General features: G+C 57.8%; 5 protein-coding genes and 1 long non-coding RNA gene across 8 annotated transcripts in view; 4 read left to right on the top strand and 2 right to left on the bottom strand.

Moving 5' to 3' along the window:
- LOC120395099 (RING finger protein 112-like) overlaps nt 1-9,268 on the top strand; it is an 11,889-nt gene extending 2,621 nt beyond the window's left edge. The window contains exons 2-13 of the mRNA XM_039519258.1: nt 87-334; nt 609-824; nt 2,632-2,769; nt 3,098-3,202; nt 3,504-3,554; nt 4,466-4,522; nt 4,736-4,822; nt 4,994-5,123; nt 5,278-5,408; nt 5,626-5,679; nt 8,181-8,255; nt 8,654-9,268. Of these exons, the coding sequence (XP_039375192.1) occupies nt 257-334; nt 609-824; nt 2,632-2,769; nt 3,098-3,202; nt 3,504-3,554; nt 4,466-4,522; nt 4,736-4,822; nt 4,994-5,123; nt 5,278-5,408; nt 5,626-5,679; nt 8,181-8,255; nt 8,654-9,169 (1,638 nt within the window). The 5' untranslated portion in view covers nt 87-256 and the 3' untranslated portion in view covers nt 9,170-9,268. The remainder of the gene's footprint in view (nt 1-86; nt 335-608; nt 825-2,631; nt 2,770-3,097; nt 3,203-3,503; nt 3,555-4,465; nt 4,523-4,735; nt 4,823-4,993; nt 5,124-5,277; nt 5,409-5,625; nt 5,680-8,180; nt 8,256-8,653) is intronic.
- Nucleotides 9,269-44,751: 35,483 nt separating this feature from the next.
- Nucleotides 44,752-48,418, top strand: LOC120395098 (RING finger protein 112-like). Its single transcript, XM_039519257.1, has 7 exons — nt 44,752-44,963; nt 45,807-45,911; nt 46,211-46,261; nt 47,073-47,129; nt 47,283-47,369; nt 48,067-48,196; nt 48,390-48,418. The coding sequence occupies exons 1-7, from the start codon at nt 44,766-44,768 to the stop codon at nt 48,416-48,418; spliced, it is 657 nt and encodes a 218-aa protein (XP_039375191.1). The 5' UTR covers nt 44,752-44,765.
- Nucleotides 48,419-48,428: 10 nt separating this feature from the next.
- LOC120395095 lies at nt 48,429-52,469 on the top strand. Its single transcript, XR_005592471.1, has 3 exons — nt 48,429-48,518; nt 48,742-48,795; nt 52,427-52,469. It is a non-coding gene; the product is annotated as an uncharacterized LOC120395095 (long non-coding RNA).
- Nucleotides 52,470-70,615: 18,146 nt separating this feature from the next.
- On the top strand, nt 70,616-85,553 carry LOC120395096 (RING finger protein 112-like). Of its 3 annotated transcripts, none has more exons than XM_039519254.1 (15): nt 70,616-70,713; nt 71,645-71,950; nt 76,082-76,297; nt 76,709-76,846; nt 77,164-77,268; nt 77,580-77,630; nt 78,721-78,777; nt 79,471-79,557; nt 80,340-80,469; nt 80,624-80,754; nt 80,961-81,014; nt 82,742-82,816; nt 83,111-83,386; nt 83,667-83,939; nt 84,443-85,553. In XM_039519254.1, exons 2-15 carry the CDS (start codon nt 71,702-71,704, stop codon nt 85,010-85,012), a joined length of 2,412 nt encoding a protein of 803 aa, XP_039375188.1. In that variant the 5' UTR covers nt 70,616-70,713; nt 71,645-71,701; the 3' UTR covers nt 85,013-85,553. The 3 variants fall into 3 exon arrangements, with proteins under 3 accessions (XP_039375188.1, XP_039375187.1, XP_039375189.1); XM_039519253.1 differs by having other exon boundaries at nt 80,337-80,469; XM_039519255.1 differs by lacking the exon at nt 70,616-70,713 and adding an exon at nt 74,638-74,689 and having other exon boundaries at nt 71,873-71,950; nt 80,337-80,469.
- Nucleotides 85,554-106,234: 20,681 nt separating this feature from the next.
- Nucleotides 106,235-121,650, bottom strand: LOC120395097 (RING finger protein 112-like). The gene is made up of 10 exons (XM_039519256.1): nt 121,573-121,650; nt 117,064-117,115; nt 115,456-115,671; nt 114,909-115,046; nt 114,487-114,591; nt 114,227-114,277; nt 113,211-113,267; nt 112,417-112,503; nt 106,398-106,527; nt 106,235-106,308 (listed from the first exon to the last, which is right to left on the bottom strand). Exons 3-10 carry the CDS (start codon nt 115,645-115,647, stop codon nt 106,235-106,237), a joined length of 834 nt encoding a protein of 277 aa, XP_039375190.1. The 5' UTR covers nt 115,648-115,671; nt 117,064-117,115; nt 121,573-121,650.
- Nucleotides 121,651-126,182: 4,532 nt separating this feature from the next.
- On the bottom strand, nt 126,183-134,608 carry LOC120395094 (RING finger protein 112-like; the record flags this gene model as incomplete). The annotated part of the gene is made up of 13 exons (XM_039519252.1): nt 134,321-134,608; nt 133,857-134,172; nt 133,174-133,389; nt 132,344-132,481; nt 132,010-132,114; nt 131,693-131,743; nt 130,149-130,205; nt 129,957-130,043; nt 129,312-129,441; nt 129,059-129,189; nt 128,059-128,112; nt 127,269-127,343; nt 126,183-126,602 (listed from the first exon to the last, which is right to left on the bottom strand). Coding segments are annotated over exons 1-13 (1,803 nt in total), but the record flags the coding sequence as incomplete, so codon positions are not given.
- Between the last annotated feature and the right edge of the window lie 4,098 nt (nt 134,609-138,706).

Here is a 138,706-nt window from a genome sequence, read left to right as displayed (position 1 = left end):
CCCACTCTCCTCCCAGAGCTGGGGAAAGAACCCAGGAGTCCTGGCTCCCAACTCTCCCTGGATTAACCACTACTTCCCTCTGTCAGGCTGACCCCACCGTGTCACCTGCTCCATCTGCCTGGCCGTCTTGGAGGACCCCGTCTCCATCGAGTGCAGCCACAACTTCTGCCGGGGCTGCCTCTCGGCTCACTGGAGCCAGGTCTCGTCCCAGACATACCGGTGCCCGGAGTGCCACCACCCCTGCTCCAAGCACAGGATGATCCCAGACACACGCGTCAAAAGCCTAGTACAGAAATTCAGAAACATGCCACAGAGCGGGAGAGAGACAGAGCGGGTGAGAGCAGGGGATACTGGACATGGGACACGGGACTTTCTTCACTAGAAGGCACCAGCTCTGATCCAGGAGGCCAGGGACGGGCTGGCTCAGAGGGTGGGAATGGGACATGGGGCCTTTCCCCTCCAGGTGGCACCAGCTCTGATCTGACACCAGGGCGGGGGATAGGCTGGCTCAGGGGTATGGGAATGGGGCACGGCGCTCTGCTCTGGGGAGCTGGACACTGGCAGGCTTAAGGGTGGGGTGCCAGCTCTGGCCTGCTCTCTCCCTGCAGCACGGGCCAGGGGCTCCACCGGAGATGGGGTGCCCGGTGCAGCTGGTGCGTCTGGATGACAAAGGGGACCTGACCCTGGACGAGGAGGCCCTGAGCCGCTGCCTGGAGCAGGGTGGGGTGGGGGACGCCCCCGTCTGCCTGGTGTCCATCATTGGGGAGCAGCGCCTGGGCAAATCCTTCTTGCTGAACTACCTGCTGCGCCGGCTCCGCAGCCTGGTGAGTGTGAACGGGAACAGGAGTGAGCTGGGGTGTGAGCGGCCCCATCCTGCCCCCTGCTGGGGGGTCAGAGCTGCACACGGGTCCGTGAGCAGCCCGCCCCCCACAGCTGCAGTTAGCAGGAGCCATGGCTGGATCCTAGTGTCTCTGTCTGCCTGTCTGTCTGAAAGTAGTTTGTCTGCACCCCTAGTGTGTCCGTCTATCAGATTCTGAGCAGGCCTGTCCCATGTATTCCTCACCACCACCATCCCACTCGAGAACAATTAACTCCCTGTGACAGTTTTGGGTTCAACCCAGACCAAGGAGACGTGTCACCGCTAGCCTCTGCCTTCAATGCCACAACAGGCAGTCCACAAGCCTGCAGGCCACACCCAGGCTCTCACTGCCCTGTTGTTTTGTGCAGAGGGACCCCAACACTCTTCCTATCCCAAGTCGCCCCCAAACCAGCTGCCAAGGTGATGAATTGCTGGGCTTCCAGGAACTGTGAGTTCCAGGTCACCCGTTCCAGCCTCCCTGTCCGCCCTGCCAGCAAACCCTTCAGCACTCAGCCAGTCCTGTCCTCTTCTTGGGGGAAACAAACACGGAACCCCGACTCCCGGGCTCCCCAGAGACGTCTCCCTGCAGTGGCCAGCCTGCTCCTGCAACACGCCCAGAAACCATTCAGTGTGTTGCTCCTTTATGGAGACAACGTGCGGCCGCTTGACTGGGATGGACAAATGTTCAGATGCCAATCGCAGCCCCGGGCTGGTTACTACTCAGAGTGAAACAAGGCCCATTGGGTTAAGTGGCACCATGTGTAAGGAGTGAAGCCGGAAAGGACAACAAGCAAAGAGAAGGGAAAATACACGTCACTCTCTAACACTGAACTTCCACAAGCTACAGGCTTTGCCTAGGCAGGTTTCTCCCCTAGAGTCGTTTCCCGGAGACTTCAGCCCCCTCGGTCGAAGGACCCACCGTTGTGTGATTTCAAGAGCTCTGGCCTATTTTGTCCTGCCAGGGCAGGGTAACACCAGTGTCTCTTTGCCCCCCTCCTATCACCCCAAAGTTCAGCGTCTCCATTTAATGTGTAATACCAGTGAGTGTCCAAACATTTCCTGTAGCGTTAATACAGACCTTGCACAGTGATAGTTATTGCCGGTGGGTCACTGGCCTTTAGCGAAGGCCTCACACAAGCCACTTTGATAATACACAGATATTGCCGTTGATTTGATTATTTATTTGAAGTTCAGGCCCCGCCCACTCATCTTTTTAGCCCAGGAAACCACTGAAATGAGTCCTCTGAAAAGCCAAACCCAGCCTAAGCGTCTCTCGCCCGCTTGGGTGTCGCGGGGTGATCTCTGCCGAGCTTGACGTCTTTGTGTAGCTTCTATGTAACTACATTTCCGATGTCCTGCGGTTTCCTTTGGAGACCCAGTCGAGCAGGTTACCACATTCCCTGGCCCAGGGCAGCCCGGGGGATGCTGGACTTGCCAAACACATTTTAAGAGCCTAATTCTCAGCCATGACCACACCCCTTTGTGCGCACCCCGTGCAGACATCACCCACAGATATTAAGGACCCATGAGGGCTGAGTTGGTCAGTGAGGCTCACCTGCCACCCATTAGGTTAGAACATGATGCCAGGGCGTGAGGTGCAGTGAGTCCGTCAGGCCTCACAAGAGTTGGTGGCACAGAGCAGTGACCCACCAATTGCCCTGTGTCACACCCCCATACCCTCCCCTCCCGAGCCCTGGGGATTTGCAGGATGGTGTGGGTCGGGCCCAGTCAATCTTATCCCCCCACCCTGATCTGACTCCTCCTCACGGCAGGACGCGAGGGACGGGTCATGGATGGGCCGGGAGGACGAGCCCCTGGAGGGGTTCAAGTGGCGAGCGGATGAGCAGCAGGTCACCAAGGGGGTGTGGGCCTGGAGCCAGCCCTTCTGGGTCCCAGCCAAGGGGGGGAAGGTGAGTGGGGGCTTTGGGGGTGCACAAGGAAAGAGGAGGGACCATGAGTTGTCTGGGAGAAGGGAAAGGGGAATCGAGAAAGAGGGTGGAGGGCTAGGAAGAGAGGGAAAGGGGATAGACCTGGGAAAGAATTCCCCATGGGGCGCCAGGTGGAGAGATAACGGGGGGAATGGAGAAGAGCGAGAGGAGGGAGCTAACACTGGGGCAGGCGAGAACGAGCTGCCAGGTGCCAGGGGGGCCGAGCAGGGGGCAGCTCTGGGGGCAGAGGGGCCGTGGGTGGCTGGACGAAGCCGGGAGCTGACCTGGGGCTCTCACTCTTGGCCCCCAGGTGGCCGTGCTGCTGGTCGACACCGAGGGCTCCATGGACCTTGAAAGGAACAAGGAGACGAGCGTCAAACTCTCTGCCATGTCCATGCTGCTCAGCTCCTACCAGGTTTCGGGTGCTCGGCGTAGGGTGCTGTGCTGTAGGGAACAGGGCGGGGGATTAGGCGGGGGACCTCTCCTCTCCTCTGATGGTAAGGGCTGGTGCTAAGGCCCCATAATGGCACTAGGGGGCGCTGTGCTGCAGGGAGTGGGGCAGGGCTCAGCAGGGGGCGCTCTCCCCTGGGGGTCAGGGCTGGCCCCGATGCCCCGTGCGGCACTAGGGGGCGCTGTGCTCGGGGCGGGTGCCGTGGCTGGGAAGTGGCCTGGGGCGGCTATTGCTGCAGCTCTGTTCATCTCTTCATTATCTGCAGATACTGAACATTGGCCGTCAGGTGAAGGACCCGGATCTCGAATACCTGGAGGTGAGGCCGGGCAGCGCGACGCAGAACGTGGCCAGGCCAGGTTCTCCCGTTAGCCCCACAGGGTTATTATCCCTCCCCAGGGGTCCTGTGGGGAAACTGAGGCCCAGAGAGAGAAACCGACTCTCCACGGTCACGTGGGCCTCTGGACTCAGCACTGTCACCGCACGGCCCAGCCTGGCTCTCTGCTCCCAGGTGTCCGGCATTGGCCACTGGGACACAGTTGGGACCCCTCCCTCCCCTCCCCTCCAGCCCAGCTCTGCCGTCGGTGGGAAGCTGCTGGGGCCAGGGCTTGGGGCGGTCGCTCTGCCCCCTGCCCTGCCGGGTCGAGCCCCTGGCAGTCACACCCTTAGCAATGTCACTGCACGTCCTGCCTCTCGGCCATGTCCCAGGCCGCGGTTTGGCCTGCGGGGCTGTGCAAACAATGCTGGTAGCATCCGGCAACCTGAGGCAATGGTGTTTTTCTGGGGCGGAAGTGGGAGCAGCTCAGGAACCGCTCGGGAAAGGACCCTACATCAGAATCACCGACCCATCCCCACCCACCACCTCCGCAGAGCACCCTGGAGACAAGCAGCGAGCCCTGGAACTGGATTTGCTCCTCTGTGGGGTGTAGGGGGCGGAGGAGGGGTATGTGCTAACAACGACCCTCCCCCCAGCACCACACCCTCATGCCCCACGGCCTTCCCCCATCCCCTGGGCTGGGTGCACCTTGCTTCTCTCTGCCCCACAGAAAATGCCTCTGTCCATGTCCAGCTCCGTTTCGCGCTTGCTGGGCCTCACTGCGAAGGGAGCAGGTCAGATGGGGGGGTGGGGATCAGGCCCCTTTCCTCTTCACAGGAAGGATCCCCCCGGCCAATGTAAACACCTCCCAGCCCCCAGACTCACTCACTCCCCCTAAACTCTTCACTCTGCAGATGTTTGTGCAGGTGGCCGAAGTGGTGGGAAAGAAATACAGACTGGAGCCCATTCAGGTGAGACGACATTCCCCCCACATCACTCGCCCTGCCCCATGTGTCCCCACAGTGCACCTCTCCCCCACTCCACAGCATGCTCCTGCCCCATGCACCACCCCCCTACCCCATGCCCTTCAGGGTTGAGGCTTCCCCTGCAGACACCGTCCTTTGCCCCCTTCCAACCTCCGCCACCCCCAGTGACCCCCCACTCCCCTCCTGTCTCCCCTGCAGCACCTAGACCTGCTGGTGCGAGACTGGAGCAGCTCCCTGGTCCTCGGAGCCCAGGGTGGGGAGCAGTATCTGAGAGACGTCCGACAGGTGACTGTGGGGCTTGGTGGGGGGGTGGGGTGAGGAATGGGACATGCAGCCTGTCCCGTGTGGCGGGGGTTGGCTCTGAAAGTTCCTCCACTCTTTATTTAGTGTTGCTAGCTGCATTTCATTGTTATAAGTTCTGTATATCTATATAACGATTCCCCCCGGCTCTGGCAGAGGCTGGCGGTGACGTCCCCCTGCAAACACCCCAAGGCCTTGGAAACGCTGAAGAGAATCAGCAGCCGCTGTTACCTGATGCCCTTCCCTGGCAAGCGGATCATGATTGGGAGCAAGGGAACCCTGAGAGGTAACCGACCCGGAACAGCGGCTCTGAGCCCCCTGCCATGTGCAGAGCAACGCGACTGGGTCACAGCACATGCCTGCACATGGAAGGTAGAGAGAAGAGGGATCAGATGGTCCCCAGTTTCCCCCACTATTGTCCATCTCTCTCCCCTTCACAGACATGGATAAGGATTTCCAGGAGAGCCTGAGGGACTATGTCACCACCTTGGTGAGCTCTGCCGGTCGACACGTCCGGACGGACCGGCATGGGGAGCTGCTCACCGGGACACAGCTGGCTGCCAAGATAAAGGTGGGGACCGTCCAGCTGTGCTGGAGGGAGCAGGAAGGGGATGCTCTCCCTTTGCAGTCAGTGATAATCCCAATACCCATAAGCGTCGCTGTGTGACCTTTCCACAGCTGGCCCTCCCCAGAGGTGGCTGCATCTCACAGCTGAGAAAACCCATGTTCACAGCCTTTCTAAGCCCTGTGAGTCTGTGACGTGATGGTTTCTTTTGGTTCCTTTGCAGAATTTATCTGATGTGATGAAGAAACATCGCTCTGGGTTCTCCTCCCCCTGTCAGGTACCGTCTCTGTCTCGGACCTGATCGTGGGGTGTCTCCCCTCCCCCGTCCATACCAGGGCTGGGGCAATGTTGGGAACTGGGTCCATGCTGCTGGAGGTGATGGGGAAAGGGTCCAAGTGAAATCTCACGTTCGGGGTAGAAGATTTTGATTAGCCTGGAGGGTGGATGATGCTGGAGGCTTCGCCCCGTCTATGGACCCATCTCCTGTCCATGAAACCCATAGCACCAAATCCTGTTTTTCCCCCAAGAGATGCCCGTTGGCATTTAAATGAGAGGAGCTTGTTAGAGCTGGCCCAAAATGGGGATGTTTTTCCTGCAGAAAACTTGGGAGTTTCCAGGAAAATCTCAGAATATTTCTGTGTGGAAAGGTCATTGGGGCAGGTCCTGGGAGTTGTAGTTCTTGTGCCTCGTGTTCCCCATTCTTCTCCACGGATTGGGCACCTGGTTGAACTACACATCCCATGATGCACTGCAGGCAGCATGCAGTAGCAGGCCTCCCCAAGAGGAGAGACTCCGCTCCTGCGTCATGGGGATGTATCTCGGGCAACCCATCAGTCCTCCCCATTCTCCTCTATGGGTTGGTGTAACAGTGTGGCACCCACCTCTCACGAGCCCCCCCCTCTGATCGGGTGTGTCTGAGCTTCTTGAACCACTCCCGGCCCTAGGATCTGGCCACACCCCAGGGCTTCCTCCCTGGAGGCGATTGTTTCCCCCGCTCTGGGTCTGTTCTGACCCCAGCTCTCCAGCCAGGCCTCTTAACAGTTCAGATCCCCTTCCGGGGGTTTAATCATTGTCCAAGTGTAGGTCACGTCCCCAGTGGCTTATCGGGGGGATCCGGGCCCACCCACTACTCCAGGTCCCAGCCCAGGGACCATAACAGTAGCAACCGTACACCACAGTATCCCTTTAGCAAAACTGTCTTTTGTTCCCTGGAGCACCTCCCAAGGTCCCAGCCTTCACCGACACCCTACCCTTAGCTCAGGACATTTCTAAGTTCAAGCTCAGCAGCTAGCCAGGAGCTCTTCCTCGCTCCCCTGGTCCCTCCTAGCACTGAGCTCTCCATTATGGTGCAGTTCCCTTTGCCCAGACAGGAGCTCCCACCTGCACTCCACTGGCTCCTGCGAGGAATTGTCTGTCTCTGGCTCTGCAGCTCCTTTTTATAGGGATCTCCTGGGCCCCGATTGGCCGCTCCCTGCAACCTCATTGATTGGCCACTTCCCCTGCAGCCACTCAAGCCTGCTTGGAGGACCTCTCCACTGCTCCCTTCCTGCAACAAGTCCGGCAGGGGGCTTCTGGGCCTAGTACACCCCATCGCAGTTGGGCTTCCTGCTTCAACTGCAGCTCCCAGGAGCCCAGCCTTCAGAGGAGAATGGGAGGTTGGGGCAACCAAACTACATCTCCCATCATGCATCATGGTATCCTCTCTTGCTGATGGGAGGCGGTGCCTCATGGCTTCAGGCAGCAGCACCAGCTTTCCAATGAGTGGGGTGGTACTCGACCCCCAGCTCTGCCCCAGGTCCTGCTCCCACTCCATCTTCTCCCACCCCCACCCCAGCTCTTCCCTCCCCCAAGTGTACTGCACCCTCGCACGTTCCCCCTTCCACCCAGCACCTCCTGCATGCCACAAATTAGCTGATTGTGGTGGCTGGGAGGCCCTGGAAGGGAGGGTGAGGCACTGATCAGCTGAGGCACTGGGGGAGATGGGGGAGATGATAGGGGGCTGCTGATTTTTCTCCATATGTGCTCCAGCCCCAAAGCACCCACAGAGTTGGCACCAATGGCAGCAGGACAGCATGGGAGGTTTAGTCCAAACTCAGTGCTGGGTGTACAGAGGAGAATCAGGCATCTGAACCACATTTCCCATGATGCACCAACATCTCCTCTCTTGGTGCGTGTCTCATGGTCATGGTGCATCATGGGAGGCACCTGCAGCAGCAGGGGAAGGGGGCAGGAGAAGGTGGGTTCAGAGGCTCTGTCTGCTGGCCCCTCTGGGGAGTGGGGCATAACCACATCACAGCACTGTCTGCTCCAGCCATAACCCCCCTGCCCACCCTCTGTGAGAATAGACCGGCCTAGCAATAGCCACTCCAGAATAGCTGCACTGCAGAGACTCTTCCAGAGTCATTGCTCCTCCACAACAAGATTTAACCCAGCCCGAACAATACCCCTCCCCCACCCCAAAAGGAGAGTGGAGATTCACACCCAAACCACCTGCTGCCTGGGGAATCGAGAAAAGCCCCCAAATACCCCCAGACCCGTGAGAGCCGGCGTCACTGACGCACTCTCGGGAGCCAGCCTCAGGCCGAACTGGGGCAGGGAATGGAGCCAAGGCTGGGCTGCTGTGTGGGTCAGACCGCAAACCGGGGGTACCATAGCCTCAAACAGCTGCCACGCCCTCTAGCAGTGTCGCTTTGTTGCCTGAGGCTGCTGCAGTGGAAGCTGGGTGGAGACAGGGGTCCATGAACTGCAGCTCACCCCGGCCTTGTCCTCCCCGTGCAGATGGCCATCACCTTCCACAACCAGAGAGTCCTGGGCAGCGCCCGCCATGACCACGCTGCATTTCTGAACGATGAGGTGAGTGTGGGGGGACGGGTCTGTGCCCCTGGGCAGGGGAACTCGAGGCAACCATCCAAGCCGGTTCCACAGGCTCTGGGATTTGGGACAGGAGATGGGAGTTCATATCTCCAGCTCCCAGGGTGGCTGCAGAGATGGGAGACAGCGGCACATGAGTTGGGGGTTCTGCCCAGCACCAGCAGAACGGGGCCCCCAATATCAGGCAGGGAGGGCTATGCAGCACTGCACATGGCAGGCGCTTGATTTCAGTCAGGCGATCTGTGCCGTGCCCGGCACGATGGGAGCCAGCCCTGATCTCAGTTGCGGGGGTGTCTGAGCTCAGTTAGTGAGTGGGTCTGCGTGTTTCCTGGTGTGACATGAGCCTCACTCTCGGCCGTCTCTTCTCCTGGTGGCTGCAGGACAGCAAATCCCGGAACATGTTTTACTGCCTGAAGGTGCGGCCGAGCAAAATGGCGGAGCAGTTCGCGGAGCGGCGCGGGCAGTTGCTGAGGCGGTGCCGGACAGACATGCGGGAGCCGGCGCCAGAGAAAGAGGCCCAGCTGACGGAGCTGGAGGCGGAGCTGAAGCAGGAGGCCGAGACCTTCCTGGAGACCTACAGGAAGCGCTTCAAGAAATTTGTCATTGCAGCAGGCATTGGCACGGGGGCGCTGGTCCTGGCACCGGTGGGGGGAGCAGCCGGTGTTGGGGTCGCTGCTGCTGCTGCGCTCGGTATGGCTGAGGCAGCAGCCATTGGAGCCGGGGTGGGCGCCGTGGCTGGGATGTGTGTGGGCGGGGGCGTGGGACAGGGAGTTGGTGGGAATGTCACCTGGAAGGATAAGCAGAGGGCTGAGGCCAGCGCCAGCCAAAGGGAGCAGGGGGACGGCACTGAGGAGCAATCCGATGAAGCTCCCCTGATCCGAACAGCGCACTGCTAAGTCTGGGGTGACAAATAAGGTGATGGGGCTGCAGAGTGGCCGAGACACTTCGGCCACAAACCACCCTAGACCAGGGGAGCCACCCACCCACAGATTCTAAGAAGGACATTGGGTAGAATCTGCTCTGAAAAACCTCCAATGACTGTGTGACCCCCAGGCCCATCAGTGCCAGCGGACAGAGGGTTCAGTGCCCTGTGTCAGCACCTTGTAATATATCAAATGCAAGTCGAGAGCACCCTGAGCATGAATATGCGTGTGTAACATAGGCCTTGTCACGCCGTTTGGGGTCACACTCACATGTAGATATGGAAAACTTGTTTTGAAGTCTGAATAAAGGCAGGGTTGGCAGACAAGTTTCTGCCAGACAAAGGATGTATATTTGCCTGTGTCATAAATATAGAGGGAAGGGTAACAACTGCCTTACCTGTAAGGGGTTAAGTAGTTCAAATAACCTAGTTGGCACCTGACCAGAAGGACCAATGAGGAAAGAAGATACTTTCAAATCTGGGGGGGGGAGGATTTGTTTGTTTGTTGTTGTGTGGGTTGTTCCCTTTCGGGATGGTAAAACATCTCCTGAAAATATACTTGGAATAATCCATCTAAATCCACAGAAATTGTAAGTAGGGCAAGGAAATGCATTAGGTTATCTTTTGTTTTGGCTTGTGAATTTTCCTATGCTACAGAGGTAGTTTTAATTCCTGTTTTTGTAACTGTGAAGCTGAGCCAGAGGGGAATCCTCTGTGTTTAAAAGCTTTTTATTATCCTGTAAAAGTTACTTTCCATCCTGATTTTGCAGGTGTGATTCTTTCACTTTTTTTCTTTATAAATAAGTTTTTCTTTTAAGAATCTGATTGATTGTAGTGTCCTGAAGACAAAGTGTCTGGTCTGTGCTCACATTGCTGGCCAATTCGTTGGTATGTTAGTCTCAAGCCTCCTCAGGAAAGGGGTGATGGGGCTTGGGGGGATACTTTAGGGGGGAATAGGGATTCCAAGTGACCCTTCCCTGAATTTTTGTGTTAATCACTTGGTGGTGGCAGCGATACTGTCCAAGGTCAACTAAAGGAATTTGTGCCCTGGGAAAGTTTTAACCTAAGCTGGTAGGATATAAGTTTAAGGGGTCTTTCATGCTGGTCCCAACATTTTACCACAGAGTTCAGAGTTAGGGGGGAACCCTGACAAGGTGACAGTGTGGTGGGATCATTTTGAACTACAGACCTCAGGATTTTAAAAAGACACATTTTTCCTTTTCGCTGCTTAAAAGCCAGGGAGTTATTTTTTCTTTTCTTTGCTGCCTGAGCAGGGGCGGCTCTAGGCACCAGCAAAACAAGCTGGTGCCTAGGGCGGCAAAATCTAGGGGGCGGCAAAAGGCTGGGGACCCAGCTCATCCTGCCGCTGCGAGCCGAGGAGCGGCCCGTCCCCTGCAGCCGGGGTGGGCGGCAGGCTGGGCCGGCGGACCTGCCGCAGTCATGCCTGCGGGAGGTCCACCGGAGCCCCGGGACGACTGGACCCGCCGCAGGCATGACTGCGGAGGGGGCGCTCGTCCCGCGGCTCGGCTGGACCTCCCGCAGGCATGACTGAGGCAGCTCAAGCGGAGCCGCCGGACCCGCGAACCGTCCGCAGCCGCGGGAGGTCCAGCCGAGCCACGCGGGACCAGTGGTCCCTCTGCAGTCATGCCCGCGGGAGGTCCGCTGCTCCCGCGGCTCCGGGGCGCCTCCCGCGCATGACTGCTTGGGGCGGCCAAAAAGGTAGAGCCGCCTCTGTGCCCGAGGAGGAACAAGCAGGCAAAAGGGTTCGGCCTGAAAATCAGGGAGTTTCTTTTAAGGGACACTTTTTTTTAATTTTATTTTAGCTGAGAGCAGCTGAAGTTTTTTTTCTTTGCCTGGGGACAGAGTAGTTAAGCAAGGAAATTCACAAGCTGTTTAGGGTTTTTTTTGCATTTTTCACAAGCTGGTTGCATTCTGTCTGGTGGGCTTTCCCTTGGTGCAAATACTTTTCTAGTAGAGATGTAAAGTCAATATTCCTAACTTTAGATACAAAAATGATACATGAATGATAATCCTATTCAGCAAATCAATACCTTTCCAATGATACTTCACAAACCCCATCTTGCATAAAATACATTATGATTATGACACAATCATATCATAATATTACTATGAAAAGCATAGGAATCAATGTCACAATCTGCTTGTGCCGGGCTGGACAACTGGCCACCCCGGTGAGCTCTGCCTCCCCAATGCAACTCCAGCTCTTAGCTCAGTTCTTCAAGATACAAGGGGCTTGGGGGCTTTAAGTACCAGCCATGTCTCTACCACCCAAAGAGTTATTCCCTCCACAAATGTCCAATCTCTCTCTGTGCTCTCCAGCTCCATCCAGGGACTCCCACTGCTGACACCAGGAGCAGAGTGTAGCCAGGCATGAGGGATGTAATTATTGCAGTGGCTGTAAACTGACATAAATTAGGTCAGCTTAATTTTGGAGTGTAGACAGGGCCATAGTCTTGCTTTCACTACAGCTGTAGCTCCATGTTGTGCTATGAACTGAAGTGTGCGCCTTGAGCTGGAATCATTCCAGTTGCTGCGTAGCATCCCTGTGGGACAGCACAGCTGGTAGTTCTGTGCATTTCCAGGGGATCAGGGCTGGACACGCTGTCATGGAGTCCCAGGCCCGATGCTTGGGAACTGCTCTGTATGAAGCCAGCCAGGACTCTGGGTAGCGTGACTCCCCACAGGGCACGCTGTCCGGCAAAGACGCCTCCTCAGCTATGGCGTTCCTGGGTCTGACCTCAGAGCATTCAGCTCCCTGTTCTCACTGTGCACTTCCTGCAGCAAGTCCACCTGAACGGACACCCGGGGAAGCTGGAGGGACCCTGCATCCCAACTCCGCAGTTAGCAGTGACTCAGCCAATGTTGTAAAACAGAAGGGTTTATTAGTCGACAGGAACACAGCATAGAACAGAGCTCGTTAACCAGAAAGCAGGGCCTAGTTTTTCTATAGGACAGGAATCCTTTGTCTCCCACTGTGTTCCCATCCCCGGTTAGTGAAAAAATACTAGTATGATCATAGAGTCCAGTACCAGGTGACTTGGTCACGCGACCCTGCAGCCATAACGCAGAGGTTGTTTGTAGCAGCAGAAGTGATTTTCAAGAAATGTTTGAAAATTTGAGAGATGTCAACATTTGAGACCAACAAATGTATTTGGGGATAAGCTTTAGTGGGCTACAAGCCACTTTGTTAGTGAAAAGATGTGTTAGTGTATTTACACCTTCCTGCTGTCATTTTCACTCCATGCATCTGATGAAGTGGGTTCCAGCCCACGAAAGCTTCTGCCCAAATACATTTGTTGGTCTTTAAGGTGCCACAGGACTCCTCGTTGTTTGTGCTGATACAGACTAACCCAGCTCCCCCTCTGAAACCTGCCAACATTTGCAGTGATTATAGAGCAATATTTGATCCTTACAGAGAATAGTTGAATCTGAGGGATTTTAGATCAAGGGTCAATAACTGGGGGAGAGGGTTAAATCTGAAAGCGCTTTATATCCCTAACGGATCATTACAAACTAACAATGCAAACATTTTGGGAGGTTTTTGGTTTGATAATTTGATGTCCCTGTGACAGGGGCCGTTCACCACTGGTGGCGTCTCCTCCTGGGGATTAGCTGGGCCAGGCATTGCGCCCTCCTCTGGCCGTGTCTCTCCCATCATCCTCTAGCTGTCTGCCACGCTGGGGGCCGCCTCTCCGTGTCGTGCGCTTGGGCCAGGTCACCGTGTTTCCCTTTCTGGGGGGTATCAAAGTCTTCCCAGGATGAATCATCCTACGGAGTCCACTAGCCTCTGCCTGGTCTGTGCCACATCCCCAGTGGCCGGCAGCCTCCCAACTCCCTCCTCTCCGGGAGGGACCACAGGCCTCCCTCAATAGCCCTGAGCACCTCCCTGCCTCCGGGACGGACTGCAGCCTGCCCTCCTGCAGCCCCCAGCTGCTCCTGGGCCTCCTGCAGCCCCCTCCTGCTCCTGTCCCGCTGGCCCTGCTTCCAACTGGTGGCCCCTTTGCAGCCTAAATCTCTCCCATTCTAGCTGCTTCGTTTGTTCATTGGGCACTTGGCCTGTTTCAGCTCGAGGGTTGCCAACCCTCCAGGCCTGTCTTGGAGTCTCCAGGAATTAAAGAGTCGTTTTAATACAAAACTGAGAGTTCAGTAGAGAGGAGGAAACGTTGCCGGGGGATTAGATCCATATTCAGTCATAAGAGAGATGAGGGGAAAACGGGAGGGAATCTGTGTCAGTGGGTGCACGTGGTCCAGGCTGGCTGGCTGGTGATGCTGCGGGGGGGGAGTGAGGCCCGTGTCTCTCAGTCTCCTCCACACGGAGCCAGCGTCACTCACGGACAAGGCCAATGAAGGACTCAGTGCGGTGCCCAGCCCCATCCACTGGGCCTTGGCCTGCCTGCTCTTTGCCCCCTGCGGCCCATGGGCAGAGAGCAGAGTGACCCCGGGTTCCCCGTCCCAGCCCCATGGGACGGACAGGAGTGGAGGGAATCTTTAGCCAGGACTCACCATCTCTCCCTGGCAATGTGCCCTCCCTCCTGCTTCCCTCAGTGGGGGAGGAGTTTAACCAGCCAACGCCAAAGACTCTTCCCCTCCCAGGAGAAGGAAAAGCCACTGAAGGTCCATCCCCTTCACCCCACAGCGCAGGTTCACCATCGCGGGTCGGGAGCTTTCAAGCAGCCCCCTCCCAACAGGGAAACCCACAAGCAGTTCTTCCTCTTCGTCTTTGTGCAGCGCCTGGCGCGATGGGGCCCTGATCTCAGCTGGGGCTTTGAGGTGCTTCTTATAATGTGCTATTAATATGCTTCACGCTGCTATAAAAATTACATAATGATCCCCGAGCCCAAAGACTAGTTTAAAGTCAGAGAATTCACCTCTTTGCTGGTCATACAGGTGCTGTCCCTGCCTCCACCACAAGAGGTCTCTGGGTCTGTGATGTATTTGGTCCCGGTACTAACGATATATGATAATCTCCTTCTGGAAACCACAGCAGGGAGAATTTCAGTGACACCTCTCAGTAATGTCCATAGCACAAGTCTTTGCTTTAGGAGCAGGGGAAAGGAAAATCCATCTCCTGGATGATTTGCCATCCCAAATGGCAGCCAATCCCTGTGACCTGGGAAAGAGAGTTTCCTGAGAGTGGGGTGGGGTGTTGGGGAGGGGACGTATTTTGGGGAGCAGGGAAGGTTTCAGGCAGCGGTTTGTTGGCTAACATGGACCCAGGGGTCTTTTTGGAGGAAGTCCTGGCCCAACTCACCTTCCCAATAACGGAAACCCTCCGTGATTCCCCTCAGCCTGAATTTATGTCTCCCTCATTCCCTGCTACTAGAAATCGAATCACATCACAGACACCCCCAGGCCCCCCACCACTCTGCTGCTGCACCCTCCCCAACATCCCGGACCCGCGTCCCCATGAGTCCCACCTCCCTCAGTCTCTCACCGACGTGGCTTGGCCGGAGCCAGCGCAGCTGGGTGTTCCTATGCAAATTTTGCATAAATTGTCACACATTTTGCTGCACAAAACTAGGCAGCCGGGCTGTGGTGGTTCTTGTTCCCTGTTCTGCGAGGAATGTTGCAATGTTGTGGAAGGCGATGGCCATCTGCACGGGGAGGACACGGCTGGGGTGAGCTGCTGTTTATTTGGCTCCATCTCCACCTAGTGGCTGCAGCTTCCACCACAGCAGCCTCACGTAACAGAGCGACACCGTTAGCCAGTGGGGCAGATGTCTGGGGCTCCCAGTGCTGCCGGGCTCCAGTCTGACCCTCACGGCAGCCCAGCGTCGGCTGCATTCCCTGACCCAGGGCACTTGGGCACTTTCCTCTAGCCAAGGATTCTGGAGACCCGGCCCCAGGTGAGCTCGGCCTGCGGCTGATGCCAGACAACACATTAGTGACACCTGCTCTTGCACGTCTGGCGTTATTTGGGGGCTTTCATTGACTTTCTGGAGACATGTTTTGCGGGGACAAAATCCGGGTTAAATCTTATTGTGGAGGTTCAATGACTCCAAAACAGTCCCTGCTGTGGGCCTATTCTGGAGAGGTTATTGGGATGTAGTTATTCCGGAAGAGCTTGGCTACTCTATTCCTCCCATGTAGACAAGCTTCGCTCCCAAACTCCTTGAGAGGATCGCATGGGTTGCACCCACCCACCGCCGATTTGTGACTGATGTTCAAGAATGTCTGTAGCGCTCTGTACCTCAAAGTAGCAGCCTGTAACCCCCATATTCCTCATTCATATATGGCTGTGACATTTTATACAAACTATTCCATGGCAGACATCTTATGAAGAGTGTATATACAAAGCACCGTGTTGGGGACCCCTGACCTAGAGAGCCTCCTGAAGCACGACGATCGTTTTGATTTAAATGGACTTGAACTGTAAGAAGAATTGAGTTGTTGCCACATGCAAAATCGATGATGGACATTGTACAGTTTACTCATACCAGCAAACTTGTTGACATATATCCTAATGTGTACACTGCCACTCATATTCTGCTGACAATTCCTGTAACAGTAGCATCAGGAGAATGGAGTTTCTCAAAACTAAAGCTCATTAAAAACTATCTCCGCTCTACAAGGAGTCAGGAACACTTGACTGGTCTTGCTATTCTTGCAATCGAACAAGCCATCACTTTGTCTTTGTCATACGATGACATTATTACTAATTTTGCAGCCCAAAAAGCCAGAAAGATTGCTTTTAATTAAAAACTGATCCTTGTTTCAATACCTCTTCATGTAAATTTCCAATAAAATGTTGGCAAATTTTAAAAATGACATTATTTGCATTATTCTGTCAAATCAGAATTTTTTCTGTAGTGCTACTTCTTTACTGCTAGTCCATCAGCATTACAGTGTGCTTCATTAACTTAAACTGGTTTTAATAACATGCATGTGGCAAGTTTTCCAATACTGTAAGCTTATGTTTGTGTTGCTAAGGGTACGTCTACACTATGGGATTATACCGATTTTACATAAACCGGTTTTGTAAAACAGATTGTATAAAGTCGAGTGCGCGCGGCCACACTAAGCACATTAATTCGGTGGTGTGCGTCCATGTACCGAGGCTGGTGTCGATTTACGGAGTGTTGCACTGTGGGTAGCTATCCCACAGCTATCCCATAGTTCCCGCAGTCTCCCCCACCCCTTGGAATTCTGGATTGAGATCCCAGTGCCTGATGGGGCAAAAAACATTGTCGCGGGTGGTTCTGGGTACAGCGGGTGGTTCTGGGTACCTCCCTCCATGAAAGCAGCAAACAACCGTTTCGCGCCTTTTTTCCTGGGTGAACTGTGCAGACGCCATTCCACGGCAAGCATGGACCCTGCTGAGCTCAAGACAGCAGTCATGGATGTTGTAAACACCTTGCGCATTCTCGTGCAGTCTATGCTGAACCAGGACCTGCAAAGCCAGGCGAGGAGGAGGCAGCTACGGCAGCGCGGCAATGAGAGTGATGAGGACATGGACACAGAATTCTCTCAAACCGCGGGCCCCTGCGCTTTGGAGATCCTGCTGGTAATGGGGCAGGCTCTAGCCATTGAACGCCGATTTTGGGCCCGGGAAACAAGCACAGACTGGTGGGACCGCATAGTTTTGCAGGTGTGGGACGATTCCCAGTGGCTGCGAAACTTTCGCATGCGTAAGGGCACTTTCATGGAACTTTGTGACTTGCTTTCCCCTGCCCTGAACCGCCAGAATACCAAGATGTGATCAGCCCTCACAGTGGAGAAGCGAGTGGCAATAGCCCTCTGGAAGCTTGCAATGCCAGACAGCTACCGGTCAGTCGGGAATCAATTTGGAGTGGGAAAATCTACTGTGGGGGCTGCTGTGATGCAAGTAGCCAAAGCAATCATTAAGCTGCTGCTACCAAAGGTTGTGACTCTGGGAAATGTGCAGGCCATAGTGGATGGCTTTGCTGCAATGGGATTCCCTAACTGCGGTGGGGCGATAGATGGAACCCATATCCCTATCTTGGCACCGGAGCACCAGGGCACCCAGTACGTAAACTGCAAGGGGTACTCTTCAGTGGTGCTGCAAGCACTGGTGGATCACAAGGGACGTTTCACCAACATCCACGTGGAGGGCCAGGAAGGGTTCATGACGCTCGCGTCTTCAGGAACTCTGGTCTGTCTGAATGCCTGCAGCAAGGGACTTACTTTCCAGACCAGAAAATAACAGTTGGGGATGTTGAAATGCCTGTCGTTATCCTGGGGGACCCAGCCTACCCCTTGATGCCATGGCTCATGAAGCCATACACAGGCAGCCTGGACAGTGGTCAGGAGCTGTTCAACTACAGACTGAGCAAGTGCAGAATGGTGGTGGAATGTGCCTTTGGCCGTTTAAAGGCGCGCTGGCGCACATTACTGACTCGCTCAGACCTCAGCCAAACCAGTGTCCCCTTTGTTATTGCTGCTTGCTGTGTGCTCCACAATCTCTGTGAGAGTAAGGGGGAGACCTTTATGGCGGGGTGGGAGGCTGAGGCAAATCACCTGGCCGCTGATTACGCGCAGGCAGACACCAGGGAGATTAGAAGAGCACACCAGGAAGCGGTGTGCATCAGAGAAGCTTTGAAAACGAGCTTCATCACGGGCCAGGGTACGGTGTGACTGCTGTGTTTGTTTCCCCTTGATGAACCCCCCCCCTTGATTGACTCATTCCCTGTAAGCAACCCACCCTCCCCCTTCGATTACAGCTTGCTTAAGAAAATAAAGTCACTATCGTTTAAAAATCATGTATTCTTTATTAATTCATTATAAAAAGAGGGAGAGAACCGACAAGGTAGCCCGGGTGTGGTTTGGGAGGAGGATAGGAGGGAAGGAAAAGGCCACTAAAAATTTTTCAAAATAATGACAGCCTTCTGGTTGGGCTGTCCATGGGGGTGGAGTGGGCGGGTGCACGGAGCCTCCCCCCACGCGTTCTTACACGTCTGGGTGAGGAGGATGTGGAACATGGTGAGGGGTGAGGATGGTTATACAGGGGCTGCAGCAGCACTCTGTGATCCTGCTGCCGTTCCTGAAGCTCCACCAGATGCCGGAGCATGTCAGTTTGATCACGCAGCAGCCCCAGAGTTGCATCCCGCCACCTCTGATCTTCCTGCCGCCACCTCTCATCTCGAGCTCCTCCTCTCCTCACGTTCACTGGCATCTTTCCTGTAATTTGATACCACGTCCTTCCACTCATTCAGATGAGCTCTTTCATTGCAGGTCACTTCCATGATTTCCGAGAACATTTCGTCTCACGTCTTTTTTTCCCGCCGCCTTATCTGAGATAGCCTTCGGGATGGAGTAGGGAGGCCTGAAAAATTTGCAGCTGCATGAGGGAGGGAAAAAAGGGAGAGAAGTATTTAAAAAGATACATTTTACAGCAGCAGAAACCACCCCCCCCATCCAATTCTCTGGGATGATCACTTTAGCCCTCCCCCCACCACGTCGCTGGTATCATGGAAGATCACTGCTAAACACCTCCCTCCCCCCTCGACCGCGTGGCTGGTAGCAGGGAAGATCCCTGCTACCCAAACGAGAAAAAGCTCAGAGCCAATCACACCCCCGCATCCCCCTGCTTGGCTGTCTGCAAGGAAGAATTTCTTTTAAGCCACAGGCAAACAGCCCAGTAGGAATGGCCATCTCTGTCCCCTTACTTAAATTCCTGAATTTCAACCAGGTTACCATGAACGATATCACTCTCCTGAGGATAACACAGCGAGATAAAGAACGGATGTTGCTTGAATGCCAGCAATCACCGGGACCATACGCAGCTAGGCTTTGTCATGCAATGATACCAGATTACATGCTATATGCATGGCGTGGTCAAGTGTCCTACCATGGAGGACGGAATAAGGCTGCCCTGCCCAGAAACCTTCTGCAAAGGCTTTTGAAGTACCTCCAGGAGCGCTTCATGGAGATGTCCCTGGAGGATTTCCGCTCCATCCCCAGACATGTTAACAGACTTTTCCAGTAACTGTACTGGCCGCAAATGCATCCCAAGTCCTCAGGGCAAATTAATCATTAAAAAAACGCTTGCTTTTAAACCATGTCTTATATTTACAAGGTACACTCACCAGAGGTCCCTTCCATGGCTTCATTGTCTGGGATAGTGGCTTGGGAGGGCTGGGAGGGTAATTCCGTCAGGGTGAGAAAAAGCTCCTGGCTGTTGGGGCTAACGGAGTGCTGTGTGCTCTCTGCAAGCTCGTCCTCCTCTTCCTTCTCATCTTCCCCGTCCGCAGAATCCTCAGCCATGGTTGAGATTACCACCCCCACCTCGGAATCCACGGACAGAGGTGGGGTAGTGGTGGCAGACCCCCCTAGAATTGCATGCAGCTCAGCGTAGAAGCGGCATGTTTTCGGCCCTGCTCCGGACCTTCCGTTTGCTTCTTTGGTTTTCTGGTAGGCTTGTCTGAGCTCCTTAACTTTCACACGGCACTGTACTGAGTCCCTGGTGTGGCCTTTCTGCATCATGGCCTTGGAGATTTTTTCAAATGTTTTTTCATTTAGTCTTTTGGAACGGAGTTCTGTTAGCACGGAATCCTCTCCCCATACAGCGATCAGATCCAGTACCTCCCATGCGGTCCATGCCGGAGCTCTTTTTCGATTCGCAGGAGACTGCATTGTTACCTGTGCTGATGAGCTCTGCGTGGTCACCTGTGCTGATCAGAGCTCCACGCTGGCCAAACAGGAAATGAAATTCAAAAGTTCGCGGGGCTTTTCCTGTCTGCCTGGCCAGTGCATCCGAGTTCAGATTGCTGTCCAGAGCGGTCACAATGGTGCACTGTGGGATACCGCCCGGAGGCCAATACCGTCGAATTGCGGCCACACTAACCCTAATCCAACATGGTAATACCGATTTCAGCGCTACTCCTCTCATCAGGGAGGAGTACAGAAATCGATTTTAAGAGCCCTTTATATCGATATAAAGGGTTTCGTTGTGTGGACAGGTGCAGGGTTAAATCGGTTTAACGCCGCTAAATTCGGTATAAACGTGTAGTGTAGACCAGGCCTCAGACTCTGCTTGCAAGAGGGGACATGGTGCCTCTCAGAGGCGCCCAGGGTGGGTGCACAAACCCAGCCCACCAAAGCGCCTTCTGGCTACATCGCAGCAATTTCCTCACTCCACTGACCGAGATCAGGGCCCCGCAGCCGGGCGCCGCACAGACACACCCCGACCGAGATCAGAGCCCCGTTGTGCCGGGTGCTGCACAGACACACCCAACCGAGATCAGAGCCCCGTTGCCGGGCGCCGCACAGACACACACCCGACCGAGATCAGAGCCCCGTTGCCGGCACCGCACAGACACACCCCGACCGAGATCAGGGCCCCCCTGGTGCCGGGTGCTGCACAGAGACCCCCAACCAAGATCACAGCCCCAGTTGTGCCGGGTGCTGCACAGACACACACCCCGACCGAGATCACAGCCCCCGTTGTGCCGGGCGCCGCACAGACACACCCCCCGACCGAGATCAGGGCCCCCGTTGTGCCGGGCGCCGCACAGACACACACCCCGACCGAGATCAGGGCCCCCGTTGTGCCGGGCGCCGCACAGACACACACCCCGAACGAGATCAGGGCCCCCGTTGTGCCGGGCGCTGCACAGACACACACACCCCGACCGAGATCAGGGCCCCTGTTGAGCCGGGCGCCGCACAGACACACACCCCGACCGAGATCAGGGCCCCCGTTGTGCCGGGCGCCGCACAGACACACCCCCCGACCGAGATCAGAGCCCCCATTGTGCCGGGCGCCGCACAGACCCCGACCGAGATCAGACCCCGTTGCCGGGCGCCGCACAGACACACCCAACCGAGATCAGAGCCCCCGTTGTGCCGGGCGCCGCACAGACACACACCCGACCGAGATCAGGGCCCCATTGTGCCGGGTGCTGCACAGAGACACCCAACCAAGATCACAGCCCCAGTTGTGCCGGGTGCTGCACAGACACACACCGACCGAGATCACAGCCCCGTTGCCGGGCGCCGCACAGACACACCCCGACCGAGATCAGGGCCCCGTTGCCGGGCGCCGCACAGACACACCCCCCGACCGAGATCAGGGCCCCCGTTGTGCCGGGCGCCGCACAGACACACACCCCGAACGAGATCAGGGCCCCCGTTGTGCCGGGCGCTGCACAGACACACACCCCCCGACCGAGATCAGGGCCCCTGTTGAGCCGGGCGCCGCACAGACACACCCCCCGACCGAGATCAGGGCCCGCAGCCGGGCGCCGCACAGACACACCCCGACCGAGATCAGAGCCCCATTGTGCCGGGCACCGCACAGACCCCGACCGCGACCAGTCCCCCGTTGTGCCGGGCGCCGCACAGACACACACCCCCGACCAAGATCGGGGCCCCCGTTGTGCCGGCACCGCACAGACACACACCCCGACCGAGATCGGGGCCCCCGTTGTGCCGGCACCGCACAGAGACGCCCCCCGACCGAGAGCAGGGCCCCCGGTGGGCCGGGCGCCGCACGGGCACACCCCGACCGAGATCAGGGCCCCGTTGTGCCGGGCGCCGCACAGACGCCCCGACCGAGATCAGGTCCCGTTGCCGGGCGCCGCACAGACACCCCGACCGAGATCAGAGCCCCAGCCGGGCGCTGCACAGACACACCCGACCGAGATCAGAGCCCCGTTGTGCCGGGCGCCGCACAGACACACACCCGACCGAGATCAGAGCCCCATTGTGCCGGGCGCCGCACAGACACACCCCGACCGAGATCAGGGCCCCGTTGCCGGGCGCCGCACAGACACACACCCCGACCGAGAACAGGGCCCCGTTGTGCCGGGCGCCGCACAGACACCCCGACCGAGATCGGCCCCGTTGTGCCGGGCGCCGCACAGACACACCCCGACCGAGATCGGGCCCCAGCCGGCACCGCACAGACACCCCGACCGAGATCAGGGCCCCGTTGTGCTGGGCGCCGCACAGACACACCCCGACCGAGATCAGGGCCCCGTTGTGCCGGGCGCCGCACAGACACCCCGACCGAGATCAGGGCCCCGTTGTGCCGGGCGCCGCACAGACACACCCCCGACCGAGATCAGACCGTCGTTGTGCCGGGCGCTGCACAGACACACCCCCCGACCGAGATCAGACCCCCGTTGTGCCGGGCGCCGCACAGACACCCCCCCCGACCGAGATCGGGGCCCCCGTTGTGCCGGCACCGCACAGAGACGCCCCCCGACCGAGATCAGGGCCCCCGTTGTGCCGGGCGCCGCACAGACACACCCCGACCGAGATCAGGGCCCCCGTTGTGCCGGGGGCCGCACAGACACTCCCCCCCGACCGAGATCAGAGCCCCCGTTGTGCCGGGCGCCGCACAGACACACTCCCCGACCGAGATCGGGGCCCCCGTTGTGCCGGGCGCCGCACAGACACACCCCCCGACCGAGATCGGGCCCCGCAGCCGGGCGCCGCACAGACACACCTCCCGACCGAGATCGGGGCCTCAGCCGGGCGCCGCACAGACACACCCCGACCGAGATCGGGGCCCCGCAGCCGGGCGCCGCACAGACACACACCCGACCGAGATCGGGCCCCGCAGCCGGCTCCGCACAGACACCCCCCGACCGAGATCAGAGCCCCCGTTGTGCCGGGCGCCGCACAGACACCCCCCGACCGAGATCAGAGCCCCCGTTGTGCCGGGCGCCGCACAGACACACACCCTGACCGAGATCAGGTCCCTGTTGTACCGGGCGCTGCACAGACACCCCCCCGACCGAGATCGGGGCCTCCGTTGTGCCGGCGCCGCACAGACACACACCCCGACCGAGATCAGGGTCCCCGTTCTGCCGGGCGCCGCACAGACACACACACCCCCCGACCCAGATCAGAGCCCCCGTTGTGCCGGGCGCTGCACAGACACCCCCCCCCGACCGAGATCAGAGCCCCCGTTGTGCCGGGCACCGCACAGACACACACCCGGACCGAGAGCCGGGCCCCCGTTGTGCCGGGCGCCGCACAGACACACACCCCAACCGAGATCGGGGCCCCCGTTGTGCCGGGCGCCGCACAGACACACCCCGACCGAGATCAGACCCCGTTGTGCCGGGCGCCGCACAGACACCCGACCGAGATCGCCCCAGCCGGCACCGCACAGAGACGCCCCGACCGAGATCAGGGCCCCGTTGTGCCGGGCGCCGCACAGACACACCCCGACCGAGATCAGGGCCCCGTTGCCGGGGCCGCACAGACACTCCCCGACCGAGATCAGAGCCCCGTTGCCGGGCGCCGCACAGACACACTCCCGACCGAGATCGGGCCCCGCAGTGCCGGGCGCCGCACAGACACACCCCGACCGAGATCGGGCCCCGCAGCCGGGCGCCGCACAGACACACACCCGACCGAGATCGGGGCCCCAGCCGGCACCGCACAGACACCCCCGACCGAGATCAGAGCCCCGTTGTGCCGGGCGCCGCACAGACACCCCGACCGAGATCAGAGCCCCGTTGTGCCGGGCGCCGCACAGACACCCCCCGACCGAGATCAGGGCCGCCGTTGTGCCGGGCGCCGCACAGACACACACCCTGACCGAGATCAGGTCCCTGTTGTGCCGGGCGCCGCACAGACACACACCCGAGCGAGATCAGGACCCCCGGTGTGCCGGGCGCCGCACAGACACACACACACCCCCCGACCGAGATCAGGGCCCCCGTTGTGCCGGGCGCTGCACAGACACACACCCCGACCGAGATCAGGGCCCCCGTTGTGCCGGGCGCCGCACAGACACACACACCCCCCCCGACCGAGATCAGGGCTCCCGTTGTGCCGGGCGCCGCACAGACACACACCCCGACCGAGATCAGGGCCCCCGTTGTGCCGGGCACCGCACAGACACACCCCGACCGAGATCAGGGCCCCCGTTGTGCCGGGCGCCGCACAGACACACACCCCGACCGAGATCGGGGCCCCCGTTGTGCTGGGCGCTGCACAGACACACACCCCGACCGAGATCGGGGCCCCCGTTGTGCTGAGGTTGGAGTTTCCCATCTCCGCAGCCCCCTGTGAGGTCCCATCTATTTCCCCAAAGCCCCTAGTCCTTGGCGCAAACCAGGAGTGTTCCTTGGGGTGCCCCTGGCTGGGGGTGCAGCCACCCTCCTCCCAGACTCACCTTCTCCTTCAGCTAGAAAGTGTGGTACTGGCAGGCTCTTCCCAGGACTCTCTGGCTGTGGAAGGCGATGGCCACCTGCACGGGGAGGACCCGGCTGGGGTGAGCTGCAGTTTGTGGGGCCCCATCTCCACCTAGTGGCTGCAGTTTCCACCGCGGCAACCTCAGGTAACAGAGCGACGCTGTTAGCTGCTGTGGAGCCGCTTGGGGCTTCTGGCACCGCTGGTCTCCAGTCTGATCCCCACGGCAGCCCAACCTCCGCTCCCTTCCCCGCCCCCACCTGCACTGTGCACCTGCAGCACATTCCTGTGGTCGAGGACTTTGGAAACCCCTGTCCCAGCCGGGCTCAGACTCAGGCTCACGCCCAAAAGTGCATCAGTGACACGGGCTCTGGGGGCTTTGATTGATCCCCAGGTGGCAGCTGGTTTGGGTGTGAATCTCAGCTCTTGTTTGGGGGTGGGGGAGGGGTATTGTTCTGGGCTGGGTTAAATCTTGTCACGGATCACAGAATCTCAGGGCTGGAAGGGACCTCAGGAGGTCTCTAGTCCAACCCCCTGCTCAAAGCAGGACCAATCCCCAACTAAACCCCCAAATTGCCCCCTCAAGGATTGAACTCACAACCCTGGGGTTAACAGGCCAGTGGTCAAACCACTGAGCTCCCCCCAGCAGAGGTGCTTTGTTTAGCTCTGAGCGAGGAATGTGGTTCACTCGGTTAAAGCGGCTGGGAACGCCCACCCCAGGGTTTTATCCTGGCTCTCAGAGCAGAGTGCGGGGAGTTACCTGCCCTTGTAAAACCTTGAATTTATTCCCCCAGTGTCTGGTGCCTTGTGTGCCTGCCAAATGGATGGCGGGAGGGCCCTTTTTTGCTGCTTTTTTAACTGGTTTTGGGCAACTCCATGTGTAAATGCAACAATTCTAGGTGTTAACCTGCTTCATTTCTGTTTTTTACTTCAAAATTCTTCTTTATTCACTCCCCTGCGATCGAGTCGCAGCTCCTGTCTCCTAATCTGCTCTGTGAACTGTTCCATTTTTTCCTCCATCTGATTTACCAATTCAGGGAACTCCTCTTTCCTTCTGTGCACGTACTTGTCCCGTCCCATTCCCAGGTCTCAGCTGAAGTCTAACCAGAACCTGGTGTTTATTATAAGCTGGTGGTTGCAATGCAGTGGACCCCGTTTCATCTTTTAATTTTGCTAGGCCCCTTTTCCAGTTCTGTCCCCGTTGCTCAGGCACGGGGGAGCGACCTGAAGGCTGCTGTTGACCACAGACATTTAGAACAGGGGCCGGCACATGTCTCTCTTTTGTAGGTTTCTTACAGCTGGTTTCATGGTTTTATTCTGTTCCTGTGCTGGCTGCCTGGGGGCTGCTGGCTGCTCCGCAAGGAGCAAGAGCAGCCAGGGCTTTGCGGCGTCTTCTGAGTCTTTTAACACTTTCGTTGTTTCTGTTACTTGCCCCACCAATGTTGTGGCCTGTTGTCTTAACCATTTAACAGCCCTGGTTACAGTTTGCAATTTTCTACGTTTCAAGGCTAGTTTCTGCTCTAGACTTACAAATTTCATTACGTGTTTCTTCCCCACTATATTTTTTTAATTCATGTGACCTTTCTGCCCCTCTGAGTTGGCAGCAACAAGGGCCGGGTTCAGTATCCAGGGTTCCGTTTCAATAACACAATGCAAAACCGGCTCGAGCCCCCACCCAGTGACCTGGGACAATTATGTACCACCCCCCCGGGCACCTCTAGGAGGCAACACTTCCCCTCTCGCAAGCACAGAGTCTGAGTGTAGCAAAATCCTTTTAATAAAGGAGGGAAACAATGAGGCATTACATTGGGGAAACACCATAAACAGGATTTATAACAGAGAGGAGGGATAGCTCAGTGGTTTGAGCATTGGCCTGCTAAACCCAGGGTTGTGTGTTCAATCCTTGAGGGGGCCACTTAGGGATCTGGAGCAAATATCAGTACTTGGTCCTGCTAGTGAAGGCAGGGGGCTGGACTTGATGACTTTTCAAGGTTCCCTTCCAATTCTAGGAGATTGGTATATCTCCAGTTATTATTAACCATGAGCAAAAGACCCCCCCCTCCCCCAAGTAAGTTTGGCAGTGTCCTTTCCTCCTCAGGGTCTTAAGTCCAACGTCCCAAAAGTCCAACACCCCCAAAAGTCTCTGTCTCTGGTTCTGGTCAGTGCAGCCCCAGAGTTCAAAAGTTTATCTGCAGCATTTTATCTCCCAGCCTGAGTGGAAATCGAGGGGTCAGATGTGTTAAGGGGCACCTTACGTGGTCCAAGGCCGACTGCCCCACCTCTCTGTGGAGTTCTGCTGCAGCCTTCACCACCAGCCACTTCACCAGCTGCTCCACTCCACCAGCCGTCCCATGAGCTGCTCCGCTCGACTCTACTCCACCAGCCATCCCTTGAGCCACTCCACCTGTCCTGCAAACTCCTCTGCTCTGCTGTCCCCCAGCAATATATCTTCAGCCCCCTCCAGAAATTTCAGCTCTTAGTAATTCTAGCTCTTTAGTGATTTTAGCTTGTAGTAGGGGAGCCTCAGTGCTGGTGCACCATTGGCCTAAAGAGAATTCAGCTCAGCCGTTTGTAACTAGGCTCTTAATAGAATCAAAATTGGCTCTGATACTCCACACTGGAGAAAAGTGGTGGTGGTGGTGGTGGAATAGACATTTAAGGTTCTCAAAGAAGAGCATCCTATCAGGTCTAAATATCTGTACCTAACCCCTCTCAATTCACTGGGTTTTGGAACCCATGTCCCTTGTCTAGCGAGTGCTACTTAGTTGTTGGCGAGTCCCTCTGTTATGAAACAGTTCCACTGCCCTTGATTCACATAATCAGGGTAACAACACTTTATTCTTCCTGACCCAATAACAGAGAAACTGAGGATCCCACAGCAGCCAAAGTGACCATTTGAGCTGCTGTGGGCTCATGCTAGGCAGGGTGGGGTGGGTGTGCCTATGCAAACAAGATCAGCCCCTGAAGTTCTTTTGCACAACTCGCCACAATTCACCACCAGATGTCAGGGTAGAGCTCAGCCTGACTCTGCTTACATTTCAAAGCAAAAAAAGTCCAATTGTTTTTTTGGAATATGTCAAAGAAAGGGTTCCACTTTTCTTTTCTTTTTTTCACCTGAAACTATTTGCCAAATTCAATCTGTATTTGTCAATTGTTCTGGTCGACCCCAAACTGCATATTTCAGCGAATAAACTATTCCTCCAAACGCTGTCACTCAGCTGTGCTGACTAACACAGGAAATACACAGCGCTAGACAAAATAACCAGCACACCTACGTGCATTCCCCTGGCTCGGGTTCCTCACTGCTCAGGAGAGATCTTTGGGTTAGAACAGGATCATGCCCCAGAGCCGGGGATAGATTGGATGCAGCATTCAAAAGCGACCATGTTACAGACAAACATCCAAACAGGGCTGTGCTGGTCAGTTGAATGTAAAGCACTTTGCAACCTTGGCCAAAACTTTTCTCCCTCTTCTTAAATTGCAAGTGCTCAGTCGGGGTCTCTGTTGTGCCCACCCAATGGGGACCTGATCTCAGTCGGCAGCTGTGTATTGCCTGGCACAATGTGTCCCTGTAACAGTGCGGCCTTGGGCGGGACACTACTGAGAGTATCAGTTCAGGACAAATTACTCAGAGCAGGGCAGTGACAGCTCAAGGCCGAGGGTTTTTCACTACTAAGGCACCAAACCAGACAGACAAAGAAGACTTTGCTTTTACCTCACTGGCTAACCAGAAGTCACGCAAGCAATTCCCTCAGACCCTCCAGTTTCCCGGTATCACCAGCAGCACAGCTCCTTATGGGGATGAATGGTTATGAAAACCAACACCCCAGGAAAACAAAAAGAGGCTCTCTGGATCCCAAAGGACCAAGCCCCAGACCCAGGTCATATACCAGTCAGATCTTACCCACAAATCCCACTGTTGCCAATCCTTTAGAATCCAAAATCTAAAGATTTATTCATAAAAAGAAAGAAATATAGATGAGAGTTAAAACTGGTTAAATGGGATGAAGTACGTGCAGTGATGGCAAAGTTCTTGGTTCAGGCTTGTAGCAGTGATGGAATAAACTGCTGGCTTAAGTTAAGTCTCTGGAACATCCACAGCTGGGATGGGTCATTCAGCCCATTGCTCAGAGCTTCAGTTTGTAGCAAAGTTCCTCCAGGGGTAAGAAGCAGGGACAAAATGGAGGGGTTTCCAGGGCCTTTTATATCCTCTGCCATGCGGAAGGACCCCGCTTTGTTCTTACTGTGGAAAATCACAGCAGCAAGATGGAGTTTGGAGTCACATGGGCAAGTCACATGGCCATGCATGACTCGGTTCTTTACAGCTAGAGCAGCCATTGCTCACGTGTTACCTTGAACGTTCCCAGGGAGGCTTCGCATGCGGATTGGAGTCTCCCAAGGTCCATTGTCAGTTCAGTGTTTCCTGGTTGGGCACTTAATCTGAAGAAGCAACAAAGAATCCTGTGGCACCTTATAGACTAACAGATGTTTTGTAGCATGAGCTTTCGTGGGTGTTCACCCACGAAAGCTCATGCTACAAAACATCTGTTAGTCTATAAGGTGCCACAGGATTCTTTTGTTGCTTCTACAGAACCAGACTAACACGGCTACCCCTCTGATACTTAATCTGAAGAGTCCCTTCTCAATGAGCTGGACAAACGCTTCACTGCTGCTGCTCACAATCAAACACACTGAGATACAAGTACGTAGCCAATACTCATAACTTCAAATACAAAACTGATACACACCTACAGACAGCATCATCCTAACCAGCAAATTCCAGCCTTTTCATGGACACCTCGCGTGACCTCCTCTGTACAAGATTTGGTGCAGCTAATGGACCTGGGTTGCAATAACGATCTATACGGTCACACGTCATGTCAATAACATCTCAGCCCCGATCTCAGTCGGGGTCTGTGCAGCACCCGGCACAACGGGGGCCCCTCACTGAAACTCATTGGGTTTTTTGGCTGGCCCTGTCCCAACAGCAAAAGAAAGAGGAAGGGCCAAAGAGAAAGCAGGATCCTGAGACTGACATTCCCCAGGGCCAATGTGGAGTGGGCAGTACCCCAAGTTAGCCTGATTGACAGGGCAGGCAGGCCAATGAGGGAGTCAGGAGCCCAGGGCCCATCCTCCATGTGAGCTGGGCAGAGCTAAGGGGATCAACGAGTGGCTAGGGAGAGCAAGGGGGGTCCTGGGCAGAGGACCCAGCACAGGGAGGCCTTGCAGGCCGGACTCTGAGGGGGGGATGCTGGGGAGAAGGATCCTGCCCGCGAGTGCCTGAGGGCGTGTGGCCACCCCCAGAGCAGGTGTCTGACCCGCAGTGTCCCTGCAGCACAGCCAGGGCCTTGGTGGGAGGCCTGGGACGGGTGAGGAACAGACTGTGACCTTTCCTGATGCCCCAGAGACGGACGTGTGGGGTGTCCCCGGGCCCACAGGGTGGGGTCCTTGTTTCCTTTAACCTCTCCCACTTTCCCCTTTCTTACAGTTGCTGTTTAATCAATTGTATTAGGTTTTACCTGATTGCAGAGATCCAGGAGTCGGGGCAGCGTCCAGTGTGAAGAGAGCACCCTGGGGTGGGGACACCCGGCCGGGCCCCTGGCCTGAGCAGCCAAGTCAAGACTGGTGGGTCGAGCCCCCCAGGAGCCCTGGGCCCAGCCCTGTCGGGGAGGGGGAGGGGAGCTCTCGAGCTGCAGGCTTCCAGGTGAAGGGAGTTGGGCCGAGGACTCGGAGCCTTTTGCTAAACGATTCACCGGGGCCCTGCCAAAGCCAGGAAAGTTCCCCACAATAGTGGGACCATCCCCCACCTACACAATCGCCCCCTTGGCAAAGGGCTCTAGGGAAAGGAGCCAAGAGCCCCCCCCCTCAGCCGCACCCACGGCGTCCAGTGACCAAACCCAGTGACTGAAAGTGAAACTGGGGGGGAAGCAGCCAGCCCAGCTCTCTGTGCAGACAGACAGGCAGAGAGCGAGGGAGGCAGAGGTGAAACATCAGAGACAGAGGGAGAATTAACCTCGGGGCTTGTGCTCGAGTCTGTTCACCAGGGTGAGCTACAGGAACAAAGCTGGGGTGGGGAGCCCAGGGCTGGACTAGCAGGGGGCTGAGGGTCGGGAGTGAGGGGCACCGGCAGAGCTGGGGGTGGGGGCTGCGGGTCAGGAGTGAGGGGCACCGCAGAGCTGGGGCAGGGCTGGGCTGGCAGGGGCTGCGGGTTGGGAGTGAGGGGCACCGGCAGAGCTGGCGGGCGGGGCAGGGCCGGGCTGGCAGGGGCTGCGGGTCGGGAGTGAGGGGCACCAGCAGAGCTGGGGTGGGGGCTGCGGGTCAGGAGTGAGGGGCACCGGCAGGGCTGGGGGCAGGGCTGGGCTGGCAGGGGCTGCAGGTCAGGAGTGAGGGGCCCCCGCAGGGCTGGGGGGGGCCGGGAAGGGCTGGCAGGGGCTGCGGGGCGGGAGTGCGGGGCACCAGCAGAGCTGGGGGCTGGGGGGCGGCGGGTCGGGAGGGAGGGGCACCAGCAGAGCTGGGGGGGGGGAGCCCAGGGCTGTGCTGGCAGGGGCGGGGGGTCGGGTGTGAGGGGCACCAGCAGTGCTTCGGGGGTCCCAGGGCTGGGCTAGCAGGGGCTGAGGGTCGGGAGTGAGGGGCACCAGGAGAGCTGGGAGGGGCTGGGGCTGTTTATATATTTGCAGGGCTGAGTTTCCGGCCTTCTCGGCACTGCTCTGTGGTTTGGGGCAGGTGGCAGCGCTGAGCTGGGGTCCGTTGGGTGCAGTGTCGAATCGTCAGCGTCATGGAAAAGTCCAGAGTTGCCCGGGAGGGGTTGTGTGAGTCTCCCGGCTGCCCTGAGCCCGTTGTGTCCTCGGGGGCATGGGGTCAGGCTGTGACTGGGGTTGTGGGGGCAGGGCGGCCGGGATGCTGTCTGCTGGGGCAGTGTTGCCCCTACTGGAGGGGTGTCTGGGGTGGGTGTATTTCCTACCTCATGCACTGGCCAGTGTGACTAGGGGCTGCGGGGGGGGGAAGGTGGCAGGGAGGGGTTGGGGTCATTGAAGGGGGATCCCAGAGCACCATGGGGTGACAAACACCCCACACCGTGACCCCCTCCCCACCTCCTGCTGCCCCATCCCAACCCTCCCCACGAGACTCCTCCATCCCCTCCCCATCCGTCCCCTGAAGGACCCCGCCCCGCCCCGCACTGCCGCCACCTGCAAACCAAGGCAGCTCAGCCACATCCTGGCGCGTCTGCTGGGAGGGAGGAGGCTTCTCCCCTCATGAGCCACTTGTGCCCATATAAGGGCATAAACCCCGTCCCACGGCTCAGGGACAGGGCCCACATCCTGGGGCTCAGGACTCCTGGGTTCTCTCCCCAGCAATGGGAGAGGAGTGGGGTCTGGTGGGTTAGATTAGCAGGGGCTGGGAGCCAGGCGCCTGGGTTCTTCCTACTGCTCCCCCCCACCCCCACCCCATCATAGAATCTCAGGGCTGGAAGGGACCTCAGGAGGTATCTAGTCCAACCCCCTGCTCAAAGCAGGACCAAACCCAACTAAATCATCCCAGCCAGGGCTTTGTCAAGCCGGGCCTTAAAAACCTCTAAGGAAGGAGATTGCACCACCTCCCTAGGTAACCCATTCCAGTGCGTCACCACCCTCCTAGTGAAATAGTGTTTCCTAATATCCAACCTAGACCTCCCCCACTGCAACTTGAAACCATTGCTCCTTGTTCTGTCATCTGCCACCACTGAGAACAGTCTAGATCCATCCTCTTTGGAACCCCCCTTCAGGTAGCTGAAAGCAGCTATCAAATCCCCCCTCATTCTTCTCTTCTGCAGACTAAACAATCCCAGTTCCCTCAGCCTCTCCTCATAAGTCATGTGCTCCAGCCCCCTAATAATTTTTGTTGCCCTCCGCTGGACTCTCTTCTTGTAGTGTGGGGCCCAAAACTGGACACAGTCTCCAAATGAGGCCTCACCAGTGCTGAATAGAGGGGAATGATCACATCCCTCGATCTGCTGGAAATGTTCCTACTTACACAGCCCAAAATGCCATTAGCCTTCTTGGCAACAAGGGCACACTGTCTCATATCCAGCTTCTCGTCCACTGTAACCCCTAGGTCCTTTTCTGCAGAACTGCTGCCCAGCCATTCGGTCCCTAGTCTGTAGCAGTGAATGGGATTCTTCCATCCTAAGTGCAGGACTCTGCACTTGTCCTTGTTGAACCTCATCAGGTTTCTTTTGGCTCAATCCTCTAATTTGTCCAGGTCTCTCTGTATCCTATCCCTCCCCTCCAGCACATCTACCACTCCTCCCAGTTTAGTGTCATCTGCAAACTTGCTGAGGGTGCAGTCCACACCATCCTCCAGATCATTAATGAAGATATTGAACAAAACCGGCCCCAGGACTTGGGGTGCTCCACTTGAAACCGGCTGCCAACTAGACATGGAGCCGTTGACCGATACCCGCTGAGCCCGACAATCTAGCCAGTTTTCTATCCACCTTATAGTCCATTCATCCAGCCCAGACTTCTGTAACTTGCTGGCAAGATACTGTGGGAGACTGTATCAAAAGCTTTGCTAAAGTCAAGGACTAACACATCCCCCAGGAGTCCTGGCTCCCAACCCCCCTGCTCCAGCATGTCAGCCCTGGTGTTCCCATGTGCTGGCTCCTGACCCAGTGAATCTCCCCAGGTCTGCGGGACCAGAGGGATGGAGCAGCTCCGGGAGGACGTCACCTGCTCCATCTGCCTGGACGTCTTGGAGGACCCCGTCTCCATCGAGTGCGGCCACAACTTCTGCCGGGGCTGCCTCTCCACTCACTGGAGCCAGGTCTCAGCCCAGGGACGCCGCTGCCCGGAGTGCCGGGCTCCCTGCTCCAGGGGCAGGATGATCCCAGACACACGTGTCAAAAGCCTGGTGGAGAAATTCACCAAGCTCTTGCGGGAAGAGCCGGAGCCGGTGAGAGCAGACGGGCCAGATAAGGGGAAAAGGAGCTTTCTCCTGTCGGGGATGCTGGGCCCAATCCAGCCCCAGGGCAGGGACTGGCTGGCTCAGGGGGCAGGGAATGGGACACGGGGCCTGTCCCCTTTACAGGGCGCCAGCCCTGACCTGGCCCCAGAGTGGGGACTGGCTGGCTCAGGGGTGGGAATGGGACACACACACTGGTCGGCCAGAAGGGACCATCATGATCATCCAGTCTGACCTCCTGCATATCGCACGGCACAGAACCTCACCCACCCGCTCCTGTAATGGTCCCCGAACCTCTGGCTGAGTCACTGACGCCCTCACATCGTGGTTTAAAGTGGGGGTGGGCAAACTTTATGGCCAAAGGGCCACATCTGGGTGGGGAAATTGCATGCAAGGCCATGAATGTAGGGCTGGGGCAGGGGGTTGGGGTGAGGAGTGCGGTGTGAGAGGGGTTTAAGGGGCAGGGATTGGGGTGCAGGGACGGGTGGAGTGAGGCAGGGGACTCAGGGCAGGGGGTTGTGGTGCAGGGGGGGTGCCGGGTGCGATGGGGGTTGGGGGGCAGGGGCACTGCGGCAAGGGGCTCAGGGCAGGGGGTTGGGGTGGTGGAGGGGTGTGGGGTGTGGCAGCTGGTTGGGGTGCAATAGGGGTGGTGCAGGGGGCTCAGGGCAGGGGGTTGGGGTGCAGGGTGCAGGCTCCAGCCCGGCACCACTTACCTTGAGCAGCTCTGGGGAGGCATCAGCGCACCGTGGGGCTCAGACAGGCTCCCTGCCGGCCCTGGCCCCACACTGCTCCCAGAAGCGGCCGGCACCACGTCCCTGCGGCCCCTGGGGGAGGAGGAGCAGAGGGCTCCCCACGCTGCCCTCACCTGTGGGTATCTCCCCCGAAGCTCCCATTGGCCCCGGTTCCCCGTTCCCGGCCAATGGGAGCTGCGGGGGCGGCGCCTGCAGGCGAGGGCAGCGCGTGGAACCCTCTGCCCAACCCCTCCCCCAGGGGCCGCAGGGACGTGGTGCCGGCCAGTTCCAGGAGCAGCGAGGGGCCAGGGCAGGCAGGGAACCTGCCTTAGCCCCGTGGTGCCATGGCGGGGGCGATCCCATGGGCTGGATGCAAAGCCCTGACGGGCCGGATCTGGCCCGTGGGCTGTAGTTTTCCCATTCCTGGTTCAAAGACTTTAAGTTACAGAGAATCCACCATTTCCACCTGTTCAAACCTGCAAGTGACCCGGGCCCCATGCTGCAGGGGAAGGCAAAACCCCCCAGGTCCCTGCCAATCTGACTGGGGGGGAGATTCCTTCCTGACCCCGAATATGACGATCAGTTAGACCCTCAGCATATGGGTGAGACCCACCAGCCAGACCCCTGGGAAAGAATTCTCCGTAGTAACTCACAGCTCGTCCCATCTCCGGCCGTTGGGGATATTTTCTGCTAGCAGTGACAGATCGGCTACATGCCGTGGTTGGCAGCCCCATCATCCCATCCCCCCATAAACTTATCAAGCTCAGTCTTGAAGCCTTCAGAGCTGGGTGGCTGGAGGGTGGCAGCTGCTGGCTGGGAGCCCAGCTCTGAAGGCAGCGCAGAATTAAGGGTGGCAATACTGTGAGCCCCCCTCAAATAAAATTATGACCCCCACACACAATTCCCTTTTGGGTCAGGACCCCCAATTTGAGAAATGCTGTTTTTCCCATGAAATCTGTGTAGTTTCGGGTAAAAGCACACACAAGATCAGATTACACAGGGGGGAGACCAGATTTCACGATCCGAGACACATTTTTCATGGCCGTGAATTTGGTAGGACCGAGATATGACCCCTGACTTGTACAGATGAATTACAAATCCTTGCTATTGGGCTTCCAATTTCATGTGCCAGATTCTTTAATATTCATGGATGGAGATGATCCAGGCCCCCAGTTTGGTCCCATTAAGCTGTGTGAATCTGGCTTCCATTTCAGCCAATTCAGTGGCAATTTCTACTCCCGTATTCTTGTTCTCAGTAGCCACCTTGCCACAAGCTTCTCATTACGCTTATTGAAAACTGAGGCACTTGGGATACGTTAGGGTTCAGTAAAGCCCTGGGAAGCTGCTGATGTGCTGACATGGCATTAGGGGACACAGGCGTAAGCAGGGAGTATTTCTTTGTGTAATAAATAAGTTGCCATATTTTCCCCTTCCCTGTTGCCTGCGAGAATTGATAAGGATGCAGCTGCATGAGAAATGTAGCTGTCAAATTAATGCCCTTTGTGTGAGAGAAGGTAAAAGAAATGTTCTCCCCGTCCCTCCCAGCTACATAAACAAGCCCTGGCTCATGGCCCCTTCCTCCCTCCCCTGAGAACCCCTGACTAGGGACATTTGTAGCAACAGATTGTTGCTAAGCACTGTATTTTCAGGGTGAAAATGCCTGTATGACACGTATAATGCTGTGAACAATCGACAGGGGTGGGTGTACTAACACTAGGGGTGTTTCTATTACTTAATCAGGGTTTTGGGGTGTTGTAACAGATGTGGGTGTGTACATCCTGACTGAGATAACAGGAGTGTGCTGGGACTAATCCAGGGCTTACTGGACAATTGGGTCGAGGGGAAGAAGTATCGCAATAAAGAAGCCTGTACTCAGATCCGCCTCCGGGTCAGCCTGCTCCTTTTCCTTCTAACAGAGTCCATGTCTCTATCGTTAGGTGCTGGCCCACGCAGCCTGTATCTTTTATCTCCACCTCACCCTCAGCGCTTCGCCGTCCCACTTCTTCTTTCCTTCTTTCCTTTTTCTTTATAAGGCTCAAGAATTTTTTCCTGTTGGTTTTAATTTTTTTGCAAGTTCAAATTCTGCTTGGCCTCTGGCAGTTCTCACTTGATCCCTATACGGATTCCTCCCATTTTCCATTCCTCGTGGGCTTTCTGCTTTCTCTTAATCACCCCTTTGAGATCCTGATTCATCCAGTTTGGTCAGCAACCCTTCCCTACGGGCTTCTTCCTGGGTGCAGACTCCAGAGAGTTCCTGCAACTTTGACAAGCCCCCTCCACATCCAGATCCTTCAGCTTTGCAGGCCAGGTCACTTCTCCACCTAATTCTCTTCATTTTTCCAGTTTGCCCGTTTGAAATCCAGGACCCCCAGCTGCCGACCTGTTTTGATTTATCCTTCCATTTAGTTAATCTGAATTAGCTCATGGTCACTCGAACCAAGGCTGCTCTCTCCAGCCAGTTCTTCAGTGCGGCCCTCGCTACTCACCAACACTTAAACTGGCGTCACCTCTTGTTGGTTCGGTGATTACTTGGTGAAGAAATCTGTCAGCTGTCACATCCAGGGATATCCAGGCCCTACCATTATTAGTAGCACTTCTCCCTGTAAGCTGTTGGTCGGGGCTCAACCCTCCGGCTGGCGGGAGGGGAGCCACACCGACTCGCTCCTTGTCCCCTCTAACTGGTGGGGCGGCAAGAAATCAGGGTTAGCACCATCTCACGTCTCAGGCCCTCTGGATCAGGGGGGCTGAATAACAGCAGTTCAATATAAGCCCAGGCCCTCTGGAGCAGGGGGCTGGGTAACAGCAGTTCAATATAAGTCCAGGCCCTCTGGAGCAGGGGGCTGGGTAACAGCAATCAGTCTCAATATAAGCCCAGGCCCTCTGGAGCAGGGGGCTGGGTAACAGCAATCAGTCTCAATATAAGCCCAGGCCCTCTGGAGCAGAGGGCTGGGTAACAGCAGTTCAATATAAGCCCAGGCCCTCTGGAGCAGAGGGCTGGGTAACAGCAGTTCAATATAAGCCCAGGCCCTCTGGAGCAGGGGGCTGGGTAACAGCAATCAGTCTCAATATAAGTCCAGAGGTTCAGACCCTCAGGCAGGAGATGAACACAAGGCACACAGTCAATCAGGGTAAGCCCAGGCCCTCAATCAGGGCGGGGCAGCACAATAGCAGTTCTACGGCCAGGTCCTTACAGCAGGAGCTGGGCAACACCAGTTCAATATAAACCCAGGCCCTCTGGAGCAGGGGGGCTGAGAAACAGTAGTTTACTACAGCAGTTCAGTTTAGGGCTCAGGTCCTTGCCTCAGGAGCTGAGCAATTACACAGTCAATAAGCCCAGAGCCTCTGGTCAGGGCGGGGCAACAAGCCATAGTCCACAGAACTCAGGTCCTGGCGTCAGGAGCTGAGCAATGACAGCAACTCAGATTAGTGCAGGGGTCTCTGTCTGCGCTAGGGTGAGGGGGAGACTGCCACCCGTGAGGGGGGTGGCAGGGGGGACACAGGCCCACCCACTCCACTGTGTCCCAGCCCAGGGCCCTATTAGCGGCTAGCACTGCCGCTGGTCAGTGGGGTCCTGACCGCAACACACTGACATGGGCACCTCGGTGCCTACAGCCTGACAGGGGTCGGCTATCCCCGGGCTACACTCCATTTCCTCCTCTACCGGTACCTGCTCCTCGGTCGCCGTGAGTTCGGACCAGTCCATCGGCATGGGGTCTGCAGGACCAGGGCTTGGGGGCAGGTCCGGCAACTCCTGCTGGAAGTCCGCCCGGCTGGCTCCGTGGTTCCTCCGGATAACAGCAGGGCGGAAGCGCGGCGCGGCTCCTCCTCGCACCGGGCGGGAGGAAGTCCCAGCGGCTGCCCGAGTTCCGATCCCGGGAAGTTCCGCGGGTTCCTCGTCGCACCGGGCGCGGGCAGTGGGGCCAGTCCTGATCGCCGCCTCGGGTCCTAGAGGGTTCCCAGTCTGGAGCCCCCGCCGGCACGTCTGCTCGCGGCGGTGGCTGGCTCCTGACTGAGCTTTGGCGTTCTCCTTTTCTACTTCCTGTCCCGCCCCTTGACTTCTGGGGGGCAGGGACAGGAAGTGATGACTCAGCCCACTTGGGTGTCTGGGAGGAGCTCCTCTGCTGGGCAGGAGGAGCCACACCGACTCGCTACACACACACCCCCTTAAGTCTGGCGCCCGGCGGTCGGGGCCAGGCTCTTCCATTCCCCCAATACGGGACATGAAGTCCGCGTTAGCATGGTCCTTGCCAGCTCGATGCAGAATAGTAAAAGCATACGGCTGCAAGGCCAAGTACCACCGCATAATGCGGGCATTCTTGTCCTTCATCCGCGTCAGCCAGGTGAGGGGGGCATGGTCTGTGACCAGGATGAAGGGCGCCCCCAAAAGGTAGAAACGGAGGGCTTCGCAGGCCCATTTTATGGCCAGCGCCTCCTTCTCTACCACCGCATAGTTCCTCTCCCGGGAACAGCTTATGCTCAGGTACAGCACGGGTGGTCCTTCCCCTCTACCTCCTGGGACAAGACGGCCCCCAGTCCCACCTCGGAGGCGTCGGTCTGCAGGACGAACCCTCGGTGGAAGTCCGGGCTGTACAGGACCGGTTCTCGACAGAGGCATCCCTGGAGGCGCTGGAAAGCTGTCTCGCAGTCCTGGGTCCATTTCACCTGCCGAGGGCTGTCCTTTAGTAGTAGTCCAGTGAGGGGTGCCGCTATAGAGGCAAACTGCGGGATGAACCTTCTGTAATACCCGACCAGGCCTAAGAACTGCCGGACATGTCGTTTGGTGGTTGGGGTCGGACAGTCCGTTAGGGCCTGGACCTTGCCCACCAGGGGTTTTACCTGCCCCCCGCCGACGGTGTAACCTAGGTAGGTAGTTTCCTGCCAGGGCCAGCATCGCTTGTACCTCTTCTTCGATGGCCTCCCGCATTCTGTAGGGCAGCGGCCGCGTTGTTTCCCAGATCACCTTTCCGGGTTCCGTTTGAATGGAGTGGCAGACCAGTGTGGTGTACCCCGGGACGGCTGTGAAAGTCTTCCGGAAGGCCCTCAGGAGACAATTCGCTTGCTTGCGCTGTTCTTCGGAGAGTGACTCCCCAAGCATGGGAGTCGGGGGGTCCTCCGCCTGGGGCACTCGGGGACCCAGTTCCAGCTCGGGTGGGTATGGGTTGATCAAGAGGCCCTCTCGGTCCCGCCAGGGTTTTAACAGATTTACGTGGTAACGCTGCGTTTCTTTACGTCTATCAGGTTGGCGCACCTCGTAGTTGACCGCCCCGACCTTTCGGACGACCTCGTATGGTCCCTGCCAGCGAGCCAACAATTTGGACTCGCTGGACGGCAGGAGGAGCAAGACTCGGTCCCCCGGCTTAAACTCCTGAACCTGAGTCCCTCGGTTATAGGTCTGTTCCTGTCGCTCCTGGGCCTTCTTCAAATTCTCCCGTGCTAGGGTCCCAGCCTGGGATAGGTACCCCTGCAACCGTAGGACATACTCCAGGAGGCCCTGAGCTGGGGAGGCCGCCTGTTCCCAGAGCCCTAGGACTAGGTCGAGGAGGCCGCGCGGTTGGCGTCCGTATAACAGCTCGAAGGGGGAAAACCTCGTCGAGGACTGGGGGACTTCCCGGACAGCCAGCAGCAAGGCAGGTAGAAACTGGTCCCAGCGGCGGAGCTCCCCTGGTGGGAACTTCCGCATCGTCGCCTTGAGGGTCCGGTTGAAACGCTCCACCAGTCCGTCAGATTGCAGATGGTACACGGAGGTGCGGAGCTGTTTTACCCCCAAGAGAGTACATACTTGTTTCAATAGCCGGGAGGTAAAATTAGTTCCCTGGTCCTTTAGAATCTCCCGCGGGAGTCCGACTCTTGCGAAGATTTTTAGTAGTTCTCCGGCAATAGCCCGGGCGGTCGTGCTACGTAGCGGGACGGCCTCCGGAAACCGGGTGGCATAGTCGACGAGGACCAGAATATACTGGAACCTGGCCGTGCTCTTTGGGAGGGGCCCCACAAGGTCCATGGCAATCCTCTCGAAGGGTACTTCCATTAATGGCATAGGAATCAGTGGCGCTCGAGGGACCCCCGGTGGTGCGGCGAGTTGGCACGCTGGGCACGAGCCACAATACCTCTGGACGTCTTGGTGGATCCCTGGCCAGAAGAACCGTCCCAGGATCCGGGCCAATGTCTTTTCTTGCCCCAGATGTCCGGTGGCCGGTACATCATGTGCCAACTTTAGGACGGCCCGCCTGTGACACTGCGGAACTACCAACTGGGTTTGCGGCTCGCGGGTGCGGGGATCCCGGTCGATCCGGTACAGGCGGTCCTGCCGTAGCTCGAAATGCGGCCATCGGGCGGCTTGTTGGGGATCCAGGACCGCCCCATCCACCGCCGCGAGCTGCTCATAATAGCGGCTGAGCGTGGGGTCTGCTCGTTGGTCCCTGCAGAAATCGGTGTAGAGGCGGGGGTCCCGGGGGGGGTTCCGTGGGCCTTTCTGCGTCGGTTGTGACTTCGGGTTCAGCCTCAGTGGCGTCTCCGGTGGACTCGGGTAGGGGCTCCCGGGGTTCCGCTTCGAGGGTCGGCGTAGCGCGTAGCACATCTTCGAAGGCAGGCCAATCCCGCCCCAGGACAACGGGATATGCTAAATGGGGAGCTAGGCCGACGATCAAACGCCGGGTGACCCCTGCGACCGTCAGGGAGACGCGGGCACTGGGATAAGGCCGGATATCCCCGTGAACGCATTGCAGGCGTATTGGCTGCAAACCGGGGTCCGGCGGGGGTCCCAAACTCTGGCGGATTAGTGTCTGGCCACAGCCGGAGTCGATCAGGGCCTCGACCGCCTGGCCCCCGACGACGGCAGCGACGGTGAGTTTGGGACTCAGGGCGGGCCGAGCTCGGTTGTGTCCTGCCCAAACCTGCCCGTAACTGCAGCCCATGTCTGGACAGTCCCTCTGGAGGTGTCCCAGCTTCCCGCAACCAAAGCAGGGACCGAGCTCCGGCTGTTTACTTCGGGTGGCCCCTCGGTTTGGACTTCGGGGTGGACTCCGTCGGACCCCCGGGGTTCCTGAACCAGGACCGGCGGGTCCGGTTCGGACGTCGGCATCCCGCCAACGGGCTTGAGGTTCCGGGTGCGAGATAAGTCCGCGGCCGGGATTTCGCACCGCCTTTGCGGGGCTCCCCTTCTTCTCCGGGCGAGCGGTCTCAGGCCTGGCGCTGGGTCGCGGGAGCGTCGGCCCCATCGCCGTCTCGGCGGCGAGGAAATCCTCCATAAGTGTCACCGCTGCCACGAGCGTCGCCGGCCGATGGCGGAGCACCCAAGCTCGTCCGCGTGAGGGCAGGATGCTAATAAACTGTTCTAAGATGACCTGCTCTGTCACCTGCTCTGCGGTCCAGAGATCGGGGAGGAGTCAGCGTCGGCCGGCCTCCTTTAGCATCTGGGCCACTGCCCGCGGCCGGGCGCCCTGCGGATACGTCTGGCTCTGGAATCTCTGCCTGAACGTCTCGGGGCTGACATCCAGCGCGTCTAGTATAGCGGCTTTTACCCGGTCATAGTCGCGTGCGTCCTCAGTCGCGAGGTCTCGATAAGCCGTCTGGGCCGCCCCGGTCAAGTACGGGGCTAACAGCGTAGCCCAATGTTCTCGGGCCCATCCAGCGACTAGGGCTACGCTCTCGAAATTAACCAGGAAAGCTTCAGGGTCATCATTCGGGCCCATCTTGGTCAAGCGGAGGGGAGCCGCCATCCGGGGGGTTCCGGCCCCCTCACCCCCCGGTTCTTCTGCGGGGCGAGGGAGGGTAACCAGGAGCTGCTGAAGCTGGGTCCCCAGCTGCTGTAGCAGTTGCTGCTGCTGCTCCAGCTGGGCCGCGTGTAGCTCCTGGGTGAGCCGGAGGTGGGCGGCATCCCGTTGCTGCTGCTGCTCATGCTGAACAGCCTGCTGCTGTTGTTGCTGTTGCATTTGAGCAGCCTGCTGCCGCTCTTGGCTCTCCACGAGGCGTTGGATTAAGCGCTCCATATCCATGGTGATCTGGGGAGGGGTAGATAAACCCCGCCCCTCTCGTTACCCTTTCTCACAGGGTAGGGGTTCGGCAGGTCCTCAGAGAAGGCACCAGTGTAAGCTGTTGGTCGGGGCTCAACCCTCCAGCTGGCGGGAGGGGAGCCACACTGACTCGCTCCTTGTCCCCTCTAACTGGTGGGGCGGCAAGAAATCAGGGTTAGCACCATCTCACGTCTCAGGCCCTCTGGATCAGGGGGGCTGAATAACAATAGTTCAATAGAAGCCCAGGCCCTCTGGAGCAGGGGGCTGGGCAACAGCAGTTCAATATAAGCCCAGGCCCTCTGGAGCAGGGGGCTGGGTAACAGCAGTTCAATATAAGCCCAGGCCCTCTGGAGCAGGGGGCTGGGTAACAGCAATCAGTCTCAATATAAGTCCAGGCCCTCTGGAGCAGGGGGCTGGATAACAGCAATCAGTCTCAATATAAGTCCAGGCCCTCTGGAGCAGGGGGCTGGATAACAGCAATCAGTCTCAATATAAGTCCAGAGGTTCAGACCCTCAGGCAGGGGCAACACAAGGCACACAGGGTAAGCCCAGGCCCTCAATCAGGGCAGGGCAGCACAATAGCAGTTCTACGGCCAGATCCTTACAGCAGGAGCTGGGCAACACCCGTTCAATATAAACCCAGGCTCTCTGGAGCAGGGGGGCTGAGAAACAGTAGTTTACTACAGCAGTTCAGTTTAGGGCTCAGGTCCTTGCCTCAGGAGCTGAGCAATTACACAGTCAATAAGCCCAGAGCCTCTGGTCAGGGCGGGGCAACAAGCCATAGTCCACAGAACTCAGGTCCTGGCGTCAGGAGCTGAGCAATGACAGCAACTCAGATTAGTGCAGGGGTCTCTGTCTGCGCTAGGGTGAGGGGGAGACTGCCACCCGTGAGGGGGGTGGCAGGGGGGACACAGGCCCACCCACTCCACTGTGTCCCAGCCCAGGGCCCTATTAGCGGCTAGCACTGCCGCTGGTCAGTGGGGTCCTGACCGCAACACACTGACATGGGCACCTCGGTGCCTACAGCCTGACAGGGGTCGGCTATCCCCGGGCTACACTCCATTTCCTCCTCTACCGGTACCTGCTCCTCGGTCGCCGTGAGTTCGGACCAGTCCATCGGCATGGGGTCTGCAGGACCAGGGCTTGGGGGCAGGTCCGGCAACTCCTGCTGGAAGTCCGGCCCGGCTGGCTCCGGTGGTTCCTCCGGATAACAGCAGGGCGGAAGCGGCGGCGGCGGCTCCTCCTCGTACCGGGCGGGAGGAAGTCCTAGCGGCTGCTCCGGGTTCCGATCCCGGGGAAGTTCCGCGGGTTCCTCATCGTACCGGGCGCGGGGCAGTGGGGGCCAGTCCTGATCGCCGCCTCGGGTCCTGGAGGGTTCCCAGTCTGGAGCTCCCGCCGGCACGTCTGCTCGCGGCGGTGGCTGGCTCCTGACTGAGCTTTGGCGTTCTCCTTTTCTACTTCCTGTCCCGCCCCTTGACTTCCGGGGGGCGGGGACAGGAAGTGATGACTCAGCCCACTTGGGTGTCTGGGAGGGAGCTCCCTCTGCTGGGCAGGAGGGGAGCCACACCGACTCGCTACACTCCCCTATATCTGTCTGGAAAACTAAAGTCTCCCATGATCACACAATTCCCAGTGGTATTTATTTCATTCAATCTCTGAAAGGGGTTTCTATCCACACCCAAACTGGACCCTTGGGTCTGTAGCAGACCCCAGACACTATCCCAGCGGTGCCTCTGGAAGCTTTCTTCCCCACAGTGATTTTGACCCAAACAGATTCTGTTTTACCCATTTCATCCCTTCTCATTTCTTCCCACTCCACCTCGTCATGAACACACAATGCTGCTCCGCCACCTCTGCCTTCTTTCTTTCTTTCTTTCTTTCTTTCTTTCTTTCTTTCTTTCTTTCTTTCTTTCCTGTACTCCAGCCATGGCTGCTTTGCCCTGTGGTTCTGTTCTCCCAAGAATATCTGGTTTCCCGTCCTGCACCTGTAGTTCTACTTCCTCCATTTTGTCACCCGGCTCCTGGCGTTGCTGAGCAGACACCTCACTGCTTCCGCTTGCCTTTGCTCAGATTTCACACCCAGTTACATGCAGTCGTTTTACTGCCAGTATCGGCCGCCTGACTCTCAGTGTGGGTGCTCTTGGCACTATCGTTCCTTTTGTTGTCCGTTCTCCTGCCCTCTGTCCTTCCTTTCTCCCCTGCTGTGCCCTCTCCCACGTGATTTACCCCCCGCTCAGTGTGAGAATCAGGCCTGGAGATTCCATGAGCATCTCCCAGGGTTCCTAGTTTAAAGCCCTTTTCATCAGTTGTGCCAACCTCCATCCCAGAGGTTTATCTCCCACCCTACTCAGGTGGTGTCCATCCCATGAGAACAGTGCTCTGTCCGTGAGCGCCTCCCAGTGGTCGAACATCCCCAAGCCCCCCTCAGCCCCACTGCCTGAGCCACCTGTTTATTATCACCATCGTGTCTCGCCTTCGCTCTCCTCCTCCCACTGAAAATCCCCTGAGCCTCCATTTCTTTAAGGGTCTTCCCCAGCCTGGCGCAGTCTCCCTTCATGTGTTCCAGCAAGAATCTAGGGGCCTTTCCCCTCCAGAGAGTTCTGGCTCTGATCCAGGCCCAGGGCCGGGGGACTGGCTGGGTCAAGGGGTGGGAATGGGGCACGGGGCTCTGATCACAGGGTCGTGGGACAGGCTCACTTGGGGGGTGGGGTCCCAGCTCTGACCGGCTCTGTCCCTGCAGCAGGGGCCGGGGGCTCAGATGGAGCCGGGGCGCCCGGTGCAGCTGGTGCGTCTGGACAAGGAAGGGGGCCTGACCCTGGACGAGGAGGCCCTGAGCCGCTGCCTGGAGCAGGGTGGGGTGGGGGACGCCCCCGTCTGCCTGGTGTCCATCATCGGGGAGCAGCGCCGGGGCAAATCCTTCCTGCTGAACTACCTGCTGCGCCGGCTCCGGAGCCCGGTGAGTGTGAACGGGAACAGGAGTGAGCTGGGGTGTGAGCGGCCCCATCCTGCCCCCTGCTCAGGGCTCAGAGCTGCACACGTGTCTGTGAGCAGCCCGTCCCCACCGTGTCCAGTTACCTCGGGCCAAGGCTGGACACGAAGTGTCTGTCTGGCTGTGTGGAACCAGCGCGTCTCTCTGTGTCCAGCCAGCAGTGGGTCTGTTTGTCTATCGGATTACGAGTGCACCCGTCACCATGGATCCTCCCCGCCCCACACTAGTACAATTAACCCCGTCCCCTCCCAGGGTTTGCAGCCTGGGGTAGGAGGGGGGACCAGTCACTCTCCTCCCCCACCCTGCACTGCCCCCCCCCCATGTTCCCTCCCCACAGGAGGCAAGGGACGGGGCATGGATGGGCCGGGAGGACCAGCCCCTGGAGGGGTTTGAGTGGCGCGCGGATGAGGAGCGAGTTACCCAGGGGGTGTGGGCCTGGAGCCAGCCCTTCTGGGTCCCCACCGAGGGGGGGAAGGTGAGTGGGGGCATCGGGGGTGCACAGGGAAGGGGGGAGGAGGCCATGGGAGGTGGGAGAAGGGGACGGGGGAACAGGGTGGAGGGCTGGGAACAGAGGGAAGGGGGGAAATAAAGAGGGAACAAGGGATGGAGATGCGGGGAAGGAGGCCCCAGGGGAGGGAGAACGGGGGGAGTGGAGAAGACCGAGAGGAGGGAGCTAACACTGGGGCAGGTGAGAACGAGCTGCCAGGTGCCAGGGGGGTGCAGCAGGGGGCAGCTCCGGGGGCAGAGGGCCCGTGGGTGGCTGGACGAAGCCGGGAGCTGACCTGGGGCTCTCACACTTGGCCCCCCCAGGTGGCCGTGCTGCTGGTCGACACCGAGGGCTCCATGGACCTTGAAAGGAACAAGGAGACGAGCATCAAACTCTGCGCCATGTCCATGCTGCTCAGCTCCTACCAGGTTGGGGGGCTCAAAAGGGGGCGCTGTGCTGCAGGGAGTGGGGCAGGGCTCAGCAGGGGGCGCTCTCCCCTGGGGGTCAGGACTGGCCCCAATGCCCCAGTGCGGTGCTAGGGGGCGCTGTGCTGCAGGGCTCAGGGCTCAGCAGGGGGCGCTCTCCCCTGGGGGTCAGGGCTGCCCCGATGCCCCGTGCGGCACTAGGTGGCGCTGTGCTGCGGGGCGGGTGCCGTGGCTGGGAAGTGGCCTGGGGCGGCCGTCGCTGCTCGTTGCTGTAGCTCTGTCCGTCTCCTGATTATTTCCAGATACTGAACGTTGGCTGTCAGGTGAAGGACCCGGATCTCGAGTACCTGGAGGTGAGGCCGGGCAGCGCGACGCAGAACGTGGCCAGGCCAGGTTCTCCCGTTAGCCCCACAGGGTTATTATCCCTCCCCATGGGTCCTGTGGGGAAACTGAGGCACAGAGAGAGAAACTGACTCTCCCACAGACACGTGGGCCTCTGGACTCAGCACTGTCACCGCACGGCCCAGCCTGGCTCTCTGCTCCCAGGTGTCCGGCGTGGGCCACTGGGCCAGTGTTAGGACCCTCCCTCCCCTCCAGCCCAGCTCCGCCCTCGGTGGGAAGCTGCTGGGGCCAGGGGTGGTTGCTCCATCCTCTGCTCTGCTATTCTCTCCAGAATCTTACCCAGCCCTATCGGGCTGAGCCCCTGGCAGTCGCGCCCTTAGCGATGTCACTGCTGGATACGTGACCTGGGGCGAGTCTCTGTGCAGGGGACAGGGTTTTTATCTGTCCTCGCTGCCCTGGCTCCAGTCACTAGCAGAAACCTGGTTAATGCAGAGAGACGGTGGCCTGGGGGGAGCTCAGGGAAATGCCGTGTGGCCAAGATTGTTCGCAGTGTGAGCAGAGCCGTGGTTTGACTTCCTGGGCTGTGCAGAAAAGAGCTGGCAGCGTCCATCAGCCTGAGGCAATGGTGGTGTGTGTGTGAGGGGGGGTGCGCTTCTCGGGAGCACTGGAGAGAAGGAGCAAGTGCTGGAGCTGAACTCGCTCCTCTGCAGGGTGCAGAGAATGGGTCGTGCACTGCCGGCCACCCCACCTGTGCCAGACCCCCAGGGCCTCCCCACCACCCCTTGGCCGGTGCAGCCTCACACACTTCTCTCCACTCCACAGATGTTTCTGCAGGTGGCTGAAGTGGTGGGAGAGGCCTATGGACTGGAGCCCGTTCAGGTGAGACACTCTCCATTACCCGCCCTGCCCCATGCAGCCCCACATGGCATCCCTGCCCCACTCCCTAGGGCTTGAGGCTTCTCTCCACCTCCTTCCCAGCACAGCCTCTCCCCACCCCTTATAACCCCCACTCCCCTCCTGCCTCCCCTGCAGCACCTAGACCTGCTGGTGCGGGATTCGAGCAGCTCCCTGGTCCTCGGAGCCCAGGGTGGGGAGCAGCATCTGAGACACGTCCGACAGGTGAGTGTGGGGAATGGGACACGGGGCCTGTCTCCTCTGGAGGGGCCTGCCCCGATCCGGACCCAGTGTTGGGGACTGGCCACCTCAGGTTACTGGGGAATGGGACACGGAACCTTTCCCCTCTAGGGGGCTGGTAGCCCCACCCTTTATAAAGGTTACCTGACAAATCCCATTACAAGACCCCTCTTTAGTTGCTTATAACTTTGCCAAACTTTAACGGTTTGGGCTGAAATATTCCAGGCTTGTTCTCGGCCTCCGGCTAAATTCCTGCTTGTTTTCTCCAGCTGTTTCTGAGAACGAGGCTGAAGAAAAACACCTTGATTTGGCCATTTGGAAAGAAAATTCTGATGTTCCTTGTTTTGAACATCTCTAGACACCCCCCGCTTCAGAGCAGGGACTTGAAATGTGGCAGGAGGGTGTGGCCTGTTTCTCAGAGATATGCCAGGGGCTGTTCCCAAGAAAATCCCCCCATTTCTGGTGAAGTAACAAGCCCTTGGATAATCTCGTATCTCCCTTGGATAATCTTTGCACGTGCTCTGGAGAGACTGGCTGGAGTTTAGCAGCGAAATTCTCCTTCCAACACCTACCACAGACGAGACAGGGCTGCTCCAGACCCTCTGTGACTGCCCAGCAGGTCTGGCTGGTGTTAACCCAGGTGTTTGTGTGTCAATGTAACGATTCCCCCTGGCTCTGGCAGATGCTGGCGGCGATGTCCCCTTGCAGACACCCCAAGGCCCTGGAAGCGCTGAGCAGAAGCAGCAGCCGCTGTTACCTGATGCCCTTCCCCGGCAAGCGGATCTCAACTGGAAACCAGGGAACCCTGAGAGGTAACAGACCCGGAACAGCGGCTCTGAGCCCCCTGCCATGTGCTGGGCAATGCGACTGGGGCGCTGCTCCTGCCTGCACATGGAGGGCAGCGAGAAGGGGGATCAGAGGAGGGCCCGCATGTGGAAGGGAGCGACAAGGGGGATGAGACAGGCCCTTGATTCCCCGACCATCGTCCGTCTCTCTCCTTCGCAGACATGGATGAGGATTTCGGGACAGCCTGAGGACTATGTCACCGCCCTGGTGGGCTCGGCTGGTCAACATGTCCGGAGGGACCGGCATGGGGAGCTGCTCACCGGGACACAGCTCGCTGCCAAGATAAAGGTGGGGATCTGCCAGCTGTGCTGCAGGGATCAGGATGGGGTGCTCTCCGCTGGCAGTCTGTGATTAACCCAATACTCATGTGGCATCGGTGTGTGGCTGTTCCCCAGCTGCCCCACCCCAGAGGTGGCTGCATCTCAGCACCAGGCGAGCCCTCCCTGTGTTCACAGCCTTTCTAAGCCCTGTGGAGTCTGTGATGTGATGATTTATTTTGGTTCCTTTGCAGAATTTATCTGATGTGATGAAGAAACATCGCTCGGGCTTCTCCTCTCCCTGTCAGGTACCGTCTCCGCCTCTGACCTGATTGTGGGGTTTCTCACCTCACCCATCCATACCAGGGCTGGGGTAGCACTGGGAGCTGGGTCCCTCCTACTGAAGGAAACTGGGAAAGGGTCTGGGTGAAACCTCCGGTTCTTGGACTACGAGGTAATCAAAGAATTTCTCTAGACGAGAGGACGGCTGGTGATGAAGGTTTCACCTACAGACACATCTCAAGTCCTGACACCCGTAGCATCAACCAACCCTGCAGGTGTTGGCGAGCGAATGAGAGCAGTTTATCAGAACTGGCCAGGAAATGGGATTTTTTGTTTTTCCTGCAGAAACCGTTGAGTTTCCCGCAAAGCCCCCAAATGTTTCCATTTGGCAATGCCGCCGAGGTGGCTCCTGGGAACTGTAGCTCATGCTCCTCACATGCCCCATTCTCCTCTATGGGGCTGGGTGTAGAGAGGAGAACGGGGCAGCCAAAGTACATTTCCCACATTGCATCATGGATCCTTATTTTGGTGAAGAGAAGCCCCGGACATTGTGGCCCTGGTGCATCATGGGAGATGACATCTGGCCAGGGAGCCCAGCATATAGAGAAGAATGAGGCATCTGAACTACATTTCCCATAATGCAACAGCATCTCCTCCCTTGGTGTTCGGACATGGCCCCAGTGAATCATGGGAGACAGATGTGGCAGTGGTGAGGGAAGGTGGCTTTAAAGCCACTATTGTGATCCCTGATATCCAGGACTAGGGTCCCTGTACCCATCGTGTGTGAAGGGTCCGAGCCTGAGGGCCTAGCTCCACTTGCAGATGTAGAGCGCTGTGAGGTAAACCCGCCTTCGGAGAGCACAGCAGGGAAAGCGCCGCAGTGCGTCCACACTGACAGCTGCTTGCGCACTGGCGTGGCCACTTGCAGCGGCATTGGGAGCGGTGCATTATGGGCAGCTCTCCCAGCATGCAAGTGGCTGCAACATGCTTTTCAAATGGGGTGGAGTGTGACAGGGAGTGTGTTGTGCGTATGTGGGGGGAGAGAGAGTGGGGTTTTGGGGTGCTGAGAGTGTGTCAGTGGCTGTCCTGTAAGTTCAGACCCCCCAACTCCCCACCTTTCTTTGAAAGGGCACTTCCGCATCCCTGCACCGATTTCACAACAATGAGAACAGAGGCCACTCGATTTAAGGGGATTATGGGATGTTTCCGGAGGTCAGTCAGAGCCCTGTTGCAGTGTAGCTGTAGCCCCACTGGACTTATGCTCTGGGGGGCCACCCAAAGTATCCCACAAGCCGACTTTCTTTCCTCTCTAGCCACTCAAGTTTGGTGGCCAGTCCAGTTTTCCCAGGCTGCACCACTAACAGGCCAGAGCGGCTGTGGCTGGGGAGGGCGCTAGGGAGTCTGGGATACGGGTGGTTGCACTCAAGCCTGCACAATGCAGTGTAGATGCTGGAGCTCCCAGCTGGAACCCAGGGTTCAACCAGGCCTGTTCTGGGGTTACAAATGAGTGTAGACGCTCCAGCCCTAGGTTAACAACCCCAGGGGCTGCTAACTCGAGTGCTACTAACTGGCCTTACATCGCCGTGTAGACACAACCTGGAACTGGGGTATGACTGTGCCCTCTTAACTCTCCAGCCTGGGCTGTCGCTCACAGAGCTGTGCTAGTGACAAGCAGCAAACCCCTCCAGGTGCTGTGATCACTCAGCCGTCAGCATGTGGAGCCCCACACCCAGCTAGGTTGCATGAATGCTCCCAGAGCCACTCACAAATCACACAGGGAAAGGCTGGCTGGGATGATTTAGCTGGGGATTGGTCCTGCTTTGAGCAGTGGGTTGGACTAGATACCTCCTGAGGTCCCTTCCAACCCTGAGATTCTATTCTATGATTCTATGATCAGCCAACCTCCCAAGCCCCCAGCCTTGCACCCCAGAGCTGGACCAGCTCAGAAGCCCGACCAGTGTAAGTTTATTACCCAGTCTGCCCCTCCCTCGCTGTGGAGAGGACACACACCAGCCTTTGTAACCTGAGCTGAGAGTTCCCAAGCACTGAAACTCACTGGTTTAGGTAAAATGTAAAACAGGTTTATTAACAGCAGAAAGGGAGATGTCAGTGATTGTATGTGGTAGGCACAAAACGTCAGGGCTAGTTACCAAAGAAAATAAAAGATAAACTCAGACTTTAAATCTTAATCTTTATTAGACCAACCAGCATTAGGTCAAGCAGTTTTTCTCACCCCACGGGAGGTTACAGGTGGGTAATAATCCTTAACCCGCCGGCTTCCCCTCGAAGCCTGGGGCCAGTCTCCCCCATTCACGTCTCTGTCCCCCCAGCGCTCTCGTTGCTTCCAGCACAGGTGGGGCAGGAGAAAGGCCCAGCCATGGTGCCGCTGTCCCTGTTTATACCCTCAGTCCACGTGCCTGGAAAGCACCAGCCCAGACACGCCCTGGGGGGCTTTGCTGAGTCACAGACTTGAGCGATCCCCAGGGCCGGCTCCAGACCCCAGCGCACCAAGCGCACGAGTGGGGCGGCATTTTGCCAGGAGGGCGGCAGGTGGGTCCGGCGGACCTTCCGCAGTCATGCCTGCAGGAGGTCCACCGGAGCCACGGGTCCAGCGAACCCTCCGCAGCTGCGGGAGGTCTGCTGGTCCCGCGGCTCCGGTGCACCTCCCGCAGGCATGACTGCTTGGGGCGGCCAAATTCCTAGAGCCGCCCCTGGCGATCCCCCATCGTGTGATGCTTGTGCAGCTCTTACATAACTGTAAATCCCTTGTTTATATCCCCCCGCTGATTAATGGTCATTTAATGCCTTCCGGGAGTGGATCCCCTCCTCTGCTGTCACTGGAGAACTGGCAGTGGACAACTCTCAAACTCACAACATAGTTCAGTAGCCACCTTACGGAAAATCTCATGCTAAGTATCCCCCTACTGTTACTCACACCTTCTTGTCAACTATCTGAAATGGGCCATCCCGATTATCGCTACAAAAGTTTTTTTTCTCCTGCTGATAATAGCTCACGTTAATTGATTAAGCCACTTAAAGTTGGTATGGCAACCTCCACCTTTTCATGTTCTCTGTATATATCTATCTTCCTACTGTATTTTCCACTCTATACATCCAATGAAGTGGGCTCTAGCCCATGAAAGCTTCTGCCCAAATAAATTGGTTAGTCTCTAAGGTGCTACAAGTCCTCCTCGTTCCTCAGCAATAGCCTCTCCAGAATAGATCCACAGCAGAGACTGTCTTGGAGTCATTGCTCCTCCACTACAAGATTTAACCCAGATTTTGTCCACCAAAACCTGTCTCCGGAAGGTCAGTGAAAGCCCCCAAATACCACCAGACGTGCAAGAGCAGGTGTCACTGACGTGCTGTCGGGCATCAGCCGCAGGCCGAGCTCACCTGGGGCAGGGTTTCCAAAATCCTTGGCTAGAGGAAAGTGCACAAGTGCAAACTACAGATCAGGTCAGGGAAGGGAGTGGATGCTGGGCTGCCATGAGGGTCCGACTGGAGACTGGCAGTACCAGAAACCCCAAGCGGCTGCTACGCTGCCTAGCGGCGTTGCTCTGTTACCTGAGGCTGCTGCGGTGGAAGCTGCAGCCACGAGTTGGAGACACAGTCCCATAAACTGCGGCTCACCCCAGCCTTGTCCTCTCCACACAGATGGCCATCGCCTTCCACAACCAGGGAGCCCTGGACAGAGCCCACCGAGACTACAATGACTTCCTGGAGAAGTCGGTGAGTGACGGCAGGTGTGGCCCGAGCCGGGGCAACCCCAGAGAAACAGCCTGGTCACCTCTATGGGATCCAGGGTTTGGGGTAGAAGATGGGAGTTAATATGTCTGGTTCCCAGGGTGGCTGCAGAGATAGGAGACTCCAAGCCCAGCAGAACAGGGGAGGGGCCTGACTCAGCAGTGGGGGGGTGCATTGCCCAGTGTGACGTGAGCCCCAATCTTGGTCGGGGTCTTTGCAGCACTTGCCACATCTAATCTTTGCTGTCTCCTCTCCCAGAACATGTGTACCTTCTCTGAGGAATTTGAGGTGCAGGACAAGGAGTTGCTGGAACGGTGCCGAACACAAGTGCTGCCGAAGAAGGAGTCCACGCTGAATGCAGAGCTGATGGAGGACAAAGAGGCCCTGCTGACAGAGCTGGAGGCAGAGCTGACGCAGGAGGCTGAGCGCTTCAAGGCAGCTAATGAGAAGCACAAGAAGATGGCGCTGAGGGGGGTCGTCACAGCTGCTTGCACTGGGCTCGGCGCACCTGCTGGCACCGGGCTCAGCGCAGGTGCTTGCGCTGGGCTCGGCGCAGGTGCTGGCGCCGTGCTCATCGTAGGTGCTGGCGCCGGGCTCGGCGCAGGTGCTGGCGCCGGGCTCCTCGCAGGTGCTGGCGCCGGGCTGGTCGCAGGTGCTGGCGCCGGGCTCGGCGCAGGTGCTGGCGCCGGGCTCGTCGCAGGTGCTGGCGCCGGGCTCGGCGCAGGTGCTGGCGCCATGCTCATCGTAGGTGCTGGCGCCGGGCTCGGCGCAGGTGCTGGCGCCGTGCTCGTCGTAGGTGCTGGCGCCGGGCTCGTCGCAGCTGCTGGCGCCGGGCTCGGCGCAGCTGCTGGCGCCGGGCTCGGCGCAGCTGCTGGCGCCGGGCTCGGCGCAGGTGCTGGCGCCATGCTCATCGTAGGTGCTGGCGCCGGGCTCGGCGCAGGTGCTGGCGCCGGGCTCATCGTAGGTGCTGGCGCCGGGCTCGGCGCAGGTGCTGGCGCCGGGCTCGGCGCAGGTGCTGGCGCCATGCTCATCGTAGGTGCTGGCGCCGGGCTCGGCGCAGGTGCTGGCGCCGTGCTCATCGTAGGTGCTGGCGCCGGGCTCGGCGCAGCTGCTGGCGCCGGGCTCGGCGCAGCTGCTGGTGCTACGTGCGTCATAGCTGCTGATGCTGAGCGCTTCGCAGCTGGTGCCGGGGTCGTCGCAGCTGCTGGTCGTTGGCTCGTCACAGGTGCTGGTCGTTGGCTCGTCGCAGCTCTTCGTGCTGGGATCACTGCAGTTCCTCATGCTGCGCGCGTCATAGCTGCTGGTGCTGAGCGCGTCATAGCTGCTGGTGCTGAGCTCGTCATAGCTGTTGGTGTGAGGGTCGTTGCAGCTGTCTGGGCTATTTTCCGCTACTATAACTGAGGGAACAGCAATTGCTGCTGGTGTGGGCGGCATAGCTGAGATTTGGTCAGGCTTGGCCAAGGGTGAGCGAGTTAGTGGATATGAACTGTGCTGAGGCCCCCACCAGCCAAGGGGAGGAGGGGGACAGCACTGAGGAGGTGTGTGATACGCCCCCCCCCGATCTGAACAGTGCCCCCCCGCACTGTGAGGTGATGAATGGAGTGACGGGGCTGCAGCACGGCACAGACCCGTCACCCACAAACCACCCCAGAGTGGGGGAGTCGTCGCCCAAAGATTCTAAGAAGGGACATTGGTCCAACCCGCTCTTGAAAACCTCCAATGACTGTTTGACACCCAGGCCCAGCGGCACCCGCAGGCGGAGGGTTCAGTCCCCTGTGTCAGCAACTCCTATCAGGTCTGGAAAACTTGCTGCACCTAATACACCTCTGTCCCGGTATTTAGCTGGGCCCTTCCAGTTCTGTGCGATAGGTATATCTCCATATGTTGTTTTAAACAGGTGTAATCCCTCTTAGCCTTGCCCAGAAATTACAGGCGATTTGTACCACACTACAGCCAGATCGCTGCCCCACTGACCAGAAAGACACAACCAAATGCAGTTCAGTGGACTGAAGAGTGTCAGAAGGCCTTTAACCAGCTTAAAGCGACACCCACGTCTGACCCTGTGCTAAGGGCCCCAGACTTTAACAAACCGTTCCTAGTAACCACAGATGCGTCCGAGTGTGCTGTGGGAGCAGTTTTAATGCAGGAAGGACCAGATCACAACTTCCATCCTGTCGTGTTTCTCAGCAAGAAACTGTCTGAGAGGGAAAGCCACTGGTCCATCAGCGAAAGGGAATGCTACGCCATTGTGTACACGCTGGAAAAGCTACGCCCATACGTTTGGGGACGGCGTTTCCAGCTACAAACCGACCATGCTGCGCTGAAGTGGCTTCATACTGTCAAGGAAAATAACAAAAACCTTCTTCAGTGGAATTTAGCTCTCCAAGATTTTGATTTTGAAATACACCTTTCAGGAGCTTCTAACAAAGTGGCTGATGAACTCTCCTGTGAAAGTTTTCCCAGAATCAACTAGTTAAAATAGTCCTTGGAATGTGGGACATATTGTTAGTTTTTATATAATCAGTAGTATGTCTAAAGGTGCATGTGTCTTATTAACTCTGTTTTCTCCTAGAGCTCCAGGACCATCTGTGATCTGGGCGGGGATGTTATATATTTTAAGGCAAAGGGTAACACACTTTTTATGCGCAGTAATATAAAATCCCTCTTGGCCAGAGGTACAGAATCACTTACCTGTAAGGGGTTAATCAGTTCAATTAACCTAGTTGACACCTGACCAGAAGGACTAATGGGGAAAGAACATACTTTCAAATCGGGGGTAGGGGGAGGTTTTGTGCGTGCCCTCTCGGACAGAGAGAGGGACCAGGGCAGGAAAAAACATCTCCTAAAACCATACCTGTAATGAGCATCTAAGATTACAAAAATTATAAGTAAAGATAGGAAATGCGCTAGATTATCTTGTGTTTTAGCTTGTGAATTTTCCCTGTGCTAAGAGGTCATTTTATTCCTGTTTTGTAACTGGGAAGCTGAGTCAGAGGGGAAACCTCTGGGTTTTAAATCTTTTTCTTACCCTGTAAAGTTACCTTCCATCCTAATTTCGCAGGTGTGATTCTTCTTCTTCTTTTTTTTAATAAAATTCTTCGTTTAAGAACCTGATTGATTTTCAGTGTCCTAAAAACCAGGGATCTGGTCTGTGCTCACTTTGTTAACCTATTGGTTGGTAGATTATTCTCAAGTCTCCCCAGGAAAGGGGGTGAAGGAGCTTGGGTGCATATTTTGGTGGGGGGTTAGGGCTCCAAGTGTCCCCTCTCTGAATGTTTGTTTAAATCACTTGGTGGTGGCAGCGATACCGTCCAAGGACAAGGAAAGGAATTTGTGCCTTGGGGAAGTTTTTAACCTAAGCTGGTGGAATATAAGCTTAGGGGATCTTTCATGGGGGTCCCCACATCTGTACCCCAGAGTTCAGAGTGGGGAAGGGAACCCTGACAGCGGCGATTCGGCAAGAGGAGGCCCAGCTGTGTTGGTCAGAGATGACAGGAGCTGGGTTTAGGTGAGGCAGCTACTTTAGCCTGTTATGTCTGGACTCTAGGAAGCGCGTTACACTTTTCCTGTGCACCTGCCACCCTTCTGCCAGGGGTGTCGGCAGCAACCAGGGCCAAGTCCTTATTTTAGGGCATTCGCTACAATGTCTTAACTTTTCTCTCCAGCCCCCACAGTCATCTAGGGATCTGCACCCAAGCTGGGTGCCTGGGCCAGACAAGTCTGTGCCCACTCTCCAGTGAAGAGGTTTGAAGAACCAAACTTTGTTGGGGGTGAACTGGGGATGTCTGTTTACAGTTTAACACCTTCCACCACCATTTAGCACCTGAGTCCCAAACAAATGAAACCCTGAATGTCCGAACCCGAACGTGAACCAGTTTGTTCCCCTCAGCTTGTGGCTCCCCAACTTCCTCCTGTAACAAACCCCTAACCTATGTCTGAGCCACTGAAGTCCTCAAATTGTGGTTTAAAGACCTCAAGCTGCAGAGAATCCTCCAGCAAGTGACCTGTGCCCCACGCTGCAGAGGAAGGCGAAAAACCTCCAGGGCCTCTGCCAGTCACTGGGCTGCTGTAGACGGTCGCTGTGAATTCCTCTGCTCCCGCTGTACTATGTGCAAAGGCTCGCCCGCGGCTGTTCCCCCACCGAACACTGTGGGCTGTGGATGAATCCAGCTGCTGCTTTGCTCTGTTGCCGCTCAACTACCTGGGACTGCTGCTGGGCTCTAACATCTGCTTGTCCCGGGCTGGACAACTGGCTCCCCTGGTGAGCTCTGCCTACCCAAGGCACTTCCAGCTCTCAGCTCAGCTCTTCGAGGTACAAGGGTTTTGAGGGCTTTACCACCCAAAGAGTTATTCCCACCATGAACATGCAGTCTCTCTCCCCTTGCCCTCCAGTGCCATCCAGGGACTCTCATCGTCGACACAAGGAACACAGTCTAGCCTTGCACAAGCAATGCAATTACTGCAGTGGCTGTATGCTAATGTAAATTAAGTTCACTTAATTTTGGAGTCTAGACAGGACTACAGTCCTGCTTTCACTACACCTGTAGCTCCGTGTTGTGCTAAGTAAAGTGTGTGTCCTCAGTTGAAATCATTCCAGCTGCTGCGTAGTGTCCCTGAAGGACAGCACACCTGGTAGGTTTGTGCAGGTCCAGCGGACACGCTGTCATGGAGTCACAGGTCCGATGCTCTGGAACTGCTCTGTATGAAGCCAGCCAGGTCTCTCGGGTAGCATGATTCCACTCAGGGCACGCTGTCCAGGCCAAGAAGCCTCATCGGTGATGGTCTTCCTGGGTCTGACCTCGGAGCATTCATCACCTCTGTGCTCACCGTGCACCTCCCGGAGTACCTGGATGGGACCCCTGGGGAAGCCGGAGGCCTCTGCCTCCCAAATTCACAGTCAGCAGTGACTCTCAGCCAATGCTGTAAAACAGAAGGCTTATTAGTCGACAGGGAAAGAGCATAGAACAGAATTTCAATGGTCCAAAAATCAGGACCATTCAGCAAAGTCCATCTTGGGAGGACCCAGCAAGCCAAATTCCTCATACTTACTAAAAAAACAGTTGGATTCCGATGATCACCACAATTGGTTGTACGGACAAATATAAAATCCCCATTGCCACGGGGCACCATCCCAACAAAGATTCCCACCATTTGTGTTCCAAATCTTATCCCTCTCAATGAGTTGTTTAATCTTGTGGGTGGAGTGATGGACGGTAAGCCTGATTCTGTGCCTCTCATTTAAAATCTGAAGGAATTTTCAATCAGTATTTGAATATCAGAGGGAAAAGAAGTCAAGTCTAATGAGATATTTGCTCAATAATTAATAATTGGAGAGAAAGGGCATTTAATCTGAAGGGACAGTGGATCATAGGGTGTTTAACCCCCACCACACCACCTCTCCATGTAGTGGGGTAATCATTCAGGCCAATTGTTTCCCTCCAAAAAACAGAAGTGACTGCAGTCTAATATGGGAAGGAGGAGAAACCCCAAACTATGGTGATATTTTCATCTATATCTGAGATTTAGAAGGAAAGGGAGGCAAAATTAGAATGGATTTGAGATCCATATTTAAAAATAAATGAGTGTCAACAGCTGAAGTGATTCTCGAGAAACGTTTGAAAATTCGAGAGATGTCAACATTTGAGACTAACCAGTTTATTTGGGCATAAGCTTTCGTGGGCTCCAACCCACTTCGTCAGATGTGTGGAGTGAAAAGATGTGTTAGTATATTTATACCTTCCTACTGAAAAGCTTTTGCCCAAATAAATGTGTTAGTCTCTAAGGTGCCACAGGACTTCTCCTTGTTTGTGCTGATACGGACTAACCCGGCTCCCCCTCTGAAACCTGTCGACATCTGAGGGGATTATAGAGCAATATTTGATCATGAGGGATTTTAGATCAAGAGTCAATAACTGGGGAAAGGGGTTAAATCTGTGGGAGTTAAATCTTTATATCCATACTTGATCATTAAAAACAAAAAAATGCAAACATTTTGGGAGGTTTTTAGTTTGATAACATGATGTCCCTGTGACAGGGGCCGTTCACCACGGGTGGCGTCTCCCCCTGGGGATTAGCTGGGCCAGGCATTGCGCCCTCCTCTGGCCGTGTCTCTCCCATCATCCTCTAGCTGTCTGCCACGCTGGGGGCCGCCTCTCCGTGTCGTGCGCTTGGGCCAGGTCACCGTGTTTCCCTTTCTGGGGGGTATCAAAGTCTTCCCAGGATGAATCATCCTACGGAGTCCACTAGCCTCTGCCTGGTCTGTGCCACATCCCCAGTGGCCGGTAACCTCCCAACTCCCTCCTCTCCGGGAGGGACCACAGGCCTCCCTCAATAGCCCTGAGCACCTCCCTGCCTCCGGGGACGGACTGCAGCCTGCCCTCCTGCAGCCCCCAGCTGCTCCTGGGCCTCCTGCAGCCCCCTCCTGTTCCTGTCCCGCTGACCCTGCTTCCAACTGGTGGCCCCTTTGCAGCCTAAATCTCTCCCATTCTAGCTGCTTCGTTTGTTGATTGGGCACTTGGCCTGTTTCAGCTCCAGGGTTGCCAACCCTCCAGGCCTGTCTTGGAGTCTCCAGGAATTAAAGAGTCGTTTTAATACAAAACTGAGAGTTCAATAGAGAGGTGGAAACGTTGCCGGGGGATTAGATCCATATTCAGTCATAAGAGAGATGAGGGGAAAACGGGAGGGAATCTGTGTCAGTGGGTGCACGTGGCCCAGGCTGGCTGGTGATGCTGCGGGGGTGGGAGTGAGGCCCGTGTCTCTCAGTCTCCTCCACACGGAGCCGGCATCACTCACGGACAAGGCCAATGAAGGACTCAGTGCGGTGCCCAGCCCCATCCACTGGGCCTTGGCCTGCCTGGTCTTTGCCCCCTGCGGCCCATGGGCAGAGAGCAGAGTGACCCCGGGCTCCCCAGTCCCAGCCCCTTGGGACGGACAGGAGTGGAGGGAATCTTTAGCCAGGACTCACCATCTCTCCCTGGCAATGTGCCCTCCCTCCTGCTTCCCTCAGTGGGGGAGTTCAACCAGCCAACGCCAAAGACTCTTCCCCTCCCAGGAGATGGAAAAGCCACTGAAGGTCCATCCCCTTCACCCCACAGCGCAGGTTCACCATCGCGGGTCGGGAGCTTTCAAGCCGTCCCCTCCCAACAGGGAAACCCACAAGCAGTTCTTCCTCTTCGTCTCTGTCTGTTCAGCGTCTGGCGCGATGGGGCCCTGACCTCAGCTGGGGCAGGGACCGTCTCGCACTGTGTGTCAGCTGGCGCTTTGAGGTGCTGCTTATAATGTGCTATTAATATGCTTCACGCTGCTATAAAAATTACATAATGATCCCCGAGCCCAAAGACTAGTTTAAAGTCAGAGAATTCACCTCTTTGCTGGTCATACAGGTGCTGTCCCTGCCTCCACCACAAGAGGTCTCTGGGTCTGTGATGTATTTGGTCCCGGTACTAACGATATATGATAATCTCCTTCTGGAAACCACAGCAGGGAGAATTTCAGTGACGTCTCTCAGTAATGTCCATAGCACAAGTCTTTGCTTTACGAGCAGTGGAAAGGTTTCAGGCAGCTGTTTGTTGGCTAATGTGGACCCAGGGGTCTTTTTGGAGGAGGTCCTGGCCCAACTCACCTTCCCAATAACGGAAACCCTCCGTGATTCCCCTCAGCCTGAATTTATGTCTCCCTCGTTCCCGGCTACTAGAAATCGAATCACATCACAGACACCCCCAGACCCCCCACCACTCTGCTGCTGCACCCTCCCCAACATCCCGGACACGCATCCCCATGAGTCCCACCTCCCTCAGTCTCTCACCGACTGGGCTTGGACTGAGCCAGCGCAGCTGGGTGTTCCTATGCAAATTTTGCATAAATTGTCACACGTTTTGCTGCACAAAACTAGGCAGCCGGGCTGTGGTGGTTCTTGTTCCCTATTCTACGAGGAATGTTGCGCTGTCTCTGCCTGGTGTTATACGCAGGGTGGTTGTAGCAGTGTTGGTCCCAGGGTATCAGAGAGACAAGGTGGACGAGGTCGTATCTTGTATTGGACCCACTTCTGTTGGTGAGACAGAAGCTTTTGAGCCACACGGAGCTCTGCCTCAGGTCTGGGAAAGGTTTCAGAGGGGTCGCCGTGTTAGTCTGTATCAGCAAAAAGAACGAGGAGTCCTTGTGGCACCTTAGAGACTAACCAATTTATTTGGGCATAAGCTTTCATGGGCTGAATCCCACTTCATCAGCTGCACGGAGTGGAACATACAGTCGGCAGGTATAAACGCACAGCACAGGAAAAGATGGGAGTCGCCTTACCAAGGTGGGGGGTCAGTGCTAACGAGGCCAATTCAATTAAGGTGAAAGTGGCATATTCTCAACAGTTGACAAGAAGGGGTGAATATCAAAGGAGGAAAATTACTTTTGTAGTAACCCAGCCACGCCCAGTCTTTATTCAGGCCTAATTTGATGGTGTCCAGTTTGCAAATTATTTCCCGTTCTGCAGTTTCTCATTGGAGTCTGGTTTTGAAGGCTTTTTGTCGAAGAATGGCCACTGTTAAGTCTGTTATTGAGCGACCAGGGAGACTGACGTGCTCTCCTACTGGGTTTTGAATGTTACAAGTCTTGGTGTCTGGAAAAGGTCTTTAGCAACGACACTGAGTAGAAGTGCCTGGTGTTAGTCACTTTGGTCGTTCAATGTAGGGCTCTGTCCTTCTCTCACTGCACCTCCCTCCCAGCAACATCTCCGCTCTCGCTGGCAGTGGGCTGGGAGCAGGAGCCACTTCTGCCTGAGAGAGCCTGGCTGGGAGGCACCAACCACCCATTCGCTGCCCGGACTCTGCTGCCCGGGACAGGGGCTGGCCGAGCGAGCGGGAAACATGCCCGGGTAGGGGGGGCTCCAGCTGACTCGGCCCCTGTCCCAGGCAGCTGGTGATTCCCAGTTTACAGAGTTTTGTTGGGGACCCTCCCCACCAGCTCCGCAGGTGAGCTCAGTCACCATGTGGCCAGCTCTGCTCTGGCTGCTAGTCCAGGGCTGGAGTGTGTCTGAGCGCTGGGGACGGGACTGAAGTTAGGATTTTTAGTACAGTTTTGCAATCTGCACCTTGAGCCCTGCACCCCTTTGCAGGGAGGGGAAATCCTGGGAACAGAGGCCGCCGGCCAGCAGAGATCAGCCCCTCTGCAGTGACTGAGGAGTCCAGAGCCAGATCTGAACCTGAGGCTCCGTCACGGGGTCGTGAGGGCACCATCCTTCAGCTAGCGAATCAGGGACACTGTTGGGGAGACCCCCAGTCCCTGAACTGTGTCCTCAAGGCAGGGAGTCAGCAGCTTTGGGGATTTTAATACCTGCTGCCTATTAAATCTGCAGCGGGACCTGCCACCTTCTCCCACTTGTGAGTCTTTGGGGCTGTTCGGAGCCCAGGCAGCAACATCGCTAACTGCTGCACAGAGATATTGTGGCCACAGGCCATCAAGGGCCCCTATAAGGAACATGTACCAACGGGACACTGATTATTACATAGGACTCAGGAAATTTACAGTTATTATCAATGTGGGCACAAACGACCCTGAGAATTGTCTTTTACCCTGTTATGTTATATTTGTCTCCTGTTTAATATAATGACTCTGTTCAATACATTGTGTGTGGTTGTGTTATTTCTTGGAAGTCTCCAACTGTGTGGTAAGAGGGGTTACCCTGTGGTTAGAGTTTTCCTCCCACGCCGCCCTGATGACCCGGCCAGGAAGGAGCGAGGGGGGTGGAGGCAGCACCAAATACATTCATGTGGGTGGAAAATAAAGAAGTTGAACCCTGCTGACTGGGAGGCGGGTTCCAGAAGAACCCAGGCCTGACCCTCAAAAGCTGAAAGGAGATTGGTGCTCAAGGGGGTAACTGGGTGGATGTGGCACTGCAATAGAATTTAACAGACTTATTTGTGTGACAGTGTCACTATCCGGGCAGTGGGAAGACGGGTGTGGTATAAACACCTCACTAACTGGCTAGATCTATCTATGGACCTCCATGTGGGGCTGGTGTCCATCTCTCTACTCATCTCCCCTCTCAACAATCCCTGTCTCTAGCGATCCCTGTCAGCTCTGTCACAATCTCTATATCTTTTCTCTCTGTCTCATTTTCGGTGAGGCTGGTAGAGACGCCACCAGTCAAGGTTGCCTAGCACTTTCCATTTCAAGACCCTGTTTTCAGTTGCCTGTAACTTTGCCAAACTGTAACTGTTTGAGCTGAAATTTCCCAGGCCGTGTGTCTGCCTCCAGCTGACGTTTTGGGGAAAGTTTCCACTAAAATGGATCAGCAATTGCCTAGAGTGAGGCCAGGAAGGGGAAAGATCTTGTTTTGCCATGTGTCATGGTTACAGGGCTCTGGCTGCTCCTCTGACACCAACTCTGGGTGTGTCCCATCACGTGCCATTAGTAGCACAGACACACACGGCCTGCCCTTCCTTTCACTGGCACACAAGAACATAAAAATGGCCGTACGGGTCAGACCAAATGTCCATCCAGCCCAGTAGCCTGTCTACCGACAGTGGCCAATGCCAGGTGCCCCAGAGGGAGTGAACCTAACAAGGAATCACCAAGTGATCTCTCTCGGAAGGACAGCCCTGGGTTTCCACTCACCAGAGGGGCCTGCAACTTTTCTGTAGCTCTTCCCACGGGTGGATCCCAGCCATTCCCTCATGGCCTGTTCATTCACCTCCCTGGGATCCTCCACCCCAGCATCCTGGCTGACGTGTCCAGCATCACGTCCCTGAGAACCTGCCCATTCAATGGGCTTTCTGGGATTTTTGTCCTGTGCGACACAGACACGCCCAGGCTGGTATATGACACCTCTGTCAGACCATCTTCTTGATGGTTCACCAAAGGGGGGCAGAGGTTGGGGGAGGGGGGGTCATGGCTTTGCATAACTGGTGCTGCGCCCTCAGCTTTGGAAGAATTCTCCCATCGAGCTGGTACTGTCTACACCAGGGCTTCAGTTGGCTTAACCATGTCACTTGGGGGGAGGATTTTTCACACCGCTGAGCACCGTAGCTGGTTCAACTTAACTTCTCAGTGTAGACCCGGCCTGAGTCCTTTATTCTCCAGGCAGGGCCGTGCTGAATTCACCAGGCAGGGCCATGCTGAGTTCACCACCCCCTTGTCACAACGTCCCACTGTTGACCATTGATCCATGTGTCCTTGGAGCGTACTTCGTCTCTGTGGACCCCTAGTTGATCTGAGTCATTTTCAACCAGTCCCTTAATGACCCTGTTCATTCCTCCCAGACGGTGAGGCAACACACCCACCCCTGTGTCTCTTGCTCTGCCTGAGAGTAAATTTAGCCCTGTTTTCCCCTTGGGGAAACTGAGGCTTCATAAAAATATTACAGAAAATCCCCACTTTGTCTGCCGGAAGTTAAGGACGGTTACAGTGAGGGGTTTGTCACAAGAGAGACGCAAAATGCCGACTATCGTGTTCCAAAGCTGTGGGAGCCGGGCGATTGCCAACAAACCCGTCCAAAATTGTAACTAATTCCAAAAAAACGTGAAAAAACACCAAACAAGTGGGGGAGGGGCGGAATTTGCATCCAAACATGATGATGCTGGACAGAGACTTGGGGCCAAACACCACGCAGCAGGAGCGGATTTGGGGCCAAAGGTCATGACGCTGGGGAAGGGATTTGCATCCAAACATCATGATTCAGACAAGAGTGAGAACAATCGACACCTTCCCGCCCGGCCCGGCCCCGTGTTTACAGGCAGGACCCGCCGCAGGCCTGTGCATGGCCAAAGGAAAAAGCTCCCACAGAAAGACTCTGAACCGGGCCCCTCGGGGCTGAGCTGAGCTGAATGCCCTGGGCTGAGATGTCTGAGGCTGTATCAGAGAAGAAAAAGGGGCCCAAGGGGGATCCGTCGTGGTCAGAGGCGATGCTCTGCCCGCGGGAGGGTCTCACGCACCCCTCTCGCAGCTGATGTGTCAGGAGTGGTTCACGCTACATTTGAAGCACATTAAACACAGGGAGACCCGATTCCCTGGCCTCGCCCTGGGGTAACAGTCCCATGCAGAGCGAGCCAGGGAGCCGTGTGGGGCTTCCGGACCCGCTGGAGATAAGCCAGGCTGAGTTGTTAGCCCCTTCCCTGCCCAGGCGTCACTGCCAGCGAGTCCCTAAGGAGCGCCAGGTCGGCAGGGCTGTTTCGTGGCATTAGGAGGTGCTCCTCCCCCCTCCCCCCAGCACCTCCTAACGCCGGGAAACAGCTGGTCGGTGGCAGGCAGGAGGTGCTGGGAGGCAGGGGCAGGGGCTGATCGGTGGGGCCCACTGACAGGCAGGAGGTGCTGGGGGGAGGCAGAGGTGTTGATAGGGGGGCTGCCGGCAGGGGCTGAGCACCCAGCATTTTCCCCCCTGGGTGCTCCAGCCCCGGCGCTCCCACGGAGCCAGCGCCTGAGGGCGTGTGGGCACCGCCAGAGCGAGTGTCTGTCCCGTGGTGTCACCGCAGCGCAGCCAGGGCCGGGGCAGGCGGCTGGGACGTGTGAGGAGCAGCCTGTGACTTTCCTTTCAGCCCCAGAGATGGTTGTTTCTAGTCGCCCTGGGCCCTTCGGGTGGGGCCCCTTGTTCCTTTAACTTTTCCCGCTTCCCCCTTATTTTCCTCACCACGGCGGCTGGTCTGAACTCACTGCAGAGGCCAGTGGGTCGGGGAAGCGGCCGGAGCAGAGCGAGCGCCCCGGGGTGGGGACGCCCTGGTCCCTCTCCTGAGCGACCCACGGCCAGACTGGGGTGAACCCGGGGCCCAGACTCGTCAGGGTTAGGAGGGGAGTCCACGTGGGGCATCCTGCAGGGCAGGGAGGCCTCTGGGTAAAGAGAACTGGAGCGAGGACTCGGCTCCGTTCACCGTCCAGAGCTACTGGGGCCCTGCAGAACCAACCGGCTCCAGGGAGCCGCCCCAAGAGCCCAGCCGGGCTCATGGCTCTGGTTACAGAACTAGAGAGTTTGCCTGGGATCCCTCTGAGCAGAGGTACGCTAAGTGCTGCATTAGGGGGACTGCGCTGGTGAGTATCTGAGTGTCTGTTGAGGGGACAGTTTGGCAGTTTGACCGTGTGCTTGATTGTTTGATTGCCTGTTTGACCAGAGTGACCTGGGAGTGCTTTGTTCCAGCTGGGCCTGACTGTTATAAAAAGACAGCAGAGAGGTGAACAGAAGGAGTTTGCCTGGGAGTTCGCCTGGAGAGAGCCTACTGAGGCCCCCCTCTTGCAGGTTTCTCTGAGTAGCTTCTGCCACAAGTAAGGAGTCTCTTAGAAGGAAGAGACTATGGATGCTGAGCGATCCGCTGTCGTGACCTGCACAGGATGCGCCATGTTTGTCTTCCTTCCACAGGATAGAAGCGACTTTGTCTGTACGAAGTGCAAGCTGATCTCCATATTGGAAGAGAAGATTCAAGGTCTGGAGAAACAGATATCGACCCTGCGTTCCATAAGAGAGAATGAGGATTTCCTGGATAGACGTCAGGATCAGCTTCAGCAGGCACAATGTTCTGAAGATTCAGAGCAGGCTACGCAGCGGGGAGAGAAGGCCAGCGAGGATAATTGGCGGCATGTGACTTCCAGAAGAGGAAAGAGTACCAGAAACATCCATGTACCAGAAACACAGATGCAGGTGAGCAACCGTTTTCATGTTCTCTCCGCAGGTACTAGGGCAGAGGGTGGAGTGGATGATACATCTAAGGGAACAGAGCAGAAGGAGACTCCACTGATTGGAAGGCATGAGATGCGCCGTCCTAGGGATGGGGGTTCCACGACCACCACTCCCAAGAGGAGGAGGAGGAGGGTGGTGGTGGTGGTCGGGGACTCTGTCCTCAGGGGGACTGAGTCATCTATCTGCCGCCCTGACCGGGAAAACCGAGAGGTGCGCTGCTTGCCAGGGGCTAGGATTCAGGATGTGACGGAGAGACTGCCGAGACTCATCAAGCCCTCGGATCACTACCCCTTCCTGCTTCTCCACGTGGGCACCAATGATACTGCCAAGAATGACCTTGAGCGTATCACTGCAGACTACGTGGCTCTGGGAAGAAGGATAAAGGAGTTTGAGGTGCAAGTGGTGTTCTCGTCTATCCTCCCTGTGGCAGGAAAAGGCCAGGGTAGAGACCGTCGAATCGTGGAAATCAACGAATGGCTACGCAGATGGTGTCGGAGAGAAGGGTTTGGATTCTTTGACCATGGGATGGTCTTCCAAGAAGAAGGATTGCTAGGCAGAGACGGGCTCCACCTCACGAGGAGAGGGAAGAGCATCTTTGCAAGCAGGCTGGCTAACCTAGTGAGGAGGGCTTTAAACTAGGTTCACCGGGGGAAGGAGACCAAAGCCCCGAGGTAAGTGGGGAAGTGGGATATTGGGAGAAAGCACAAACAGGAGAGTGCAAGAGGGGAGGACTCCTGCATCATACCGAGAAAGCGGGACAATCAGTGAGTTATCTTAAGTGCCTATACACAAATGCAAGAAGCCTGGGGAACAAGCAGGGAGAACTAGAAGTCCTGGCACAGTCAAGGAACTATGATGTGATTGGAATAACAGAGACTTGGTGGGATAACTCACATGATTGGAGTACTGTCATGGATGGATATAAACTGTTCAGGAAGGATAGGCAGGGCAGAAAAGGTGGGGGAGTTGCGTTGTATGTAAGAGAGCAGTATGACTGCTCAGAGCTCCAGTATGAAACTGCAGAAAAACCTGAGAGTCTCTGGATTAAATTTAGAAGTATGAACAACAAGGGTAATGTCGTGGTGGGAGTCTGCTACAGACCACCAGACCAGGGGGATGAGGTGGACGAGGCTTTCTTCCAGCAACTAACAGAAGTTGCTAGATCACAGGCCCTGGTTCTCATGGGTGACTTTAATCACCCCGATATCTGCTGGGAGAGCAATACAGCAGTGCACAGACAATCCAGGAAGTTTCTGGAAAGTGTAGGGGACAATTTCCTGGTGCAAGTGCTGGAGGAACCAACTAGGGTAAAAGCTCTTCTTGACCTGCTGCTCACAAACAGGGAAGAAATAGTGGATGGGAACCTGGGAGGCAGTGACCATGAGATGGTCGAGTTCAGGATCCTGACACAAGGAAGAAAGGAGATCAGTAGAACAGAGACCCTGGACTTCAGAAAAGCAGACTTCGACTCCCTCAGGGAACTGATGGGCAAGGTCCCCTGGGAGAATAACATGACGGGGAAAGGAGTCGAGGGAAGCTGGCTGTATTTTAAAGAATCCTTATTGAGGTTGCAGGAACAAACCATCCCGATGTGTAGGAAGAAAAGTAAATATGGCAGGCGACCAGCTTGGCTTAACAGTGAAATCCTTGCTCGTCTTAACACAAAAAAACAGCTTACAAGAAGTGGAAGATTGGACAAATAACCAGGGAGGAGTATAAAAGTATTGCTCAGGCATGCAGGAGTGAAATCAGGAAGGCCAAATCACACTTGGAGTTGCAGCTAGCCGGAGATGTTAGGAGTAACAAGAAGGGTTTCTTCAGGTATGTGAGCAACAAGAAGAAAGTCAAGGAAAGTGTGGGCCCCTTGCTGAATGAGGGAGGGAACCTAGTGACAGAGGATGTGGAGAAAGCTAGTGTACTCAATGCTTTTTTTGCCTCTGTCTTCACAGACAAGGTCAGCTCCCAGACAGCTGCACTCTGCAGCACGGTATGGGGAGGAGGTGACCAGCCCTCTGTGGAGAAAGAAGTAGTTCGGGACTATTTAGAAAAGCTGGACGAGCCCAAGTCCATGGGGCCGGATGTGCTGCATCCGAGGGTGCTAAAGGAGTTGGCCGATGAGATTGCAGAGCCATTGGCCATTATCTTTGAAAAATCATGGCGATCGGGGGAGGTCCCGGATGACTGGAAAAAATCTAATGTAGTGCCCATCTTTAAAAAAGGGAAGAAGGAAGATCCAGGGAACTACAGGCCAGTCAGTCTCACCTCAGTCCCTGGAAAAATCATGGAACAGGTCCTCAAGGAATCAATTCTGAAGCATTTAAAGGAGGGGAAAGTGATCAGGAACAGTCAGCATGGATTCACCAAGGGCAAGTCATGCCTGACTAACCTAATTGCCTTCTATGATGAGATAACCGGCTCTGTGGATGAGGGGAAAGCAGTGGATGTGCTATTTCTGGACTTTAGCAAAGCTTTTGATACAGTCTCCCACAGTATTCTTGCCAGCAAGTTAAAGAAGTATGGGCTGGATGAATGGACGGTAAGGTGGATAGAAAACTGGCTAGATGGTCGGGCTCAATGGGTAGTGATCAATGGTTCCATGTCTAGTTGGCAGCCGGTATCAAGCGGTGTGCCCCAAGGGTCGGTGCTGGGGCCGGTTTTGTTCAATATCTTCATTAATGATCTGGAGGATGGTGTGGACTGCACCCTTAGCAAGTTTGCAGATGACACTAAACTGGGAGGAGTGGTAGATACGCTGGAGGGTAGGGATAGGATACAGAGGGACCTAGACAAATTAGAGGATTGGGCCAAAAGAAACCTGATGAGGATCAACAAGGACAAGTGCAGAGTCCTGCACTTAGGACGGAAGAATCCCATGCACGGCTACAGACTAGGGACCGAATGGCTGGGCAGCAGTTCTGCAGAAAAGGACCTAGGGGTTACAGTGGAGGAGAAGCTGGATATGAGTCAGCAGTGTGCCCTTGTTGCCAAGAAGGCTAACGGCATATTGGGCTGTGTAAGTAGGAACATTGCCAGCAGATCGAGGGATGTGATCATTCCCCTCTATCGGCACTGGTGAGGCCTCATCTGGAGTACTGTGTCCAGTTTTGGGCCCCACACTACAAGAAGGATGTGGATAAATTGGAGAGAGTCCAGCGGAGGGCAACAAAAATGATTAGGGGGCTGGAGCACATGACTTATGAGGAGAGGCTGAGGGAACTGGGATTGTTTAGCCTGCAGAAGAGAAGAATCATAGAATCATAGAACTTAAGATCAGAAGGGACCATTATGATCATCTAGTCTGACCTCCCGCAAGATGCAGGCCACAAAAGCTGACCCACCCACTCCTGAAATAATTCTCTCCCTTGACTCAGCTGTTGAAGTCCCCAAATCGTGATTTAAAGACTTCAAGTAGCAGATAATCCTCCAGCAAGCGACCCCTGCCCCATGCTGCGGAGGAAGGCGAAAAACCTCCAGGGCCACTTCCAATCTACCCTGGAGGAAAATTCCTTCCCGACCCCAAATATGGCGATCAGCTGAACCCCGAGCATGCGGGCAAGACTCTCCAGCCATACCCTCTGGAAAAAGACTTTCAATATCCCAACATTGACCCTCGGTACTAATTACCAGTGGTGGCACGTTATTGACCTATTGACTAAATCACGTTGTCCTATCAAACCATTCCCTCCATAAACTTATCAAGCTTAATCTTAAAGCCAGAGAGGTCCTTTGCCCCCACTGTTTCCCTCGGTAGGCTGTTCCAGAATTTCACTCCTCTGATGGTTAGAAACCTTCGTCTAATTTCAAGCCTAAACTTCCCGACTGCCAATTTATATCCATTTGTTCTCATGTCCACATTAGTACTGAGCTGAAATAATTCCTCTCCCTCCCTGGTATTTATCCCTCTGATATATTTAAAGAGAGCAATCATATCTCCTCTCAACCTTCTTTTGGTTAAGGAAAACAAACCGAGCTCCTTAAGTCTCCTTTCATACGACAGGCTTTCCATTCCTTGGATCATTCTAGTGGCCCTTCTTTGTACCCGTTCCAGTTTGATAGCTGCTTTCAACTACCTGAAAGGGGGTTCCAAAGAGGATGGATCTAGACTGTTCTCAGTGGTAGCAGATGACAGAACAAGGAGCAATGGTCTCAAGTGCCAGTGGGGGAGGTCTAGATTGGATATTAGGAAAATCTTTTTCACTAGGAGGGTGGTGAAGCACTGGAATGGGTTCCCTAGGGAGGTGGTGGAATCTCCTTCCTTAGAGGTGTTTTAAGGTCAGGCTTGACAAAGCCCTGGCTGGGATGATTTAGTTGGGGAATCGGGATTGCTCCTGCTCTGAGCAGGGGGTTGGACTAGATACCTCCTGAGGTCCCTTCCAACCCTGAGATTCTGTGATTCTATGAGAGTGAAAGTGAAACTGAGCAGGGAGCAGCCGGGCTCTGTGCAGAGACAGACACGTGGAGAGCCAGGGAGGCAGAGGGGGAAACCCAGAGACAAACGGAGACATTGAATTAACCGTTGGGTCTGCGCTGGACTCTGCTCATCAGGGTGAGCTACAGGGGAAGAGCTGTGGGAAGAGGGTGCCCAGGGCTGGGCTGGCAGGGGCTGCGGGTCGGGAGTGAGGGGCACCGGCAGGGCTGGGGGGGGCAGGGCTGAGCTGGGGGTGGGGCTGTGGGTCGGGAGTGAGGGGCACCGGCAGAGCTGTGTGGCCGGGGAGCCCAGGGCTGGGCTGGCAGGGGCTTGAGGTTGGGAGTGAGGGGCACCAGCAGGGCTGTGGGGGCAGCAGGGCTGGGCTAGCAGGGGCTGCGGGTCGGGAGTGAGGGGCACTGGCAGAGCTGGGGGGAGCTGGGCTGGCAGGGGCTGCGGGTCGGGAGTGAGGGGCACCTGCAGGGCTGGGGGTCAGGGCTGGGCTCGCAGGGGCTGCGGTTCGGGTGTGAGGGGCACCAGCAGAGCTGGGGGGGCAGGGCTGCACTGGGCTAGCAGGGGCTGTGGGTCAGACATCAGGGGCACTGGCACGGTTTGCTCTGGCCAGATGCACTTTGTCCAGGAGCCCCAGTGCCCTGTAAGCGGGGGGGGAAGGGAGGGGGGCAATTCAGGATGCCCCAAGGCAGCCCCCCTCTAATAAGAACAGGAACAACAGCAGCTGGCATTTCCAAGGTCCCTTGACCAGCTCGAACAGTCTCACCCCACGGCTGACCCCAAGTCCGGGGGGTCAGGTGCTTCTAGCGGGCTGAGCTGGGGCGATGTGGGGGGGGGGAGGCAGCAAGGGCTGTGTCATTCTCTGCACTCCTGGGTCCCCAAGGAATCCCAAAACCCCAGGAGCAGAGAGACACTTGCCAGCCCTGCCCAAAAATGGGAGTGGCCAGCACACAGCAACCGACTGGAAACTTACCCAGCAAAGTGGTGAAAACTAACAATAGACCCAGGAGTCCGGGCTCCCAGCTCCCCGCCCAACCACTAGACCTCACTCCCTTCCCAGAGCTAGGAACAGAACCCAGGAATCCTGGCTCCCAGCATCCTGCTCTAGCATCTTGGGATGGAGCAACTCCGGGAGAACGTCACCTCCTCCATCTGCCTGGATGTCTTGAATGACCCCGTCTCCATCGAGTGCGGCCACAGCTTCTGCCGGGGCTGCCTCTCAACTCACTGGAGCGAGGTCTCAGCCCAGGGGCCCCGCTGCCCCGAGTGCCAGTCTCCCTGCTCCACGGGCAGGATGATCCCAGACACACGCGTCAAAAACCTGGTGGAGAAAATCACTGAGCACCTGCAGGAAGAGACGGAGCCGGTGAGACCACAAAGGGGGGAAAAGACCTTTTTCTTGTCGGGGATGCTGGGTCCAACCCAGCCCCAGGGCAGGGACTGGCTGGCTGAGAGGATCAGGGAATGGGACAAGGGGCCTTTCCTCTTTAGAGGGCGCCAGCCCTGATCTGGGCCCAGGGTGGGGACTGGCTGGCTCAGAAGGGTGGGGAATGGGGCACAGATTCAGACTTGCAGGGCAGAAGGGACCATCATGATCATCTAGTCTGACCTCCTGTGCAGGGCACAGAACCTGACTCACCCACTCCTGTAATAGACCCCGAACCTCTGGCTGAGTTACTGACACCCTCACATCATGGTTTAATGACTTCAGGTTACAGAGACTCCACTATTTACATTAATTCAAACATGCAAGTGACCAGTGCCCCATGCTGCAGAGGAAGGCAACCCCCTTCCCCCCCCACCCCGGCCAGGTCTCTGCCAATCTGACCTGCAGGGAAATTCCTTCCCAATCCCATATGTGACAATCAGCTAGACCCTGAGCATGTGGGTGAGACCCACCAGCCAGACCCCTAGGAGAGAATTCTCTGTAGTAGCTCAGACCCCTCCCCATCTAGTGTCCCATCTCTGGCCGTGGGGGATATTTGCTGCTAGCAGTGACAGATCGGCTACATGCCGTGGTTGGCAGTCCCATCATCCCATCCCCCCATAAACTTATCAAGCTCAGTCTTGAAGCCTTCAGAGCTGGGTGGCTGGAGGGCGGCGGCTGCTGGCCGGGAGCCCAGCTCTGAAGGCAGAGCCGCTGCCAGCAGCAGCGCAGGAGTAAAGATGGCAGGTGTGGTATTGCCACTCGTACTTCTGTGCTGCTGCTGCTGGCAGGGCGCCGCCTTCAGAGCTGGGCTCCCGGCCACCAGCCGCCGCTCTCCAGCCACCCAGCTCTGAAGGCAGCGCAGAATTATGGGTGGCAGCACTGTGACCCCCCAAAAATAATCTTGCAACCCCTCCCCTGCACCTCCCTTTTGGGTCAGGACCCCCAATTTGAGAAATGCTGTTTTCCCCATGAAATCTGTGTAGTTTAGGGTAAAAGCACACACAAGATCAGATTACACAGGGGGGAGACCAGATTTCACGATCTGTGACATGTTTTTCATGGCTGTGAATTTGGTAGGACCCAAGATACAACCCCTGACCTTTACAGATTAATTACAAATCTCATGTGCCATGTTCTTTAATATTCATGGATGGAGATGATCCAGGCCCCCCAGTTTGGCCCCATTAAGCTGTTTGAATCTGGCTTCCATTTCAGCCAATTCAGGGACAATTTCTACTCCCGTATTCTTGTTCTCAGTAGCCACCTTGCCACAAGCTTCTCATTACGCTTATTACAATCTGAGGCCATGTTATACCTTTAGGTGCTGGCCCACGCAGCCTGTATCTTTTATCTCCACCCCACCCTCAGCGCTTTGCCGTCCCACTTCTTCTTTCCTTCTTTTCTTTTTCTTTATAAGGCTCAAGAACCTTTTCCTGTTGATTTTAATTTTTTTGCAAGTTCAAATTCTGCTTGGCCTTTGGCAGCTCTCACTTTATCCCTACACGGAATCACCTCTTTCAGATCCTGGTTCATCCAGTTTGGTCAGCAACCCTTCCCTAGGGGCTTCTTCCTGGATGCAGACTCCAGAGAGTTCCTGCATCTTTGACAAGCCTCCTCCACATCCAGATCCTTCAGCTTTGCAGGCCAGGTCACTTCCCTACTGTGACGGTGCTGCCTGTGGGAGCCAGCTGAGGTCACTCAATCAGGGTGAATTGCAACCAGAACAAGGCAGACAAACCCCAGAAGCTGGGGGTTATTCCAATACTTAGATTTACCAACCAGCACAGAACAGCTTCTCTAGTATCTCACTGGTTACTCAGAAGTTCAAACACCGCAATTCCCTTAAAGTGCCCAGCCTCAGGCCTCTGTCCAGACACACACTTCAATATGATGATGATTCCTGAAAATCTTCTCTCATCATATAAAGAAAAGGTTCTTCCAATCCCAAATGATCAGCCACATACCCAGGTCCAATTATAATTCAGATCTTACCCAAAATACCCGCTACAGCCAATTCTTAGTAACTAAACTAAAATTTATTAAATAAGAAAAGAGCGAGAGTGTTGGTTAAAAGATTAATCTACAGACAGACTTGAATTCAATTCTTGAGCTTCAGATACACAGCAGAGATGAGCTTGTAGTTGCCAAAAGTCCTTTTAGGAATAGTCCAGAGGTTATAATCCAATGTCCATATTCAGGGTGGCTCCAGTCAGTGACTGGGGATCTCAATCCTTGTGGCTTAAGGTTTCCCCCTCTTGAAACCCAAAGCAGATCTGAGATGAAGCAGGATCGTGTCCCAGGTTCTTATACATTTCCAGCAGCCTTTCCACTTGAGAAAACAATAGGCTGAACTCTCCTTCCAAACATCCTGGCAATTAGCACAGGGTAAGTTATCCATTAAACAGTTCAGATACAGGTTACCACAACCTGCAACGAGGCACATAGACACTAATACTATTTCACTCAAGTATCATCATAAATGTTAATATTCCTTTTTTGATCTTTGAATTAAAGTTATAGCGATAGACAAGACTTGTTTGCTGACATCGCAAGCCCTGAGCAAACATCTCCCCTTGAGATCTCTAACAATGCCGGCTGCATTTCAAAGCTCTGTTCATTTACAGATCTACCCAACCAGTCCTGAAGGTTCCCCCATGGGTCAGGTCAGTCGGTGAGGTGAGTTGATTAACTCTTTCTGGCCCTGTCACCTTTCAGCGAGATATTATATTACACTCAGAATGTCACACCTACCTAATTCCCTTCATTTTTCCAGTTTGCCCGTTTGAAATCCAGGACCCCCAGCTGCCGATCGGTTCTGGTTTATCCTTCCATTTAGTTAAACTGAATTAGCTCACGGTCACTCGAACCAAGGCTGCTCTCTCCAGCCAGTTCTTCAGTGCGGCCCTCGCTACTCACCAAGGCTAAATCTAAACTGGCGTCACCTCTTCTTGCTTTGGTCACTGATGAAAAAATCTCTCAGCTGTGTCACCTCCAGGATTCTCTGGCTGCTGCCATGACGAGCAGCACTTCTCCAATCTCTGACCAGAAAATTAAAGTCTCCCATGCTCACACAATTCCCAGTGATAGCTATTTCATTCAGACTATGAAAGGGGTCTCTATCCATATTCAAACTGGATCGTGAGGGTCTGTAGCAGACCCCAGACACTATCCCAGCGGTGCCTCTGGTAGGTTTCTTCCCCACAGTGATTTTGACCCAAACAGATTCTGTTTTACCCATTTCATCCCTTCTCATTTCTTCCCCCTCCACCTCGTCATGAACACACAATGCTGCTCCGCCACCTCAGCCTTCTTTCTTTCTTTCCTGTACCCCGGTCATGGCTGGTTTCCCGTCCCACACCCATAGTTCTGGCTCCTTCCCTTTTGTCACCCGGCTCCTGGCGTTGCTGAGCAGACACCTCACTGCTTCCGCTTGCCTTTGCTCAGATTTCACACCCAGTTACATGCAGTCGTTTTACCGCCGGTATCGGCCGCCTGACTCTCAGTGTCGGTGCCCGTGGCACTATTGTTCCTCTTGTCCATTCTTCTGCCCCCGGCCTTCCTTTCTGCCCTGCTGCGCCCTCTCCGATGTGATCTGCTTCCCGCTCAGTGTGAGAATCAGGCCTGGAGATTCCAAGAGCAGCTCCCAGGGTTCCTAGTTTAAATCCATTTTCACCAGCTGTGCCAACCTCCATCCCGGAACTCTGTCCCCCTCCCCACGCAGGTGGTGGCCCTCCCATGAGAACAGTGCTCTGTCCGTGAGCGCCTCCCAGTGGTCGAACATCCCCAAGCCCCCCTCAGCCCCACTGCCTGAGCCACCTGTTTGTTATCACCATCGTGTCTCGCCTTCGCTCTCCTCCTCTGGGGACAGGGAGAATCCCACTGAAGATCCCCTGAGCCTCCATTTCTTTAAACATCTCCCCCAGCCTGGTGCAGTCTCTCTCCATGTGTCCCAATAAGAATCTAGGGGCCTTTCCCCTCCAGGGAGCGCTGCCTCTGATCCAGCCCCAGGGCAGGGACTGGCTGGCTCAGGGGTCGGGTCCCAGCTCTGACCCTGCTCTCTCCCTGCAGCAGGGGCCGGGGACTCCGCCGGAGATGGGGCGCCCGGTGCAGCTGGTGCATCTAGACGAGGAAGAGAACCTGATCCTGGACGAGGAGGCCCTGAGCCGCTGCCTGGAGCAGGGTGGGGTGGGGGACGCCCCCGTCTGCCTGGTGTCCATCGTCGGGGTGAAGCGCCGGGGAAAATCCTTCCTGCTGAACTACCTGCTGCGCCGGCTCCGGAGCCTGGTGAGTGTGAACGGGAACAGGAGTGAGCTGGGGTGTGAGCGGCCCCATCCTGCCCCCTGATGGGGGGTCAGAGCTGCACACGGGTCTGTGAGCACACCCCCCCCCCATCGCATGTCTGTCAGCCTGTCTGCCTGGAACTGTCTGATAATATTGTCTGTCCGTCTGTCTGTCTGAACCCGAGCACGTCTGTCTTTCTGGCTGTGTGTCTGTCTGGAATGCAGCGTGTCTGTGTCTCTCTGGTTATCTGTCAGAAACTGAGCACACGTATCACCACGTGTTCCTCCCCGCCCCACCCTAGTACAATTACCCCCCAGCCCCCTCCCAGAGCTTACAGGCTGGAGGTGTGGGGGGACCAGTCACTCTTCTCCTCCCCCTGCACTGACCCCGCCCCTCCATGTTCCTGTCCGGCAGGACGCGAGGGACGGGGCATGGATGGGCCGGGAGGACGAGCCCCTGGAGGGGTTTGAGTGGCGAGCGGACATGCAGCGAGTTACCAAAGGGGTGTGGGCCTGGAGTCAGCCCTTCTGGGTCCCAGCCGAGGGGGGGAAGGTGAGTGGGGGCATTGGGGGTGCAGAGGGAGGGGGAGGAGGCCATGGGAGGTGGGAGAAGGGGAAGGGGGAACAGGGTGGGGGCTGGGAACAGAGGGAATGGGGGAAATAAAGAGGGAACAAGGGATGGAGACGTGGGGAAGGAGGCCCCAGGGGGGAATGGAGAAGAGCGAGAGGAGGGAGCTAGCACTGGGGCGGGTGAGAACGAGCTGCCAGGTGCCAGGGGGGCTGGGCAGGGGGCAGCTCCGGGGGCAGAGGGGCCGTGGGTGGCTGGACGAAGCCGGGAGCTGACCTGGGGCTCTCACTCTTGGCCCCCAGGTGGCCGTGCTGCTGGTCGACACCGAGGGCTCCATGGACATTGAACGGAACAAGGAGACGAGCGTCAAACTCTCTGCCATGTCCATGCTGCTCAGCTCCTACCAGGTTGGGGGGTTCCTGGGGGGGGGGGGGGGCTGTGCTGCAGGGAGCAGGGTGAAGGCTCAGCAGGGGGCGCTCTCCCCTGGGGGTCAGGGCTGGCCCCGATGCCCCCGTGCGGCACTAGGGGGCGCTGTGCTGCAGGGAGTGGGGCAGGGCTCAGCAGGGGGCGCTCTCCCCTGGGGGTCAGGGCTGGCCCCGATGCCCCGTGCGGCACTAGGGGGCGCTGTGCTCGGGGCGGGTTCCGTGGCTGGGAAGTGGCCTGGGGCGGCCGTCACTGCTCGTTGCTGTAGCTCCGTCTGTCTCCTGACTATTTGCAGATACTGAATATTTTGAGTGAGGTGAAGGACCCGGATCTCGAATACCTGGAGGTGAGGCCGGGCATCGCGACGCAGAACGTGGCCAGGCCAGGGTCTCCCGTTAGCCCCACAGGGTTATTATCCCTCCCCAGGGGTCCTGTGGGGAAACTGAGGCCCAGAGAAACCGACTCTCCCACAGTCATGTGGGCCTCTGGACTCAGCACTGTCACCGCACGGCCCAGCCTGGCTCTCTGCTCCCAGGTGTCCGGCGTGGGCCACTGGGCCAGTGTTAGGACCCCTCCCTCCCCTCCAGCCCAGCTCCGCCCTCGGTGGGAAACTGCTGGGCCAGAGCCTGGGGCGGTCGCTCTGCCCCCTGCTCTGCTCTGCTCCTCTCTCCAGGCTCTTACCCAGCCCCGCCGGGGTGAGCTCCTTGCACTCTCACCCTTAGCAACGTCGCTGCCGCCTGTGACATAGAGCGTGTCCTGCCCCTGCACTGCACCCCGGGGGGATTCTCTGTGCAGGGGAGGGGTTGGCTCTGGAAGGGTTTTTATCTGTGCACACTGCCCTGGGTCCAGGGGCTGGCAGGAACCTGGTTAATGAGGAGATACAGCAGCCCAGGGAGAGCTCGAGTAATCGCCACGTGACCGAGATCGTTCGAGGTGGGAGCAGAGACATGGTGTCAGCGCCGGGCCTGTGCAAACGGTGCTGGTGGCGTCTGTCAGCCTGAGGCAAGGGTGGTTTTGGGGGTGGGAGGGTACGTCTCAGGAACCCCTCAGGGAAACGACCTCACATTGGGCTCACTGACCCACCCCCACCTCCACGGAGCGCCCCGGAGTGAAGGGGGGAACCCTGGAACAAGACTTGCTCCTCTGTGGGGCATAGGATCTGGAGGATCCTTGTGTCCCATGGCCTCCCCCACCACCCTCCTGGCCGGGTGCATCCCACTTCTCTTTCCACCCCATGGAAAATATCTGCCGCTCTCTCCAGCTCTGTTTTGCACTCACTAGGCCTCGCTCTCTGCGATAGGTGGAGGGAGCGTCTCAGATGGGGATGGTGGGGGGGCAATCAGGCCCCTTTCTGTTCACCTGCAGGATGACCCCCCAGTGTAAGTGCCTCCCATGCCCCAGTCACATCCCCCACCCCCGTTCTCTTTGCTCTGCAGATGTTTGTACATGTGGCTGAAGAGGTGGGAAAAGAGTACGGACTGGAGCCCATTCAGGTGAGACGGCTTCCCCCCCAAATCACCCGCCCTGCCGCGTGTATCCCCACACTGCACCCCTCCCCTGTGTGCATTGTGATAGGGACGTTATGTGTAACTCCCTTGCTGCGGCTGCCAATACTTAGTAACACAGCACCACCCCATATTCACCGTGTGGGGGCCTCCGTCATGGCGCTGGCCAAGATCCATGAGAACAGTGACCTGCCTTTGTACACAGACCTCTTCAGCCACCCACCAGCTCCCCTGTCTTCTAGACGCCCGTTAGGGTCAATTATGCAGGATGGGTGGAATCAGCTCAGTGCAATGAGTGGTCAGTGATGACCGTCATTAATCACTGACCCAACCATTGGTCCACCACTTTTTGAGCTGCCCAGGCACCTGAGCTGGTTCCTAATAGGACAGGGCAATTGTGTGGCCAATCTCTTCAGATGGGGTTTCTCGGATGACCAGGGATGTAGCTGTGGTCAGCTATTCTTGACGAGCGCCCACTGACTTACTTCACCTGGCTGATGACGATGCTGTCAAATGGTTGGGTACTGAAGACCCCTCCCCCACTTCAGAGCATGTGTCTGCCCCATGCACTCCCTCCACATTACCTAGGGGTTGAGGTTTTCCCTCCAGACATCAACGTTCTCCCCAACCCAGCATCCCCCACCACCAGAGACCCTCACTCCCCTCCTGTCTCCCCTGCAGAAACTAGACCTGCTGGTGCGGGACTGGAGCAGCTCCCTGGTCCTCGGAGTTGAGGGTGGCGAGGAGCATCTGAGATTCATCAGACAGGTGACTGGGAATCAGAGACGGAGGAATGGGACATGGGGCCTTTCCCCTCTAAGGGATGATGGGCTCCATTGTTTCCAACCTGGGGGAGTTGAGACCCCAGGAGATTGTGTGATGGGTTTTGGGGGGGGTCGCAAGTGCAGGGCTGGAGTCCGGGTGTGGCAAGCAGAATATTCGTCCAGAGCCCCACACCACAGGGGACCCTGGAAAGCAGCCGGAGCTGAAGGTGAAGTCCCAGCTTAAGGTGGAAGTCACCATTTTTTTTAAATACAAGGGTCCAAATTGTCTTTTAAGGCCAAAGGGGGTCACCAGTACAACACGGTAGAGAAACGCTGTGCGTGAGTTTAGCCGCTGACGTCTCCAAAGAATCCATCCACAGTGAGCAACCTCCAGCCGGGGGCTGCCGAGGCAAAGCTGGACTTTCCCGGCAATCGCTGCTCCAGGCCGGGCACCTGTCGCTGCCCTACACTCAATGAGCCCAGGCAGGGCGGAGGAGGAAGCAGCTTGATTGCAAAGGGGAGGGGAGAAAAACCAGGCCAGGGGGAGGGAAAGGAGCAGGGTGGGATAAGGAGTCTGCAGAGCCTGGGACCTGGGGTTGGGAGGATTGGGACTGACAGACACTCCTTTCGCTTCCTGCCATCCCCTGCCTCGTTCACTGCTCCCCTTCCAACATCTACACAAACGAGGCCGGGCTCCTTCAGACCCTCTCTGACTGCCCAGCAGGTCTGGCTGGTGTTAACACGGGTGTTTGTGTGTCAATGTAACGACTCCCCCGGCTCCAGCAGATGCTGAAGGCAAAGACCCCCTGCAAACACCCCAAGGCCCTGGAAGTGCTGAGCAGAAGCAGCAGCCGCTGTTACCTGATGCCCTTCCCCGGCGAGCAGATCACGACGGGGAGTGAGGGAACCCTGAGAGGTAACGGATCCGGGACAGCGGCTCTGAGCCCCCTGCCATGCGCCGGGCAATGCGACTGGGGTGCTGCTCCTGCCTGTGCGTGGAAGGTAGAGAGAAGGGGGATCAGACAGGCCCTGTATTCCCCCACCATCATCCGTCTCTCTCCCCTTTGCAGACATGAGAGCAAATTTCCGGGAGAGCCTGAGGGACTATGTCACCGCCCTGGTGAGCTCAGCCAGTCGACACGTCCGGAGGGACCGGCATGGGGAGCTACTCACCGGGACACAGCTGGCTGCCAAGATAAAGGTGGGGACCGGCCAGCTGTGCTGGAGGGAGCAGGAAGGGGATGCTCTCTCCTTGCAGTCAGTGATGACCCCAATACCCCCAAATCCCCAGCTGCCCCACCCCAGAGGTGGCTGCATCTCAGCACCAGGCGAGCCATCCCCATGTTCTCAGCCTTTCTAAGCCCTGTGGAGTCTGTGACGTGATGGTTTCTTTTGGTTCCTTTGCAGAATTTATCTGATGTGATGAAGAGACATCGCTCTGGCTTCGCCTCCCCCTGTCAGGTACCGTCTCTGCCTCTGACTCGATTGTGGGGTGTGTTCCTTCCCCCATCCATACCAGCGCTGGGGCAATGTTGGGAACTGGGTCCAGGCTGCTGGAGGTGACTGGAGAAGAGTCTGGGTGAAATCTTATTTTCTTGGACTCCAGGGTAGAAGAATTTCACTAGCCTGGAGGGCAGCTGGTGCTAGACTGTTTATGCCACCTACGGACACGTCTCCAATCCTTGAGACCCATAGCCCCAAATCCTGTTCATCCCCAGGGAACTCCTCCTAGTGTTTAAATGAGAGGAATTTTTATGAGCAGATCTGAAAATGGGGGTGTTTTTCCTGCAGAAAACTTGGAGTTTCCCGGGAATTGTAGTTCTTGTGCCTCACGTTCTCCATTCTCCTCTACTGGTTGGGCACCTGATTGGACTACACATCCCATGATGCACTGCAGGTACCAGACACCACTGCTCCTCTCCCCAAGAGGAGAGTCCCTGCTGCTGCATCATGGGGATTGTAGCTCAGGCTCCTCATCCTCCTCTATGGGTTGGTCTTGCAGCTTGCACTGCACCTCCCATGAGACCAGCCTACAGAGGAGGATGGGAGGTTAGGGCAACCAAACTACATGTCCCATCAGGCCCCAGGTATCCTTTCTGGGTGAGGGTGCGGTGCATCATAGCTGTAGGTCAGCATGGGAGGCGTAGTCTGAACTGAGTGCTGGGGGTACAGAGGAGAATCAGGCATCCCATGAACCACATTTCCCATGATGCCCCAGCATCTCTTCTCTTGGCGCATGTATCATGTCCTGGTGCATCATGGGAGGCACATGCAGTGGCAGGGGAAGGGGGCAGGATAAGGTGGATTCAGGGGCTCTGTTCGCTGGCTATTCGGGGAGTTGGGGCATAGCCACAGCACAGCTTACTCCAGCCATAACCCCCCAGCCCACCCCCTATATGGTGGCCGGCAGCACAGACCTTTCCACCTGGTGTCATGGGGCCTCTGGGGAGCTGTGAATCAGGCTGGCTGAGCAGAACATCTGCCCTGGCTCCTTTGGTCTGATCTGCCAGCCGGGCAGCATCCCAGCAAAGCCCCCTCCGAGCCCTTCAAGTCACAGTTGTGCCGTCTTCCCCCGCAGCAAGGCAGGACCCAGCATAGACAGACCCTTCGACATGGTCTGGGAAGTTCCCTTGGGCCTCAGCCTCAGATCACCTGAGGAGAATTGGATGCGGGGAGCTTCTCGGCATGGGGGGAATCGAGCGGCCTAGCTATAGCAGAATCACTACTCCACAATAGCTGCAGAGCAGAGACTATTCCAGAGTCGTTGCACCTCCACAAGAAGATTTAACCCAGTTCCCACCCCCAAACAAGAGCTGAGATTCACCTGCCTCCTGGAGATCAATAAAAAAACCTAAATACCACCAGACCTGTGAGAGCTGCTGACACTGATACTCTCTCGGGCATTAGCCTCAGGCGGAGCCTGGCTGGGACAGGGGTTTCCAAAACTCCTCGGCTACAGGAAAGTGCCACAAGTGCAAAGTGCAGGTCGGAGCAGGGAAGGGAGCCAAGGCTGGGCTGCTGTGGGCATCAAATTGAAAAGTGGTGCTGCCAGAAGCCCCAGGCGGCTGCCACACTGGCTAACGGTGTCGCTCTGTTACCTGAGGCTGCTGTGGTGGAAGCTGCAGTTGCTAGGTGGAGATGGGGCCCCACAAACTGCAGCTCACCCCGGCCGTGTCCTCCCCATGCAGATGGTCATCACCTTCCACAACCAGAGAGTCCTGGACAGAGCCCATGCAGCCCACGCTGATTTTCTGAAGAAGAAGGTGAGTCCGGGGGTGTCTCTGTGCCCCCAGCCCAGGGAACCGCAGGGAAACATCCCAGCCAACCCTGTGGGCTACGGGCTTTGTGACAGGAGAGGAGACCTCATATCAGCTTTCAGGGGCCTGCAGAGATGGGAGACTCCAACCCCAGCACAGCAGTGGCCCTGATCCCAGTCATGAGGGTGAGGAAGTTGCTGTGCTGTAGCCAGAGGAGCCATTGGTGAGACGGGGTCACACCCTCGCCCCTTCTAACCTCTTGGACCCCCTTCTCTCTCCTTCCTCTCCCGCTCAACGCAGGACGGCCTGTCCCAGCGCATGGACGACTGTCTGAAGGTGGATCCAGGCGCAATGGAGGAGCAGTTGGTGGAGCAGCGCAGGTCACTGCTGGGGCGGTGTCGGAGGGAGATGAAGGAGCTGGAGAAGGAGACCCTGCTGATGGAGCTAGAGGCGGAGCTAACTCGGGAGGCCAAGACCTTCCTGGAGACCTACAGAAGGCGCTATCAGCATCACGCCACCAACAAGAGAGCCATGGACAGAGCCCGCACAGACCATGCTGACTTTCTGAAGGAGAAGGTGAGTCATGGGGAGTCTGTGCCCCAGTCAGGGGAACCCCTGGGAAAAATCCCAGCCAGGCTCTGGGCTTTGGAGTAGGAGATGGGAGTTCATATCTCCGGCTCCCAGGGTGGCTGCAGAGATGGGAGACTCCAACCCACGTACAATGGGGGCTGTGACCTTGGTCAGGGGGGTGGAGGGAAGTTGCTGTGCTGTAGCCAGAAAGTTCATGGGTGAGACAGGTTCACACACCCACCCCTTCTAACAGCCTCGGGCCCCCCTGCTCTTCCACATAATGCAGGGCAGTCTGTCCCAGCGCATGGACAACTGTCTGAAGGTGGATCCAGGCGCAATGGTGCAGCAGTTGGCGAAGCAGCGCAGGTCACTGCTGGGGCGGTGCCGGGAGGAGATGAAGGGGCCGGAGGAGACCCTACTGATGGAGCTGGAGCTGGAGCTGACTCGGGAGGCCGAGACCTTCCTGGAGACCTACGGAGAGCGCTATCAGTGTTATGCCACCAACCAGAGAGCCATGGACAGAGCCCGCGCAGGCCACGCTGCCTTTCTGAAGGAGAAGGTGAATGGGGGGGAGGGGGAGCTGTGCCTCCCACCAGAGGAACCTCCGAGAACCATCCCGGGCTATGGGCTTTGGGGATGAGGTGGGAGTTCACATTTCCAGCTCCCAGGGTGGCTGAAGAGATCAGAGACTCCAGTCCCAACACTGGGGGGCCCCAACTCAGTTTTGGGGGCTCTGGGCAGCACCTGGCATGATGGCAGCCCTGATCTCCGTCCAGAGAACTGTGCCTCACCCGGCATCATGGGGGCCCAATCTCACTCATGGGGGGGTGCAGCGCCGGGCACAAGTGGGGCCCCGATCTCACTCGGGGGATTGGTCTGTGTAGCAGCTGGCACGACGGGGGGTCCAATCTGAGTTGTGGGATCTGTGCAGTGCCTGGCACGATGGGATCCTGATCTCAGCTGGGGGGTGTTTGTACAACAAGGGCCCCGATCTTGGTCAGGGTCTGTGCAGCACTTGCCACATCTAATACTCTTGGCTGTCTCCGCTCGCTGCTACTGCAGGACAGGGATTCCAGGAACCCAGTTAAATGCCTGAAGGTGAGGCCGAGCGAGATGGCGGAGCAGCTCGCAGAGCAGCGTGGGCACTTGCTGGGGCAGTGCCGGAAGGACATGCTGCCAAAGGAAGAGGCCCGGGGGACGGAGCTGGAGGTGGAGCTGATGCAGAAGAAAGAGGCCCAGCTGACGGAGCTGAAGGCGGGGCTGACGCGGGAGGCCAAGGCCTTCCTGGAGGCCTACGGGAAGCGCTTCAAGAACTTTGCCATTGCGGCGGGTGCTGCTGCGGGCGCTGCTGCAGGGGTGCTGGTCCTGGCACCGGTGGCTGCAGCTGCTGCTGCGGGAATTACTGCTGCTGCCATTGCTGCTGAAGCAGCTGTGGTGCTCGGCATGACTGAGGCGGTGGCCATTGGTGTTGGGACGGGCGCCATGGCTGGGATGTGCGTGGGTGGGGGCGTGGGAGGGGGAGTTGGTGGGAACATCGCCCAGAAGGATATCAACCGGGCCGAGGCCACCGCCAGCCAAGGGGAAGGGAAGGATGGCCATGAGGAGCTGTCTGATACGGCCCTCCTGATCTGAACAGTGCCCCTCCCCCAATCTAGGGGTGACGGGGCTGTAGCGTGGCCCAGACACGTCAGCCACAAACCACTCCAGACTGGGGCAGTCATCACCCACAGATTCTAAGAAGGGACATTGGTCCAACCCACTCTTGAAAACCTCCAGTGTCTGTGTGACACCCAGGCCCAGCGGTACCAGTTGGCAGAGGGTTCAGTGCCCTGTGTCAGCAACTCCTAACTGGCCTGACAAACTCGCTGCACCTAACCCACCACTGTTATGTCATGGTATTTTGCCATAAATACTGTCTTGTAATGCATCAACTGCATCCCAGGAACTCACGGTGTTAATATCAGTGTGAAATGTCGGCCCTGTCATGAGGTGAGGAGTTACGCGTATATGTACCTGTGGAAAACCCGTTTTCAAGTCTGAATCAAGGCAGGGCCAGCAGACAAGTTCCTGCCAGACATCGGAGGTACATTTGTCAGCCCACCTTGGCTGATGTCAGTTCAACTTTGGAATCCAGCCTCATGCAGGCCCCCCTGACATACGGAGGTCACACAAATATAAGGGGTCTTCATGCTGGGGAACAAACCATGGCGGGAGGCGAACGGGCTCCTGACTTTTGGGCCAAACAGACTTTCGGGGGGTAGAAGGAGAAGGTCAGCGGATCGGATGCCCTTGTATCCTTCACGGCTGAAGCAAAGGGGCAGCGAGTCGGCAAGGGGAGGCCCAGCTGTGTTGGTCCGAGATGACAGGAGCTGGGTTTAGGTGAGGCAGCTACTTTAGCCTGTTCCAGGTCGAGCCCCTCCCCTCTCTCCCCCCAGTTGTCTGGGACCCTGTCACCACGCTGGGCGTCTTTGCAGGCAGGTCTGCACCCACTCGCCAGTGCCGAGGTTTGAAGGGATGAGCTTTGCTGGGGGCAGGGAAGGGAAGGGAAGGGCCGGGCTGAACTGGGGACGTATATTTACAGATTAACGCCTCCCACCCCGTGTACCTCAGGCTGCATCAGTCACAGTCCCAACCGTTGGACCCTGAACCCAGTTTGTTCTGCCCCCCACCCGCAGCTCGCGACTCCCCAGTTTCCTCGCTCACAGTTTGAGTTTCTGGGAGTTCAGGAAAATCAGGGTCTCTGGTCCATGAGCAGCCCTGGGCTCTATCACCTGCCCAGCAGTCGCGGCTCCAGCAGCTAGGACAGGGAGGCCCCGCCGGAGATACTAGGCTGCCACGGACGCTGCTGTGAACTCCTCTGCTCCCGATGCAGTACGTGCAATGGCTCGCCCCTGGCGGCTTCCCCACTGGACACTGTCGGGCTACGGCTGAATCCAGCTGCTGCTTTGCTCTACCTGTCCTGGGCTGGACAACTGGCCCCCTGGTGAGCTCTGCCCACCCAAGGCAATTCAAGCTCTCAGCTCAGCTCTTCGAGATACAAGAGGGTCGGGGGGTTTATGTACCAGCCACGTCTCTACCACCCAGAGAGCTATTCCCACCACGGAGGTGAAGCCCCTCCAGCTCTGCCCAGGGCTCTCGCCCTGCCTTGGCCAACATCCATCTCATCACAGTGACCCCACACCGGGGCTCTGTACCGTGTGGGTTCCCCGCGGAGGATGCTCAAAAATATGGGCCCCAAGTACTAACCTTAGTCCAAGTTTACCCCAATGTCCCCAAACGACCTGCAGCTATTTCGCAAATGACGCACGGACATGCTCAGTCGACTGCCTTTGCTCGCCAGTAGATTCCATCGCAGCGGCTGGTCAATTACCCCTCCCTCCTGCATCTCTCGCGGGGGTCAGACCACAGGGCTCACACGTGTAACCGTTCGGTGTCCATGACCCTTACACGCCATTTGCCTCAACCGCTGACTCTTGGCTCTTTTCAGGAACAGGCCTGGTGACACTACAGAGTTAGGGTGACACAAGGAAGCTCAAGTCGACCTCACTCTGGAAGATCTACCCTTAGACTTCGCTTCCGCCAGTGTAAATCCCCCCACCCCCCGCACTGCGCCAACAACTCCACCTCCGCGAGCGGCGTAGAGTTCAGGGCGATGTAGTTCGGTCGACGCAGTGTCAGTGTAGACACTGCATTGCTTACGTGAACTGTTCCTGGCTTCCAGGAGCCTTCCCACAATGCCCTGCACTGACAGTACAGCCGACACAAGCGATGCTGGTGAGGACGAGCACTCTTGACACCAGGAGCAGAGTGTAGCCACGCACAAGTGATGCAATTACCGCGGTGGCTGTAGGCTGACGGCAGTTAGGTCGATTTAATTTGGTCGTGTAGCCACGGCCATAGTCTTGCTTTCACTACCGCTGTAGCTCTGGGCTGTGCTAGGAAGCACAGTGTGGATCCTGTGTTGAAATCGTTCCAGCTGCTGCATCGTGTCCCTATGGGACCTGGTAGTTCAGTCCGTGTCCAGTGGATCCGGGCTGGATGCGCCAGGGTGACACTCCGAGAACACAGGGGGTCAGGGGCTGCCTGCCACTAACCGGCCCACACAGGGCGAGGCCTGCGGGGCCCGAGCAGGCAGCGCTTGTGAGGGTGGAGGCTGGTGGTTTCGGGGAGCTGATCCACACTAGCCACAGACAAAAAAGGCTTAAATGATGGGGGACGTTAGCACTAGAAAATTGGGAAAAACCGACACAATGACAATAGGGTTTTTTTTGGCAACTGCCTCACATTCTTGACTCCTATTCAATTTGTCAGCCACTGTAGCTCCTGATCCTTTCCAGCCGTACGCCCACCTCGCCAGTTATACCCCCGTCTGTAGCCCGGCCTTTGATTTTTCCTTCCCAAGTGCGGCAGTTGGCCCTCGTCTTTACGGAATTTCAGCTCGTTCATTTCAGACCAATTCTCCAGTGTGTCAAGATCACCTTGAATTCACATCCTGCCCTCCGTGTAGCTAAGAAACCAGCTGCCATTCCGAGCTGGACCGGCCTAGCAAGGCAGCGTGAGGATGGGTGTGGTATAAACACCTCACTAACGAGCTAGATCTGTCTATGGACTATGCTCCGTCCAGCTGTCCAACCATGTCCCCTCTCTGCAATCCCTGTCTCCAGTTACACCTGGTAACCTCCCCGGGACATGTGGGGTGCAGGGCTGGGGGCACCCTCAGTGCAGCTCTGCAGGCGCCATCCCCAGTACCTCTCTTGGGGTGGAGCCGTGCCCTTGGGCTGCTCTAAGACCGAGCCCCCCATGGCTGGGTAAGTTTCCATTGGGCTGCTGTGAGCTGGCCACTCTGATTCTCTGGCGAGTGCCACCGAGAAGGCACTGCCCGCTGTACCCGCTGCTGTGGGGTTTGAGGTTGCCTGGGCCTGGGAGTGCAGCACCCTGCACTCCGATGGGAACGAACAGCCGTTACTGAGCTCAGCCCCCTGGAAACACCCGACCCACCAGGACGTGGGCTCAGCCGTGGGGAGAGACGCTCAGAGCCCCCCGGGCGTCTGCCAGCCCAGCCGGCCAAGGGGCCTGGGAAACGCCAGCTGCTGTCGCTCCTGTTGTATTGCAGGGGGGCTGCCTTGGGCACCCTGAATCCTTCCCCCCCCCCCAGCTCACAGGGCCCCGGGGCTCATGGGCCAAGCGCAGCCGGGCAGAGCAAACCACCGTCCCCCGGGGGTTGGCCACAGGCGGGGGAGGGGATTGAAGGTCACTGGAGCAGATCTGGGCACCGAGCCCGGCAGCTCTGACAGCCAGAGCCAGCCCTGCTCTGCCCCTGGCAGATCTCGGAGCGTCCTGCTCTGAGAGACCCTCAGCCCTGGATCTTAGCTCTGCCGGCGCCCCTCAAACCCAACCCACAGCCCCCTCTAGCCCAGCCCTGGGCTCCTCACCCCACAGATCTGCTAGTGCCCCACAGCCCCCTCTAGCCCAGCCCTGGGCTCCTCACCCCACAGATCTGCCAGTGCCTCACAGCCCCCCACTAGCCCAGCCCTGGACTCCTCACCCCACAGATCTGCCAGTGCCCCACAGCCCCCCACTAGCCCAGCCCTGGTCTCCTCACCCCCCAGATCTGCCAGTGCCTCACAGCCCCCCACTAGCCCAGCCCTGGGCTCCTCGCCCCACAGATCTGCCAGTGCCTCACAGCCCCCCACTAGCCCAGCCCTGGACTCCTCACCCCACAGATCTGCCAGTGCCCCATAGCCCCCCACTAGCCCAGCCCTGGGCTCCTCACCCCACAGATCTGCCAGTGCCCCACAGCCCCCGCTAGCCCAGCCCTGGGCTCCTCCCCCCACAGATCGGCCAGTGCCCCACAGCCCCCTCTAGCCCAGCCCTGGGCTCCTCACCCCACAGATCTGCCAGTGCCCCACAGCCCCCCTGCTACCCCAGCCCTGGGCTCCTCGCCCCACAGATCTGCCAGTGCCCCACAGCCCCCTCTAGCCCAGCCCTGGGCTCCTCGCCCCACAGATCTGCCAGTGCCCCACAGCCCCCTCTAGCCCAGCCCTGGGCTCCTCACCCCACAGATCTGCCAGTGCCCCACAGCCCCTGTTATCCCAGCCCTGGGCTCCTCACCCCACAGATCTGCCAGTGTCCCTCAGCCCCTGTTATCCCAGCCCTGGGCTCCCCCCTTCCCCAGCTCAGCTCTGCAGCTGTATCTCACCCTGGAGAACGGACTCGAGCGCAGACCTGTTTGTCCCTGGTGGTTTCCCTCTGCCTCCCTCGCGCTGCGTCTCTCTGCACTGAGTGATGGGCCGGCTGCTCCCTCAGCCTCTGGCTTTCGCCACTGGATGCCCTGGACGTGGCTGAGGAATCTTGGCTCGTCTCCTAGACGTATTTCTATTGGGGACAGTTGGCACAAGGGTGGAGCCCGGGGCAGGTTCCCGGGACCCTTGGCTGTGGCCTGGACCCTCAGCACTGGGGTATCGGGGTTGAACTGGGGAAGGGAGAAATGGTGACACCTCAAAACTCCTCCCACAGCCGGACCCCCCTGCACTTGATACCCCAAAACAAGGGGCTTCTCACAGCACCCTGCACCGTCCTCCCTGCCCGGCTCCACGCTCAGACCAGCCGCAGGACATCCAGGGAGGGGGCAGGGCGGGAATTTCCCATCTAAGCGGTTTGTGGACTGGAAACTGGGCTTTCCTCCATGCTGGGAAGAGCTGAACCTTCGCCGAGTGTTTTTGTTCCAGTTCGAGAAGTGCCTCGTCTTGCAGAAGAGGCAGCAGCTGGGGTGTTATCGCCATATGGAGAACAGGCGTTGGCCAAACTGTCCTGGGACGGTCACAGCACCCGGCACTTCCAGTGCCCTTTAAAGCAGGTGCATTTCTGGACCCTGCTGCGCTGGTGGCAGGATCGTCCCCTCTGCTCTGTTCCCTGCGGCTCTGCATCACTCTGGATCCCTTGCGCCCTCCTACCATGCGCTGGGGACAGCAGCACGGGCAGCTGGGAGCAGAGCCCCCCATGAGCCAGCCCCACCTGAGCCCTGGGTCGGGACAGCCCCACGCAGCCACTGGGGAGCACAGCAGCAAACAGCCCCTGGCCTCCGGGCAGCTGGAGCCCAGCTGGAGTCACCCACGTGTGCAGAACTGGCTCGACCCCAGCTGGGCGCTTCCAGCTGAGCGGCTCCTGGCTCCGGGCCCAGCGTTTTCCTGTCTCAGCTCTGAGTCACAGGAAAGTGAAAGTAAAAGCTCCTGGTCCCTCAACTCCGCTCCCCTGCATGCTGAGAGCTGCCGTCCACCCTTGGCCCATCTCAGTGTAGCTGAGGTCTGGTCCTTGCTGGGCCGTCCCTGCCGGGATGGAAGCACAAGGGAACTACTGGAGTGAGGAGGGTGGGGGGTTATATCCAGCCCTTCCTGCAGCTCTGCAGCACCCCCCAGGGGTGACTGGGAAGCCGACAGGGAAGGGCCCCGCAGCCGCTTTGATCCTGAGACTCGTGCTCTGAAAATCGTCAATAAATCGGCTTTGCAAATTCTGTCTCCTCCCGGCAGCAGCCAACCTGCCCCGCAGCAGCTCCCACTGCCTCCCGCTAGGGCCAGTCCTGCCGCCGCCTCCCACCAGCTCCGCGACTCGGTACTAGCTGTGGGCGGGGGGGAGGTGCGACGAGTGGCCAGCAGGGCGGCGGCGAGCAGTGAGCAGGCGGACGGCAAGCGGCCAGCAGAGCGACTCAGATGACTCTTTACCTCCCCCAACCCAGGGTGGGAGGTGAACTCTGCGGATGCACCTCCGACAGGGCCGGCGCTAGGCACCAGCGCTCCAAGCATGTGCTTGGGGCGGCACTTTCCAAGGGGCAGCGTTCCGGCTTTTCTTTTTTTTTTTTTTGCTTAGGGCGGTGGGTCTTTTGCTCCTGGTTTATGGGTATGAGCCCTCCTTGTGGGGTTTTCCCAAATTAATGCCAAGTTGCTTCCCTCCTTTTATTACAAGTTTCTTTTCCACACTCAGACTCTGCTTGCGAGCGGGGACGTGGTGCCTCTCAGGGGTGGGTGCACAATCCCATCCCACCAACGCGCCTTCTGGCTACATCGCAGCAATTTCCCCTCACTCCACTGACCGAGATCAGGGCCCCCGTTGTGCCGGGCGCCGCACAGACACACCCCCCAACCGAGATCAGGGCCCCCGTTGTGCCGGGCGCTGCACAGACACACACCCCGACCGAGATCAGGGCCCCCGTTGTGCCGGGCGCCGCACAGACACCCCCCGGACCGAGATCAGGCCCCCGTTGTGCCGGGCGCCGCACAGACACACACCCGGCCGAGATCAGGGCCCCGTTGTGCCGGGCGCCGCACAGACACACCCGACCGAGATCAGGCCCCGTTGTGCGGGCGGCACAGACACACCCCCCGACCGAGATCAGGGCCCCCGTTGTGCCGGGCGCCGCACAGACACACCCCCGACCGAGATCAGGCCCCCGTTGTGCCGGGCGCTGCACAGACACACACCCCGACCGAGATCAGGGCCCCCGTTGTGCCGGGCGCCGCACAGACACCCCCCGGACCGAGATCAGGCCCCCGTTGTGCCGGGCGCCGCACAGACACACACCCCGACCGAGATCAGGGCCCCCGTTGTGCGGGCGCGCACAGACACACCCCCGAGATCAGGGCCCCGTTGTGCGGGCGCCGCACAGACACACCCCGACCGAGATCAGGGCCCCGTTGTGCGGGCGCCGCACAGACACACACCCCGACAGAGATCAGGGCCCCTGTTGTGCCGGGCGCCGCACAGACACCCCGACCGAGATCAGTCCCCGTTGTGCGGGCGCCGCACAGACACCCCGACCGAGATCAGGGACCCGTTGTGCGGGCGCCGCACAGACACACCCCGACCGAGATCAGGCCCCGTTGTGCGGGCGCTGCACAGACACACCCCGACCGAGATCAGGGCCCCGTTGTGCGGGAGCCGCACAGACACACCCCGACCGAGATCAGGGCCCCGTTGTGCGGGGCCGCTGAGACACCCCGACCGAGATCAGGCCCCGTTGTGCGGGCGCCGCACAGACACCCCGACCGAGATCAGGGCCCCGTTGTGCGGGCGCCGCACAGACACCCCGACCGAGATCAGGGCCCCATTGTGCGGGCGCCGCAGACACACCCCGACCGAGATCAGGCCCCGTTGTGCCGGACGCTGCACAGACACACCCCCGACCGAGATCAGGGCCCCGTTGTGCCGGAGCCGCTGAGACACACCCCGACCGAGATCAGGGCCCCGTTGTGCAGGGAGCCGCTGACACACCCCGACCGAGATCAGGGCCCCCGTTGTGCGGGCGCCGCACAGACACCCCGACCGAGATCAGGGCCCCCGTTGTGCCGGGCGCCGCAGACACCCCCGACCGAGATCAGGGCCCCCGTTGTGCGGGCGCCGCACACACACCCCCGAGATCAGGGCCCCGTTGTGCGGGCGCCGCACAGATACACCCCGACCGAGATCAGGGCCCCAGTTGTGCGGGCGCCGCACAGACACCGCCCCGACCGAGATCAGGCCCCGTTGTGCGGGCGCCGCACAGACACACCCGACCGAGATCAGGCCCCGTTGTGCGGGCGCCGCTGAACACCCCCTCGACCGAGATCAGGGCCCCCGTTGAGCCGGGCGCCGCACAGACGCCCCCCCCCCCCGCGATCGGGGCCCCCGTTGTGCAGGGCGCCGCACAGACACCCCCTCGGCCGAGATCAGGGCCCCCGTTGTGCGCGCCGCACAGACGCCCCGACCGAGATCAGGGCCCCCGTTGTGCCGGCGCCGCACAGACGCCCCCCGACCGAGATCAGGGCCCCGTTGTGCCGGGCACCACACAGACACCCCGACCGAGATCAGGGCCCCGTTGTGCGGGCGCCGCACAGACACACCCCGACCGAGATCAGGGCCCCGTTGTGCCGGGCGCCGCACAGACACACCCCGACCGAGATCAGGGCCCCGTTGTGCGGGCGCCGCACAGACACACCCCGACCGAGATCAGGGCCCCGTTGTGCGGGCGCCGCACAGACACACCCCGACCGAGCTCAGAGCCCCCGTTGTGCCGGGCGCCGCACAGACACACCCCCCGACCGAGATCAGGGCCCCCGTTGTGCCGGGCGCCGCACAGACACCCCCCCCCGACCGAGATCAGGGCCCCCGTTGTGCGGGCGCCGCACAGACACCCCGACCGAGATCAGGGCCCGTTGTGCCGGGTGCCGCACAGACACACCCCGACCGAGATCAGGTCCCGTTGTGCGGGCGCTGCACAGACACACCCGACCGAGATCAGGGCCCCGTTGTGCGGGCGCCGCACAGACACCCCCAACCGAGATCAGGCCCCGTTGTGCGGGCGCCGCACAGACACCCCGACCGAGATCAGGCCCCGTTGTGCGGGCGCTGCACAGACACACCCCGACCGAGATCAGGGCCCCGTTGTGCGGGAGCCGCACAGACACACCCCCGACCGAGATCAGGGCCCCGTTGTGCGGGCGCCGCACAGACACCCCACCCGACCGAGATCAGGCCCCGTTGTGCGGGCGCCGCACAGACACCCCGACCGAGATCAGGGCCCCGTTGTGCGGGCGCCGCACAGACACCCCGACCGAGATCAGGGCCCCATTGTGCCGGGCGCCGCACAGACACACCCCGACCGAGATCAGGCCCCGTTGTGCGGGCGCCGCAGACACACACCCGGCCGAGATCAGGGCCCCCGTTGTGCGGGAGCCGCACAGACAACCCCCACGACCGAGATCAGGCCCCAGTTGTGCGGGCGCGCACAGACACCGCCCCGACCGAGATCAGGCCCCGTTGTGCGGGCGCCGCACAGACACACCCCGACCGAGATCAGGGCCCCCGTTGTGCGGGCGCCGCACAGACACACCCCGACCGAGATCAGGGCCCCGTTGTGCGGGCGCCGCACAGACACACACCCGGACCGAGATCAGGGCCCCGTTGTGCGGGCGCCGCACAGACACCCCGGACCGAGATCAGGGCCCCCGTTGTGCCGGGCGCCGCACAGACACACCCCCCGACCGAGATCAGGGCCCCCGTTGTGCCGGGCGCCGCACAGACACACACCCCGACCGAGATCGGGGCCCCCGTTGTGCCGGCACCGCACAGACACCCCCCGACCGAGAACAGAGCCCCCGTTGTGCAGGGCGCCGCACAGACACCCCGACCGAGATCAGGCCCCGTTGTGCGGGCGCCGCACAGACACCCCTCGACCGAGATCAGGGCCCCGTTGTGCGGGCGCCGCACAGACACACCCTGACCGAGATCAGGCCCCGTTGTGCCGGGCGCCGCACAGACACCCCGACCGAGATCAGGGCCCCGTTGTGCGGGCACCACACAGACACCCCCGACCGAGATCAGGGCCCCCGTTGTGCGGGCGCCGCACAGACACACCCCGACCGAGATCAGGGCCCCGTTGTGCGGGCTCCTCACAGACACCCCCCGACCGAGATCAGGCCCCCGTTGTGCCGGGCGCCGCACAGACACACCCCCCGACCGAGATCAGGGCCCCCGTTGTGCCGGGCGCCGCACAGACACACCCCCCGACCGAGATCAGGGCCCACGTTGTGCCGGGCGCCGCACAGACACCCCCCCCCCGACCGAGATCAGGGCCCCGTTTTGCGGGCGCCGCACAGACACACCCTGACCGAGATCAGGGCCCCCGTTGTGCCGGGCGCCGCACAGACACCCCCCCCGACCGAGATCAGGGCCCCCGTTGTGCCGGGTGCCGCACAGACACACCCCCCGACCGAGATCAGGTTCCCGTTGTGCCGGGCGCTGCACAGACACACCCCGACCGAGATCAGGGCCCCCGTTGTGCCGGGCGCCGCACAGACACCCCCCCCCCGACCGAGATCAGGCCCGCAGCCGGGCGCCGCACAGACACACCCCGACCGAGATCAGGGCCCCGTTGTGCCGGGCCCCGCACAGACACACCCCGACCGCGATCAGAGCCCCCGTTGTGCCGGGCGCCGCACAGACACACCCCGACCGAGATCAGGGCCCCATTGTGCCGGGCGCCGCACAGACATCCTCGACCGAGATCAGGGCCCCGTTAGCCGGGCGCCGCACAGACGCACCGACCGAGATCAGGGCCCCGTTGCCGGGCGCCGCACAGACACACCCCGACCGAGATCGGGCCCCGTTGTGCTGGGCGCCGCACAGACGCCCCAACCGAGATCAGGGCCCCGCAGCCGGGCGCCGCACAGACGCACCCCGACCGAGATCGGGCCCCGTGCTGGGCGCCGCACAGACGCCCCGACCGAGATCAGGGCCCCCGTTGTGCCGGGCACCACACAGACACACCCCCGACCGAGATCAGGGCCCCCGTTGTGCCGGGCGCCGCACAGACACACCCCCCGACCGAGATCAGGGCCCCAGTTGTGCCGGGCGCCGCACAGACACACCCCGACCGAGATCAGGGCCCCGTTGTGCCGGGCGCCGCACAGACACACCCGACCGAGATCAGGGCCCCGTTGTGCCGGGCGCCGCACAGACACACCCCGACCGAGATCAGGGCCCCGCAGCCGGGCGCCGCACAGACACACACCCGACCGAGATCAGGGCCCCGTTGCCGGGCGCCGCACAGACACACCCCGACCGAGATCAGGGCCCCGTTGTGCCGGGCGCCGCACAGACACACCCCGACCGAGATCAGGGCCCCAGCCGGGCGCCGCACAGACACACACCCCGACCGAGATCAGGGCCCCGTTGCCGGGCGCCGCACAGACACACCCCGACCGAGATCAGGGCCCCGTTGTGCCGGGCGCCGCACAGACGCCCGACCGAGATCAGGGCCCCGTTGTGCCGGGCGCCGCACAGACACACCCCGACCGAGATCAGGGCCCCGCAGCCGGGCACCACAGACACACCCGACCGAGATCAGGGCCCCCGTTGTGCCGGGCGCCGCACAGACACACCCCGACCGAGATCAGGGCCCCCGTTGTGCCGGGCGCCGCACAGACACACCCTGACCGAGATCAGGGCCCCCGTTGTGCCGGGCGCCGCACAGACGCCCCCCCACCGAGCGCAGGGCCCCCATTGTGCCGGGCGCCGCACAGACACACCCCGACCGAGATCAGGGCCCCCGTTGTGCCGGGCGCCGCACAGACACACCCCCCGACCGAGATCAGGGCCCCCGTTGTGCCGGGCGCCGCACAGACACCCCCCTCGACCGAGATCAGGGCCCCCGTTGTGCCGGGCGCCGCACAGACGCCCCCCCCCGACCGAGATCGGGGCCCCCAGCCGGGCGCCGCACAGACACACCCCGACCGAGATCAGGGCCCACGTTGCCGGGCGCCTCACAGACACCCCCCGACCGAGATGAGGGCCCCCGTTGTGCCGGGCGCCGCACAGACACACCCCCCGACCGAGATCAGGGCCCTCAGCCGGGCGCCGCACAGACACCCCGACCGAGATCAGGCCCCGTTGTGCCGGGAGCCGCACAGACATCCTCGACCGAGATCAGGGCCCCGTTGTGCCGGGCGCCGCACAGACACACCCCGACCGAGATCAGGGCCCCCGTTGTGCCGGGCGCCGCACAGACGCCCCCCGACCGAGATCAGGTCCCCGTTGTGCCGGGCGCCGCACAGACACCCCCCGACCGAGATCAGGGCCCCGTTGCAGCCGGGCGCCGCACAGACACCCCCCCCGACCGAGATCTGGGCCCCCGTTGCGCCGGGCGCCGCACAGACACACCCTCCCCGCGATCCGGCCCCCGTTGTGCCGGGCGCCGCACAGACACCCCGACCGAGATCATGGCCCCGTTGTGCCGGGCGCCGCACAGACTCCCGACCGAGATCAGGCCCCGTTGTGCCGGGCGCCGCACAGACACACCCCAACCGAGATCGGGCCCCGCAGCCGGGCGCCGCACAGACACACCCCCCGACCGAGATCACGGCCCTCGTTGTGCCGGGCGCTGCACAGACACACACCCCGACCGAGATCAGGCCCCCGTTGTGCCGGGCGCTGCACAGACACACCCCCCGACCGAGATCAGAGCCCCCATTGTGCCGGGATCCGCACAGACACACCCCGACTGAGATCAGGGCCCCCGTTGTGCCGGGCGCCGCACAGACACACCCCGACCGAGATCAGGGCCCCCGTTGTGCCGGGCGCCGCACAGACACACCCCCCGACCGAGATCAGGTCCCCCGTTGTGCCGGGCGCCGCACAGACACACACCCCGACCGAGATCAGGGCCCCCGTTGTGCTAGGGTTGGAGTCTCCCATCTCCGCAGCCCCCTATGAGGTCCCATTTACTTCGCCAAAGCCCCTAGTCCTTGGGGCAAACCAGGAGTGTTCCTTGGGGTGCCCCTGGCTGGGGGTGCAGCCACCCTCCTCCCAGACTCACCTTCTCCGTCAGGTAGAAAGTGCGGTACTGGCAGGCTCTGCCCAGGACTCTCTGGCTGTGGAAGGCGATGGCCACCTGCATTGGGAGGGCACGGCCGGGGTGAGCTGCAGTTTGTGGGGCCCCATCTCCACCTAGTGGCTGCAGCATCCACCGCAGCAGCCTCAGGTAACAGAGCGACGCTGTTAGCTGCTGTGGCAGCCGCTTGGGGCTTCTGGCACCGCTGGTCTCCAGTCTGATCCCCACAGCAGCCCAGCCTCCGCTCCCTTCCCCGCCCCCACCTGCACTGTGCACCTGCAGCACGTTCCTGTAGCCCAGGATGTTGCAAACCCCTGTCCCAGCCGGGCTCAGACCCAAAAGTGCATCAGTGACACGGGCTCTGGTGGTATTTGGGGGCTTTGATTGATCCCCAGGTGGCAGCTGATTTGGGTGCAAATCTCAGCTCTCGTTTGGGGGTGGGGGAGGGGTATTGCTCTGGGCTGGGTTAAATCTTCTCATGAACCACAGAATCTCAGGGTTGGAAGGGACCTCAGGATGTATCTAGTCCAACCCCCTGCTCAAAGCAGGACCAAACCCAACTAAACCCCCAAATCGCCCCCTCAAGGATTGAACTCACAACCCTGGGGTTAGCAGGCCAATGCTCAAACCACTGAGCTCCCCGCAGCAGAGGTGCTTTGTTTAGCTCTGAGCAAGGAGTGTGGTTCAGTCGGTTAAAGCGGCTGGGAACGCCCACCCCGGGGTTTTCTCCTGGCTCTCAGAGCAGAGTGCGGGGAGTTACCTGCCCTTGTAAAACCTTGAATTTATTCCCCCCGTGTCTGGTGCCTTGTGTGCCTGCCAAATGGATGGCGGGAGGGCCCTTTTTTGCTGCTTTTTTAACTGGTTTTGGGCAACTCCATGTGTTAATGCATCAATTCTAGGTGTTAACCTGCTTCATTTCTGTTTTTTACTTCAAAATTCTTCTTTATTCACTCCCCTGCGATCGAGTCGCAGCTCCTGTCTCCTAATGTGCTCTGTGAACTGTTCCATTTTTTCCTCCATCTGATTTACCAATTCAGGGACGTATTGTGAGCTCCTCTTTCCTCCTGTGCACGTACTTGTCCCGTTCCTTTCCCAGGTCTCAGCTGAAGTCTAACCGGAACCTGGTGTTTATTATAAGCTGGTGGTTGCAATGCAGTTGACCCCGTTTCATCTTTTAATTTTGCTAGGCCCCTTTGCCAGTTCTGTCCCCATTGCTCAGGCACGGGGGAGCGACCTGAAGGCTGCTGTTGACCACAGATATTTACAACAGGGGCCGGCACATCTCTCTTTTGTAGGTGTCTTACAGCTGCTTTCACGGTTTTATTCTGTTCCTGTGCTGGCTGCCTGTGGGCTGCTGGCTGCCCCGCAAGGAGCGAGAGCAGCCCAGGGCTTTGCGGCGTCTTCTGAGTCTTTTAACACTTTCCTTGTTTCTGTTACTTGCCCCACCAATGTTGTGGCCTGTTGTCTTAACCAGTTAACAGCCCTGGTTACAGTTTGCAATTTTCTACGTTTCAAGGCTAGTTTCTTTCCTAGCCTTATGAATTTCATTCCGTGTTTCTTCCCCACTATATTTTTTAAATTCATGTGTCCTTTCTGCCCGTCTGAGTTGGCAGCAACAAGGGCCGGGTTCAGTATCCAGGGTTCCGTTTCAATAACACAATGCAAAACCGGCTCGAGCCCCCACCCAGTGACCTGGGACAATTACATACCACCCCCCCAGGCACCTCTAGGAGGCAACACTTTCCCTCTCGCAAGCACAGAGTCTGAGTGTAGCAAAATCCTTTTAGTAAAGGAGGGAAACAATGAGGCATTTCATTGGGGAAACACCACAAACAGGATTCATAACATAAACCATGAGCAAAAAAGCCCCCCTCCCCCAAGCTAGTCTAGCAGTGTCCTTTTCCCCTCAGGGTCTTAAGTCCAACCACCCAAAAAATCACCCAAAGTTCCAAAAGTCCAACACCCCAAGAGTATCTTGAGTCCAGCAACCCAAAAATCACCCAAAAGTCCAACACCCCAAAAGTCACTGTCCCTGGTCAGTGCAGCCCCAGAGTTCAAAAGTTTATCTGCAGAGTTTTACCTCCCAGCCTAAGTAGAAATGGGGCAGGAGCAGAAATCCTGGCGCCTTAGTCAGAAATCGGGGGGCGGCATTTTGTGCACTTCCCACAGGGCGTGCGGGAGCTTCCGGTTCCACTCCCATCGCGCCGCCGAAGAAGGACCCTCCACCGAAATGCTGCAGGCGACAGCGGCAGTCATTGAGCTGCTCAATTGCCTGCTGCTGTTTTCCGTGGCACGTTGGCAGAAGGTCCTTCTTCAGCAGCATGACAGGAGCAGAAACGGAAGCTCCCGTGCGCCCCATGGAGAGCGCACAAAATGCTGCCCCTCAAATTCTGGCGCCCTAGATGACTGCCTCGGGTCACCTAATGGAAGCACCGGCCCTGAAATGGTGGGGGGTTAAAAGGCACCTTACATGATCCGAGGCCGACTGCCCCACCTCTCCATGGGGTTATGCTGCAGCCTTCACCACAAGCCGCTCCACCAGCCACTGCGCTCCACCAGCCGTCCCATGAGCCATTTTTAGGCATTTGTCCTGCGTCCCGACCGATGTTTGGTCGGGATGCAATTTGTCCCAATATTTTGCATAACTTTAATTGTTTTGTTTTGTTGTTCTGCTGGCGGGACTCTGATTTTTTTTCCCCTTTTGCTGGCGGGACTCCGGGACTCCCCCCCACACACATTTTTTTTTCCTGCCAGAAAAACTGGGGAAAACACCAGTATGTGAGCATGGAATTACCGGCCGTATTCTAGTGCACACACACAAGGGGCAGCATTACGGTTGTGCGGGCCTGGTACTGCCATTGCTTATTTTTGAAGCCCTTTGCATTGCAACCGTCATGTGCCTTTAGCGCAGGGGGAAGGCAGAGCAGGAACAAATGGCTGGAAGTTAAAGCCAGACAAATCCAATGAGAAATAAAGCACCAATTTTTTCCCAGTGCAGGAGAATAACTATTGGGACTAACTCCCGCGGGCAGACACAGATTCTCTGGGCCTTGATGGCCTCTCTGGACAGTGTTTTAGTCAAAATCACAGAACAGGGGCTCCCGGTCTGACTGTTGTGCCGAGGGCAAAGCCCTGTCTCTGTGGGCAGTTTCAGCTCTCGCGGGTTCCTGCAGCCTGATGTCGTCACCTGTCTCCCTGCCCATAAATATCCCGGTTGTAGTGCCCACCCCACCCCACCCGCTGCTGCTTAGCTCTGCAGCCTCACCAGGGAAGATACGGACGGGCACCCAACATCCCCATTGCCACCATCCCTGCTGCCCCCACGCCCATATTGATGGCGTGATGCTGATAGCGCTCTCTGTAGGTCTCCAGGAAGGTCTCGGCCTTCCGAGTCAGCTCCTCCTCCAGCGCCGTCAGCAGAGTCTCCTTCGGCCCCTTCATCTCCCCCCGGCACCGCCCCAGCAGTGACCTGCGCTGCTCCACCAACTGCTGCGCCATTGCGCTCGGCGTCACCATCAGACAGTCGACCTTGTGCTGGGACAGGCTGTCCTGCGTTGAGCGGGAGAGAAGGGGTCCAAGGCTGTTAGCAGGGGCGGGTGTGTGACCCTGTTTTGCATCAACAGACCCTCTGGCAACTGCACAGCATCTTCCACTAACTCCTGTGACCGAGGTTGGAGATCCCTTGTGCATGGGTTGGCGTCTCCCATCTCTGCAGCAGCCCTGGGAGCCACAGGTATGAACTCCCATCTCCTGCCCCAAAGCCTATAGCCCCCTGGCAGGGCTGCCGACAGAACTGCCTGGCCCCTGGGCAAGGTGGGGGGGAATCCGGCGTCCAGCAAGGGTGGGGTTTCAGGAAGAAGAGGTGGGGGCGGGGACCCGGCCTGCGTAACCTGGGGTCCAGCAGTGATTTACAGGGCCTGGGGCTCCAGCTGCTCCAGCCGCCGCAAGTAGCGACGGGCCCTTTTAAATCGCCTGGCCTGTTTTCTCCCTGTGCCCATGGGCTTGGCTAGGATGGTTCCTTGGGGTTCTCCTGGCTGGGGCACCAACTCCCGCCCCCAACTCACCTTCTCCCTCAGAAAGGCAGCGTGGTCTTGGCGGGCTCTGTCCATGGCTCTCTGGTTGGTGTGATGCTGATAGCGCCTTCCGTAGGTCTCCAGGAAGGCCTTAGCCTCCCGAGTCAGCTCCAGCTCCAGCGCCGTCAGCAGGGTCTCCTCCGGCTCCTTCATCTCCCCCCGGCACTGCCTCAGCAGTGACCTGCGCTGCTTCGCCAACTGCTGCACCATTGCGCCCGGATCCACCTTCAGACAGTCGTCCATGCGCTGGGACAGGCCGTCCTGCGTCGAGCGGGAGAGGAGGGGAGAGAAGGGGGCCCAAGCCTCTTAGCAGGGACTGGTGTGTGACCCTGTCTCACTTATTGACCCCCTGGCTACAGCACAGCAACTTCCCTCCACCCCCCTGCATGGGTTGGAGTTAACCATCTCCAGAGCCATCCTGGGAGTCGGATATATGAGGTCCCATCCCCTGCCATAAATCCCAGACCCTGCAGGGCTGGCCAGGATGGTTCCTGGGGTTCCCCTGGCTGGGTGCAGAGCCCCCTCCCCCAGACTCACCTTCTCCTTCAGAAACGCAGCGTGGTCTGCGCTGGCTCTGTCCAGGACTCTCTGGTTGTGGAAGTCAATGGCCATCTGCACGGGGAGGACACGGCTGGGGTGAGCCGCAGTTTGTGTGGCCCTGTCTCCACCCAGCTTCCACTGCAGCAGCCTCAGGTAACAGAGCGATGCCACTAGCTGGGGTGGCAGCTGCTTGCGGCTTCTGGTGCCACCGGTCCCCAGTTTGATCCCCATGGCAGCCCAGCCTCGGCTCCCTTCCCCGCCCTGACCTGCACTTGGCACCTGCAGCACTTTCCTGTAGCCGAGGACTTTGCAAAACCTTGTCCCAGCCGGGCTCATTCTGAGGCTGACGCCCGAGAGCGCATCAGTGACACCGGCTCTCGTTTATCTGGTGGTATTTGGGGGCTTTTATCGATCCCCAGGAGGCAGGTGGTCTGGGTGCGAATCTCAGCTCTTGTTTGGGTGGGGGAGGGGTATTGTTCTGGGCTGGGTTAACTCTTGTTGTGGAGGAGCAAATGTTGGCCTGAAACTTGATCCCCCCTCCCCCCCCATATTAAATCAGGCTTGGGTGAAACGCAGGGATTTCACCACTAAAATTAAAAAGAGAAAAAAAACAATTTTCTGCTGCTGACAAAGTGCCCCCTCCTCAGGAATGCCCCTAGTGAGATTTATAACCACCGAGGTGGTAAGGTAGAGACGCCCAGAGGCTGGGAAATTAGGGAGGATACAGAAGGAGACTTGACAAACAGTGAATAAGCTCAGAGCAGTGTTTTTATTCTGACTCTCTGCACCAACAGGGAAGGTCACCACCAAGTTACCATTTGGGCATGAAAGAGAAAACCTACAAATGTGGGCAGGAAGAAGGACACACAGGTGCCAGGGTGGAATTGGTTAACATGTCTGTTCTTTAGGGGTGTGGGATAATGTGATGGGTTCAGTAAATGTGAAGGAGGGGGCTAGTTTGACCTAGTTAATGTCAATGAAAACCTGTGCCTTGTGGGAATCAACTGCGGACTGCAACAGACATGTCTGGAAGCCCGGAACCCCCAGATGAGTGGCTCCCGACTGGACATTGGGTAAAATTTGTCTGCATATTGCGAGTGGTGAACATACAAGATTTGGTTGATGTGTGTTCTGTGTATTGCTAACAAATAGATGTTTAGAGCACAACTGCGTAAGGCTCTTTCGTTGAGAAAAGGTTCTGCAGACCCAGAGAGCCCTGAGCCCCAAGGGAAAAGACGGATGTTTAAATTGACCAGATTTCTTCCTGAGCCCTGTGGGTACAGATAAGTTTGCCAGAAGCTGGGATTGGGCGAAAGGAGGTGGATCACTTGATGATTCCTTGTTCTGTTCATTCCCTCTGGGGCACCTGGCACTCTAGAAGAGGACCTGGGTAACACCTGTCCCAGCCGATCTCAGGCTGACACCCAAGAGAACTTTGCAGTCCATGCCTACGGTTCTGTCTACACTGCGATGTAAGCCCAGAGTTAGCAGGAATGGATTTAGCAGCCCCTGGGGTTGCTAACCTAGGGCTGGAGCGTCTACACTCATTTGTAACCCCAGGTTAGGACTGGCTGAACCCTGGGTTCCAGCTGGGAGCTCCAGCATCTGCACGTCATTGTGCAGGCCTGAGTGCAACCACCCGCATCCAGACTCCCTAGCGCCCTCCCCAGCTGCCGCTGCCCTTTCCCCTTTGGGGGTGGTGCAGGCTGGGAAAACTGGACTGTCCAGCCAACCCAACTGGCCAGAGGAGAAAGGAAGTCGCCCCATGGGATTGTGGGATACTTTGGGCGGCCTCCCAGAGCACAAGTCCAGCAGGGGTAGGGCTACGCTGCAAAGAACAGGGCTTGAACCCTGGCTCCCAGCTTGACTCAGGCTCGGACCCTCCATCCCCGGGCGGTCCTGGGTCCCTGGGTCCCTGAATTCAGGGTCACAATAGTGGCTTTAAAGCACCTTCCCCCATCCTGCCACATGTGCCTCCCATGATGCACTACAGCCATGATGCCTGGCTTCCCCTCACCGAAAAAGGGCACTGTGGTGCATTGTGGGAAATGTAGTTTGGGTGCCTCATTCTCCTCTAGCTCAGCCCTGCTCCCTGGTCAGACTAGAACTCCCATGGTGCACTGGGGCCATGAGGCCTGGCTTCCCCTCAGCAAACAAGGAGTTGCTGGTGCATCATGGGAGATGAAGTCCAGTTGCCCCATTGTCCTCTGAGGCCAGGCTCATGGGAGGTGCCGTCCAACCAGGATTCCCACCTGTGATGGGGTGAACCTGGCCCCTTAGGGCCTGTTGCTGGAGGTCCTGCAGTCCTAGCACACCCCGCCCGGAAAAGGAGCAATGAGGGGGGGTCCTCCAGGCCTGCCTAGAACGGCTGCAGGGAAGCAGCCAATCAGGGCGCAGCAGGCTCGGTTAAAAGGAGCTGCAGGGGCTGAGCAGGGCAGTTACTGGCTGGGACTGGAAGGGTCACAAAGGAGTAACAGGCTGCGAGACTCCACCGGGAGAGCGACTGGGGCCAAGCCCTGCTCACCCCGGAACAGGCCTGGGGCGCTGCCCAGCCACAGGGGCCTGAGAGACCCTGAGAACTCAGGGCAGAGACAGAGAAACTCTCAGGCGAGGAGGCCTGGGGGAGACGCTGCTCAGACAGGGAACGGACAGAGAACCCAAGAAGGGGGTGGGACAGAGCGGGGAGCAGCCCAGGAAGTGCAGCAGTAGCTGCTCCTGCAGGGTCCCTGGGTTGGGACCCGGAGTAGTGGGTGAGCCCAGGTCCCCCCACCAGCCACTGGCGCAGCGGCCAAAGCCCTGAATGGGGCAAGTTTAGTTTTGGAGCCTGAGAAAGGGGCTAGAGTTTAAACAGGCCCAGAGATGAGGCTCAAGACCCCAGAGAGGCCACCCGTTTGCTGGACTGTTACCGGGAAGGGATCCTTCTTCCGTGTGTCTTTAGCCTGCGTGTGACTTCGCCGGAGGGCCGAGGTGCCCTGAGTATGAGACCCACCAGCAGGGGGCACCAGGAACAGGAAAAGGGAGGGGGCAGGATCACCCCCAGCTGACAGGAGCCGCTCATGGGAGGTGAGTGTCCCCCCATCACACCAACCCACAGAGGAGAATGAGGCACGAGAGGAGCATGAACTACAGTTCCCAGCAGCCACCTCGGCAGCGCTGCCAAATGGAAACGTTAGGGGGGGTTGTAGGAAAAACCAAAAGCACAAATGCCCACTCTTGGGCCAGCTCTGATAAACGTCTGTCATTTAAAAGCAAACACTTGCGGGGCTGATTGATGCTGCAGGTTTTATGGGTGAACCCTTCAGCACCAGCTGCTCTCTAGTCTAGTCAAATTCTTCTACTCCAGAGTCCAAGAAGATGAGATTTCACCCAGACTCTTTCCCAGTCACCTCCAGCAGCATGGACCCAGTTCCCAACATTGCCCCAGCGCTGGCATGGACGGGAGAGGGGACACACCCCACGATCAGGTCAAACAGAGAGATGGTACCTGACAGGGAGAGGAGAACCCAGAGCGATGTTTCTTCATCACATCAGATAAATTCTGCAAAGGGACCAAAAGAAACCATCACGTCACAGACTCCACAGGGCTTAGAAAGGCTGGGAACATGGGGAGGGCTCGCCTGGTGCAGAGATGCAGCCACCTCTGGGGTGGGTCAGCTGGGGAACAGCTGCACAGTGATGCTGCACAAATATTAGGTTCATCACTGATGCAAGGGAAGTGTGCCCCCATCCCACTCCCTGCAGCACAGCTGGCCGGTCCCCACCTTTATCTTGGCAGCGAGCTCTGTCCCGGTGAGCAGCTCCCCGTCCCGGTCCCTCCGGACGTGTCGACCGGCCGAGCCCACCAGGGCGGTGACGTAGTCCCCCAGGCTGTCCCGGAAATCCTCATCCATGTCTGCGAAGGGGAGGGAGACGGATGATGGGGAGGGAATACAGGGCCCGTCTGATCTCCTTTCTCTCTACCCTCCACACGCATGCAAGAACAGAGCCCCAGTCGCATTGCTCTGCGCATGGCAGGGGCTCAGAGCCACTCTCCCAGGTCCGTTACCTTTCAGGGTTCCCTCGCTACCAGTTGAGATCCGCTTGCCGGGGAAGGGCATCAGGTAACAGTAGCTGCTGCTTCTGCTCAGCACTTCCAGGGCCTTGGGGTGTTTGCAAGGGGACGTCGCCTCCAGCATCTGCCGGAGCAGGAGGAATCGTTACATTGACACACAAACACCCGTGTTAACACCAGCCAGACCTGCTGGGCAGTCAGAGAGGGTCTGGAGGGGCCCGGCCTTGTCTGTGGTAGATGTTGGAAGGGGAGCAGTGAACGAGGCAGGGGATGGCAGGAAGTGAAAGGAGTGTCTGTCAGTCCCAATCCTCCCCACCCCAGGTCCCAGGCTCTGCAGATCCATTGTCCCACCCTGCTCCTTTCCCTCCCCCTGGCCTGGCTTTTCTCCCCTCCCCTTTGCAATCAAGCTGCTTCCTCCTCCACCCTGCCTGGGCTCATTGAGTGTAGGGCAGTGACAGGTGTCCAGCCTGGAGCAGCAATTGCAGGGAAAGTCCAGCTTTGCCTCTGCATCCCCTGGCTGGAGATTCATAGAATCATAGAATATGAGGGTTGGAAGGGACCTCAGGAGGTATCTAGTCCAACCCCCTGCTCAAAGCAGGACCAAACCCAACTAAATCATCCCAGGCAGCAGGGCCGGCTCTAGGCACCAGCCTACCAAGCACATGCTTGGGACGGTGCCTTGGGAGAGGGCGGCGCCGGCCGTGCCATTGGGGGGGGTGGAGATTAGGGCAGGCCGCGCCGTTGGTGGGGGCTCGGGTCGCGCCGCTCGGGAGGCGGGGGCTCGCGACGCTGGGGGAGGCTCGCGCCTCGGGAGGGGCGGGGCTAAGCGGCGCTCGCGCCGCTCGGGGTGGATTCTAGGGCCGCTGGGGCCTCGGGCTGCGCCGCCGGGAGGCGGGGGCGCGGCGCTCTGCGCCGCCGGGGTGGGTTCTAGGGCCGCTCGGGGCCTGGGCTGCGCCGCTCGGGAGGGGTCGGGGCTAAGGCCGCGGGCCGGGCGCGTGGCTGGGGGCAGGCGGCTCTCCGTCTCCCGGGCGGGAGCTCGGGCTGCGGGCCGCCTCCTGGGGCTAGGGCGGCGCTGTGCTGCTCGGGGCGGGGCTGGGGGCCGCGGCCGCGCCCTGGGGCGGGGGCTTGGGCTGCGGTCGGCGCCGCTGGGGGCGGCGCTCTTCTTTTCTGCCTGGGGCGGCAGAAAAGCTAGGGCCGGCCCTGCCAGGCAGGGCTTTGTCAAGCCTGACCTTAAAAACGTCTAAGGAAGGAGATTCCACCACCTCCCTGGGTAACCCATTCCAGTGCTTCACCACCCTCCTAGTAAAATAGTGTTTCCTAATATCCAACCTAGACCTCCCCCTCTGCAACTTGAGATCATTACTCCTTGTTCTGTCATCTTCTACCACTGAGAACAGTCTAGATCCATCCTCTTTGGAACCCCCTTTCAGGTAGTTGAAAGCAGCTATCAAATCCCCCCTCATTCTTCTCTTCTGCAGACTAAACAATCCCAGTTCCCTCAGCCTCTCCTCATAAGTCATGTGCTCCAGCCCCCTAATCATTTTTGTTGCCCTCCACTGGACTCTTTCCAATTTTTCCACATCCTTCTTGTAGTGTGGGGCCCCAAACTGGACGCAGTTCTCCAGATGAGGCCTCACCAGTGCTGAGTAGATGGGAATGATCACATCCCTCGATCTGCTGGCAATGCCCCTACTTATACAGCCCAAAAACTCCACCAGAGAGGTCCTTTGGGGCCATCTGCCTGTCCCAAGTCAGGGTAAAGGAGGAGGGTTGGGCGTGGGGCTAGCAACTCCACCCTGTAAAAATCAGCTTGCTACAGAAACGCCAACAATAGAGTTAACAGAGACTTTTAGCCTGGAAAAAGAAGGGTCTTCAACTCGAAGATGCATGACGCTGGGTGGTGAAAGCCGCGAGGAAGCCACTAAGCCGATCACCCTTCTTGCAGCCAGGAGGATTACCATCGGCACATGGAACGTGAGGACCATGTACGAGTCAGGAAAGACGGCGCAGGTTGCAGCAGAGATGAGGAGCAACAACCTGACCCTACTAGGCATTAGCGAGACAAGATGGACGCAAGCTGGACAGAGACGACTGTTGACAGGACAGCTGTTGCTGTATTCAGGACATGAAGAGAGTGACGCACACCACACACAGGGAGTAGGCTTCATGTTGTCCAAGCAGGCACAGAGAGCACTGATTGGTTGGGAGGCACATGGTCCCAGGATCATCACAGCATCCTTCAGAACTAAAATGAAGAGGATTAAGATGAATGTTGTTCAGTGCTACGCTCCAACCAATGACAGTGAAGAGGAGGACAAAGACTACTTTTACAACAGACTCCAGAAAATATTAGAGACTCTCCCAGACAAAGACATTACCATCCTTATGGGAGACTTTAATGCCAAAATTGGACCTGATAACACAGGATACGAACAAGTCATGGGGACCCATGCTCTGGGAGAGATGAGTGAGAATGGAGAGAGATTTGTGGATCTGTGTGCACTTAACAATCTGGTCATAGGAGGCAGCATCTTTCCTCACAAGCGGATCCACAAGAGTACCTGGGTATCGCCAGCAGGCATGACAGAAAACCAGATCGACCATGTCTGCATTAGCAAGAAGTTCAGAAGATCCTTGCAGGACGTTAGAGTTAGAAGAGGAGCAGACGTGGCGTCCGACCATCACTTAGTGGTGGCCAGATTGAAGCTGAAGCTGAAGAAGAACTGGATAGACGCGCCAGACAGAAGAGCGAAGTACAACGCCAACCTTCTGAAGGACCATAAGACCAAGGAAGATTTTGGATTGACGCTGAAGAATAAGTTTTCAGTACTACAGGATCGGTCTGAGGAAGAGGAAGACAGTGTACTCAACAGATGGCAGAAAGTGAGAGACACACTTAGGTCAGCATGCCAGGAAGTGCTTGGAATTAAGAAACACCAGCAGAAAGAGTGGATCACAGCAGAGTCCTTGACAAAGATAGAAGACAGAAAGAAGAAGAAGGCAGCAGTCAACAACAGCAGGACTAGAGCAGCAAAGGCCAAAGCTCAAAAAGAGTATGCTGAAGCCCACAGAGCAGTGAAGAGGAATATTAGGAAGGACAAGAGAGATTATGTGGATGGACTGGCAGCAGAAGCAGAGCAGGCAGCATACAGCGGTAACATGAAACAGCTGTACGATACTACCAAGCGACTGTCTGGAAAGTTCAGCAAGCCAGAACGTCCCGTTAAAGACAAGCAGGGAAAGTCTATAACAGGAATAGAACTACAGATGAACAGATGGGCGGAGCACTTTGAGGAACTCCTGAACAGACCAGCACCACCAAATCCACCAGACATTGACCCAGCCAACGAGGACCTCCCAATCAATTGCGATAAACCAACCAGAGACGATCAGAAAAGCCATCACCATGATGAAGAACAGGAAGGCGGCTGGACCTGACGATATCCCAGCAGAGGCCCTGAAAGCAGACCTGGATGCCTCAGTGAAAATGCTGTACCCCCTCTTTGAGAAAATATGGGAAGAAGAAGTGATTCCGGCTGACTGGAAAGAGGGATATCTCATCAAAATCCCCAAGAAAGGAGACCTCAGCAACTGTGCCAACTATAGAGGAATCACACTCCTGTCGGTGCCAGGAAGGTCTTCAACCGAGTCCTCTTAGAGAGAATGAAGGATGCCATCGATCCACAGCTACGAGATGAACAGGCAGGTTTCCGGCAGAACAGATCATGCACGGACCAGATAGCAACGCCCGCATCATAGTCGAGCAGTCTATGGAGTGGAACTCCTCGTTGTACATCAACTTTGTTGACTATGAGAAAGCATTCGATAGCGTGGATCGAGAGACCCTCTGGAAGCTCCTTCGCACTATGGCATCCCAGCAAAGGTGGTCAACCTGATCAAGAATTCATACGATGGCATACACTGTAGAGTGATCCATGGAGGGCAGCTCACAAACAGCTTCCAGGTGCGAACCGAGTCAGACAAGGATGCTTGTTGTCACCACTTCTCTTTCTTCTCGTCATCGATTGGATTATGAAGACATCCACTTACAAGCGTAGGAATGGAATCCAATGGTCATTGTGGACCCAGCTTGATGACCTGGACTTTGCCGATGACCTTGCACTCCTTTCGCACAGTAAACAGCAGATGCAAGAGAAGACCAACGAGTGGCAGCCACGTCATCACAGGTTGGCCTCAACATCCACAAGGACAAGACCAAGATCCTTAGGATCAATTCCATCAGCAACGACCCAGTCACACTGAATGGAAGCCCCCTGGAAGAAGTGCAGTCCTTCACCTACCTAGGTAGCATCATCGACCAGCAGGGTGGCACAGACGCAGACATCAAAGTAAGGATTGGTAAGGCAAGAGCAGCCTTCTTACAGCTCAAGAACATCTGGAGCTCCAGAGAGCTGTCTTTGGCAATAAAGATTCGACTGTTCAACTCCAACGTGAAATCAGTCTTACTGTATGGAGCTGAAACCTGGAGGACAACCAAAACAACCACCAGGAAGATCCAGACCTTCATTAATAGCTGCCTCAGAAGGATTCTCCAGATCCGCTGGCCAGACACCATCAGTAACATCCACCTCTTGGAGAGGACCCATCAACTCCCAGCAGAGGAAGAAATTAGAAGGAGAAGGTGGGGCTGGATAGGACATACACTACGCAAGCAGCCAACCAACATCACCAGACAGGCACTGCAGTGGAACCCCCAAGGCAAGCGGAAAAGAGGCCGCCCAAGAAATACCTGGCGACGCGACCTTCAGGTTGATAGCAAAAAAATGGGCTATACCTGGAACCAGCTAGAGCGAATGGCCCAGGATAGAAGACTATGGAGATCTGTTGTTGGCGGCCCATACCCCGGTTGGGGTGACGGGCATGAATGAATGAATGATACAGCCCAAAATGCCATTAGCCTTCTTGGCAACAAGGGCACTCTGTTGACTCATATCCAGCTTCTCGTCCACTGTAACCCCTAGGTCCTTTTCTGCAGATCTGCCCAGTCACTCGGTCCCTAGTCTGTAGCAGTGCATGGGATTCTTCCGTCCTAAGTGCAGGACTCTACACTTGTCCTTCTTGAACCTCATCAGGTTTCTTTTGGCTCAATCCTCTAATTTGTCTAGGTCCCTCTGTATCCTATCCCTACCCTCCAGCATATCAAACACTCCTCCCAGTTTAGTGTCATCTGCAAACTTGCTGAGGGTGCAGTCCACGCCATCCTCCAGATCGTTAATGAAGATATTGAACAAAACCGGCCCCAGGATGGACCCTTGGGGCACTCCACTTGATACCGGCTGCCAACTAGACATGGAGCCATTGATCACTACCCGTTGAGCCCGACCATCTAGCCAGTTTTCTATCCACCTTACCGTCCATTCATCCAAACCATACTTCTTTAACTTGCTGGCAAGATACTGTGCGAGACCGTATCAAAAGCTTTGCTACAGTCAAGGAATGACACATCCACTGCTTTCCGCTCATCCACAGACCCAGTTATCTCCTCATAGAAGGCAATTAAGTTAGTCTGGTGTGACGTGTCCTTGGTGAATCCCTGCTGACTGTTTCTCAGTGTTGCTCACTGTGGATGGATTCTTTGGAGACGTCAGCGGCTAAACTCACGCACAGCATTTCTCAACCTTGTGCTGGTGATCCCCTTTGGCCGTAAAAGACAATTTGGGCCCCTGTACTTGAAAAAAATTGTGACTCCCTCCTTGAGCTGGGACTTTAGCTTCAGCTCCAGCCACCGTGGGCTGAAGCCGATGCCTGAGTCCCGGACATCCAGGGCTGAAGCATGTAATTTAGCTTTGCAGGGTTGCCTATGGTGCGGGGCCCTGAAAAAATATTCTGCTTGCCACACCCTAACTCCAGCCCTGCGCTTGTGACCCCCCCAAAACCCATCACACAATCTCCCTGGGGTCTCACCTCCCCCTGGTTGGAAACATTGGAGCCCATCATCCCTTAGAGGGGAAAAGTCCCATGTCCCATTCCTCCTTCTCTGATTCCCAGTCACCTGTCTGACGTGTCTCAGATGCTGCTCACCACCCTCGGCTCCAAAGACCTGGGAGTTGCTCCAATCCCGCACCAGCAGGTCTAGGTGCTGCAGGGGAGACAGGCGGGGAGTGAGGGTCTCTGGTGGTGGGGGATGCTGGGTTGGGGAGAACGTTGATGTCTGGAGGGAAAACCTCAACCCCTAGGGGATGTGGAAGGAGTGCATGGGGCAGACACATCCTCTGAAGTGGGGGAGGGATCTTCAGTACCCAACCATTTGACAGCATCGTCATCAGCCAGGTGAAGTAAGCCAGTGGGCGCTCGTCAAGAATATGCCACATAGTCTGAAGTTGGCCACAGCTAAATCCCTGGTCATCAGAGAAACCCCATCTGAAGAGATTGGCCACACAATTGCCCTGTCCTATTAGGAACCAGCTCAGTGCCTGGGCAGCTCAAAAAGTGGTGGACCAATGGTTGGGTCAGTGATTAATGACGGTCATCGCTGACCACTCATTGCACTGAGCCGATTCCACCCATCCTGCATAACTGACCCTAATGGGCGTCTAGAAGACTGGGGAGCTGGTGGGTGGCTGAAGGGGTCTGCGTACCAAGGCAGGTCACTGTTCTCATGGATCTTGGCCAGCGCCATGACGGAGGCCCCCTCATGGTGAATATGGGGTGGTGCTGTGTTACTAAGTATTGGCAGCCGCAGCAAGGGAGTTACACATAACGTCCCTATCACAATGCACACAGGGGAGGGGTGCAGTGTGGGGATACACGCGGCAGGGCGGGTGATTGGGGGGGAAGCCGTCTCACCTGAATGGGCTCCAGTCCGTACTCTTTTCCCACCTCTTCGGCCACATGCACAAACATCTGCAGAGCAAAGAGAACGGGGGTGGGGGATGTGACTGGGGCACGGGAGGCATTGACACTGGGGGGGTCATCCTGCAGGTGAACAGAAAGGGGCCTGATCACCTTCCCCACCCCCCGCATACCCATCTGAGCCGCTCCCTCCGCCCGTTGCAGAGAGCGAGGTCCAGCGAGTGCAAAACAAAGCTGGAGAGAGCTGCAGATATATTCCACGGGGTGGAAAGAGAAGTGGGATGCACCCGGCCAGGAGGGTGGTGGGGGAGGCCATGGGACACAAGGATCCTCCAGCTTCTATGCCCCACAGAGGAGCAAGTCTTGTTCCAGGGTTCCCCCCTTCACTCCGGGGTGCTCCATGGAGGTGGGGGTGGGTCAGTGAACAATCTCGGCCACGTGGCGATTACTCAAGCTCTCCCTGGGCTGCTGTATCTCCACATTAACTAAGTTTCTGCCAGCCCCTGGACCCAGGGCAGTGTGCACAGATAAAAGCCCTTCCAGAGCCAACCCCTCCCCTGCACAGAGAATCCCCCCGGGGTGCAGTGCAGGGGCAGGACACGCCATATGCCGCAGGCGGCAGTGACGTCACTAAGGGTGAGACTGACAGAGGCTGCACCCAGCGGGGCTGGGGCTGGGTCGGAGCCTGGAGAGCAGAACAGCGCAGGGGGCAGAGCGACCTCCCCAGGCCCAGGCCCAGCAGCTTCCCACTGATGGTGGAGCTGGGCTGGAGGGGAGGGAGGGTCCTAACCTTGACCCTGTAGCCAACGCCGGACACCTGGGAGCAGAGAGCCAGGCTGGGCCGTGCGGTGACAGTGCTGAGTCCAGAGGCCCACGTGACTGTGGGAGAGTCGGTTTCTTTATCCGGGCCTCAGTTTCCCCACAGGACCCATGGGGAGGGATAATAACCCTGTGGGGCTAACGGGAGAACCTGGCCTGGCCACGTTCTGCGTCGCGATGCCCGGCCTCACCTCCAGGTACTCGAGATCTGGGTCCTTCACCTCATTCGAAATATTCAGTATCTGCAGATAGTCAGGAGAAGACAGAGCTACAGCAACATGCAGCGACGGCCGCCCCAGGCCATTTCCCAGCCACGTCACCCCCGCCCGAGCATAGCGCCCCCTAGTGCCGCACGGGGCATCGGGGCCAGCCCGGACTGCCAGGGGAAATGTCCCCTGTTGAGCCCCCAGACTGTGCTCTGCAGCACAGCGCCCCCAGGGAAGCCCCCAACCTGGTAGGAGCTGAGCAGCATGGACATGGCAGAGAGTTTGACGCTCGTCTCCTTGTTCCTTTCAATGTCCATGGAGCCCTCGGTGTCGACCAGCAGCACGGCCACCTGGGGGCCAAGAGTGAGAGCCCCAGGTCAGCTCCCGGCTTCGTCCAGCCACCCACGGCCCCTCTGCCCCCGGAGCTGCCCCCTGCCCAGCCCCCCTGGCACCTGGCAGCTCATTGCCAACGACCCCAGTGCTAGCTCCCTCCTCTCGATCTTCTCCATTCCCCCCTGGGGCCTCCTTCCCCACGTCTCCATCCCTTGTTCCCTCTTTATTTCCCCCATTCCCGCTGTTCCCAGCCCCCCACCCTGTTCCCCTTTCCCTTCTCCCACCTCCCATGGCCTCCTCCCCCTCCCTCTGCACCCCCAATGCCCCCACGCACCTTCCCCCCCTCGGTGGGGACCCAGAAGGGCTGACTCCAGGCCCACACCCCGTTGGTAACTCGCTGCATGTCCGCGCGCCACTCGAACCCCTCCAGGGGCTCGTCCTCCCGGCCCATCCATGCCCCGTCCCTCGCGTCCTGCCGGACAGGAACATGGAGGGACGGGGTCAGTGCAAGGGGAAGAGAAGAGTGACTGGTCCCCCCACACCTCCAGCCTGTAAGCTCTGGGAGGGGGCTGGGGGGTAATTGTACTAGGGTGGGGCGGGGAGGATACATGGTGATGGGTGTGCTCAGTTTCCGACAGATAAACAGAGAGACCCAGACACGCTGCATTCCAGACAGACACACAGCCAGAAAGACAGACGTGCTCGGGTTCAGACAGACAGACGGACAGACAATATTATCAGACAGTGTGACAGGCAGACAGGCTGACAGACATGCGATGGGGTGTGTGTGCTCACAGACCCGTGTGCAGCTCTGACCCCCAGCAGGGGGCAGGATGGGGCCGCTCACACCCCAGCTCACTCCTGCCCCCGTTCACACTCACCGGGCTCCGGAGCCGGCGCAGCAGGTAGTTCAGCAGGAAGGATTTTCCCCGGCGCTTCACCCCGACGATGGACACCAGGCAGACGGGGGCGTCCCCCACCCCACCGTGCTCCAGGCAGCGGCTCAGGGCCTCCTTGTCCAGGGTCAGGCCCCCTTCCTCGTCCAGATGCACCAGCTGCACCGGGTGCCCCATCTCCGGCGGAGTCCCCGGCCCCTGCTGCAGGGACAGAGCCGGGTCAGAGCTGGGACCCCACCCCTGAGCCAGCCAGTCCCTGCCCTGGGGCTGGATCAGAGGCAGCGCTCCCTGGAGGGGAAAGGCCCCTAGATTCTTTTTGGGACACATGGAGAGAGACTGTGCCAGGCTGGGGGAGATGTTTAAAGAAATGGAGGCTCAGGGGATCTTCAGTGGGATTCTCCCTGTCCCAGAGGAGGAGAGTGAAGGCGAGACACGATGGTGATAATAAACAGGTGGCTCGGGCAGTGGGGCTGAGGGGGGCTTGGGGATGTTCGACCACTGGGAGGCGCTCACGGACAGAGCACTGTTCTCATGGGAGGGACGCCACCTGAGTGGGGAGGGAGACAGAGTTCCGGGATGGAGGTTGGCACAGCTGGTGAAAATGGATTTAAACTAGGAACCCTGGGAGATGCTCTTGGAATCTCCAGGCCTGATTCTCACACTGAGTGGGAAGCAGGTCACATCGGAGAGGGCGCAGCAGGGCAGAAAGGAAGGCCGGGGGCAGGAGAATGGACAAGAGGAACAATAGTGCCACGGGCACCAACACTGAGAGTCAGGCGGCCGATACCGGCGGTAAAACAACTGCATGTAACTGGGTGTGAAATCTGAGCAAAGGCAAGTGGAAGCAGTGAGGTGTCTGCTCAGCAACGCCAGGAGTCGGGTGACAAAAGGGAAGGAGCCAGAACTATGGGTGTGGGACGGGAAACCAGCCATGACCGGGGTACAGGAAAGAAAGAAAGAAGGCAGAGGTGGCGGAGCAGCATTGTGTGTTCATGACGAGGTGGAGGGGGAAGAAATGAGAAGGGATGAAATGGGTAAAACAGGATCTGTTTGGGTCAAAATCACTGTGGGGAAGAAACCTACCAGAGGCACCACTGGGATAGTGTCTGGGGTCTGCTACAGACCCTCACGATCCAGTTTGGATATGGATAGAGACCCCTTTCATAGTCTGAATGAAATAACCATCACTGGGAATTGTGTGACCATGGGAGACTTTAATTTTCTGGACAGAGATTGGAGAAGTGCTGCTCATCATGGCAGCATCCAGAGAATCCTGGAGGTGACACAGCTGAGAGATGTTTTCATCAGTGACCAAAGCAAGAAGAGGTGACGCCAGTTTAGATTTAGCCTTGGTGAGTAGCGAGGGCCGCACTGAAGAACTGGCTGGAGAGAGCAGCCTTGGTTTGCGTGACCATGAGCTAATTCAGTTTAACTGAATGGAAGGATAAATCAAAACAGGTCGGCAGCTGGGGGTCCTGGATTTCAAACGGGCAAACTGGAAAAAATGAAGGGAATTAGGTGGGTGTGACATTATGAGTGTAATATAATATCTCGCTGAAAGGTGACAGGGCCAGAAAGAGTTAATCAACTCACCTCACCGACTGACCTGACCCATGGGGGAACCTTCAGGACTGGTTGGGGAGATCTGTAAATGAACAGAGCTTTGAAATGCAGCCGGCATTGTTAGAGATCTCAAGGGGAGATGTTTGCTCAGGGCTTGTGATGTCAGCAAACAAGTCTTGTCTATCGCTATAACTTTAATTCAAAGATAAAAAAAGGAATATTAACAGTTATGATGATACTTGAGTGAAATAGTATTAGTGTCTATGTGCCTCGTTGCAGGTTGTGGTAACCTGTATCTGAACTGTTTAATGGATAACTTACCCTGTGCTAATTGCCAGGATGTTTGGAAGGAGAGTTCAGCCTATTGTTTTCTCAAGTGGAAAGGCTGCTGGAAATGTATAAGAACCTGAGACACGATCCTGCTTCATCTCAGATCTGCTTTGGGTTTCAAGAGGGGGAAACCTTAAGCCACAAGGATTGAGATCCCCAGTCACTGACTGGAGCCACCCTGAATATGGACATTGGATTATAACCTATGGACTATTCCTAAAAGGACTTTTGGCAACTACAAGCTCATCTCTGCTGTGTCTGAACCTCAAGAATTGAATTCAAGTCTGTCTGTAGATTGATCTTTTAACCAACACTCTCGCTCTTTTCTTATTTAATAAATTTTAGTTTAGTTACTAAGAATTGGCTGTAGAGTGTATTTTGGGTAAGATCTAAGTTATAATTGGACCTGGGTATGTGGCTGATCCTTTGGGATTGGAAGAACCTTTTCTTTATATGATGAGATCAGATTTTCAGGAATCATCGTCATATTGAAGTGTGTGTCTGGACAGAGGCCTGAGGCTGGGCACTTTAAGGGAATTGTGGTGTTTGAACTTCTGAGTAACCAGTGAGATACTAGAGAAGCTGTTCTGTGCTGGTTGGTAAATCTAAGTATTGGAATAACTCCCAGCTTCTGGGGTTTGTCTGCCTTGTTCTGGTTGCAGTTCACCCTGATTGAGTGACCTCAGCTGGCTCCCACGGGCAGCACCGTCACAGTAGGGAAGTGACCTGGCCTGCAAAGCTGAAGGATCTGGATGTGGAGGAGGCTTGTCAAAGATGCAGGAACTCTCTGGAGTCTGCATCCAGGAAGAAGCCCCTAGGGAAGGGTTGCTGACCAAACCGGATGAACCAGGATCTCAAAGAGGTGATTCCGTGTAGAGATAAAGTGAGAACTGCCAAAGGCCAAGCAGAATTTGAACTTGCAAAAAAATTAAAATCAACAAGAAAAGGTTCTTGAGCCTTATAAAGAAAAAGAAAAGAAGGAAAGAAGAAGTGGGACGGATAAGTGCTGAGGGTGGGGTGGAGATAAAAGATACAGGCTGCATGGGCCAGCACCTAAAGGTATAACATGGCCTCAGATTGTAATAAGCGTAATGAGAAGCTTGTGGCTACTGAGAACAAGAATACGGGAGTAGAAATTGTCCCTGAATTGGCTGAAATGGAAGCCAGATTCAAACAGCTTAATGGGGCCAAACTGGGGGGCCTGGATCATCTCCATCCATGAATATTAAAGAAACTGGCACATGAGATTTGTCATATCTTGGGTCTTACCAAATTCACAGCCACGAAAAACATGTCATGGACGGTGAAATCTGGTCTCCCCCCTGTGTAATCTGATCTTGTGTGTGCTTTTACCCGAAACTGTACAGATTTCATGGGGAAAACAGCATTTCTCAAATTGGGGGTCCTGACCTGTAGCAGGGTGGACCCCTGCTCCTGCCCTGAAGGGTTAAAACCAGTCCTGGGAGGGGGCTGTGGCTGGAGAAAGCAGCCTTTAGGCTGGGCTGATTGGGGGAAGTGGCTGCAGCTGGGGCCATGCCCCAAACTGAGTCCAGGGCCTTATAAGAAGGCCAGGGAAGCCAGAAGGATCAGTCTCTCTCTGTCTGTAGAGGGAGATGGGCCTGGCTGCAGGGAGCTGGACACAGGGTACCTGAGTGGAGCAGGGCTGGGGAAAGGCAGAGGAGCTGGGGAGCTCCAGCCTGGAAAGCCCCAGGCTGTGGCCTAGCATTGGGCTAACAGGTCCTGGGGGTTGCAGAGGGCAGCCCAGGGGTAGGCCAAGGCAGCAGGTCCAGACCCTCCTTGCCGGTGCTGAGTGGCTGATCCTGCAGCCTGCCCCAGGGCGTGGGGCTAGACAATGACTGGCAGTGGCCATACACTGAGGCAAGGTGGGGATAGAGGGTGGGGGTTCCCTAGGGAGGGGAGACCCTGAGAGAAAGGGGGTTACTGCCAGGGGGCAGCACCCCATGTGAAAGGGCACCGGGGTCCAGGGAGGGACTCAGGGCCAGAGAACAGGTGGATCACTGGCCTACAGGGGGCGCTGTGGGGCTGGAAACCGAGCCAATTCCCAGGAATCACCAGCAGGAGGTGCCGCAGGGGTGAGTCCGGCCCGTCTACATGATCCAAAAGGGAATTGTGTGGGGGGAGGTCACAAAGTTTTTTTTTTAGGAGGGTCACAGTATTGCCGCCCTTAATTCTGCGCTGCCTTCAGAGCTGGGTGGCTGGAGAGTGGCAGCTGGTGGCCAGGAGCCCAGCTCTGAAGGCGGCGCCCGGCCAGCAGCAGCGCAGAAGTAGGGGTGGCAATATCATACCCTGACATCCTTCCTTCTGCGCCGCTGCTGGCAGCGGCTCTGCCTTCAGAGCTGGGCTCCCAGCCAGCAGCCGCCGCCCTCCAGCCACCCAGCTCTGAAGGCTTCAAGACTGAGCTTGATAAGTTTATGGGGGGATGGGATGATGGGACTGCCCACCATGGCATGTAGCCGATCTGTCACTGCTAGCAGCAAATATCCCCCACGGCCAGAGATGGGACGGGCTGTGAGTTACTACGGAGAATTCTGTCCTAGGGGTCTGGCTGGTGGGTCTCACCCACATGCTCAGGGTCTAACTGATCGTCATATATGGGATCGGGAAGGAATTTCCCTGCAGGTCAGATTGGCAGAGACACTGCGGGGGTTTCGCCTTCCTCTGCAGAGTGGGGCATGGGTCGCTTGCTGGTTCGAACTAGTGTCAATGATGGAGTATCTGTAACCTGAAGTCATTAAACCATGATGTGAGGGTGTCAGTAACTCAGCCAGAGGTTCGGGGTCTATTACAGGAGTGGGTGGGGGAGGTTCTGTGCCCTGCGATGTGCAGGACGTCAGACTAGATGATCATGATGGTCCCTTCTGCCCTGCAAGTCTGAATCTGTGCCCTATTCCCCACCCTTCTGAGCCAGCCAGTCCCCACCCTGGGCCCAGATCAGGGCTGGCGCCCTCTAAAGGGGACAGGCCCCTTGTCCCATTCCCTGATCCTCTCAGCCAGCCAGTCCCTGCCCTGGGGCTGGGTTGGACCCAGCATCCCTGACAGGAAAAAGGTCTTTTCCCCCCTTTGTGGTCTCATCGTCTCCGTCTCTTCCTGCAGGTGCTCAGTGATTTTCTCCACCAGGTTTTTGACGTGTGTGTCTGGGACCATCCTGCCCGTGGAGCAGGGAGCCCGGCACTCCGGGCAGCGGCGTCCCTGGGCTGAGACCTCGCTCCAGTGAGTTGAGAGGCAGCCCCGGCAGAAGCTGTGGCCGCACTCGATGGAGACGGGGTCCTCCAAGATGTCCAGGCAGATGGAGCAGGTGATGTCCTCCCGGAGTCGCTCCATCCCAAGATGCTAGAGCAGGGGGCTGGGAGCCAGGATTCCTGGGTTCTGTTCCTAGCTCTGGGAGGGGAGTGAGGTCTAGTGGTTAGGCAGGGGGCTGGGAGCCAGGCAGGGCTGCCCAGAGGATTCCGGGGGCCTGGGGTCTTCGGCGGCAGGGGGGCCCCTGCTTTGGCGGTAATTCGGTGGTGGGGGGAAGAAGCTCCGGGGCCCAGGCCCTGTGAGTTTTCCGGGGCCCCCGGAGTGAGTGAAGGACCCTGCTCCAGAGGCCCCGAAAAACTCTCGTGGTGGGGCCCCTGCTGGGCCTGGGGCAAATTGCCCCACTTGCCTCCGCCCTCCCCGGGCAGCCCTGGAGCCAGGACTCCTGGGTTCCATTGTTAGTTTTCACCACTTTGCTGGGTAAGTTTCCAGTCGGTTGCTGTGCGCTGGGCCACTCCCATTTTTGGGCAGGGCTGGCAAGTGTCTCTCTGCTCCTGGGGTTTTGGGATTCCTGGGAGGCCAGCTCAGCCCGCTAGAAGCACCCGACCCCCCCCCCAGGACATGGGGTCAGCCGTGGGGTGAGACTGTCCGAGCCGGCCAAGGGGCCTCAGAAACGCCAGCTGCAGTTACTCCTGTTCTTATTAGAGGGGGGCTGCGTTGGGCATCCTGAATCTGCCCCCGCCCCCAGCTTACAGGGCACTGGGGCTCCTGAACAAAGTGCATCTGGCCAGAGAAAACCGTGCCAGTGCCCCGATGTCTGACCCACAGCCCCTGCTAGCCCAGCCCAGCCCTGCCCCCCCCAGAGCTCTGCTGGTGCCCCTCACTCCCGACCCGCAGCCCCTGCCAGCCCATCCCTGGGCTCCCTCTTCCCACAGCTCTTCCCCTGTAGCTCACCCCGGTGAGCAGACTCCAGCGCAGACCCTGTGGTTTATTCTCCGTTTGTCTCTAGGTTTCCCCCTCTGCCTCCCTGGCTCTCTGTGTGTCTCTGCACAGAGCCCGGCTGGCCGCTCCCTGCTCAGTCCCACTTTCACTCTCTAGTTCCGTAACCTGAGCGCGGCTGGGCTCTCGGGGCGGCTCCCTGGAGCCGGCTGGTTCTGCAGGGCCCCAGTAGCTCTGGACGGTGAATGGAGCTGAGTCCTCGCTCCAGTTCCCTTTACCCAGAGGCCTCCCTGCCCTGCAGGACGCCCCACGTGGACTCCCCTCCTCACCCTGACAAGGCTGGGCCCCGGGTTCACCCCAGTCTGGCCGTGGGTCGCTCAGGAGAGGGACCAGGGCGTCCCCACCCCGGGGCGCTCGCTCTGCGCCGGCCGCGTCCCCGACCCACTGGCCTCTGCAGTGAGTTCAGACCAGCCGCCAGGGTGAGGAAAATAAGGGGGAAGCGGGAAAAGTTAAAGGAACAAGGGGCCCCACCCGAAGGGCCCAGGACGACTAGAAACAACCATCTCTGGGGTTGAAAGGAAAGTCACAGGCTGCTCCTCACACGTCCCAGCCGCCTGCCCCGGCCCTGGCTGCGCTGCGGTGACACCACGGGTCAGACACTCGCTCTGGCGGTGCCCACACGCCCTCAGGCGCTGGCTCCGTGGGTGCTCCGGGGCTGGAGCAGCCAGGGGGAAAATGCTGGGTGCTCAGCACCCGCCGACAGCCCCCCATCAACACCTCTGCCTCCCCCCAGCGCCTCCTGCCTGTCAGCGGGCCCCACCGATCAGCACCTGTCCCTGCCTCCCAGCACCTCCTGCCTGCCACCGACCAGCTGTTTCCCGGCGTTAGGAGGTGCTGGGGGAGGGGGGAGGAGCGAGGGCCCAGCGTGCTCGGGGGAGGGGGCGGGAAGAAGGGGCAGAGCAGGGGTGGGAAGGGGCAGGGCGGGGACATTGGGGGCAGGGGTGGGGGTGGGGCGGGGGTGGAGCACCCCTTGGCAGATTAGAAATTCGGCGCCTAATCCCTCAGGCTCTGGGGGGGCAGGACCCTTCTCCCCAGTATTGGTCCTCCTGGTGGGCTCATGTCCTCTGAGTAGGGCCAGCGAGGCCCCTCGTCAGGCGATGTCTCCCTGCCCTGGGCTCTCTGCCCAACCCCCCCCCTCCCCCGCTCTCCCCAGCCACTCCCCAGGCTCAGCTGCAGTGTTACATGGGGCATGGCCAGCGTCCGGTATCCTGACTCTGGCCTCACGGCTCCTCCTGCAGGTCGGCCCCGTATCCCTGGTCTCTGCTGTCCCAGCTCCTGGCTCTGCCCGGCCCCAGCTCAGGCTGCTGCTTTCCCCTTAGCTCTGCCCCCTTCTGGCTCCGGCAGCTCCAGCTCACACAGAGAACGGGCCTCTGGGCTCCTGACTCCCTCATTGGCCGGCCTGCCCTGTCAATCGGGCTGACTGGGAGCATTGGCCTCTCCCCATTGGTACTTTCTCTTCAATCCTCCCCCTTTCTTTTGGGACCGAGCCAGCCAAAAATCACTAAATTTGGCACATAGGCTGAGCCTGGGCACGTTCCCTGGACTCTGGCCCAGGGCCTCTCCCCTCAGCACTGGGGTATCGGGGATTAGCCAGGGAAGGATTTACCCAAGGCCACTCATGAATCGCACAGAGAAAGGCGTCAGCAAACCTCCCAAACCCCCAGCCTTGCACCCTGGAGCTGGACCAGCTCAGCAGCCCGACCAGTGTAAGTTTATTACCCAGTCTGCCACTCCCTCGCTGTGGAAAGGAGACAAACCAGCCTCTGTAAACTGAGCTGAGATTTCCCAGCACTTCAACCAAAACTCACTGGTTTAGGTACAATATAAAACAGGTTTATTAACTGCGGAAAGGGAGATGTCAGTGACTGTATGTGGTAGGCACAAAACATCAGGGCTAGTTACCAAAGAAAATAAAAGATAAGCTCAGACTTTAAATCTTAACCTTTATTAGACCAACCAGCATTAGGTCAAGCAGTTTTTCTCACCCCACAGGAGGTTACAGGTGGGTAATAATCCTTAACCCGCCGGCTTCCCCTCGAAGCCTGGGGCCAGTCTCCCCCATTCACGTCTCTCTCCCCCCAGCGCTCTCGTTGCTTCCAGCACAGGTGGGGCAGGAGTCGGGGGTGGGACGTCATAAAAGGTGTGTAGCCCTAATGCCAGCCAAGCCCTGCACTCGGTGACTGAGGGGGTTGTGGAATCTCCGGCACTGGAGGCTTTTAAGAGCAGCGGGACAACCCCCCGTCAGGGCTGGTCTGGGGTTACTTGGTCCTGCCTCAGTGCCGGGGGCTGGGCTTGAGGACGTCTCAGGGTCCCTTCCAGCCCCATATTTCCATCAAACGAAAGCAGCGAGACTCAATCCTGACATCGGAAAAGAGGGAATGTAAAGAGGAGGTCGCCCCTTTCGGTATAAACCCCGCTTAGGCCTTAATCAGCTCCGCTGGCTGGATCGGTTAGGATTGAAGCCAAATTATCTTTTACCTCCTAATTGTGCCCTCAGGAATCTATTGAAATTCCTGTTTCAATGGACTAGTTCTATATAGTGACTAATCTGTTTCCCCTTCTGTGTTTCCCGCCAAACACAGGAATACGAATGTTAACAAAGCACTTCCGATAAGCAGCACCCGTATCTTCCCCTAACCGAATTAGAGCTGACCGTTTCTGTGGAGACTTCTCCCAAAACCAGGAACTCACCGTTCAAGGTTGGATGGATCACACTTCACAGTTACTTAAATCTGGGCGATTACTCTTTAGCACTCCCCACGGCCGTCATTTACAGGTGCTTCGACACACGCACACACTCATCTGTACATTGACACCCTAACACAGTACCCCAAATACCTTTCCACCTGTTGGGCACAAAGGAAATTGTGTAAATGCCTCCACTGCTCTGAGACTATCCTGCGCCCAAGACCTGTTGACTGGCCACGCTTCCAGCAGGACAACTTTGCAGACCAAGGGAGTTCTGCTTTCTCTTGCTATGTACCAAGGTGCAGCCTCTGAAAACCTGCAGCCCTGATATTAAATTTCCAACGAGTTCTTCGGAAGATAGGACTCAACAAAGAGCAGGTTAAGGGGTGACTGGATCCCAGGCCATAAGTACCCACCTGGGAAACAAATATTTGATAATGGATCCGTCAGTCTAGCACGGAAAGGCCTAACATGCGCCAATGGCTGGACGTTGAAGCTAGATAAAACTCAGACTGGAAGTAAGGTGGAAATTTTTAACAGTGAGAACAACCGGAACAATTCCCCAAGGGTTGTGGCAGATTCTCCATCACTGGCCATTTTTAAATCGAGATGGGAAGTTTCTCTAACATGTCGCTCTAGTTCAAGCAGGAATTAATTCAGGGCAGGATCATGCCTGTGTTACCCAGGCCTGGAATCTGTGAGGGGAAGGGGCGCTCCCGACTCACCCCGGCCAGGCCAGGATGGAGCTGACCCCGTACCTCTAGAGGGGTCTATCGGATCGTAGGCACCTGCGGAGGCTGGCGTGGAACAGCTGGAGGATCCCGCCAGCCCGAGGTCTCATTGGTTGGAAATCCCCATGCCCAAGTCCTGGCCTTTCACCAGCACTGAAGGGGGGGAGCTGAGCCTTCCTGTGGAAATGGCCAGAGGGTGTCCCCTGCTCGACGGGCGTCCATGGGTGTGGAACCAATTTCCCTTTAGCTTCGGATGGTTTTATAGCCCTCCCGCCGAATAAATAACGATGCTTGTTTCCTGGATAGCGCTTCCTCTCAGTGGAGCTCAAACCGCTCGCCATCTTCCAATGCATTATTACCCTCATTAGACAGATGGGAAACTGAGGCACGGAGCAACTAAGGGACTTGGCCACAAGGTCACAGAGGAAGCCCATGGTAGAGCAAGAAACCCACATCTTCCTGTGCCCTCTCCCCTGGATCCGCCTTCCCGCTCAGAGGGGCGGCTGGAGATCTGTCCCCCAGGACCGAACCACACGCCTGCTGTTGTAGGAACTCAGCCAGGCACCCGTTGTCACCCCCAGCGGGTGATCTCGGGACAGGACCGTCGGCCGGGCGTTTCCAAGCATTTCACGTTGCTGCCGGAGTGGCCCTGCAACGTCGGAAGAAGGCAGAGTGAGAACCGAGGGCTGGAAGTTAAAGCCAGAGACACTCCCATCGGAAACGAGGCACCGGATTTTTCACAGCGCGGGTGATTCACCAGTGGGAAAGCGGTGGGGTCTCCGTCTCTTCTGGCTTCCGAGCCAGACTGGCCGCCTGTCCGGGAGATGGTTTAGTGCAACAGGAGATGTCGGGCCCAACGCAGGGGGAAGTGGGCGGCGTTCTCCAGCCTGGGTGGCACAGCAGGTCAGATGAGAGGATCTAAACATCCCTTCTTAGAATCTGGGGGCGATGGCTCCCTGCTCTGGGGTGGCTTCTGGGGGGACGTGTCTGGGCCACACTGCAGCCCCGTCACCCCATTCGTCAGCCCCAGATTTGGGGGAAGGGGAGGGACACGGATCAGATCAGGGGTGTGTTGTCTGATAAATCCTCAGTTCTGTCCCACTCCTCCCTCCCGCCACCAGCAGCCTCAGCCCTCTGCCTATCCCTCCGGGCGATGTTCCCACCCACGCCCCCGCCCACGCCCCCACCCACGACGATCCCGGCCGCGGCACCTGTCGCCGCCCCAATGGCCACAGCCGCCTCGGCAGCGACGACAGCGGCGGCGATCCCAGCACCGATCCCGGCACCGACAGCTCCGCCCACCGGACCCAAAACCACCACCCCCGTGCCCACGCCTGCCAAAATGGCAAATATCTTGAAGCGCTTCTTGTAGGTCTCCAGGAAGGTCTCAGCCTCCTGTGTCAACTCCTCCTCCAGCTCCATCAGCAGGGCCTCTTTCTCCGGCGCCGGCTCCTGCATGTCTGTCCGGCACCGCCACAGCAACTGCCCGCGCCGCTCTGCGAACTGCTCCGCCATCTTGCTCGGCCGCACCTTCAGGCAGTCGATCGGGTTCCGGGAGTCGCCGTCCTGCGCCCGCCGGGAGAGGAGGCGGCCAAGAGCGTTAGAAAGGGAAAGCGCAGCACAGACCCCACCCACCCGACCGAGATAGGGGCCCCCCTCGTGCCGAGCATGGCACACACCAGGACTGAGATGGGGGCCCCCCTCGCGCCAGGCGCGGCACAGACCTGGACTGAGGTCGGGGTCCCCCCTCGCGCTGGGCGCGGCACAGACCCAGCCTGAGATGGTGGTCCCCCCTCACACTGGGCCTGGCACACAAACTCAGTGAGAGACCATCCCTGACCCAAAAAGCTCACAGGCTAAAACCCCCGAATGCTGGGTCATTCTCCTCCTTTGCTAGATGGGGAAACTGAGGTCCAGAGAGACTCCGTGACTCACCCAGGGGACTCTGCGGCATTGCAGTGGACAAAATCCAGGAGTTCCTAGTCCTGGACAGTCCATTAACCACCTGGGCCATGATGCCTCCACTACTGCAGCTGGCCACAGGGCAAACTTATCCCCCCACACGCACATACACAACCCCAGTGCAGGAGCCTCTCATCTCCAGCTCCCAGCGTGGCTATAGAGATACGAGGTCCCATCTCCTACCCCCAAGCCCACAGCCAGTGGCGTTCGCTGGGATGGTTCCTTGGGGTTCCCCTGGCTGGGGCACTGACACCCCACCCCCAGACTCACCTTCTCCTTCAGAAACACAGCGTGGTCTGCGCTGGCCCTGTCCAGGACTCTCTGGTTGTGGAAGGTGATGGCCATCTGCACGGGGAGGACACGGCTGGGGTGAGCCACAGTTTATGGGGCCCCATCTCCACCTACTGGCTGCAGCGTCCACCGCAGCAACCTCACGTAACAGAGTGATGCCACTAGCCAGCGTGAGACTACAACTCCCATGAGCCACTTCAGCAGCTCAGCCTGAAGCCAGGCACCCAAACTACAAGCCCCATGATGCCCCACAGCCAGGGACTCCCATGATGCACCATCTCCGGCCTCTGTGGTGCATCATGGGAGCTGCAGTCCCATCAGAGAGCTGATTTAAGGGGAGAAAAGGGAGCATGCCGAGCCAAACTATTATTCCCATGAGACACCACAGAGGCATTTCCAGATCGAAGTATTTCGGCTTTTGATATTTCGCCGGTAACTAAAATTTGGCTGCGTGGGGAAAAAAACCAAACACACTCCTGAGATGCAGCCACCTCTGGGTCGGAGCATCTGGAAACAGCCACACGCAACACTGCACAGGGATGGCTCACCCAGTGCTGAGATGCAGCCACTTCTGGGGTGAGGCAGCTGGGGAATAGCCTCACAGCAACCCCACACGGGGATGGTTTGCCCGACATGAGCTGCAGCCACCTTTCGGGCGAAGCAGCAGGAGTACGACAAAAGTAGGAAGCAGTTTTGCATCGGAAGTGAATTCAGGAGGTGGGACACATCCCTGGATCAGGTCAGAGGCAGAGACAGACAGAGAAGGTACCTGAGCGGGAGAGGAGAAGCCACAGTGATGTTTCTTCATCAGATCAGAGAATTTCTGCAAGGAAAGCACAAGAAATCACAATACAGACTCCACGGGGCTTAGGAAAATGTGAACATGGGGACGGCTCGCCCGGCGCTGAGATGCAGCCACCTCATAGACTCATAGACTTTAAGGTCAGAAGGGACCATTATGATCATCTAGTCTGACCTCCTGCACAACGCAGGCCACAGAATCTCACCCACCCACTCCTGTAACAAACCCCTAACCTATGTCTGAGCTATTGAAGTCCTCAAATTGTGGTTTGAAGACCTCAAGCTGCACAGAATCCTCCAGCAAGTGACCCGTGCCCCATGCTGCAGAGGAAGGCAAAAAACCTCCAGGGCCTCTGCCAATCTGCCCTGGAGGAGAATTCCTTCCCGACCCCAAATATGGTGATCAGCTAAACCCTGAGCATGTGGGCAAGACGCACCAGCCAGAACCAAGGAAAGAATTCTCTGTCAGATCCCAACCCATCTAACATCCACCTCTGGGGCAGGGCAGCTGGGGAACGGCCATAAGACAACGGTGGGAATCAGTTTGGCGGGGGAAATGAAGAACTTTCCTGGATGATGTAGGAAGGCTCAGCAGAATCATTCAAGCTGGGATTCTGCTAGGATAGAAATACGACCCCGATTCTTAATTCACAAAAATTCAGCAAAAAGGGCTAAGCCCCGACCCTGCTCCCCGCAGCACAGCGCCCCCTAGTGCCACCATGGGGTATTGGGGGCAGCCCTGACTGCCAGGGGAGAGTCCCTACAGACCCCCCACCCCGCTCCCTGCAGCACAGCGCCCCCTAGTGCCACCACGGGGTATTGGGGGCAGCCCTGACTGCCAGGGGAGAGCGTCCCTACAGACCCCCCACCCCGCTCCCCGCAGCACAGCGCCCCCTAGTGCCACCATGGGGTATTGGGGGAGCCCTGACTGCCAGGGGACAGCGCCCCCTACTGAGACCAATTCCCACCTTTATCTTGGCAGCGAGCTGTGTCCCAGTGAGCAGCTCCCCGTGCCGGTCCCTCCAGATGTGTTGACCGACCGAGCCCACCAGGGCGGTGACATAGTCCCTCAGGGTGTCCCGGAAATCCTCGTCCATGTCTGCCAAGGGGAGGGAGATGGCAATGAACCTGGAGCCGGAGCATCCCCCCACGGCCCGTTCCCCGGCAGAGACGGAGACGCCCCATTGCCCAGGCTCAGAGCCGCTGTCCCGGGTCCGTTACCTCTCAGGCTTCCCCGGTTTCCAGTCATGATCCACTTGCCAGGGAAGGGCATCAGGTAACAGCGGCTGCTGCTTCTGCTCAGCACTTCCAGGGCCTTGGGGTGTTTGCAGGGGAACGTCGCCGCCAGCATCTGCCGGAGCCGGGCGAATCGGCAAAGTGAGACATCAACAGAGGGAAATACCCAGGGACCCATTCCCTGCTCCCCGGAGCCAGCAGGCCCTCGCCATGGGGCCGGATCGGAGCCAGCACCCCCCAGAGCAGGGGTCGGCAACCTGTGGCACACGTGCCAAAGGCGGCACACGGGCTGATTTTTGGTGGCACGCTGCTGCCAGCCGGGGTCCTGGCCAGTGGCCCCCCTCAGCCTGCTGCCGGCCTGGATGGACACAACCCGGGCCGGCAGCGGCTGAACTGGGCCGGCAGCCGGGACCCCGGCTGGCAGAGGCCAGTGGATGGATCCCCATACCAGGCGCTCATCCCGCTGCCGGTCTGTGGTTCTGTCTGCCACCCACGTGCCGGTCCGGCATGTCAAACCTTTTACTGGCATGTGAAACCTTAAATTAATGGAGACTTGGCACGGCACTTCCGAGAGGTTGCCAACCCCTGCTCCAGGGGGCAAAGACCCCATGCCCCATTCCCCACAGTCACCTGTCGGACGTCTCTCAGATGCTTCTTCCCACCGTCGCCTCCAAGGAGCGTGGAGCTGCTCCAGTCCCGCACCAGCAGGTCTAGGTGCTGCAGGGGAGACGGGACGATGTCAGGAGGGGAAGGGTGAACCCCTCGGGTGTGGGGCAGGGGGTGGCTGGGGCAGGGCGGGGGATGGGGGGGATGTTGTCTCACCTGGATGGGCTCCAGCCCGTATTCCTTTCCCACCTCTTCGGCCACGTGCAGAAACATCTGCAGAGCAGAGAGGGCAGGGGGGTGAGTCTGGGATCTCTGGGGCAGAGAGGCAGCATGTGCCCTGGGGGTGGATGCGGGGGTGGAAATCCTACCAACAAACACCCCCCCCCCCCACACACACACACACACACATACACACACACACAAGCTGCAGCTCCAGCTTGGTCTGGATCTGGCACCAGGGTCCCACGGCTTTCCCCTGTGGTGCAGAGACACCTAGGGGCCAAAGAGCAGAACTGCAAGTCGAGGTTCCCCTCTCCCCTGCCCCATGGCCAGGGGCTCTGTTTGCCCCCATGCCCACCAATGGTAGGAACAGATTAGACCAAGATACCAAATACTGAGACGTTCCCAGAGTCCTGGCAACACCCCTGTTCTCAGTAAGCCTGGAGCTCGGGCAGGGGCGAGCTCCAGCCCCTGGAGCAGCACAGAAGCTGGGCCCTGCTGGATACAGCCCCAGGACTCCTGGGTTCTATCCCCAATGCTGGGAGAGGAGTGGGGTCTAGTGGTTAGATCGGGGGGGGCTGGGAGCCAGGACTCCTGGGTTCTATCTCTGGCTGTTCCACAAACTCCCCATTGACCTCAGGCAAGTCACTGATTCTCTCTGGGCCTCAGTTTCTCCAGCTGTAGAGTGGGCAGATGACCCCATTGGGGCTGTGTCCTGAACATACAGCTAAGGGTGGCATAAAATCCCTCCTTTACCTGTAAAGGGTTAAGAAGCTCAAATAACCTGGTTGGGACCTGACCAAAAGGACCAATGAGGGGAGAAGAGACTTTTAAATCTGTGGGGGAAGGTTTTTGTTTTGTCTCTCTCTCTGTGTTCTCTCCGGGTCATCAAGGGAAAATACATCTCCCAAAGCCAGACCTGAACTAAGCATCTAAGATTACAAATTGTAAGTAATAGCAAGGAAATGTGTTAGATTGTCTCTTGTTTTAGCTTGTGAATTGTCCCTATGCTAAGAGGGAGGTTTGTTCCTGTTTTTTTGTAACTTTAAAGTTTTGCCTAGAGGGGAATCCTCTGTGTTTGAATCTTATTACCCTGTAAAATTACCTTCCATCCTGATTCTACAGAGGTGTTTCTTTTCCTTTTTTTCTTTATAAAATAATAAAGTTCTGTTTTTTCAAGTGTCCTAGAAACCCAAGGATCTGGTCTGTGCTCACCTTGTTAACCTATTTGGTTGGTATATGATTCTCCAGCCTCTCCAGGAAGGGGGATGAAGGGGCTTGGGGGGATATTTTGGGGAACAGGAACTCCAAGTGGTCCTTTTCCTGAATCTTTGTCTAACTCACTGGGTGGTGGCAGCAATACCCATCCAAAGACAAGGAAGGATTTGTGCCTTGGGGAAGTTTTTAACCTAAGCTGGTAGAACTAAGCTTGGGGGGTGGGGGCTTTCATGTGGGTCCCCACATCTGTACCCTAGAGTGGGGAGGGAACCCTGAGAGGCTGTATGAGAATAGCACCACGTCCTGCCCTCTCCCTGCTTCACCTCCAGATATTCTAGATCAGGGTCCTTTATCTGGCTGGAAACATTCAGGATCTGCAAGTAATCAGAGAGGACAGGGTGAGATGCAGAAACCCGCACGACCCACTCCCAGCAGCACAGCGCCCCCTAGTGCCAACCTGGGGCATCGGGGCCGGCCCTGGCTGCCAGGGGAGAGCGCCCCCTGCTGAGCCCCGTTCCCAGCAGCACAGCGCCCCCTAGTGCCAACCTGGGGCATCGGGGCCGGCCCTGGCTGCCAGGGGAGAGCGCCCCCTGCTGAGCCCTGCCCCGTTCCCCGCAGCACAGCGCCCCCTAGTGCCTACCTGGTAGGAGCCAAGCAGCATGGAGAGGGCGGAGAGTTTGACGCTGGTCTCCGTGTCTCTGGCGATGTCCATGGAGCCCTCGGTGTCGACCAGCAGCACGGCCACCTGGGGGGGGGGGAGCCACGGGCCGGGTCACACGCCAGCTCCCCGATCTGCCCCCTGCATGCCCCAGCACCGAGTGAGACCCAGCCCCAGGGGGGCACTGTGCTCCCTGCCTCCCCTCCCAGGCCCCGGTCACAGAGTCCCCCCAGCCTCTGGCTGCTCTGCTCCCCCAAGGAGAGATCTGCTGGGGTCACTCATCCCCCCACCCCATTTCCACACCCTTCCCACTCACCTTCCCCCGCTCGGTGGGGACCCAGAAGGGCTGACTCCAGGCCCACACCCCCTTGGTGACGCTGCGGGTGCCAACTCGCCACTCGAACCCCTCCAGGGGCTCCTCCTCCCGGCCCATCCAGGATCTGTCCTTCCCATCCTGGGGGGGAGGGAGACACGGGGGAGGGGCAATTAGTGCAGGGGGACTGTGGGTACTTTATTAGCAGGCAGGTAGTGTGGGGACCGGCGCACTGGGAAGATGATGGACAGGCAACCTCAGGCTGAGACAGACACACAGAAGAGGCTCCAGACGGACACACGGATGAGGCTCCAGACGGACACACGGCTCCCCACTCCCCTGGCACAGCTGACCCGACGTGGCCGGGGGACACAGGTCACAGATCTGTGCTGGTCTGAGCCCCTCCAGCAGGGGGCAGGAGTTCAGACCACTGCTCAGAGAGCATGAGACGGGGATGGGTGAGGTACCAGCCACCCTAGGGCTCCCATCCCCATGCACTGCCCTGTGGGAGGGGAGTGGGGTCTAGTGGTTAGAGCAGAGGGGGCTGGGAGCCAGGACTCCTGGGTTCTCTCCCTGGCTCTTGGAGGGGAGTGGGGTCTAGTGGGTTAGAGCGGGAGGGGCTGGGAGCCAGGACTCCTGAGTTCGATCCCTGGCTCTGGGAGGGGAGTGGGGGCTGGTGGTTAGAACAGGGGGGATCCGGGAGCCAGGACTCCTGGGTTCTATCCCCAGCTCTGGGAGGGGAGTGGGGTCTAGTGATTAGAGTGGGAGGGGCTGGGAGCCAGGACTCCTGGGTTCTTTCCCCGGCTCTGGGAGGGGCTCCCGTCCCCACTCACCAGGCTCCGGAGCCGGCGCAGCAGGTAGTTCAGCAGGAAGGATTTGCCCCGGCGCTGCTCCCCGACGATGGACACCAGGCAGACGGGGGCGTCCCCCACCCCACCCTGCTCCAGGCAGCGGCTCAGGGCCTCCTCGTCCAGGGTCAGGACCCCTTCCTTGTCCAGACGCACCAGCTGCACCGGGCGCCCCGGCTCCGGCTGAGCCCCCAGCCCCTGCTGCAGGGACAGAGCCGGGTCAGAGCCGGGACCCCACCCCGAGACGGTGAGTCCCCTGTGCCCCGGATCAGAGCCCCTGAGCCCCATTCCCAGCCCCTGAACCAGCCAGTCCCACCCTGGGCCAGATCCAGGCCAGTGCCCCCTACAGGGGAAAGGCCCCGTGTCCCATCCGTTCCAGCCAGCTAACCCCCACACTGGGGTCCCCTGGGTGGAGTCACAGGCTGTTTGCTCGGGGGGGTTAATTTCTTATCAGCAGATCTGAGCCCTGAGGCCCAGCTCCCCCCTTATCAGCCCAGGGACCTGACCGGTTGCTAAAGGGACACAGGAATCCCGTTAGCCGGCCTCCCCTCTGACCCCAGGGCCCCAGCGTGGGGCTGGGGGTGCTGTGCTGTAGGGACTGTCACCGGTCCCCAGCTGCCCTGCCCCAGAGGTGGCTGCATCTCCGGACCAGCCATGGCTGCACCCACCTCAGGGCTCGCTGTCCCTGTCGCTGTCGGCGTCTCTTCGCATGGCAGGCCTCTGATTTTCAACACCAGGCTTTTGACGCGTGTGTCTGGGATCATCCGGTTCCTGGAGCAGGGAGCCCGGCACTCGGGGCACTGGGACCCCCAGGCCGAGACCCCGCTCCAGTGAGCCGCGAGGCAGCCCCGGCAGAAATTGTGGCCGCACTCGATGGAGACGGGGTCCTCCAAGATGTCCAGGCAGATGGAGCAGGTGACGTCCTCCTGGAGTTGCTTCACCATCCCCTGTGGAGGTGGCTTCGAGGAGCGGGGTGGGATTGGCCTGGAGACACACAGCAGGGGGCCTGTGTGCCAGGACTCCTGGGTTCCATCCCAGCTCAGGGAGGGGAGATGGGGAGCCAGGATTCATGGGCTCTAGCCCCAGCTCTGGAGTAGGTTACACCTGAATTGGGTGGGACTGGAGCACTTACCCTTTATTATTTGCATTTCCCATAATGCAGCTGGTGACAGGCCGGGCTCGGGTTGACCGATCTCCCCTCCTCCTGGGCTGCGGCTAAAGCCAAACTCTGCTGGAGAACTGAGACACCAGGACACCCAGGGAGTCGCCCCCTCGCACCCACCCTGCTCAAACGGGGGGCTGGCAGAGGGGGAAACTGTTTAGTGTCTGGAAAGCAGTAATGCCAGGGAGCCCGGACTCCTGGGTTCTCTCCCAGCTCTGGGAGGGGTGGGGGCTAGTGGATTAGAGCAGGGATCTGGGAGCCCGGACTCCTGGGTTCTCTCCCAGCTCTGGGAGGGGAGTAGGGGCTGGTGGGTTAGAGCAGGGGGTCTGGGAGCCCAGACTCCTGGGTTCTCTCCCAGCTCTGGGAGGGGTGGGGGCTAGTGGGTTACAGCAGGGGGAGCTGGGAGCCAGGACTCCTGGGTTCTCTCCCAGGCTCTGGGAGGGGAGTGGGTTCTGATGGTTAGAGCAGGGGGTCTAGGAGCCTGGACTCCTGGGTTCTCTCCCAGCTCTGGAAGAGGTGGGGGCTGGAAGGGTGAGGGAGGGGAGCTGAGAGCTGGGACCCCTGGGCTCTGGGTGCAGTGGGGCTGTGGCATGAGGCGCTGGCCACAGAGGGTTTGCTCATTTCTTGGGGTGCTAGTGGGGATGGGCTCCCCAGTACACAAGGGGAGCCCTGGGGAACTCAGAGCTCAGCATGTGGCATAGACTGGAGCACGGCTGCGCTGGTGGGGCCGGGGCCGGGCACGAGCCGGACTCTGGGGAGTGACCGGGACGTACCTCAGGCGCCTCCCAGCCGCTACTGGTGTCCCGGGTTTGAAACCCGCAATTCAAATCCCAGGTGGGTTGTCAGGGTGGGCAGAATAGAGGGGAGGGGGCAGGGTCCGATTGGGCCCCTGGAAGGGGGATAGACTGGAAGGGACAATTCTGCCCCCAGGATGGTATTCCCCATCCATTACCTGCCCCACAGCTCGCTCGGTCAGTGTCCAAGTACAATTTTCTGCTGGAGAAATGAAAGTAAAACATCAGGTCGTTTCTATTTCCTCCTGCCCAGCAGTGGGGCTCTGACACCAAAGGAGATTGGCTACCAGGGCGGGGGAGGGGTGTAGCCAGAGGGGAGGATATTAATAGCCACTGGTAGATGGGGCTGGGAGGGGAGCCAGGGCTCCTGGGTTCTCTCCTGGCTCTGGGAGGGGAGTGGGGTCTAGTGGGTTAGACCAGGGGGGGCTGGGAGCCAGGACTCCTGGGTTCTCTCCCCAGCTCTGGGACGGGAGTGGGGTCTAGTGAGTTAGAGCAGGGGGGGCTGGGAGCCAGGACTCCTGGGTTCTCCCCCCAGTTCCGGGAGGGGAGTGGGGTCTAGTGGGTTGCAGGCGGGGCCTAGCAGGGCTCAGTGTAGACATAAATCTCTTTTATGCACATTCCCTTCTCCCATGTCCAGGACAAACCCATTGCGGTGCCGGCGAGGGGCGGCTGCAGGCCCTGGCTGCGATCAGCCTGGGGAGGAGACGGCTGAGCTGGGAGGAGAACAAGGGTCCTCTAAAGAGGCCGGGGAGCGGTTGTGCTTCGTGGCCGGCGCCGGGGGGACCAGAAGGAAGCAGCTTAGCTTGCAGCAAGGGGCTGGGAATTAGGAAAAACTTCTCGCACTCTCAGGGTAGCTCCGCTCGGGACCAGGCTTCCAGGGAGGTTGTGGGATCCCTGGTAGAGGCCTGCCTGCCCTCAAGGGCACCTCTTCCGCTCTCCCATGCGCCAGAGTCCTCGTAACCCCGCCAAGGCTGGGCCCCGGATCCCTGGGGGGCTCAACCCCCAACCTTGTCATGGTCACTTAGGGCAGGGGCCAGAGTTCCTGGCAGGTTTCACCCCCGGTCACTTAGGAACAGAGCATGAACTTTTCTGAAGTTGCAGAGACATCCCAGGCTACACAGCAAACCTCTTCCGTTGTACCCATTTACACCTCACGCTGCATGTGCTGGACATTGCACCGCCCGACTAGGGATTGGCTGAGTTACGTTACACCCCAGCCCCTGCGCTGTGCGCGCTGCCCACGCCTGTTCGTGTGGACGCTGATTTCTACCGTCCTAGTTTCTCTCTGCCATTATTCTCAGTATCCGGGTGTTGCTGCTTATCTTAGCCAGCACAGACATCCTGACTGCAGCATGCTGCTTCGCAATCCCCTGTTTACAACTCACCCTCCCAGCCACCTCCCCTGACACGGCCCTTAAGGCACGTTCCCTATGGCAAGCCAGGCCGACGCCAAGGGGTCTGATCATCCTCCCGTCTACTCCCTCCTCTACAGGGGGCAGAATCGAACCCTCCAGCTGATTCCCGCTCTGGGGGCAGGATTGTCCCCTCCAGTTCATGGCTCTGCACCGCTCAGGGGGATGTGGCTGGTCGAGAGGGCACTATAGGCCAGAGCTGGTGGCGGGGGGGGAGGCACTGCCGGGACACCGGTGTCACGGAGCCACAGTATCTGTGCTATGGCCCCAGGTTTGGAACCGTCTCTAGGAGGAAGCCATCAGCGTAGCAGACCCCCTTGGGGGGGGGGTCTCAATTTTCCTCCAGGTTAAGCCACACAGCTTCCCCGCCTCCTTAGACTGGGAGTGCTCCCCCAGCGGTGTCACATCAGCATATCCAGGTCCCAGAAGAAGACCTCAGACTCATACATTTGTTGTAACTCTAAAGTTCATTGCACTTGAGAGACTGCTGCACTGAACCTCACCCAAACCACTTCCTCACAAGGCTTCCTTCCAGCCCCAAGAAACTGCTGTGGGGTAAATACGTTGTAGCTACATTTGCATGGACTTCAGTGATTCTGGATGAAAAGGGTGAGACGGGAATTCGGAGCACCCTGAAGTAGGGGTCACCCCCGTCCCTGGCCAGAGTTGACCATGAAGAGCTTGAGATAAACTCCCAGGAACCCCTGACTTCTGTCCTCCCTGTGCGATGCACGTGCTGTTCACATGGGGCCCAGAGGGAAAGCCAGGGGTGGGCAGGGACCAGGGGGAAGTGATTCGGGGCAGGGTTTGGATCCTTTTATTGCTCAATTCAGCTGAGATAATGTGTCCATAGAGAAAGTCTCCTACTATGGTGGGACAGATCCCCTGCTTACGTGCGCATGGAGTCCACAGTGGTGGCTGGAGGACAAGATTCTTGGATTGGAGGGACAAGCTTTGACCCTAAGAGTCAGAGAAACTGAGGAGTTCCTAGACAACCCTGTCTGGGAAACACCAGTAGCCCTGGTTCAAGGAAGAAAGGAGCTGGCCACCAAGGAACGGGAAAGAGAGAAAGTCAGAGACAGGGGCGGCTCTAGGCATTTTGCTGCCCCAAGCACGGCAGGCAGGCTGCCGAACCGGGACCAGCGGACCTCCCGCAAGCACAAGCCGCCGGAGGCAGCCTGCCTGCCGCCCTCGCAGCGACCGGCAGAGCGCCCCCCCGTGGCTTGCCGCCCCAGCCATGCGCTTGGCGTGCTGGGGCCTGGAGCCGCCCCTGGTCAGAGAGGAGACCTGACAACTCATAACCCCCACAGGCAAGAGGTCCCGGCAGGGCCACCCAGAGGATTCAGGGGGCCTGGGGCAAAGCAATTTTGGGGGTCCCTTCCATAAAAAAAAGTTGCAATACTATATTCTCATGGGGGCCCCTAGGGGGCCTGGGGCAAATTGCCCCACTTGCTCCCCCCACCCCGGCGACCCTGGGAAAAATAAACATTTAAAAACCTTCTGTATCTTGGCACAAACCCAGTTTTGAGAAAACTTCTTTTCAAGTCACCTTTACAAGGTATCACTGGTTCTCAGCATCAGCTAGTGCTAAGAGGCACTACAGCTCATTAAAAGGGTTGGCAAATATTTTCCGTCAAAACTTTTTGGATCGAAAACTAGGGAGTTTTAAAAAGCAGAAAAAATCATGGACAATGTCTGCTTTCCTTCAAAATGTGTTGTGGTTTTTTTAATTGAAAAGCTGCAATTAGTCTGCCAAACCCTGAACATGGTTTGGGGTTTCAGAAGCGTGTGGCCAAATATTTGCTGCTTGCTGGGTTTGATTGTTTAAAGAAACAATAAAAAAACTCTGCTTAAAAAAAATCCAAAGCTTTGGAACCACCTCAGCTTGTGCCCACAGGGCCGGCGTTAGGCAGTGCGGGGCCCAATTCGAACAGTTTCGATGCGGCCCCGGCAGGGACGACTAAAACAAAAAAAACCCCTTTCATTTCTTCCATGTATTATTTACTTTCCATGACTATATAAATAACACAATTCTCTATTACAGACATTGCATCATATATTAATGAGCTGATTTGCACTTTCATATCAGGAAAATAATTTATTTTGATAGTTGTACAATTGATTTTCTTCACTAATGTTTATTTTATTAA

The sequence above is a fragment of the Mauremys reevesii genome, unplaced genomic scaffold (genome assembly GCF_016161935.1).
Source record: "Mauremys reevesii isolate NIE-2019 unplaced genomic scaffold, ASM1616193v1 Contig94, whole genome shotgun sequence".
In the NCBI taxonomy this organism is placed as follows: Eukaryota; Metazoa; Chordata; order Testudines; family Geoemydidae; genus Mauremys; species Mauremys reevesii.
Note: the sequence above shows the minus strand (reverse complement) of the source record. Positions and strands in the feature narration are given on the sequence as shown.

Bases quoted from the DNA above. Each gene is read 5' to 3' on its own strand.
- LOC120395098 (XM_039519257.1), top strand. From the start codon at position 44,766: ATGGAGCCGGGGCGCCCGGTGCAGCTGGTGCGTCTGGACAAGGAAGGG. The intron at 44,964-45,806 runs GTGAGTGTGAAC...TGGCCCCCCCAG, and splicing joins TGCGCCGGCTCCGGAGCCCG to GTGGCCGTGCTGCTGGTCGA. The intron at 47,370-48,066 runs GTGAGTGTGGGG...TGGCTCTGGCAG, and splicing joins ATCTGAGACACGTCCGACAG to ATGCTGGCGGCGATGTCCCC.
- LOC120395096 (XM_039519253.1), top strand. From the start codon at position 71,702: ATGGAGCAACTCCGGGAGAACGTCACCTCCTCCATCTGCCTGGATGTC. The intron at 77,269-77,579 runs GTTGGGGGGTTC...GACTATTTGCAG, and splicing joins TGCTGCTCAGCTCCTACCAG to ATACTGAATATTTTGAGTGA. The intron at 80,755-80,960 runs GTGGGGACCGGC...GTTCCTTTGCAG, and splicing joins AGCTGGCTGCCAAGATAAAG to AATTTATCTGATGTGATGAA.
- LOC120395097 (XM_039519256.1), bottom strand. From the start codon at position 115,647: ATGGGGCACCCGGTGCAGCTGGTGCATCTGGACGAGGAAGGGGGCCTG. The intron at 115,047-115,455 runs GTGAGTGTGAAC...CCTGTCCGGCAG, and splicing joins TGCGCCGGCTCCGGAGCCCG to GACGCGAGGGACGGGGCATG. The intron at 106,528-112,416 runs GTGACTGGGAAT...CTGCTCCGGCAG, and splicing joins ATCTGAGACACGTCAGACAG to ATGCTGGAGGCGACGTCCCC.